Source organism: Vipera berus, assembly GCF_964194415.1.
Source record: "Vipera berus genome assembly, chromosome: 5".
In the NCBI taxonomy this organism is placed as follows: Eukaryota; Metazoa; Chordata; class Lepidosauria; order Squamata; family Viperidae; genus Vipera; species Vipera berus.
Genome location: NC_138207.1, coordinates 2986353 through 3129408, shown reverse-complemented (window position 1 = coordinate 3129408; position 143056 = coordinate 2986353). Strand labels below are relative to the sequence as shown.

The 143056-nt window shown below is 48.6% G+C and overlaps 1 protein-coding gene across 9 annotated transcripts; it reads right to left on the bottom strand.

Moving 5' to 3' along the window:
* Positions 1-27078: 27078 nt before the first annotated feature.
* TNK2 (tyrosine kinase non receptor 2) lies at positions 27079-135952 on the bottom strand. 9 transcript variants are annotated; one of them, XM_081329415.1, is made up of 19 exons: positions 134970-135952; positions 133879-133974; positions 126395-126611; positions 121089-121148; positions 76988-77165; positions 75182-75252; positions 73320-73532; positions 70853-71005; positions 69132-69409; positions 66722-66848; positions 65120-65266; positions 63708-63802; positions 51029-51223; positions 43511-43602; positions 40202-40246; positions 36076-37499; positions 33846-33941; positions 29251-29378; positions 27079-27419 (listed from the first exon to the last, which is right to left on the bottom strand). In XM_081329415.1, the coding sequence occupies exons 3-19, from the start codon at positions 126470-126472 to the stop codon at positions 27413-27415; spliced, it is 3387 nt and encodes a 1128-aa protein (XP_081185541.1). In that variant the 5' UTR covers positions 126473-126611; positions 133879-133974; positions 134970-135952; the 3' UTR covers positions 27079-27412. The 9 variants fall into 9 exon arrangements, with proteins under 9 accessions (XP_081185541.1, XP_081185542.1, XP_081185543.1 ...); XM_081329416.1 differs by lacking the exon at positions 133879-133974; XM_081329417.1 differs by lacking the exons at positions 133879-133974; positions 134970-135952 and adding an exon at positions 128956-129378.
* Between the last annotated feature and the right edge of the window lie 7104 nt (positions 135953-143056).

Here is a 143056-nt window from a genome sequence, read left to right as displayed (position 1 = left end):
CGGCTCCAAAGGCAAAGGAGAAGGCATTAGGAAGCCACGCCTGGGCTGCATTATAAAAGGGAAGGTGTGGGAAGTGTTGGTTGCAGAAGACCGCCATTCGCGTTGAGGATCGAGTTTCTGTGGACTGTGTTTGTTGGCCTTGGACATTGACTCAGGTCTGTGAATAATAAACGGGGTTGGTTTTTTTCTTGCGGTTCCTGCCTGTTTCTTGGAAGACGGATTTCTCCTTGTGAGCAGAACAAGGACTCACGTAGAATGTAGAGCAGGGAATCAAACAACCATCCTTGAAAAAGCCGGCAGCAAAACGTTTTGGTATTGTGGTCGAGAAAAATAACACAACTGGGTCCGTCTACTTGCTAGGAGTTGAACTCAATTCAAAGGATTGGAGGATAGATCACAGAAGATACAGAAAGCCCTTGACTTACAACAGATTGCTTAGTGACCGTTCAAAGTTATGACGGCATTGGAAAAAGTGACTTACGACCGTTTTACACACTTACGGCCATTCCAGCACATACACACCCGGTCCCGTGCTTTGCGTTCGGATGCTTGACAACTGACTCCTATTTATGATGGCTGCGTAAGGTCATGTGAGGTCACGTGATCCCCTTTTGCGACCTTCTGACAAGCAGAGTCAATGGGGAAAGCCGGATTCACTTAACAACGGTGTGACTACTAATTTAACAACTGCCGGGATTCGCTTAACAACGGTGGCAAGCAAAGTCGTAAGATGGGGCGAAACCCAAGAAATTTCTCGCTTAGCAACCTAAATTTTGGGCTCAACTTGTGGTCGTACGTTGAGGGCTAGCTGTACTGAGCCCCTCAATATTTGAGGGACGTGCAAGTTTCACGTCCATCAAATTTTGTATGTCGAGTACCTGCAGCCACCGACCCTTACAAAAGGTATAAGAAACATTTGGGGAAGGGGTAGTGAATTGAAGATGGCTTTGCAAAAGATTGGAGCATAAATCAAGGAAGTGGGAACGACCGACTCCTTAAAACCTCTCCGGATAAGGACAGGACGGGAGATTGCCCACAAATGCTCCGGACAGCTTTTCCTCATGAACTGATGATGGGACAGCATTTTCCACAGATTTGAGTGCTGAAAGATAATAATAATAAGTTGGAAGGGACCTTGGAGGTCATCTAGTCCAATTCCCTGCTCAGGCAGGAAACCCTATACCATTTCAGACAAATGGCTGGCCAGTCTCTTCTTAAAAACTTCCAGTGTTGGAGCATTCACCACTTCTGGAGGCAGGTTGTTCCACTGGTTAATTGTTCTAACTGTCAGGAAGTTTCTCCTTAGTTCTAGGTTGCTTCTCTCCTTGACTAGTTTCCATCCGTTGCTTCTTGTCCTGCTTTCAGGTGCTTTGGAGAATAGCTTGACTCCCTCTTCTTTGGGGCAGCCCCTGAGATATTGGAACACTGCTATCATGTCACCCCTCACCCTTCTCTTCATTAAACTACACATACCCAGTTCCAGCAACCGTTCCCTATATGTTTTAGCCTCCAGTCCCCCAATCCTCTTTGTTGCTCTTCTCTGTACTCTTCATAGAGTCTCGACATCTTTTTTGCATCGTGGTGACCAAAACTGGATGCAGTATTCCAGATGATGGGATCAGCCCTCTTGTTCACAAACGTGGCAAAGCCTTTCAAAGTTCGCAAAGCCTCACGTTCTAATGGCTTTCTGAAATTGGCCAGTGGCCATTTCTGAAGCTATTAGAGACCTTCAGAACGGCAAGTTTGAAAAACCTCCATCGGGTGAGTTCGTCTTCAACTAGAAGAATAATTCATTACAAGCGTAAGAACTGGAAAGAATTTGAAATAAACAGCAAAAAAGGCAAAATAAGGTTTTGATCTAAGAAAGTTATAAGCGGATTTGGAATCTTGACTAGTGCTACGTGGTTTTGGAATTAACTAGAGGTAGTCCTTGACTTATAACCATTCATTTAGTTTGCTCAGAGTTACAACAGCACTGAAAAAAGTGACTTAGGGCCGTTTTTTCACAGTTACAACCATTACAACATCTCCCTGGTCATATGATTAAAATTCAAATACTTGGTAACTGACTCATATTTATGACGGTTGCAGTGTCCCCGGGGCATGTGATCCCCTTTGGCGACTTTCTGACAAGCTAATTGTTACTAATCTAACGGCTGCAGTGGTTCACTTAACAACTGTGGCAAGAAAGGTCGTAAAATGGGGCAAAACTCACTGGACCACGGTCGGGCTTATCAACATAAATTTTGGGGTCAATTGTGGTCGTACGTCGAGGACTATCTGCATTGTTCCTCACTGGTAGACAGAGCCTTGCCAAAATAAAGCAGACGACTCGCACCATTAAACATAGATTCTGGGAACTGTTAGGGAGGAGCCGTCCTCAGCCTCATTCTCATACATTATCTCGACTGCGCTGTCTCTGGTCCTCTGGAATGCTGCCCCTCCCTCCTGGGAATCCAGACCGCATTCTACCACACCTTGTCTGGATGAGTGCTGAGGATGAGCAGGCCATCCAGGGCCAGGGATCGGAGCTGGAATTGGCTCGCCTTCAGCTGCTTCCGGAGATACTGGATGAGAACTTCTTCAAGAGTCACATCAAAGGTCTTCTGCTGAAGAAGCTGGCGTAGGAAAAACAAAGCTACGTAACCCTGCCCGTTTTTCCAAGGTTTTGAAGACCGAGGATGCAGGATCAAAAACCCCGGTGATGCCCTTTCTAAAGCTTTAACAGAATAACAGATTTGGAAGGGACCTTGGAGGTCTTCTAGTCCAGTCCCCTTCTTAAGCTGGAGACCCTACACCATTTTTGCCTCTGTCAGAACTTCCACCTGCGCTTCGCAATCGTTCCATGCCAGTCTGCCACGAACCCTGGGGGTGGGGAGGGTGAAAGGGAGGGTGAAGCTTGGGGGAAAGCGAAACTAATGGAAAGAGGCATGCCTCTCAGAGGCTAATCCTCAAGGCCGTTTTCTCTGGGTGAAGAATGGCAGCTTGCAAAAACAGCCTACATTTGGAATGACTGTTTCTCTTTTAAAAACCGATTGCACAATGGGGGGCGGGAACGTACCAGTCATGGGAATTGTCTGGGAGTGAAAAGTGATACCTAGGGATTTGGCATGCAGATCTCAGTTCGAATGGGGTGGGAGCATGAACAGATTTCCAGAAAACATTGCAGACGGCAGGAACCATCTGCGCTTCAGTTAGAGACACAGACTCTAACTGACTCATCCCCAACAGCCTGCGCTTGTCAACATCGGTGAAGGGACCCAGGGCAGAAAACATCCTGCAGCCAAGAAGCCCCCCCCATTTGCCCCACTCAGGTGACCCTGAGGACACAGGTAAACCCCCAAGTGGCCTCAACGACTCTCTAAAAGGATGCAAATGACCAGCTGTCTGCAAGGAGTATAAATCCTTCCCTTCCCCACCATCCAGTCAGAACCGAAGAAGCTTCTGGGATGAGAAGGGAAATGTCTTAAAGAAAAGGCTCCACACCCATTTGCACCACTCAGGTGTCCCTGAGGACACAGATAAATCTCCAAGTGGCCTCAACGACTCTCTAAAAGGAGGCAAAGGACCAGCTTTTCTGCAAGGAGTATAAATCCTCCCATTCCCCACCATCCAGTCAGAACCTGAGGAAGCTTCTTGGCTGAGAAGGGAAACGTCTTCAACGAAAAACAAGAAAGCCCAGTTGCCTCCTGAAAAAGAAGCACCTTTGGCACACCTGTCTCTCCCTCGACTTTTAGCGAGCTACACCTTTCTCAACAAATGGAGTCAAAGATAGTTCTTGAGTAAAGGTTCAAGCCGAGGCAGGGCCGACATTAAGCCAGAACTAAGCCAAACCCAAACCTTACCTCCACCAAAAATGTCATCACAATTGTATGCACGGTGTCTTCCTTGTTGTCCAAGATCGTCATAATGTAGGGCAGCATGAGTTCACACCCCTCGTTTCGTACGAGTGCTCTGTTGTAGGGAGAGAGAAACATCGGCTACAAGGAGGTGAAGCGTCCAGGCTGGAACATGGGGTAGGCATCACACACACACACACACACACACACACACACTCCAGGACTTCAGTCCTAGAACTTCGATCCTACCCCATCACTACAGGTAGTGCCCGACGTACCACCGTCTGTTCAGTGACCGTTCGGAATTACAACAGCCCTAAAACAAGTGATTCAGAAGCATTTTTTTCACACCCACAACCATTGCAGCATCGTGTTCACAGGATCAAAATTCAGACGCTTGGCAAATGATTCGTATTTATGACGGTTAATAATAATAATAATAATAAAGTTGGAAGGGACCTTGGAGGTCATCTAGTCCAACCCCCTGCTTGGGCAGGAAACCCTATACATTTCAAACTGTCCAGTCTCTTCTTAAAAACTTCCAGTGTTGGAGCACTCACAATTTCTGGAGGCAAGGAGTTCCACTGGTTAATTGTTCTCACTGTCAGGAAGTTTCTCCTTAGTTCTAGGTTGCTTCTCTCCTTGATTAGTTTCCATCTGTTGCTTCTTGTTTTGCCTTCAGGCGCTTTGGAGAATAGCTTGACTCCCTCTTCTTTGGGGCAACCCCTGAGAGATTGGAGCTCTGCTATCATGTCACCTCTCGTCCTTCTGTTCATTAAACTAGACATACCCAATTCCTGCAACCGTTCCTCAAATGTTTGAGCCTCCAGTCCCCTGATCCTCTTTGTTGCTCTTCTCTGCACTCTTTCTAGAGTCTCAACATCTTTTTTACATCCTGGCAACAACTGGATGTCGCATTCCAAGTGTGGCCTTACCAAGGCCTTGTAAAGTGGCATGTATAGCTGTAAGTCAAGGACTCCTGTAACTCATTAGGAATCAAAAGCTGGAGGCTTACTTGGCGAAGACCGTCAGTCCCTTCTGATGGGTGGCCAAGTGGCACAACAGCTCGGATCCTCTCCGCTTATTCATGATCAGGGCTTGGTCTCCAGTGCTCACACGTCGGATGAGGGTCTGTAAGGTGGTTAGAGCTGTCCTAGAAGTAGAGGAACCCTGGTCAGCGTGTCAGATCCCCCCAAAAATGTATGCTTTTATACATGCGTCTATAACCATTCTTTGGGGCCTGCCATCCTGTGGGGAGGGGGGATTCCGATGTGGGGATATAGAATCTGGTTTGCTTATGCACCACTGCCTTTTCCCCAGAGCAGGAGTAGGCAACGTTGGCTCTTTTATGACTCGTGGACTTCAACTCCCAGAATTCCTCAGCCAGCGTGGGGGAACTATGGCTCCTTCATGACTCGTGGACTTCAACTCCCAGAATTCCTGAGCAGTATGGCTCAGCTTGGAAACCTCTCTCTTTCCCCTCAGCATGGCTGGCTCAGGAATTCTGGGAGTTGAAGTCCACAAATCTTAGTAGACCAGGGTAGGCAACCTTGACTCTTTTATGACTCACGGACTTCAACTCCCAGAATTCCTGAGCCAGCATGGCTCAGCTTGGAAACCTCTCCCTTTCCCCTCAGCATGGCTGGCTCAGGAATTCTGGGAGTTGAAGTCCACGAGTCATAAAAGAGCCAAGATGGCCTACCCCTGCCCCAGGGGAAGGAATGCGCCCGGATACCATCACTCTCATCTGGAGGAACGTTGGCGCTTGGAGACGAAGGGAAACGAAACCGAGAGAGATCTTGAAGAGTGTGCCAAAGGAGACAGTTACCAAAACAAAATACCACCAGTGGATTAGCCGAGATTCAAACGGACACTGGGACCCTGGGGGGGGGAGGAGTAACAAATCCTGCTTTTGACATGCTGCCTGCGCAGGCTATTTCCTCAGACCTTGCTTTGCTTCCTTGCTATCACTATTGCCTAATAAAAGTTCCTTTGGAGACGACACCTGTTTCTTGGGAGACCTAGTTGAGGCAGGTCCTTCCCCCCTGCACCCCTTAAAGTCCCTTCCTTTTATTGATCCAGGCCAGAAGAACGTCATCAAACGAGGAGAAGGATACTCGGTGTGACTTTGTTGAGTACATCAAGCCGTGATGGCTGTCAGCTCATCCTGGCTCCCCCCCCCCGGTTGTGAGACGAAATGGAGGCCTGTTTAGATCAGTGCTTCTCAACTTTAAGAGGCGTGGACTTCAATTCCCAGATTTCCCCAGCCAGCTAGGAATTCTGGGAGCTGAAGTCCACACCTTTTAAAGATGCTAAGGTGGAGGAACACTGGTTTAGAATTGAAGTCCACACAAGCTGGCTGAGGAATTCTGGGAGTTGAAGTCCACACAGGCTGGCTGAGGAATTCTGGGAGTTGAAGCACTTAAAAGTGCTAAAGTTGAGGAACATCGATTTAGAAATTGAGTCTGTTTATTGTCCTCCACTTCATCGCCTTCCCACCCTCTCATTTCCTAAAGTCCAGCATTTCTTTAACCAATTTATGTGTTCAGTCATGTAAAATGCAAACTAATTTTCCTTCCTCTTCTTAAAAAAATAAATACAAAGACCAAAGTGTTTGAAAGTTTCATTCACACCTTTCAAGGAGTTAAAGTCCCCCCCCCACCCACTGCAATGTCCTCCCCCCCCCCCGGCAAAGAAAAACAAAAGAGACCTCAAAGGGACGGGATGGGCTTGGGTCTTCTCCTGCATGGAAGTCCTCCAGTACAGGTCGATCTCCTGAGGTTTGATCTGCACCGTGTAGGAGATCTGGCAGAGCAGAGCGATGGAGAGCGTGGGGTACAAGGCTTTCAGGGCGTCTTTGCAAGCTGGAGGGGGGCGCCTCAAGATCTCTTTAAGAGCAGTGGTGGCCTGGAAGGAAGAGAAGAGGAGCTGGGGTGGAGGGAAACCCAGGAGAGATTCACGTGGAGGCATCTCAACAGGTGTAGCTCACAGGGAAGAAGACCCCAAAGAACCAGATGGGAGGAGGAGGAGGAGGAAGAGGAGGAGGAGGAGGAGGAGGAGGAGGAGGAGAGAAGCAGCAGGAGGAGGAAGAGGAGGAGGAGAACGGAACGGACCAGAACAGAATAGAACAAGCAGAGTTGAAAGGGACCTTGTAGGTCATCTAGTCCAACCCCCCCACCCCCCATCCAAGCAGGAGACCCTAACCCTACACCATTTCTGACAGATGGCTTCCAGTGATGAAGTCCCCGCAACTTCTGAAGACAATCTTCCAGACCAGGAAGGAGCCCTCCGTACCCCCAGCCTGGCCGGACTTGATACCTACAGCCAAGGGAGTGACGGCGGGCTTCGTCCAAGGCTGGTCCAGGCGGAAGGGCTGCTGGACAATATCCTGCAGGACGCTGAGGATCTTGTAGGCGCTGATGGAGAAGGACACCAGGGCATGCCACATAGCCGAGGCACTGCTGCAAGTCGAGAAAAAGGGGCAGTCAGACGGTGGGGCTCGTTGTAAATCTGTTTGGGGGGCAGGGGGCTGCATTCGTGATGAGGTTTTAGTTCAAGGTGGCCCAACAGGACTCTTTCGTCAAAATCAATGTTTCTCCACCATGGCTACTTGAAGTTAAGTGGGCTTCAACTCCCACAATTCTGAAAGCTGAAGTCCATCCACTTTCAAGTTGCCACTGTGCTGGATGAGGAATTCTGGGAGTTGGTCCATCCACCTTCAAGTGACTGCCAAGTTGGATGAGGAATTCTGGGAGTTGAAGTCCATCCACCTTCAAGTGACTGCCAAGTTGGATGAGGAATTCTGGGAGTTGAAGTCCATCCACCTTCAAGTGACTGCCAAGTTGGATGAGGAATTCTGGGAGTTGAAGTCCATCCATCTTCAAGTGGCTGCCAGGCTGGATGAGGAATTCTGGGAGTTGAAGTCCATCCATCTTCAAGTGGCTGCCAGGCTGGATGAGGAATTCTGGGAGTTGAAGTCCATCCATCTTCAAGCGGCCAAGGTAGAGAAACACTGACTTAAATCTTTGACCTCATTGAAAAGTCCTCAACAAGCCATCGGAGGAACATGACCTAGTGGGAAGGTGACTCTCCAGGGGTCAAGGGATCAGCTCCCAGCCAGGACCCATCAGGCACTGCCTTTGGACTTACCAGTCACACTGCAGGGAGCAACTGAGGAGGGTCCTCACAACTTCTTCGGGGTGGCTGCTGCCGATCAGCTGGAGAAGCCGGAAGAATTCATGGCGGGCAAAAGGATCCGTGATTTGTTCCAAGGAGGAATACATTAATCTGACCATCTTTGGCACCTGGGAAAAGAGGATTGGAAGGCTGGGAAGGGGGCAAATGCCGATCGCGTGATCCCGGTTGCCCAGTGTCTGAATTTTGATCATGTGACCTTTGATGGTCGTATGTGTGAGGACCGGTTCGACAACCAACACTTTTACCTTCACAAAATTGGCTCTGGGCTCCCTCAGCATGACTTTCAGCATGTGGACAGCAGCTTTGGTGCTGTGGATACTGTCGTCCCTCGCACCTTGGAGGGCAGTCAGAATTAACGCCATTTGATCGTCTGCACGCAGGTATTTTTTGAATATCTGGAAACAGGACAAAGGTTAAGCACAAAATACAGCGGGCAAATTAGTCCTTTGGGTGGGCAACCAGAAGCGTCCAGTTTAAAGCAGGGGTCCCCAACCTGTGGGCTGTGGCTCGTTACCAGTCCATGGCCTATTCCCAAACGGGCCGTGCGAGTGGTTGGCTGGTGTGGGGCCGCAGTCGCACAAATGTCACGGACCCTTGGGGCCGATTAGGCCCCACTCATGCAAGGATCGTGGGTGATCGGCGCCCCAATTGCACAAGTGTCACATGTGCTTGGGGTCCCCCTCGTGTAAGCATTATGGGTCTTCAGGATCCCACGCATGCGAGGATCATGGGCACTGGGGACCCCAATTGCACAAGTGTCCAGGTGCTTGGAGTCTCCCTCGCGCGAGCATCACATGGTTCAAGGCCACACTCATGCGAGGATCATGAGTGCTCGGCACCCCAATTGCACAAGTGTCACATGTGCTTGGGGTCCCCCTCGTGTAAGCATTATGGGTCTTCAGGATCCCACGCATGCGAGGGTCATGGGCACTGGGGGCCCCAATTGCACAAGTGTCCAGGTGCTTGGGGTCCCCCTTGCGCGAGCATCACATGGTTCAAGGCGGCACTCATGCGAGGATCATGGGTGCTCGGCACCCCAATTGCACAAGTGTCACATGTGCTTGGGGGTCCCATTCGTGTAAGCATTATGGGTGTTCAGGGCCCCACTCTTGCGAGGGTTGTGGGTGCCCAGGGCCCCAATTGCACAAGTGTCCAGGTCCAGGTGCGTAAAGTGCGTATAGTCAAGGCTATGGTCTTCCCAGTTGCAATGTATGGCAGTGAAAGTTGGACCATAAGAAAGGCTGAGCGCCAAAGAATTGAGGCCTTTGAACTATGGTGCTGGAGAAGACTCCTGCGAGTCCCTTGGACCGCAAGGCGATCAAACCGGTCAGTCCTAGAGGAGATCAATCCTGACTGCTCTTTAGAAGGCCAGATCCTGAAGCTAAAACTCAAATACTTTGGCCACCTAATGAGAAGGAAGGACTCACTGGAGAAGAGCCTAATGCTGGGAAAGATCGAGGGCAATAGAAGAAGGGGACGACAGAGAATGAGGTGGCTGGATGGAGTCACTGAAGCAGGAGGCGTGAGCTTAAATGGACTCCAGAAGATGGTAGAAGACAGGAAGGCCTGGAGGAATGTTGTCCATAGGGCCGCGATGGGTCGGACACGACTTCGCAGCTAACAACAACAACCAGGTGCTTGGGGTCCCCCTCGCGTGAGCATCACAGGCATTCAAGGCCTCACTCACCCAATGTTTGTGAGCGTTTGGGACCCCAATAACACAAGTGTATATGGGTGCTCTCGGCCTCACTCGTGCGAGTGACAGGTGCTTTTGTGCACGCACGTGCCTGCCCCTCCCACGAAACTATCCCCTCTTCTGCCCCCCTCTTCCGGGCTATCAAGCCTTGGTGGAGCAGTGGGCTAATGCCTCCTTAAGTAACACCAGCTGCCTGCAATTAGTGCAGGTTCGAGTCCCACCAGGCTCAAGGTTGACTCAGCCTTCCATCCTTCCCAGGTAGGTAAAATGAGGACCCAGATTGTTGGGGGCAATTAAGCTGACTTTGTAATAATGCCGCTTGGGGGTTTTGTGTGAAAGCCCTAATAAGCAGGCATATACATAGAATGAAGGCTACTGCTAAGCTTGTAAGCCGCCCTGAGTCTTCGGAGAAGGGCGGGATATAAATGGAATTAAAATAAATAAATAAATAAAATAAAAATATACACAGAATGAAGGCTACTGCTAAGCTTGTAAGCCGCCCTGAGTCTTCGGAGAAGGGCGGGATATAAATGGAATTAAAATAAAAAATAAATAAACCCAGAAAGTTTGGGGAACTCTGGTTCAGAGGGAATGGGAAATTACCGTAGCCGCCATGCTGACGTCCGAGAACCAGGCCAGCCAGAAAATCTTCTCTTCTTCCCATTCCTGGAGCAGGTCTAAATATTCCTGATTATCTTCCGCCTTCGTCAGACCTCAGGAGAGGAAGAAAAAATTAGGCAACAGGGCCGTTCCTGCTTTCCGAATACAGGCACTCCTCGACGTACGACGGGCCAGCTAACACCCTTTCAAAGTTGCGACAGAGCTCTCCTCCAAAAAGGTACAGAAAGCCCTCGACTTACAACAATTAGTTTAGTGACGAAGTTATCGTGGAAGTGGGAAAAAGGGAACTGACGGGTTTTCACAGTGCAGCATCCCCATGGTCACAGGATCAAAATTTTTGGGAGCGGGGTGGAGGAGGAGGAGGAGGAGAACTGTGGGGTCCTTGTTGCTCTCGGAATTATTTTCTTGCAAAAGATGTTACCCAACTATAGGTAACATCATCAGTGCTGGAAGGGGGAGGGGGGAGGAGGAGGAGGAGGAGGAGGAGGAGGAGGAGAAGCACTGTGGGCTCCTTGGTGATCTCTAAGCTTGATGGTTTTCTTGCCGACATTTCTTTACCAAACTAGGTAATATCCTGAGTGCCATGGGGGGGGAGGAGGAGGAGGAGGAGGAGGAGAACTGTGGACTTGTCTTTGTTGTCATAACCCGAGGATTATCTGCATGATGCCCCTCTCACTGTTGAAGTGATTGGGTGGCTTACAGAATGAGTAAAAGGTAAATATATACTGCTCAAAAAAATAAAGGGAACACTTAAACAACACAATGTACTGTATTTAATAGTAGGATGTCTTATCTTGTGTTCCCTTTATTAGATAGATAGATAGATAGATAGATAGATAGATAGATAGATAGATAGATAGATAGATAGATAGATAGATAGATAGATAGATAGATAGATAGATGATAGATAGACAGACAGACAGACAGACGGATAAAGATAGATAATAGATGATGATGAGAGAGAGAGAGAGATAAAGATAGATAGACAGATAGAGAGATAGAGAGATAGAGAGATGATAGATAGATAGATAGATAGATAGATAGATAGATAGATAGATAGATGATAGATAGACAGACAGACAGACAGACGGATAAAGATAGATAATAGATGATGATGATGAGAGAGAGAGAGAGAGAGAGAGAGAGAGAGAGAGAGAGAGAGAGAGAGAGAGAGAGAGATAAAGATAGATAGACAGATAGAGAGATAGAGAGATGATAGATAGATAGATAGATAGATAGATAGTCGTGTTTGCAATGATGAGGTCTCCTCCTTGGCTAATGAAACGTTTGCAAGAAAACCACCAAGCTGAGCCAACGCCAAGGGCCCCGTTTTTCAACCCTGAGCTGCCAATATCCTCTTTCACCGGTACTTTTTCTAAGAACAAAGCTATAAAGATGAACAGTTAATTCCCCCCCCCCTTTTTTTTCTTAGAAAGCCTCTTTCGGAGGCACCCCTTTCCCTGGTCTGTCCTTTATTTCATTTTATTTCCCCAAGTTAATAGGATCACCGTACAAAAAGGTGTTGTTGTTTTTTTAAATAGACGCACCGGACGATCGCTGCCAATCTACCCCGGATCCCATGCTTCCCTTACTTTTTTGGTGCGCCATCAGGGTGTAGAGGCGGTGGAGTCCGTCAGCTGCCCAGCAAGCGACCCCCGCATTGGGGTCGCTGCAAGACAGGATCAGCCCCCCGGCGACTTTCCCCAGCTTGATAGCCTTCATGCCCTGGAGCGGTGGGGGACGGTGGGAACAGAACAGTGCGCGTTATTTCATTTGTGTGTTTAATAAACACAATTGCAGAGGTGCCCGACGCCCACGTAGCTGATGCCTCTTTAAGAGAGGAGGGGCATGGCTGTTGTAGGAAGAAAAAAAGCAGTCTTTGTGCCAAGGCATTTTTCTGGGCAGTTGTAATTTTATCTGGCCGGGGCATTTTGGGAGTTGAAGACCAGGCCTGCTGGCTGGGGCATTCTGGGAGTTGAAGTCTAGTGGGAGCCCTTTGCTTTTCCCCACGAGGCTGAAACCCGGGTTGTGACATTGAGCAACAGTCTGGCAGAAGCCACTCACTTCTCTGTCCAGGCAATGTTTGTTGATGCAGCTGATGATCTTGGCAATCCTGGACAACGTCTGTTCTCGTTCCTCCGCCTCTGGGGAGGCCAGTCCTGGGGAAAGGAACTATGGGGAAGGGGGAGGGAGGGAGGGAGGAAGAAGAGGGAGGGAGGGAAGAAGGGAGGGAGGGAAGAAGGAAGGAAGGAGAGGGAGGGAGGGAAGAAGGGAGGGAGGGAGGGAGGGAGGGAGGAAGGAAGGAAGGAAGGAAGGAGAGGGAGGGAGGGAGGGAAGAAGGGAGGAAGGAAGGAAGGAGGGAGGGAGGGAGGGAGATGAGAATGAAAAGGGAGGAAAGGAAGGAAAGGAAGGAAGATCAGAATGAAAAAAGGAAGGAAGGAAGATACGAAGAAGGGGGGAAGATAAGAAGGAAAGAAGGAAGGAGGGAGGGAGGAACGGAAGGGAGGAAGATAAGAATGAAAAAAGGAAGGAAGATGAGAATGAAACGGGAGGAAAGGAAGGAAAGGAAGGAAGATAAGAATGAAAAAAGGAAGGAAGGAAGAAGGAAGGAAAAAGGAAAGGAAAGAAGACAGGAATGAATGAAAGAAGGAAGGGAGGAAGGAAGGAAGAGGGAGGGAGGAAGATGAGAATGAAAAGGGAAGGAAGGAAGGAAGATAAGAATGAAAAAAGGAAGATAAGAAGAAGGAGGGAAGATAAGAGAAGGAAGATAGGAATGAATGAATGAATGAATGAATGAATGCATGAAGGAAGAAAGGTAGGAAGGAGGGAGGGAGGGAGGGAGAAAGATTAGAATGAAAAGGGAGGAAAGGAAGGTAAGGAAGGAAGATAAGAATGAAAAAGACAGGAAGGATGAGAATGAAAAGGAAGGAAGGAATGGAAGGAAGACAAGAATGAAAAAAGAAGGAAGATAAGAAGGAAGAAAGAAGGAAGATAAGAAGTAAAGAATGGAGGGAGGGAGGGAAAGAAAGGGGGAAAGAAAGGAATGAATGAAGGAAATGAGAAGAAAGAAAGAAAGAAAGAAAGAAAGAAAGAAAGAAAGAAAGAAAGAAAGAAAGAAAGAAAGAAAGAAAGAAAGAAAAAAAGAAAGAGGGAGGGAGGGAGGAAGGAAGGAGGGACATTCATTGAAACGCAAAACAGGTATGAATCCCAAGGGGGACGTTGCTCTAATTGTCCTGGATGTTTCGTTTCGTTCCCACAGCCATTTTTCCTTGTCCAGCCAGGCTGCACGTCTCTGGCCAAGCCTGCTCAGACTGCGGTGGGCTGTGGGGGGGGGGGTCCCCTCCCCTTTCTTTTCTGAAATATTTTCATTCTTCCCGTCTTTCTGCGGGCGACCAAGTCACTCACTCACCCTGAGCATGTCCCTCAACAACATGGGGTTGTAGTACTCCTCGCGGAAGCCATCTTTCCCGCTCTCCATATGGGCCGTAAGGAGGTCCACACATTCCATGAACTTGGACTTGTCCGGCACATCCTAAGGGACACCGCCCCACCCCGCCCAAAATAAAGTTAAAAACATACCATTTGGGGTCCCGCAAGAAAAACAGAAGTGGCGTTGACGGGAGCAGGAGAAAGGGGACCTCCTGGAGCCCAACGTTTCTGTTGCTAAGTGAGACGGTTGTTAAGCAAATTTTGCCCCATTTTGCCAGCTTTCTTGCCACAGTTGTTAGTAACACAGTCACGTGAATCTGGCTTCCCCTGTTGACTTTGGGGGACCACGTAACACACACACACACACACACACACACACACATCCCGGACGCTGTGACTGTCATAAATATGAACCAATTGCCAGGCACCCGAATTTTGATGCCATGACCCTGGGGATGCTGCAAGGGTTGTACGTGTGAAAAATGGTCCTTTTTTCAGAGCTGTTATAACTTCGAATACTTACTAAACGAACTTTGCAAGTCGAACTTTGTCAGTGCTTCTCAACCTTCTTGACCTTAAGATGTGTGGACCTCAACTCCCAGAATTCCCCAGTCAACAAGGCTGACTGGGCAATTCTGGGAGTTGAAGTCCACGCATCTTAAAGTTGACAAGATTGTGATTTAATGAGCCTTAATGAGAAGAGAAGAGAAGAGAAGAGAAGAGAAGAGAAGAGAAGAGAAGAGAAGAGAAGAGAAGAGAAGAGAAGAGAAGAGAAGAGAAGAGAAGAGAAATTAGAATAGAATAGAAGAGAATAGAATAGAATACGATAGAATATGACACAATAGGAATAGAATAGAATAGAATAGAATAGAATAGAATAGAATAGAATAGAATAGAATAGAATAGAATAGAATAGAATAGAATAGAATAGAATAGAAGCTGGAAGGGACCTTGGAGGTCTTCTAGTCCAGCCCCCTAGAGCTTCCTTGAAAGAGTCCAGGTAGAAGAAGAGAAAGTCGTACCTGATACTTTTCATGGAGGAAAGTACGGATGCGGCCCACGGCCTCTTTAATGTGGATCTCCGAATCCACCGAACTAAAACTTGCTGGAGAAGAGGTGGAACTTGGCGAATCTAGAACAGAGATTTTGGCAGTGCGTTGACCCAACTTCGGTGACATCTCTCCCCCAGATCAATGAAAGCAAAATTTTGGTGACACAAGGGAACAGAAAACCTCTGAGCAGTCCCTGATTGAAGACCCCAACATCTCTAGAACTACATCTCCATTCATGAAAAACCAAAGCCCTTGAGATCCACCATCGGTAGTGCTGATGTTCTTCTGCAGGATGAGCTCTATACTATGTTAGCAGCAAGTTTCAGATTTAATCTCTGACCTGTCTGGGTAGGACTGGACGACTCCTGAGCCTAAACCCGGTTTGAGGGGTCCTCGGTGCTCTCTGAGCTTGGCGGTTTTCTTGCAGACGTTTCATGACCCAACTAGGGAACATCATCAGGGCTAGAAATCCCTCTCCCTTCTAGCACTGATGGTGTTACGTGGTTGGGTCATGTCACGTCTGCAAAGAAACAACCAAGCTGAGAAAGCACCATAAAAGTAAAGGTAAAGGTTCCCCCGCACATGCGTGCTAGTCGTTTCCGACTCTAGGGGCTGGTGCTCATCTCCGCTTCAAAGCCGAAGAGCCAGCGCTTGTCCGAGGACGTCTCCGTGGTCATGTGGCCGGCACGACTAGACGCCAAAGGCGCACAGAACGCTGTTACCTTCCCACCGGAGTGGTCCCTATTTTTCTACTTGCGTTTTTACGTGCTTTCGAACTGCTAGGTTGGCAGAAGCTGGGACGAGTAACAGGCGCTCACTCTGTTACGCGGCACCAAGGATCCCTCAATTCTCCTCCTCCTCCTCTCCACAACCCCCCTCCCTTCTAGCCCTGATCATGTTCCCTAGTTTGGGTCATGAAAAGTCTGCAAGAAAACCACCCAGCTGAGAGAGCCCCAAGGACCTCTCAGTTCAACCCTGAGCTACCAATATTTTCTTCTACCAACTAGATAGGGTTTCCTGCCTGAGCAGGGGGTTGGACTAGATGACCTCCAAGGTCCCTTCCATCATCATCATCATCATCATCATCAAATGTTGGTCAGTGCAAGGTTTCACTAAACTATCTGTGAGTGGTGTTCATCACATCGTATTGTCTTTGTGTGTTTTGTGTGTGTGTGCGTGCGTGTGTGCATGCATGCGCGCGTGTGCACACTGAGGGTGTGTGTGTGTGTTTCCAGACAGACCGTGCTCTGATTTCCAGCTTCAGTTAAATCATCGTTTCTCAATCTTGCCCCCTTTAAGACGAGTGGACCTCAACTCCCAGCATTCTCCAGCCAGCCATCTTGGCTGGGGAATGCTGGGAGTCGAAGTCCACTCGTCTTAAGAGTGTCCGAAGTTGAGAAACTCTGTTTCTAAGCATCTTGGATGAAAATCTGACAAAAGTCATTAAAGCGACAGCGCGTCCATCATTTCCGATGGGTTTCGCGCAAGCGTCACCCTCTGGGGACAATGCGCGGGCTTAAGATGTATGGCAACGTGGTGAAAAGGAAGAAAAAGGGGGGCTGATGGAAACCACAGTCTCCCCCAAAAGATTTGCTTTCTGTGCAATGCAATGCCCTCCCCCCGACCCCACCCTCAAAGACCACACACACACACACACACACACACACACACACACACACACACACTGATTTACCAGCATGCCTGGGATAGCAGCTTGCACTGCTCTCTTTTCCTACGCTGGGCATCTTGAATTCGCCGGAAGACGAAGATTGTTTGAGCATCCTGTGGCTTCTAATGTGCCAGGGGCTGTGGGGGTGGAGGGTGGGGAAGGGGAGGGAGGGAAAAATTCAGTTGTTCACCCCACATGCTTAACAAACTCGGTTTCAAGAACAATAATTCGCCAATCAGTCCACTTTAAGGCCTGTGGACTTCAACTCCCAGAATTCCCCAGCCAGCATGGCTGGCTGGGGAATTCTGGGAGTGGAAGTCCACGCAACTTAAGACGACCAACGTTGCTCTAAGCATCACTCTTCTCTTCCTTTGTGACGTCTTTCCCGGATTGTCGATTTCCAGGATCTCCGGGGAGGGGGGCCTTCACACGCACACCACGCTTGCCCTTCGCACAATCGAGTCCAGTAGATCGTCTGTCTGCAGCGGCCTAAGTTTGGTTAGCCTGAACTTTTGTGTGCTTGTTTGTGGCTTAGCAAGTTGTGGTTGTCTTCAAATGGTTCGCACTGCTGCAGGACCCAGAAAATGGCCGAACGTGGTTCAAATTGCCATCAGTAGTTCCACCATTTCAAGCTAGAAGAGTCAGGGATTCTGGCTGCAATTTTTTTTTTCCTTCCTTCCTTCCTTCCTTCCTTCCCTCATTCCTCTCACACTCCTCCTTTCTCTTCTCATCTCCTCCTGTCTCCTTTATTCTTCATCTCCTTCCTTCCTTCCTTCCTTTTTCTTTTATCCTCCTTCCTTCCCTTTGCTTCCTTCTTTTCCTTTCTTCTCCTCTCCCTTCCTTTCTTTTTCCCTCCCTTTTTGCTTCCTTCCTTCCCTTTCTTTTCCTTCTTCTCTTCCTTTTTCCTCCCTCCCTCCCTTTCTTCTCCTCTCCCTCCCTCCTTTTCTTCATTTTCCCTCCCTCTATTTCCCCTTTTTTCTTTCTCCTTCCTTCGTTCCTTCCTCCCTTTTTCTTTTATCCTCCTTCCTTTTCTTTCTCCTTCCTTCCTTTCTTCTCCTCTTCCTCCCTTTCCTTCTTCCTCCCTTTTTGCTTGCTTCCTTCCCTTTGCTTCCTTCTTTTCCTTTCTTCTCCTCTCCCTCCTTTTCCCTCCCTCCCTTTTTCCTTCCTTCCTTCCCTTTCTTTTCCTTCTTCTCCTTTTTCCTTCCTTCTCCTCTCCCTCCCTCATTTTCTTCATTTTCCCTCCCTTCATTTTCCCCTCCCTCCCCCCCTCCCTCCCTTCTTTCTTTCCTTCCTTCTTTCCTCCCTCCCTCCCTCCCTCCCTTCCTTCCTTCCTCCCTCCCTCCCTCCCTCCCTTCTTTCTTTCCTTCCTTCTTTCCTCCCTCCCTCCCTCCCTCCCTTCCTTCCTTCCTCCCTCCCTCCCTTCCTTCCTTCCTTCTTTCCTTCCTTCCTCCCTCCCTCCCTCCCTCCCTTCCTCTTGGCTGTATGTTATATGCAAATTGAGAATCCAGGACAGTATAATGGTTGATCTTCAAATCTCCACCCTGGAGCTGCTTTCATTTCTTCCAACTTCCGTTTAAAAGTGGCTCACCTCCACACACCTTGAACTGGCTAACATCCCAGAACAAGGGGAAAGTCCAAGCTTTTGGAATTTCTAATTTCTTGCAGCAGTCCTGATCTCCTACTAAGAGCCTTGGTGGAGCAGTGGGCTAATGCCTCCTTAAGTAACACCAGCTGCTTGCAATTAGTGCAGGTTCGAGTCCCACCAGGCTCAAGGTTGACTCAGCCTTCCATCCTTCCGAGGTAGGTAAAATGAAGACCCAGATTGTTGGGGGCAATAAGCTGACTTTGTAATAATGCCGCTTGGGGGTGTGTGTGAAAGCCCTAATAAGCAGGCATATACATAGAATGAAGGCTACTGCTAAGCTTGTAAGCCACCCTGAGTCTTCGGAGAAGGGTGGGATATAAATGGAATTAAAATAAAAAAATAAAATAAATAAAAAAATAATTGTCACAGCTGCCTGGGCTCCTGGAGCATCATCTTCCCCGTGGACCCGGCGAGTCAGAACTCGAAACCAGCCCATTCCAAATATGGCTTTTTCGTGCCTTTTCTTCTCCAGGAAAAAAGGACTTCCGTTTAGAGCTTCAGCACTGATGTTCTTACCTAGCCGGGTCGCGAAACGTCTGCAAGAAAACCACCAACCAGGGACCCCACCCCTCCTCCTCCTCCTTTTAGTACAAGGGTCTTCAAACTTGGCCCTTTTATGACTTGTGGACGTCAACTCTCAGAATTCCTCAGCCAGCATGGAAGGAAGGAAGGAAGGAAGGAAGGAAGGAAGGAAGGAAGGAAGGAAGGAAGGAAGGAAGGAAGGAAGGAAGGAAGGAAGGAAAGAAGGAAGGAAGGAAGGAAGGAAGGAAGGAGGAAGGGAGTTGAAGTCGACAAGTCATCAAAGGGCAAAGTTTGAAGACCCCTGTCCTAGTACGTTGTTTTTAAGAAGAGATTGGAGAGCCATTTGTCTCCAACGATATAGTGTCTTCTGCTTGAGCAGGGGGCTAGACCTCCAAGGCCTCTTCCAAACTCTTGTTAGTTGGGTCGTAATCATAATCATAATAGTAAAGTTGGAAGGGGCCTTGGAGGTCATCTAGTCCAACCCCCCCCCCCCCCGCTCATCAGAGAGCAGCAAGGGCCATGAAGGGCGTCTTACCTGCTCAACCAGCTTGGGAGAAGTTAAAACGAGCAAGGCCTGAAGACCCCTTACTCCACCAATAATCTCCTATTCGAAGAGACCGTCGGTCCCTCCTGGCTCAAACCCAGGATTCTGGAGTCCGAGGCCACACAGGTGGGCCACCTTCTAGCATCCAGGACAGTTGGTGATGTCACAGTGCCCCACCTGTCGACTCAACAAAAGGCCACCCGCTGAAATGTTAAAGAAGGGACCTTTTTAATCCCTCATGGTGGACAGGTGACGAAGCAAAAGAAATAGCGGAGTAGGATTCCCTATTTTAATGCAGAGAACTCTGATCAAGTGAAAATAAAGATGAAACCAGAAACTTTCCTTCTGGGTCTAATGGAAAAAGTCTTGGGGGGAAATATTGGGAATTCATTTTATACGTGGTGACGGCGGTTTGTCGAAGGAAAAGTCTTCGTACGGGTTCAGTCCAAGCCGGGAATAAACAACATGGCGACGGCTTTTAGGAAGAAGGCTGCAGTTGATCGAAGAGGAAGAGCCGGACAGAAAAATGGCTTTGGAAGAAAAAAGGAGCGAGCACGTGTAGAGAGTGGGTTTTTATACCCTCTGGAGCCTTTTGTTTGGAGTCGTTTCCTCTTCCTGTTTGAGGCTTTGCATTTCCTGTCTTATGTATTTTGACCTGTGTCCCTTTGGCATCTGTGGGTTAATCCTATTATGTCCTGTTTTAAGAGTTTGGGGTGTGTGTGTAGACTTTAGGTGTTTTCGTCTTCTTAATCTTCTAGCTGGAGGCCTCCAACCTTCCTGAATGGGTTATCACATCTGCATTTCTACAGAGCTGGTTTCCGCTTGGGGGAAGGAGACTTGGGGGCTATTAAGAAAAACCGGGCGTGCTTTTCTGCCTCTTTTAAGATCCTTTGAGGAAATATATTTTTCTTCCCTTTTAATATTTCCTTCTCTGGTGTTTGTGTGTGAGTGTGACTTCCCACAGCAGCAAGACTCTCTACGTACAAAAACGGAAGGACGTTTCAATTCCCACCATGGACCAACGGCTACGAAAGCTGATGGAATTAGCAAAGATGGCTAAATTGACTTTATTTTTTTGAGAAAAAGAAAAGAATGTTAAGTGTTTTTGTTCCTGCTTGGAAACCGCTTCTAGGCTTTGTGCCTGAAATGGAGGAAAAATGATACTATGGTTTTGGGTTTTATTGATTAGATTGGTTCGTTGATGTAGAAACAGCTAGTTCACATTACACAGAAATGTAAAAAGTTGAGATTAAGTTAATGCCTTATTTGACTGCTACAGAGGGAGTTGGAAGTCAACGTCTTTTTTCCCCCGTTTCTCCCTTTTTCCACTTCTCTTCTTTCATTTCCCCTACCATTGTTCCTTACTCTTTGCTTTTTTTGTTTTATAAGTGAATAAAAAATCGTTTAAAAAAAAACAAAAGGCCACCAGCTGACTTTTCCCAAGAAGTCCATGCAGTTCTGAGGATCCGTGAGCGAGAGAGGATCAAACCACTGGAATGATGATTGGGTGGGCAAGAGGCAAACCCATTAAAAAAATCATAAAACCATCATCTTCTTGAGTTTCCTCCCACGAGGAGCGAGAAAGTTGCACGGGCAACCTACAAGCCATTTCGAAAATCTATCGGAAAGATGGGATGGAGCGTCACAGCTGCAGAAACCAGCTTACAAAAAACAACACAACCCACTTGAAAACATAGGCAGAGTAGACAGCTCCCATCTCTTAGATAGGGGTCTTCCAACTTGGCCCTTTTATGACTTGTGGACTTCAGCTCCCAGAATTCCTCAGCCAGGCACGCTGGCTGAGGAATCCTGGAAGTCCACAAGTCAGAAAAAGGGCCAAGTTGGAAGACCCTTGTCTTAGGTCTCCCAAGTGTGGCCCCTTTAAGCCAGGGGTCTCCAACCTTGGCAACTTTTAAGACTTGTGGACTTCAACTCCCAGAATACCTCAACCAGCGTGCCTGGCTGAGGACTTCTGGGAGTTGAAGTCCACAAGTCTTGACAGTTGCCAAGGTTGGGGACCTCTGCTTTAAGCGAATCACGGTGTCACTAAATGAATCCAGCTTTCACACACACACACCCCGACTTTGTCAGAAGCTGGGAAGGCCGCAAACGGTGAACGCGTAACTCAGGGGCGCTACCACCGTCGTTAAGTGCACGCCGGTGGCCCAGCTTCCCAACGTCGTTCATGCGGCCACGGCGATGTTGCGACGGTCGTTTTAAGTCCGAGGACCAGTTGGAAGTCCCTTTTTTCCAGTGCCGCCGTTCAACTTCGAACCGTCACTAAACGAATGAGTGCAGTCGGAGGGTTACCTGTTAAGTTTCTGTATTCCTTGCTGGAGCAATGCGGGACGTCAAAATATATATTCAATAACGATTTGGTTTATTCATCTTTCTGTAGGTTGTGCAAACAGCTATTGTTGGATAGTTCCTCCGAGTCTAAAGGAGGACCAAGGATGACACGATGGCAGCGTTTCAATATTTGGGGGGCTGCCACAAAGAAGAAAGGGTGGGATAATAATAATAATGTTGGAAGGGACCTTGGAGCTCATTTAGTCCAACCCCCTGCTCAGGCAGCAAACCCTATACCATTTCAGGCAAATGGCTGTCCAGTCTCTTCTTAAAAACCTCCACTGTTGGATCCACCTCTTCTCCAAAGCCCCTGAAGGCAGGACAAGCAGCAACGGATGGAAAGTAATCAAGGAAAGAAGCAACTGGGATCCAGCCGTCCACCTGCATTTTAAAAGACCAAGGCCGCTCTTTCAAAGGCAGCAAAGTCCACATTTTGGACACAGAGGACCGCTGGCTTGAAAGAGGGCTGAAAAAGGCCGTCCGTGTCCAAATTGAACAGGCCTCTGTCAACAGAAGGGGAGGGGTACCACACCACCCGTCTCGTCGACAGCACTTTCAGCGGTCCCAAGTAGGCTACACACCCATTTGCACCACTCAGGTGACCCCCGAGGACACAGGTAAGCCTCCGAGTGGCCTCAACGACTCTCTAAAAGAATGCAAATAATAATAACAATAATAAAGTCGGAAGGGACCTTGGGAGGTCATCCAGTCCAACCCCCTGCTCAGGCAGGAAACCCTATACCATTTCAGACAAATGGCTGTCCTGTCTCTTCTTAACGACCAGCTGTCTGCAAGGCGTGTAAATCCTCCCCTTCCCCACCCTCCAGTCAGAGCTGAAGAAGCTTCTTGGGTGAGAAGCGAAATGTCTTCAAAGGGAAAAAAAAGAAAGTCCAGTTCTCTCCTGAAAAAGGAGCCTTTGGGACTGTAGAGCTGTAGTGATCTTTTAGATACACTGCAACTAATAATAATAAAGTTGGAAGGTACCTTGGAGGTCATCTAGTCCAACCCCACTGTTCAGGCGGGAAACCCTATACCATTTCAGACAAATGGCTGGCCAGTCTCTTCTTGAAAACTTCCAGTGTTGGAGCATTCACAGCTTCTGGAGGCAAGCAGTTCCACTGGTTAATTGTTCTCACTGTCAGGAAGTTTCTCCTTAGTTCTAGGTTGCTTCTCTCCTTGGTGAGTTTCCATCCATTGATTCTTGTCCTGCCTTCAGGCGCTTTGGAGAAGAGCTTGACTCCCTCTTCTTTGGGGCAGCCCCGGAGATACTGGAGCACTGCTATCATGTCCCCTCGTCGTCCTTCTCTTCATTAAACTACACACCCAATTCCAGCAACCGTTTCTTATATCTTTTAGCCTCCAGTCCCCTGATCCTCTTTGTTGCTCTTCTCTGCACTCTTTCCAGAGACTCAACCTCTTTTTTTGCATCGTGGTGACCAAAACTGGATGCCGGATTCCAAGTGTGGCCTTACCAAGGCATTGTAAAGTGGTATTAACACTTCACGTGATCTTGATTCACCCTGTTTGTTCAATCGGGAACCATGGTGACGCAGTGGTTACAATGCAGTATTGCAGGCTAATTCTGCCTGCTGCCTAGAGTTCGATCCTGACCATCTTGAGCTTGACTCAGCCTTCCGAGGTCGGTAAAATTGTTCTGTAAACTGCTGAGAGAGGGCTATAAAGCATTCTGAAGCAATATATAAGTGCTATCGCTATTTCTTTTTCTTTCTTTCCTCTCTCTCCTTCCATTCCTCCCTCCCTCTCCACCCTTTCGTGGTGGTGCAGTGGCTAGAATGCAGCGTTGCAGGAGAATTCACTGCCCACAGCCAGGAGTTCGACCCCTGACCGGCTCAAGGTTGACTCAGCCTTTCATCCTTCCGAGGTCGGTAAAACGAGGACCCAGATTGTTTGGGGGGGGGGGGAAAGAGCAATGGGGCTGACTCTCTAAACCGCTTAGAAGGGTCTCTAAAAGAAGGCAAATGACCGGCTGTCTGCAAGGAGTATAAATCCTTCCCACCATCCAGTCAGAGCCGAAGAAGCTTCTGGGAGGAGAAGCGAAACGTCTTCAAACAAAAACAAGAAAGTCCAGTTGCTTCCGGGGGGGGGGGGGGGAGAAACACCTTTGGGGGAAAAAAGGACTGATGTCAGCCTTACCAGGTTAAGGCCAGATTGGAAACGCACCACGTCAGCTAATTTGACATTGTTGCAAAGCTACTTGCAAATCTGAAAGCACCATATACTAGAGTGGCGAGACCACATTCGGCGTTACCGCGTCCGGTTTTGGTCGTCGCAACGCAAAAACGACGCGGAGACTCTAGACAAGAGTGCGGAGAAAAGCAACAAAAATGATTGGGGTGGGGTGGGGGCCTGGAGGCTAAAACATATGAAGAACGGCTGCAGGACTTGGGTTTGGCTAGTCTAGAGAAAAGAAGAAATAGGGGCGACACGATAGCAGCCTTCCGGTATCTGAGGGGCTGCCCCAAAGAAGAGGGGGGCGGGTGTCAAATGATTTTTCCAAACCACCTGAAGGCAGGACGAGAAACAACGGATGGAAACTCATCAAGAAGAGAAGCAACCTGGAATTAAGGAGAAACTTCCTAACAGGGAAGGACAATTCACCAGTGGAACAGCCTGCCACCAGAAATCGTGGGCGCTCCATCACCGGAGGATTTCAAGAAGAGATGGGATATGGAATGGTATAAGGCAGTGACGGCGAACCTTTTAGAGACCGAGTGCCCAAACTGCAACCCCCAAACCCACTTATGTATCATCGAGTGCCTGGTGGGCGTGGCCCTTTGGGTGGGCGTGGCCCATTGGGGGGACATGGCTGCAATGGTAGCTGCAGACCGGGTGGGACTAAAAAGTTCAATCAACCAATTCCAACTTTGCGAGAACATTTTTTTTCCCCCGTGAGAAGTTGAAATTGAACTTTTTTTTTTTGGCACACGGCAGCGGAGGCCTAAAGCGAAAAGGTTTTATAAAACCCAGCTGAGGGCCTAGGACTGGGGCGACGGCGCGCGTGCCCGCAGAGAGGGCTCTGCGTGCCACCTGTGGCACCCGTGCCATAGGTTCGTCACCACGATTTGATTTGATTAAATTTATATGCCGCCCTTCTCCCTGAGGACTCAGGGCGGCTCACAACCATAAAAATTAAAAAACATAATTTTTTTAAAAAAGAATTAAACAATAGATGCAATAAATACAAGACAATTTAACCCAGTAAAAAGCCTAATTAAAAAACGTAGTCAGTCCAGGCCCGCTTGTTGGAACAACCAGGTCTTCAGGTCACGGAGGAAGGACCGAAGGTCAGGGGTCGTCCGCAGCTCCGGGGGCAATTCATTCCAGAGGGTAGGCACGCCCACAGAGAAGGCTCTCCCGCTAGGGGTCGCCAGCCGGCATTGCCTGGCCGACGGCACCCTGAGGAGGCCGACTCTGTGGGAGCGAACCGGGCGATGGGAGGTTGACATTGGCAGCAGGTGGTCTCGCAAGTACCCCGGGCCTAAGCCATGTAGGGCTTTAAAGGTTATTACCAGCACCTCGAATCGCACCCGGAGGGTAACCGGAAGCCAATGCAGCTCGCGCAGGAGTGGTGTAACATGGGAGTACCGAGATACTCCCATAAGCACCCGCGCGGCCGCATTTTGCACCAGTTGAAGCCTCCGGGTGCTCTTCAAGGGCAGCCCCATGTAAAGAGCATTGCAGTAATCCAGGCGAGAAGTGACGAGGGCGTGGGTGCCCGTGCACAGGGCATCTCGGTCCAAAAAGGGGCGCAACTGGCGCACCAGGCGAACCTGTGCAAAGGCCCCCCTGGTCACGGCCGTTAGATGATCTTCCAAATTAAGCCGTGAATCTAGGACACCCAAGTTGCGGGCCCTTTCTGAGGGGGGCAATACCTCCCCCCCCATCAAAAGAGATGGAACATGTTGGACAATACGAGATGCCAGTATCCACAGCCACTCGGTCTTGGAGGGGTTCAGCCTGAGCCTGTTCCTTCCCATCCAGACCCGCACGGCCTCCAGGCACCGGGACATCACGTCAAGGGCATCACTGGGTTGGCTTGGGGTGGAGATGAACAACTGGGTATCATCCGCATATTGGTGATACCTCACCCCAAAGCCACGGATGATCTCACCCAGCGGCTTCATACAGATGTTAAACAGGAGGGGGGCGAGAACCGAAGCCTGAGGCACCCCACAAGCGAGTGGCCTCGGGGTACATCTCTGTCCCCCTGCCAATACGAACTGCGGGCGGCCCGAGAGGTAGGAGGAGAACCACCGTAAAACGGTGCCTCCCACTCCCAACCCCTCGAGCCGTCGCAGCAGGATACCATGGCCGATGGTATCAAAAGCCGCTGAGAGGTCAAGTAGGACCAGGACAGAGGAGCAACCCCTGTCCCGGGCCCGCCAGAGATCATCCACCAGTGCGACCAATGCCGTTTCCGTGCTGTAACCGGGTCTGAAACCGGACTGGTACGGGTCCAGAGAGTCCGCTTCATCCAGGAATTGCGGGAGCTGACGCACCACCACACTCTCGACAACCTTCGCTACAAAGCGAAGGTTGGAGACAGGACGATAGTTATTCAAGGAGGCCGGGTCCCGAGCAGGCTTCTTGAGGAGGGGCCTCACCACCGCCTCTTTTAAGGCGGAGGGGAAGACACCCTCCGTCAAAGAAGCGTTGACAACTGCCTGGAGCCAGCCCCGTCGCCTCCCAGGCGGCCGAAACCAACCAGGAGGGACATGGGTCCACTAGACAAGTGGTAGCGCTCAGTTTACACATAATCCTGTCCACATCATCCAAAGACGCAGGGTCCAACTCATCCCAAATGGTTTAACCAAGACCTGTCCTCTCCACTCCGCCGGATTCCGCCCAGTCGGAGTCCAAACCAGTCCGGATCCGAGCGATTTTGTCCTGCAGATACTGGACAAATTCCTCAGCCCTACCCTGCAAGGGATCATCCCTCGGTCGCTGGTTGAGCAGTGAGCGGGTCACTCTAAACACGGCGGCTGGGCGGTTATCTGCGGACGCAATGAGCGGAAAAGTAGACACGCTTTGCCGCTTCCATCGCCACGAGGTAAGACTTTCTTAGCTGTGTTCGATCAGATTCGGATCCGCTGGACCTCCCAACAGCTCTCTAGGCGTCTTTTCCGGCGCTTCATCTCTCGGAGCATGGATATAAGGTCTCGTGTTTGAGCAGGGGGTTGGACTAGAAGACCTCCGAGGTCCCTCCCAACTCTTATTATACCGTTACTGATAGGAACGGTCCCTTCTGGGCCTTTTTCGTCTGCCGTTATACAGCTGAGGGCTTGGCCGTCTCTTATCTGCCTGCCCTCTAAGGCAGCTCCGTCTCCCAAGGCCTTTCCTACACGCCGTTACATCATGTCCTGTCACTGGTTTCCCACCCCCCTTTTTTAGGGGTTCGCTAGCCCCTTCTGCCCTCTTTCCAAGGATTCAACGTTCCCCCGTCCCTTCCCCGCAGACGCATGCGCACGTGGGAAAGCATCCTTTTTCTCCAAAATAGAACAAGAGTATTTATATATTGACGCGAACACTTCTCTTTAGAAAAAGGAATCCAGCAGCGTGAATAAGAGGCGAAGCAGGAGGAGAACACAAGCAACTCAGCCTGTCTCTGCTGAGGTGGTGGGTGGGGGGACGAGGGGGGTGTGTGCCACGGTCACCGGCTGAGAGGGAGGCGGGAGGCGGCGGGACCCTGCAGGCTGTTCACGGCAGTCCTAGCTGCAGGGCGCCTTCTCTGGGATCCATCATCCACTGCCTCGGAAGCGACGCTTGGTCCAATAAGGTTGGAAGACAGTCACCTATTCAGGTCCATTGCTCAGGAAGACGAATACTGTTCACCGTCTGGAAGGATGAAAAGCAAGCAAAATATAAATAAATAAATTGAATTTTTCTTTTTCTTTCTTCCTTTTCTTTCTCCTTCCTTCCATCCTCCCTCCCTCCTTTCCTTCCTTCTATCCCACCTTCATCCCTCCCTCCCTTTCATTCCCTTCTCCTTCCTTCCTTCGTCCCTTTCTCCTTCCTTCCTTCCCCCTTCCATCCTCCCTCCCATCGCACCTTCATCCCTCCCTCCCTTTCATTCCCTTCTCCTTCCTTCCTTCGTCCCTTTCTCCTTCCTTCCTTCCCTTCCATCCTCCCTCCCTCCCTTTCCTTCCTTCCATCCCACCTTCATCCCTCCCTCCTTTTCATTCCCTTCTCCTTCCTTCCTTCCTTCCTTCCCTTCCATCCTCCCTCCCTCCCCTTCCTTCCATCCTCCCTTCGTCCCTCCCTCCTTTTATTCTTCTCCTTCCTTCCTTCGTCCCTTTCTCCTCCCTTTCCTTCCTTCCATCCTCCCTTCATCTGTCCCTTCCTTTCATTCCCTTCTCCTTCCATCTTCCCTTTCTCCCTCCCTTTCTTCCTCATTCCCTCCATCCATGCATCCTCCCTCCCCTCCTCCCTCCTTCCCTTCTTCCTTCCACCCTCCCTTTCTCCCTCCTTCCCTCCCTCCATCTCTCTCTCTCTCCCAGGAGCAAGCAGTGAGGAATATATCTACAGGCGGGGGGAGGGGAGAAAATCAGTGGAAAAGAAGAAGTGAGAAGCCAACCGGTCTTCTTATCTTGGAGGCATTCGGACAGCACAAGTCTACTTGCTTGTCGAGTTTCTCTCTTTTCCGAGGTCACCCATTGCACGGATCTACAGGCCAACTAACCAAGCCAGATTCATCCAAAATACTGAACGAAGCCAATAAAGGACAGGTGCTTACGGCCACAGCCGAGCCCCAAATTTCCGTTGCTAAGCGAGACAAGTTGCGAACAGAGTTTGGCCCCCTTTCACGACTTCCCTTGCCACAGCCGTTAAGTGAACCGCTGCCGTTGTTAAGCTGGTAACACGGCTTCCCCATTGGCATGGCTTGCCAGAAGGTCGCAAAATGGGGGGGAGAGGGGGTGTCACATGACCCCCCCAGGGGGGGAAACACTGCGACCGTCATAAATATGAACCAGTGGCCAAAAGTCTGAATTTTGATCCCGCCACCACGGGAGGGCTAAAATGGTCTTTAAGGGTGAACAACGTTTGTTAAGCCCCTTTTTTCCTGTGCTGTTGTAACTTCGGTCACTGAACGAACCATGGTTAAGTCAAGGACTGCCTGTACCCGGATAGGAGACCGCTTGGGGGGAAAAACAAGAGTTGTAGGTTAACCTGTAGGCCAGGGGTCTTCAAACTTGGCCCTTTTATGACTGGTGGACTTCAACTCCCAGAATTCCTCAGCCAGGCACTCTGGCTGAAGAATTCTGGGAGTTGAAGTCCACAAGTCATGAAGGGGCCTTAATTCCCCCATGCTAGCTGAGGAATTCTGGGAGTTGAAGTGCACAAGTCATGAAGGGGCCTTTCCCCACGCTGGCTGAGGAATTCTGGGAGCTAAAGTCCACAAGTCATGAGGGGGCCTTAGCTTCCCCCATGCTAGCTGAGGAATTCTGGGAGTTGAAGTCCACAAGTCATGAAGGGGCCTTAGATTCCCCCACGCTGGCTGAGGAATTCTGGGAGTTGAAGTCCGCAAGTCATAAAAGGGCCAAGTTTGAAGACCCCTGGCCTAAAGGCTCACATCTGTCCTAGAAATCAGCACTGGCAACCTGGCAAGGGGGAAAGGCTTCCCTTCCGGAAGAGACCGTGGCTGGTGGTGCCACATGGTTCCTCTTACTTGAGTTGGCCGGCATTGTAGGGGTCCAGCAGGTGAGAACTGGCCTGCTCCAAGTTCCAGTTGAACATCTCCAGAACTTTGTGACATTCCAGCCGTGTCTTCAGTCCCAGGCAGAAGAGTTGCTCAACCTGCAGATGAGGGGAGAAGAGCAGCGAGCATCACATTACAAAAACTGCAGCGAAGGTGGTCACCCACACATTACAAAACCAGAGGTTGGGACTTTGGGAAAAGTGCAGAGAAGAGCAAGAAAGACGATTAAAGGCCTGGAGACTAAAACATAGGAAGAACGGCTGCGGGATTTGGATATAGCCAGTCTAGAGAAAAGGAGCGCCAGGTGGGACACGATAGCAGTCTTCCAGAATTTGAGGGGCTGCCCCAAAGGTACAAGCAGAGATTAGGTGAAAGCTGGTTCAAAAAGAGTCATTGGGAGAGGGACCTCACAGTGGACGATCCCTTAAACCTGAAGGCAGGACAAGAAGCAACGGATGGAAGCTCATCAAAGAGAAAAGAAATGTGGAACTAAGGAGAAACTTCCCGACGGTGAGAACAATTAACCAGTGGAACTACCTGCCTCCAGAAGCGGTGGATGCTCCAACACTGGAAGTTTTTAAGAAGAGGCTGCACATCCACCTGTCTGGAATGGGATAGGGTCTTCGGCTTGAGTGGGGGGGGGGCTGGACTAGAAGACCTCCAAGGTCCCTTCCATCTCTGTTATTCTGCATTCTAAATGGTATAAGGTCTCCTGCCTGAGCTGAGGGTCGGACTAGAGGACCTCCGAGGTCCCTTAGAGGGGCCGCCACAAAGAAGAGAGGGGCGCACCTATTCTCCAAAGCACCTTAAGGCAGGACAAGAAACAACGGATGGAAACTCATCAAGGAGAGAAGTAATCTGGATCTAAGGAGAAACTTCCTGACAGTGAGAACAATTAACCAGCGGAACTCCTTGCCTCCAGAAGCGGTGAATGCTCCATCACTGGAGGTTTTTAAGAAGAGACTGGACAGCCATTTGTCTGAAATGGTGTAGGGTTTCCTGCCTGACCAGGGGGTTTGGACTAGATGACCTCCAAGGTCCCTTACAACTATTATTATTATTATTATAAACTTTTATTCATAAAAGATGAAACTCAGTCAACTGAACACTCAAATTGACTGGCACTAAAGGTTGACACGGGCTGCTGCCAGCATCCTAGGTATCAACCAGGTATCTCTTTAAATAATAATAATAATAATAATAATAATAATAATAATAATAATAATAATAATAATTATTATTATTATAATAGCATGAACCTCAGTCAACTGAACACTCAAATTGATTGGCACTCATGGTTGACATGGGCTGCTGCCAGTATCCTAGGTATCAACCAGGTATCTCCTTAAAATGGAAGATGTTCCGAGTAGCGCAGTTTTTTTATAGCTTTGCTGGGGTTATTGCAGGAAGCTGCAATTTCTTGAGGTATTTTGCAAAGTTTTTGGACATCGCTCCCAGTGCCCCGATGACAATGGGTATCACTGTTACATCATCATCATCATCATTATTAATCATCATCATTGCATAGTCAACCAGAGGTTCAGACTGGATTTGGCATTTCTGTCTACCTGTCGAGTCCTTCCCAAGGACCCGGGATAGGCAGATGTGGATGTTTGACGGTATCACAGATCTCGTCGCAGGATGGAAGCAGTTCCTAGTAAGGCCGCCTTTTGCAACTGACTAATGGCGAATTTGTCAATGCCGATGATGGTGTCCAGTTGTTTTGGGATTGCACCCGAGGCGCTTATGACTATTGGTACCACCCTTGCTTGTCTTTGCCACAGTCTATTTCTATTTGTAGGTTTTTGTATTTTGTTATCTTCTCCTTTCTTGTCTATTCTGCTGCTGCTGCTGCTGCTGTTGTTATTATACATGAGCCAGCCGTGTGCAGCTGCCGCCAAAAAAGCTAATACAATCCTTGATTGTATAAACAGAGGTATAGAATCAACATCACGGGGAGTGCTAGTACCGCTTTTATAAAGACCTAGTAAGGCCACACCTGGAATACTGTGTCCAGTTTTGGTCAGCACATTCCAAAAAAGATGTTGGGAGACTTTGGAAAAAGTGCAGAGAAGACCTTAAACAAAATGATTAAGGGGGCTGGACTAGATGACCTCCAAGGTCCCTTCCAGCTGTATTCTGATTTGAGATGGTTGAAGAAGAGGCCAGGTAACTGAGCATCCTCCAAGGAGAAAGTCCAGGTGGCGCAGAACGGCAACCGGTCATTGGTGCAATGGGAGAAAGACTCATAGAGTCCAAGGGCTGGAAGGGACCTTTGAGGTCATCTAGACCAGGGCTTTTCAACCTTTTCACCCATTGTACCACTTTTACGATATGGCAACATCCGAGTACCACCAGTCGCCTAGCAAGGGGTCAAAAGCTTGATGACCGAAAAAAAAGGGAAAAAGTGATTAAGTACAGTTAGTCCTCGACTTACAACAGTTCGCTTAGTGACTGAAGTTACAATGGCACTGAAAAAAGGGCCCCCCAAGCCAGCCACGCTGAGGGGAAAGGGAAAGGTTTCCAAGCTGAGCCACGCTGGCTGAGGAATTCTGGGAGTTGAAGTCCAACAGTCATGAAGGGGCCATAGTTCCCCCACGCTGGCTGAGGAATTCTGGGAGTTGAAGTCCATGAGTCATGAAGGGGCCATATTTCCCCATGCTGGCTGAGGAATTCTGGGAGTTGAAGTCCAACAGTCATGAAGGGGCCACAGTTCCCCCACGCTGGCTGAGGAATTCTGGGAGTTGAAGTCCATGAGTCATGAAGGGACCATATTTCCCCATGCTGGCTGAGGAATTCTGGGAGTTGAAGTCCCCGAGTCATGGAGGGGCCACAGTTCCCCCATGCTGGCTCAGGAATTCTGGGAGTTGAAGTCCACGAGTCATAAAAGAGCCAAGGTTGCCTACCCCTGGACTATACCATTCCAGACAAATGGCCGTCCAGTCTTGGAAGATCTTGAGTGATGGAGCATCCACAACTTCTGGAGGAAAGCCAGAAGGTTTCATTACTCAAACTTGGTAACTTCATCAGAGCTAGGAAACAAGTGGGGATTGTGGTGGTGAGGAGGAGGACCGTGGGGTCCTTGGTGGTCCCTGATCTAGGTTGTTTCGTTGCAGACATTTCATAACCCAACTAGGGAAAGTCATCTGAGCTAGAAGGGAGCGTAGACAAAACATAGAGCAAACCCACTTCTTTCTAGCACTGATGATATCCCCTAGTTGGGTTACGAAATGTCTGCAAGGAAACCAACCAAGATCAGAGAGCACCAGGGACCCCACAATCCTTTCTTTCTCCTTTTTCTTCTTTCTTTCTTCTTTCCTTCCTCCTTTCTTATCTCCTCCCTCCCTCCGCTTCTTATTTCCTTCCTTCCTCCCTCCCTCCCTCTACCCTTTTCTTCTTTCTTTCTCTTTCTCTCTTCCTTTTCCTCCTCCTCTCCACAACCCCCCCCCCCTCACTTCTGGCACTGATGATGTTCCCTAGTTGGGTTACGAAATGTCTGCAAGGAAACCACCCAGCTCAGAGAACACCCAGGACCCCATAATTGTCCTCCTCTTCCTTCTGACAAAGAGGACATTCAACCAGTGGAACAGCTTGCCACCAGAAATCATGGAGATTTTTAAGAAGAGACTCGAGCATTCACCTGAGATACCATAGGTTCTCCTGCTTGAGCGGGGGGCTGAACTAGATGACCTCCAAGGTCCCTTCCAGGTTATATTTTCTATTCTATTCTATTCTATTCTATTCTATTCTATTCTATTCTATTCTATTCTATTCTATTCTATTCTATTCTATTCTATTCTATTCTATTCTATTCTATTCTATTCTATTATTCTATATTGTTGGGGGCAATTAAGCTGACTTTGTAATAATGCCGCTTTGGGGGGTGTATGAAAGCCCTAATAAGCAGGCATATACATAGAATGAAGGCTACTGCTAAGCTTGTAAGCCGCCCTGAGTCTTCGGAATTCTATTCTATTCCATTCCTTATTCTATTCTACTCTACTCTACTGCCTTTCTATTCTATTCTATTCTATTCTATTCTATTCTATTCTATTCTATTCTTCTATTCTATTCTATTCTATTCTATTCTATTCTATTCTATTCTATTCTATTCTATTCCCTATTCTATTCTATTCTATTCTATTCCATTCCACATTCCATTCCATTCCATTCCATTCCATTCCATTCTATTCTATTCTATTCTATTCTATTCTATTCTATTCTATTCTATTCTATTAATTTCTATTCTATTCTGTTCTGTTCTGTTCTATTCTATTCTCTTCTAATTTCTCTTCTAATTTCTATTCCATTCTATTCTTCTAGCACTGAAGATGTTACCTAGTTGTGTGATGAAATGTCTGCAAGAAAACCGCCCAGGCGAGAGAGGACCAAGGACCGCGCAGGATTGGGAAGGCTGGTCTGTAACGTCATGCTCAAAAGGAATCTTCGTCACAGGCTGCTTTTGCTTTCCATTTGATTTATTCGGGGCTGGGGCTGCACACGCCCACGCTCAAAATCCTCTTCCTGGTGCCAGGAGGGGAAATGCCCCGTGCAGATGTTTTTACCTTCAGGTAGTGGACAGCCTTTTGCACGTTCCAGCTGTGATTCTGCAGGGCGGCTTGGCACTCCTCGGTGGTGACGCCATGCACCGTCTCCTGGACCTGCAAAGGGGGCAAAGCGGGTGCAGCTGGGTAACATCTGGGCAGCAACCACGTGTGGGCTTATATACTGCTTCGTGGGGCTTTACAGCCCTCTCTTTCTGCAGTTTGAGAGCCAGCATATTGCCCCTCGCTCCCCAAACAATCTGGGTCCTCCTTTTATGGATCTGGGAAGGATGGAAGGCTGAGGCGACCTCCGGCTGGTCGGGATCGAACCCCTGGCAGTGGGCAGAGTTTGCTTGCAATGCTGCATTCTTAACCACTCTGCCACTAAAGTAGAAAGGGAGGGAGGGATGAACAGAAGAAGGAAAGAAAAAAGGGACGGAGGGAGGGAGGGAGGAGAGAGAAAGGAAGGAAGGAAGGAAGGGAGGAGGAAGGGATGGACAGAAGGAGGGAGGGAGGAAGGAAGGAACAGAGGAAAGGAGGGAGAAAGGGAGAAGGGACCGAAGTAGGGAGCGAGGGAGGGAAGAAAGGAGGGAAGGAACAGAGGAAGAGAGGGAGGAGGAAGGGATGGATAGGAGGGAGGGAGGGAGGAAGAAAGGAATGGAGGAAGGAAGGAAGGGAAGGAAGGAACAGAGGAAAGGAGGGAGGAAGGGACAGAAGTAGGGAGGGAGAAGGGAGGAAGGAAGGAAGGAAGGAATGGAGGAAGGGAGCATAAGAAAATTAAGGCAAAGATGCAGCCTTCAAACCCTAATTGAGATCAAATCCATCCCAATGAGCTAGTTTACTGCAGACCCAATGACGTGTTGTGGGAACACCCCCGCCACGGCGGATCGGTGGGCTTCACACCGATTTGCAACCTGGGCAAGGACTCCCTCGTGACTTCTCTGGGGGGAGAGGTCCCCAGGAACTCGGAGTGACGGGAGGTCAGGGGTCGCTCCAACAGAGGAGTCTATGCGTAACTCAAGAGTTGAGACGAGGGATCTTCCGTGCTCTCTGAGCTTGGATGCTTTCTTGCAGGTCTCTCATTACCCAACTAGATTACACCATCAGGGTAGAAACAAATTGAATTGGAGGAGGAGGAGGAGATGGAGATGGTGATAGTAATGGGGCTGAAGGAGCAGGAGGAGGAGGACTGTGAGATCCTTGGTGCTCTCTGAGTTCGGTAGTTCTCTTGCAGGCTTTTCATGACCCAACTAGGGAACATCATCAGTGCTAGAACTGGGGTTGTATTGTATATAACCAAACAGTGTCCCCGCTCCCTTCTAACCCTGATGATGTTACCTAGTTGGGTCATGAAACGTCCGCAAGAAAACCACCCAGCTCAGAGAGCACCAAGGACGCCATAATTGTCCTACTCCTTTTCCTCTTCCTCCTTTTTTTCCTCCTCCTCCTCCTTTTCTTCCCCTCCCCTCCCTCCTGCTCCTCCTCCTCCAATCCCCCTCCCTTCTAGCACTGATGACGTTCCCTAGTTGGGTCGCGAAACGTCCGCAAGGAAACCCCCCAGCTCAGAGACCCCCAAGGACCCCACAGTCCAATCTTTCTTTCTTTCTCTTTCTTTCTTTCTCTTTCTCTCTCTTTCTTTCTTTCCTTTTTATTTCCCTCCTCCTCCTCCTCCTCCTCCCTTCTAGCACTGATGACATTCCCTAGTTGGGTCACGAAACGTCCGCAAGGAAACCCCCCAGCTCAGAGACCCCCAAGGACCCCACAGTCCAATCTTTCTTTCTTTTTTTCTCTTTCTTTCTTTCTTTCTTTCTCTTCTCTCTCTTTCTTTCTTTCCTTTTTATTTCCCTCCTCCTCCTCCTCCTCCTCCTCCTCCCTTCTAGCACTGATGACGTTCCCTAGTTGGGTCACGAAACGTCCGCAAGGAAACCCCCCAGCTCAGAGACCCCCAAGGACCCCACAGTCCAATCTTTCTTTCTTTCTTTCTTTCTTTCTTTCTTTCTTTCTTTCTTTCTTTCTTTCTTTCTTTCTTTCTTTCTTTCTTTCTTTCTTTCTTTCTTTTTCTTTCTTTCCTTTTTATTTCTCTCCTCCTCCTCCTCCTCCCTTCTAGCACTGATGACGTTCCCTAGTTGGGTCACGAAACGCCTGCAAGGAAACCAGCCAGCTGACAGGGAGCACCCAGGACCCCACACACAGGTCCACCTGCTCACCCAGCTCCAGCGAGGCGGCCCTGGCCGAACAGAGCAGCCCTCACCTGGCGTATCTTCTCTGAACTCCGAGGCCCTTCCGAGCCCTCGTAGACGATCTTCTGGAGGCCACAGGTGGCCTTGACGGCGGCACTGGCGCTGCCGTTGCTGTTGTTGGCCGAGAAGTTGGCTTTGCATTCCGGCGGCTGCTGCTGCTGCTGCATCATGGGCCGGACCGTGGCCGTGCTGACCACTCGGCTCGGCCCCAGCCCGTCCTCGGGGCTCTTGGGCTCCTTGAAGAACTTCTCGTACTTGTCCAGGTAAGGCGGGCGCTCCGGGAGGAGATAGTAGTGGGTGTTGCTGACTTTCCGCCCGTCCTTGACGATGGGCAAGATGCAAGGGCCCTTGGCGCTCTCCTTGCCCTGGGCCTGGATGACCTTGGGGGTGGCGTACTTGGGGTCCAGGGCGAAGCTCTGGGTGGTGGGCATGGGCGGCTTCCCTGGGGAGGTGGACAGGAAGGCCCCCAAGGAGAGCGGGGAGCAAGGGTTGGTTCTGGGTTGGGGAGATCCGGCCTGGAGAGGGGCTCTGGGACTGGGAGTCCTGGATCCTGGCTGGGACAACCGATCCCGCGGAGGGATCTGGGGCGGACGGCCTTCTTCTCCTCCTCCTCCGGAAGCTGGCGAGAGGTCCCCGGCCCAGCGGCCGTGCTCGTTCCGTCGGAAAGGGAGGGGCAGGATGGGCACCCGAGGGGGGACCTGCGGCTTCTCCTCGCCTGGACTCGGGGCGGCGGCCACGGAGGGTCCCCCCACGGGCACCTTGAGGCGCTTCATGCATTCCTCCTGCAGCTCCTGGAAGATCTCCGTGGTCTGGGCCGGGCTGGGCTGCTTGCTCTCTTTGGCGGGCAGGAAGAGGTTGTCGTCCAAAGGGAGAGCGGGCCGAGGGTCTCCTTCGGGGCCCAAGCCGCCGTTGACCTCCGCTTTGCCCCAGCTCCTGCCCCGCGGCCGGCCGGCCAGCCCCTCGGAGCTGTTGATGGAGAAGACCTCCAGGTCTTCCTCGTCTTGGGCCACGTCGTCGTAGGCGGGGGGCGGAGGGAGGGGCCGGGCGTCCCAGTCCACGATGGGCGTGGGGTGCAAGGGGCGGGGCAAGGCCTGCGAGGGGCTCTGGGGAGGGGTCTTGTCCAGCAAGGAGAAGGCCTCCATGGCTAGGCGGGCCAAGGAGGGGGCGCAGAAGTCCCCGGCGGGGGAAGGGCTGGGGGGAAGCAGCTCGTCGCCAAAGTCGATTAGGGTCACCTCGTGAAGCGGGGGGACGCCCCCCGCTTTGGAGCGGGGCAGCAGCAGCCTCTCGCCCACCTGGGTGCCCGAGACGCAGGCGGAGGGCTTGGCAAGCGGGGGCCCGGCCTTGGCCCCCGACCCGGCTCGCTTCTTCAGGCAAAGCTGCTTGAGACTGACGGCCAGCGGATTCTCCTCTGGGTACACCGGATCGTAGAAGGGCTCTGAAAGAGAAAAAGGCAGGCTGATTTTTCTTTCTTTCTCTTTCTCCCTCTCTCCTTCCTTCCTACTTCTCTCCTTCCTTCCTTCCTCTTTCTTCCTTTCCTTCCCTTCCCTTACTTCCTTCTTCTCTCCTTCCTTCCTTTCTCCCTTCCTTCCTTCTTCGCTCCTTCCTTCTCTCCTTCCTTTCTTCTCCCTTCCTTCCTTCCTCTTCCTTCTCCCTTTCCTTCCTTCCTTCTTCATTCCTTCCTTTCTCCCTTCCTTCCTTCTTCGCTCCTTCCTTTCTTCCTTCCTCTCCTTCCTTCCTCTTTTCCCTTTCCTTCCTTCCTTCCTTTCTTCTTTGCTCTTCCTACTTCACTCCTTCCTTTCTTCTCCCTTCCTTCCTTTCCTTCCTTACTTCTCTCCTTCCTTTCTTCTCCCTTCCTTTCTTCTTTGCTCTTCCTAATTCTCTCCTTCCTTCCTTCCTCTCTATCCTTCCTTACTTCCTTTTTCGCTCCTTCCTTCCTTCTCTTCCTTCTTCTCCCTTCCTTCCTTCCTCTCCTTCCTTCCTTCCTTCTTCTCTCCTTCCTTTTTATCCTTCTCCCTTCCTTCCTTCCTTCCTCTCCTTTCTTCTTTGCTCTTCCTACTTCTCTCCTTCCTTCCTTCCTCTCTATCCTTCCTTTCTTCTCCCTTCCTTCCTTCCTTCCTCTCTCCTTCCTTTCTTCTTTGCTCTTCCTACTTCTCTCCTTCCTTCCTTTCTCCCTTCCTTCCTTCTTCGCTCCTTCCTTCTCTCCTTCCTTTCTTCTCCCTTCCTTCCTTCCTCTTCCTTCTCCCTTTCCTTCCTTCCTTCTTCATTCCTTCCTTTCTCCCTTCCTTCCTTCTTCGCTCCTTCCTTCCTCTCCTTCCTTTCTTCCTTCCTCTCCTTCCTTCCTCTTTTCCCTTTCCTTCCTTCCTTCCTTTCTTCTTTGCTCTTCCTACTTCACTCCTTCCTTTCTTCTCCCTTCCTTCCTTTCCTTCCTTACTTCTCTCCTTCCTTTCTTCTCCCTTCCTTTCTTCTTTGCTCTTCCTAATTCTCTCCTTCCTTCCTTCCTCTCTATCCTTCCTTTCCTTTCCTTACTTCCTTCTTCGCTCCTTCCTTCCTTCTCTTCCTTCTTCTCCCTTCCTTCCTTCCTCTCCTTCCTTCTTCGCTGCTTCCTTCCTTCCTTCTTCTCTCCTTCCTTTTTATCCTTCTCCCTTCCTTCCTTCCTTCCTCTCTTCCTTTCTTCTTTGCTCTTCCTACTTCTCTCCTTCCTTCCTTCCTCTCTATCCTTCCTCTTTCTTCTCCCTTCCTTCCTTCCTTCTTCTCTCCTTCCTTGTTATCCTTCCTTTCTTCTCCCTTCCTTCCTTCCTTCTTCGCTGCTTCCTTCCTTCCTCTCTCTCTCTCTTTTTGGCAAACATGAATAAATCCTCCGCAATGTTTCCCACCTTTTAAAATCTCTGAGAAAGTTGCTTATGCCTTATCTCCCTTTGAGGCTTCTCTGGGGAAGGGAGAACTTACACAAACACACACACACACAAACACAAGGCACAAACGGGCTTCCTGCCAGCAGAGGCATTTTTCCTGACTCTCCCAGCGTCTGTTTGTTCCTCTGGGTTTCGGGAGACGGCGGCTGGCAGCCCCCCCCCCGTCCCTCCCGCCAGCTATATATCCTGCTTTTATTACTTTGTAGGTAACTCAACGTGGGGAACACACCTAATACTCCTTTTCCCCACAACCGTGTGAGGTGGGTTGGCCTGAGAGGGGGGACTGACCCAAAGTCACCCAGCCGGCTTTCATGCCTAAGGCGGGACTAGAACTCACCGTCTCCTGGTGATTGGCCCAAAGTCACCCAGCTGGCTTTCACGCCTAAGGCGGGACTAGAACTCACAGTCGCCTGGTGATCGGCCCAAAGTCACCCAGCTGGCTTTCATGCCTAAGGCGGGACTAGAACTCAGTCGCCTGGTGATTGGCCCAAAGTCACCCAGCTGGCTTTCACGCCTAAGGCGGGACTAGAACTCACCGTCTCCTGGTGATTGGCCCAAAGTCACCCAGCTGGCTTTCACGCCTAAGGCGGGACTAGAACTCACCGTCTCCTGGTGATTGGCCCAAAGTCACCCAGCTGGCTTTCACGCCTAATGTGGGACTAGAACTCACCGTCTCCTGGTGATTGGCCCAAAGTCACCCAGCTGGCTTTCACGCCTAAGGCGGGACTAGAACTCACCGTCTCCTGGTGATTGGCCCAAAGTCACCCAGCTGGCTTTCACGCCTAATGTGGGACTAGAACTCACCGTCTCCTGGTGATTGGCCCAAAGTCACCCAGCTGGCTTTCACGCCTAAGGCGGGACTAGAACTCACCGTCTCCTGGTGATTGGCCCAAAGTCACCCAGCTGGCTTTCACGCCTAAGGCAGAGGTTCTCCTGGTTTCTAGGGCCTGTCATAAGTACCCCTTAATCTCTCAAATAAGCCCCTCCCCACTTCTTACACAAGAGGATGGGAGGAAGGAGGGGAGAAGCCCATTCCGACTTGCAAAATTCCGTCACTGCAATCTCACGTTAAAAGTAGCCTGAGCGCGCGTGACATTGTTTTCCTACCGTGGTCTACCTCGCAGGGCTGACCATCCCTCGTCCGGGAAAGGAACAAAGAAAAGAAAAGAAAAAAGAAAAAAAAAGACACAAGAGGCACAACAGCTGGGAACATGGCCCCACTTACGCTTGAGAAGGATCGAGGGCTGGGGCGGCCGAGGTGGCGGATCTCCTGCAGGACAATAGAGAGAACGAAAGAGAGAGAAAGAGAAAGAGAGAGAGAGAGAGAGAGAGAGAGAGAGAGAGAGAGAGAGAGAGAGAGAGAGAGAGAGACCCCGCAGCGAAAGGGAAAGAAGAGAGCAGAGCGTTAGTTTCTGGCTTCATGCGAGGTGGGAGGGGCAGAGAGAGGGCCGAAGAGACGGTGCGAAAGCGGCAAATCGGTATTATTTATTTATTTATTTATTTATTTATTATTTTATTACATTTATATCCCGCCCTTCTCCGAAGACTCAGGGCGGCTTACAAGCTTAGCAGTAGCCTTCATTCTATGTATATGCCTGCTTATTAGGGCTTTCACACACACCCCAAGCGGCATTATTACAAAGTCAGTTTATTGCCCCCAACAATCTGGGTCCTCATTTTACCTACTTCGGAAGGATGGAAGGCTGAGTCAACCTTGAGCCTGGTGGGACTCGAACCTGCACTAATTGCAGGCAGCTGGTGTTACTTAAGGAGGCATTAGCCCACTGCTCCACCAAGGCTCATGAAGAGCCAGGAAGAACCCCTTGGGGTAGGCGGGTGGTCTCACCCCCTAAGTAGCCAGGGGGCTGAATGAGAAGCAGAGATCATTCTCCTTAAAGCAGCTGCTTCATTTCTGCAGGGTGTAGAACGAACTATCGGAAGAGAAGGTTAAAATCCCCCCCCCGAGACTGGGCTTCGCGCCTGTAGCAGCCTCTGGGAGGCAGTGGATGATGGAAATCAGTGTACCCCCTTGATTTCAGGGAGGACCGAGAAAGGCAGCGGGGCCGCTAAGCCTGGGCTAGCTTACGAGCCCAGAGAGAGCAGGCCAATCCTAAATGGAGACGGATTGCAGGAAGACGTTACAGGCGGTCCTCCGCTTATGAGCGCAGCGGAGCCCAACATTTCTGCCGCTCACCGAGACAGCCGTTAAGGGAGTTTTGCCCCATTTCGCAAACTTTCTGTCCTTAAGCGAATCGCTGCAGTTGTTCAATTAGCAGGACGGTCGCTGAGGGAACCCGGTTTCCCCCCACTGGCTTCGCTTGGGAGGAAGGTCGCCAAAGGGGAATCGCGTGACCCCGGGACACGGAGACCGTCGTAAATACGAGTCAGTTGTCTAAGCGGCCAAATTTGGATCATGTGAGCGTGGGGAATACTGCGATGGTTGTTAAGTGGGGAAAAATGGTCCTAAGCCCCTTTCTTCAGTGCTGTCGTAATTTCGGTCACTAAATGAGCTGTGCTAAGTCGAGGACTCGCCTGTACTCAGATGAGAAGATGGCAATTTTTTTCTCCCCTACTTAATATTTTTCCCCCCTTTTTTTGCACTGACAAATAACAATATCCTGGACATTATGTCATTTACTTATTATTTATTTTGATTTTTATCCACGCCCATCACTTCCCGGGCGTCTCATAACAGACTAAAAGACAAGCAGCTGTTTGAAGTTTGGGATGACAGGTAGTCCTCGAATTGTGGCCATTCGTTCATTTAGGGGCCAATCGGAGTTACGAACATCGTGGTGGTGGGGAATCTGGTCCTCGTGCTTACGACCGCCGCACCACCCACAGGGTCACGTGATCGCGGTTGGGATCCTTGGCCACTGGCTCACATTTACGACCCGTTGCGCTGCCCTGCGGTTACGTTTCGAGAATTTGGGTTGTGGGCGGGGTGGCAGTTTCCAGCCACAAATAGCCAGTTGGGAGACTTGGCTTCTCGCTTACGACCACTGGGTTTGCTTTAGCGACGAGAGAGAGAGAGGCATAAAAACGGCTGCCAAGCTGGGTTTAAAATCGACTTACGACCGCAGTGACTCGGGACAGAAATTGTGGTCGTAAGTGGAGGACCAGGTACGAGATTCTTTTGAAACTGGGGTTCGGGAACAGGGACCTGAACTCAGAAGGAACAAAGGCAGCGGCTGCGAGTGCGAGAGAATATGAAAGAAAAAAAAACGCCCTGAAAATCCCTTGCAAAGGAAAGATCTGAGAAAAGAGCCGTTCTCCAACTTGCAGAGACTACAGCGTCATTCAGACGGAGCGGAGCAGCCTAGGAAACACTGCGGTTGCAGTCCCGTCATTTTTAACCCTGTCTCAGAGTATCTGATGCTCTCTCTGAGGTTGGGTGGTTTCCTGGAAGACGTTTCATTCTCCAACTAGGTAACATCATCAGTGCTAAGAGGGGGAGGAGTTATATAAATACCCATTTCTATAACTGATGATGTTACCTAATTGGGTTATGAGACGTCTGCAAGAAAATAAGAGCCTTGGTGGAGCAGTGGGCTGATGCCTCCTTAAGTAACACCAGCTGCCTGCAATTAGTACAGGTTCGAGTCCCACCAGGCTCAAGGTTGACTCAGCCTTCCATCCTTCCCAGGTAGGTAAAATGAGGACCCAGATTGTTGGGGGCAATAAGCTGACTTTGTAATAATGCCGCTTGGGGGGTGTATGAAAGCCCTAATAAGCAGGCATATACATAGAATGAAGGCTACTGCTAAGCTTGTAAGCCGCCCTGAGTCTTCAGAGAAGGGCGGGATATAAATGGAATTAAAATAAAAATAAATAAAAAATAATGAAATTCCGCATCCATCCAGCTCAGGGAGCACCAAAGGAGTCCATAGTCATTGTCATCCTCCCTTCTTCTTTCCTTCTCCTCCTCCAACCCTTCTTGCCCTGATGATGTAACCTAGTTGGGTCATGAAACGTTTGCAAGAAAACCACCCAGCTCAGAGGGCACCAAGGACCCCACAATCTTTTCTTTTCTTTCTTTCTTTCTCTTTCCTTTCTCTTCTTCTCCTCCTCCTCTCCACAAGCCCCTCTCCCTTCTAGCCCTGATGATGTTGCCTAGTTGGGTCATGAAACGTCTGCAAGAAAACCACCCAGCTCAGAGATCCCCAAAGACCCTACAATCCTATCTTCTTTCTTTCTCTTCTTCTTCTCCTCCTCCTCGTCCTCTCCACAAACCCCCTTCCTCCCTTCTAGCCCTGATGATGTTACCTAGTTGGGTCATGAAACGTCTGCAAGGAAACCACCCAGCTCAGAGGGCGCCAAGGACTCCTCAGTTCAACCCTGCGCTACAAGAGATGCTTTTCTATTGGGCGTAACTATGGTTTGCCTTTGGAAAACTACCATTCCCCACATGCACCAGTGTGGGGACTCCAGACAAAAGGCATTCTGGGTCTCGCAGTTCTGCGACACATGCAGGCAAGGCTGGCGGAGCTGTTTAGGGTGTAACGAGTGAGCGCGTTAAGATGCCATGTCTTACTCTTTGTCCTTCCTGGGAGCTGAGTAGGCCTAGCAGGGTTCAAATCCAATCCTAGGACATCCGGGGGGTCCATGGGATTTCCCAGGTACAAGCTGCAGAAAAGGAGGATGGGAAAAGAAAGAGAGAAAAAGTTGAAACAATCTACTTGCTGTGTGCTGGGTTCAGGGTTTCCTGCCTGAGCAGAGGGTTGGACTAGAAGACCTCCAAGGTCCCTTTCAATTCAATTCAATTCAATTCAATTCTACTCTACTGTATTCCATTCTATTCGATCATATTCTATTCTATTCTGTTCTGTATTTCTATACTATTCTATTCTATTTCTTAGTCTATTCCATTCCATTCATTTTCTATTCTATTCTGTTTTGTTCAATTCTATTCTACTCTATTTTACTCTATATTCTATCATATCATATTCTATTTTATTCTATTCTATTCCATTCCATTCATTTTCTATTCTATTCATTCCATTTTCTATTCTATTCTATTCCATTTCATTCATATTCTATTCTATTCTATTCTATTCTATTCTATTCTATCCCTATTCTGTTCTATTCATTATCTTCTATTCTATTCTATTCTATTCTATATTCTATTCTATTCCTTTTCTATATTCTATTCTATTCTATTCTATATTCCAATATCTATTCTATTCTATTCTATATTCCAATATCTATTCTATTCTATTCTATATTCCAATATCTATTCTATTCTATTCTATTCTATATTCCAATATCTATTCTATTCTATTCTATATTCCAATATCTATTCTATTCTATTCTATATTCCAATATCTATTCTATTCTATATTCCAATATCTATTCTATTCTATTCTATTCTATATTCCAATATCTATTCTATTCTATTCTATTCTATTCTATTCTATTCTATATTCCAATATCTATTCTATTCTATTCTATTCTATTCTATTCTATTCTATTCTATTCTTTCTTCTGTTCTATTCTATTCTATTCTATTCTATTCTATTTTTTCTTCTGTTCTGTTCTATTCTATTCTATTCTATTCTATTCCATTCCATTCCATTCCATATTTTCTATTCTATTCTATTCTATTCTATTCTATTCCATTCCATTCCATTCCATTCCATATTTTCTATTCTATTCTATTCTATTCTATTCTATTCTATTCTATTCTATTCTATTCTATTCTATTCTATTCCATATTTTCTATTCTATTCTATTCTATTCTATTCTATTCTATTCTATTCTATTCTATTTTTTCTTCTGTTCTGTTCTGTTCTATTCTATTCTATTCTATTCCATTCCATTCCATATTTTCTATTCTATTCTATTCTATTCTATTTTTTCTTCTGTTCTGTTCTATTCTATTCTATTCTATTCTATTCTATTCTATTCTATTCTATTTTTTCTTCTGTTCTGTTCTATTCTATTCTATTCTATTCTATTTTTTCTTCTGTTCTGTTCTATTCTATTCTATTCTATTCTATTTTTTCTTCTGTTCTGTTCTATTCTATTCTATTCTATTCTATTCTATTCTATTCTATTCTTTCTTCTGTTCTATTCTATTCTATTCTATTCTATTCTATTCTATTCTATTCTATTCTATTCCATTCCATATTTTCTATTCTATTCTATTCTATTCTATTCTATTCTATTCTATTTTTTCTTCTGTTCTATTCTATTCTATTCTATTCTATTCTATTCTATTCTATTCTATTCTATTCTATTCTATTCTATTCCATTCCATATTTTCTATTCTATTCTATTCTATTCTATTCTATTCTATTCTATTCTATTCTATTCTATTCCATTCCATATTTTCTATTCTATTCTATTCTATTCTATTCTATTCTATTCTATTCTATTCTATTCTATTCTATTCTATTCTATTCTATTCTATTCTATTCTACTGTTCTCTTCTGTTCTGTTTCTTATTCTCTTCTCTTCTCCAATATTTATTCCATTCCAGTCTAGTCCAGTCCATTGCCCTGATCCTTTTTCCTTTCTCTTATGACTAAAGACTCAACACGAACACCACAACACTGGGGTTTCTGCCCTAGAGAGTTTGTAGACTTGCTATCTGGCTGGGGTAGCTCACCTAGAGGAAAATGCTATCTGTTTGGATGATATATCATTAGCGCAGGAGGAAAGTGCAAATACAGAGTTAGTTTGGTCTAGTGATTAAGGTCTAGAAACCAGGAGACAGTGAGTTCTAGTCCTGGCCTTAGGACTGAAAGGCAGCTGGGTGACTTTGGGCCAGTTACTCTCTCTTCGCCCTGCCCACCTCACAGGGTTGTTGTGGACAAAACAGGCGGGAGGGAGGGAGGGAGGAATATTCACAAAAATAATGAAAGACAGGATATAAAGACAGTCAATCAACCAATCAATCACGCCTGCTGTTGGAGGGCAGTTCCCATGCGACACTTAGGTTTTCAAGAGGATAGGCAGCAATGCCCAGATGATGGGTTTTGTAGTGGGAGAGCTACTATGCCTCTCACTTTGGGCTCTTTCAACATCCCAGGCCGCAGGGGAAACTGAGGCAGATGAGAGGTCGCCCTCTCCCTACCACTGCAACTGAGCCCAAAATTTTGGTCGCTACGCAAGACGCTTGAAATGAGTTGTGCCCCACCTGATGACCTTTCTCGCCGCCGTTGTTAAGTGAGTCATTGCGCTGCTTCAGCTAACCACGCAGTTGTTCACTGAAGCCGGCTTCCCCCATTGACTCAGTGGATCTCGTGGCCCTAGGACGCTGCGACCGTCGTAAACCTGAATCAGTTGCCCAGCGCCTGATTTTTTGATCACGTGACCCCGGGGAGGCTGCAACAGTCGCTAAGTGTGAAAAACGGTCATTGATCGCTATGGGGGTGCATTCATTCAGTCAATCAGAATAGACCTGGAAGGGACCTTGGAGGTCTTCTAGTCCAACCCCCTGCTTGAACAAGAGCAGACAAGTGACCGTCCCGTTTTTTCCTTCTTAAAAAACCTCCAGTAATGAAGCACCCACAACTTCTGGTGGCAAGGAGTTCCACTGGCTCATTGCCCTCCCTGTTACTAGGAAGTTTCTCCTCAGTTGCAGATTCACCTGGCGTGGCTCACCAATGACCAAATCAACCGATCTTCTGGCTTTGCACAACCACCCCCGCGCCCAATTCGTTTGCACAATATGCTAAAACACAACACAACACCCATCCACACCCCCTAATGGTTCACACTGAATCAGGTCGAGAAACATCCTGGAAAAAGGCACATGCAAGCCGCTCCTGAGTTGCGGCCCGGAAAAACTCTTTTTTTGCGTCGGTTGCGGGTCAACCGAGGCTGTTTGTGATAAACCAGCTTAACAGGTCATCTGAACGCTTCAGCTAGGGCCCGACCCGTGTTGCAAACGCACACCGCTTGTCGGCAGCCAGCCAAACTCAACACACCCACCCAGGTTATCACGTCAAGAGGCGAGAGAGCCGGAGTTGTGCAACCCAGCCGGCTTGGAGGAGGTGCGCAACTCCGGGGCCGAAAACCACACACCCACACCCACGACTCACACACCCGAAGCTGGGTGTCCGACGGATCTTACGTTTCAGCAATAAAACCCACTTGTGAAAGGCAAGTTTTGTCACAGCAGAGACTCAGGGAGGAAGCCACCCATCCTACACAGGATATGGGGAATGACGCGCCCTGCCGATGTGGCAAGTTTCGCACCCGTTTCCAGGGCAAACTACACCTCATCCAGCGACGTGGGCGTAGGAGTGAGTCGCTGAACTGTTTAAGAAAGGAAGTGAAGCAAAGGTGGGAGAAGGAATCTCACAAGCTCCCTTTTCAGGGAATAGAAAAATAAAAAGTCTGTCAAAGTTGCTCGCCCCTCAGCTCTTGCTTTTTTTTTTTGTGCACACAAAAAGTCCTTTTTATTTTTCAGAAAAAGGAGCTTTGACTAGCTGCCGTTATGGTTTTTCGTTTTTTTTTTAAAATGGCAAACAAGCTCTGTGGGCTTCGCTCCTCACTGTCTGCGTTCACACAAACGCCCTTAAACCCAGGTCAGTTAAAAGTCTTGGCAGTTGGATAGGCTACGACGTGCGAAGCTTGCTTAGCTTTAATCTTGGTTTGTTCTTCCCTGGGCTGGGGGTGGTGCGCATCCGGGCTTCATGGTTCCCCGGGGACGCACCTTTGGAAAAGTGGGTCACATACGTTTGTGCGAATGTGGGCACTTGACCCCCTGGGCACATCCGGTGGCCTAGTGCTCTTGCCCATGTTGACCAAACTCAATCAGAATAAAGCTGGAAGGGACCTTGGAGGTCTTCTAGTCCAACCCCCTGTTCAAACAGGAGACTTTCGACCATTTCAGAGAAGTGACTGTCCAGTCTCTTCTTGACAACCTCCAGTGTTGGAGCATTCACAGCTTCTGGAGGCGAGGAGTTCCACTGGATAATTGTCCTCATTGTTAGGAAGTTTCTCCTTAGTTCTAGGTTGCTTCTCTCCTTGATTAGTTTCCATCCGTTGCTTCTTCTCCTGCCTTCAGGCGCTTTGGAGAATAGTTTGACCCCCCTCTTCTTTGGGGCAGCCCCCCCAAATACTGGAATAACTGCTATCATGTCCCCCCAGTCCTTCTTTTCTCTAGACTGGCTATTCCCAAATCCTGCAGCCGCTCATTGTATGTTTTAGTCTCCAGGCCGTGAATCATCTTAGTTGCTCTTCTCTGCACTTTATCCAAAGTCTCAACTACTTTTTTGGAATGTGGGGGCCAAAACTGGATGCCGTATTCCAGGCGTGGCCTTACTAAGGCTTTATAAAGCGGTACTAACACTTCACCTGATCTTGATTCTATGCCTCCGTTTATACAACCCTGGATTGCATTGGCTTTTTTGGCTGCCGCCGCACACAGCTGGACTCGTTTTAAGGGATGGAAATATGCTTCTCTGCTTTAACTATTAAATTTACCTAGGTAGTGCTCGACTTACAGCCACTCATTTAGCGACAATTCAAAGTGACAACAGCGCTGGAAAAAAAATAAATCTTATGGACAAGTCCTCTCACTTACGACCACTGCGGCATCCCCGCGGGTCACGTGATCAATATTCAGGCGTTTGGCAAACGGCGTGTTATTTCGGACGGTGGCAGCATGCCGGGATCACGTGATCCACTCTCTGCGACTTTCTCAACCGGCTTCCGACAACGGGGAAAGCCCAATTGCAGGATTCACCTAACAACCGCAGCGATTTGCTTAACAACCGTGGGAAAAATTGGTGGTCAAATTGAGTGTGACTCGCCAAGCAACGGAATCAATCCTGATCCTAATTGTTGTCGTCACCCTCTCACTATTGAAGTGACTCTGGGTGGCTTACAAAATTAAAAAAAAAAGATAAAATATGTTTTTTAAAAAAGAATTTAAATTAAAAAGGAATTAAATTGACTGTGGGGTCCTTGGGGATCTCTGAGCTGGGTGGTTTTCTTGCAGACGTTTCATGGCCCAACTAGGTAACATCATCAGGGCTAGAAAGGAGTGGGGTTTATACAGGAGGAGGAGGAGGAGGAGGACGACGACGACGATGACAACTGTGGGGTCCTTGGTGTTCTCTGAGCTGTTTTCTTGCAGGCATTTCATGACCCAACTAGGTAACATCATCAGGGCTAGAAGAGTGTGGGATTTGCAAGGAGGAGGAGGAGGAGGAGGCAGAGGAGGAAGACTGTGGGGTCCTTGGTGTTCTCTGAGCTGTTTTCTTGCAGGCATTTCATGACCCAACTAGGTAACATCATCAGGGCTAGAAGAGTGTGGGATTTGCAAGGAGGAGGAGGAGGAGGAGGCAGAGGAGGAAGACTGTGGGGTCCTTGGTGTTCTCTGAGCTGTTTTCTTGCAGGCATTTCATGACCCAACTAGGTAACATCATCAGGGCTAGAAGAGTGTGGGATTTGCAAGGAGGAGGAGGAGGAGGAGGAGGAGGAGGCAGAGGAGGAAGACTGTGGGGTCCTTGGTGTTCTCTGAGCTGTTTTCTTGCAGGCATTTCATGACCCAACTAGGTAACATCATCAGGGCTAGAAGAGTGTGGGATTTGCAAGGAGGAGGAGGAGGAGGAGGAGGAGGAGGAGGCAGAGGAGGAAGACTGTGGGGTCCTTGGTGTTCTCTGAGCTGTTTTCTTGCAGGCATTTCATGACCCAACTAGGTAACATCATCAGGGCTAGAAGAGTGTGGGATTTGCAAGGAGGAGGAGGAGGAGGAGGAGGCAGAGGAGGAAGACTGTGGGGTCCTTGGTGTTCTCTGAGCTGTTTTCTTGCAGGCATTTCATGACCCAACTAGGTTAACATCATCAGGGCTGGTAGGAACTGTGTAAAAAAAAAGATAGCAAAAGCCATTCCCTTCTTAGCACTGATTATTATTAGCTAGTTGGGTCGTGAAACGTCTGCACAACAACAACAACAAAAGCACCAAACTCTGAGAGCATCAAGGGCCCCACAGTTCCTCCTCCTCCTCTCCGCGACCCCCCCTCCCTCCTAGTATTGATGATGTTACCTAGTTGGGTCGTGAAATGTCTGCCAGAAAACTGCCAAGCTCAAAGCCCACCCAGCGCCCCATCGTTTCATCACCTACAAAGATTGTCTTTCTCTTGATTAAACAGAGAATAATTTGCCCTTGTCTTCTCGCCCCCCCCCCAATGGCAACCGGGAGGCAGACATAGCTACTCCTTGCCGGACAATTCTTGCCTGATCGAGCCTCAAACCAGCTAGCCTGGTTCTGAGCTGACTGCAGGTCGAAGCCATGCAATCTCCATGCTCGGGAACCAGGGTTGCATCCCCAGCAAGGGACGACCCAGATAAGGCAAGGAGGAATAGAATAGGATAACAGACATGGAAGGGACCCTGGAGGTCTTCTAGTCCAGCCCCCTGCTCAAGCAGCAGAACCGATACCATCTCAGACAAATGACTGTCCAGCCTCTACTTAAAAACCTCCAGTGATGGAGCGCCCACGATTTCCGGTGGCAAGCTGTTCCACTGGTTAATTGTCCTCTCTGTCAGGAACTTTCTCCTTAATTCTTCTTAATTCTCCTTGATCAGTTTCCAACCATTGTTTCTCGTCTTCGAATGCAACCCCCTGGTTAGGCAGGAAACCCAATACCCATTACAGACAAATGGCTGTCCAGTCTCTTCTTAAAGACTTCCAGGGTTGGAGCTTTGACAACTTCTGGAGGCGAGGAGTTCCACTGGTTAATTGTTCTCACTGTCAGGAAGTTTCTCCTTAGTTCCAGGTTGCTTCTCTCCTTGATTAGTTTCTCCATCCGTTGCTTCTTGTCCTGCCTTCGGGCGCTTTGGAGAATAGCTTGACTCCCTCTTCTTTGGGGGCAGCCCCTGAGATCTTGGGAGTACTGCTATCATGTCCCCGCTGGTCCTCGTCTTTAAACGAGACATACCCAACTCCAGCAACCGTTCCTTCTATGTTTTAGTCTCCAGCCCGCTGATCATCGTTGTTGCTCTTCTCTGCCCTCCCCGCATCTTTTTCTTACATCGGAGCGACCAAAAGACGCAACTACAAAACCCACACTCGTCCTCCCCTCTTACTTACTCATCAATCTTATCGGGGAAGCCCCAGCTCTGCTGCGGGTTGGTGTCACCATGGCCCGTGTGGATGAAGCTGTTCTTGAGCGGCTGGCTGATGTCGTGGGCGGACAGTCCCGCCACCGAGGTCACCGTGTTGCGTGGGAATTGGCCCACCTTCAGCGTCCGCTTATTCTGCCCGCGCCACCAGTAGTTCTCCGCCCTAGGAGAGAAGACCCAGCCGAGTTAGCGGAAAGGGCAAAGCAAGAATCAACCAATCACGAGTAGAGCTGGAAGGGAGCTTGGAGGTCATCTAGTCCAACCCCCTGCTCAGGCAGGAGACCCTAGACCAGAGGCAGGCAACCTTGGCTCTTTTATGACTCGTGGACTTCAACTCCCAGCCTTGCTGGCTCAGGAATTCTGGGAGTTGAAGTCCACGAGTCATAAAAGAGCCAAGATTGCCTACCCCTGCCCTAGACCATTTCAATCAATCAATCAATCAATCAATCAATCAATCAATCAATCAGAATAGAGCTGGAAGAGACATTGGAGGTCTTCCAGTCCAACCCCCTGCTCAAGCAGGAGAGCCTAGACCATTTCAATCAATCAATCAATCAATCAATCAATCAATCAATCAGAATAGAGCTGGAAGGGACCTTGGAGGTCACCTAGTCCAACCCCTTGCTCAAGTAGGAGAGCCTAGACCATTTCAATCAATCAATCAGAATAGAGCTGGAAGGGACTTTGGAGGTCATCTAGTCCAACCCCTTGCTCACGTAGGAGAGCCTAGACCATTGCAATCAATCAATCAGAATAGAGCTGGAAGGGACTTTGGAGGTCATCTAGTCCAACCCCTTGCTCACGTAGGAGAGCCTAGACCATTGCAATCAATCAATCAGAATAGAGCTGGAAGGGACTTTGGAGGTCATCTAGTCCAACCCCTTGCTCACGTAGGAGAGCCTAGACCAGGGGTCAGCAACCTGAAACAGTGAAAGAGCCACTCGGAACCGGTTCCCTCACAAAAGGAAAAACTGGGAGCCGCAAAAAAAATGTGTTCATGCGCGTACATGCGTGCATGCGCAGAACAGGGTTTGACTGAAGAGTGGAGCCAAGGCGAGATATGCACCTACCCTGCATATTTGAATTGATTGGTTGAACTTTTTTAGTCCCACTTTTTTTTTTGGACTGCACATGGCAGAAGACTGGGAGCCGCAGGAGACGGCTGAAAGAGCCGCATGCGGCTCTGGAGCCGCGGGTTGCAGACCTGTGGCCTAGACCATTGCAATCAATCAAACAATCAATCAAGTTTAGGACTGGCTAGGAGGGGGAACTGGGTGGGCGACGTCCCCAACTGGGCACCCTTTTTTAAACTGGGGAAGTTTTTACACACACACACACACACACACACACACACACACACACACACGGCAGCAAGATTACTTTATGCACAAAAACGGAAGGACGCACAATGCACGAATGGCTGCAGAAGTTGAATGGAGTTAGCCGAGATGGCTAAATTGACTGCTTTGATTAAAGAAAAGAGGAAGTACAATTAATTTCGTTTCTACTTGGAAACCGCTCCTGGACTTTGTGCCTGAGGTAGGGAACAAAATGAAACTTTTGATCTGGGGTTTCGCCGATTAGGTAGGTTTGTTGTAGAAATGATTAGTTTCTACTGTTGTGTAAAAGTAAAAAGTTTAAAAAAATGATGTGATTATCTTATTCTCCTGCACCAAAAGGAGTCCAAAGTCAATACAGGTAATAGTCCTCAACTTGCGACCAGCATTAGCTGAAAATTTATGTTGTTAAGTGAGAAATCTGTTAAGTGAGTTTTGTCCCCATTTTATGACCTTTTTGTTGCCATGTTTGTTAAATGAGGCACTGCAGTTGCTAAATTAGCAGCACCCTTGCTAATTAGCAACACACTTTGCTTGTCAGAAGGTTGCTTCAATAGGAGCCAGCTGTGGGCTGCAGCTGCCAAAAAAAGCCAACACAGTGCTAGGCTGCATTAACAGAGGGAGAGAATCAAGATCACGTGAAGGGTTAATACCACTTTACAACGCCTTGGTAAGGCCACACCTGGAATACGGCATCCAGTTTTGGTCACTACGATGTAAAAAAGATGTCGAGACTCTAGGAAGGGTACAGAGAAGAGCAACAAAGATGATTGGGGGACTGGAGGCTAAAACATATAAGGAACGGTTGCTGGAATTGGGAATGTTTGGTTTAATGAAGAGGAGGACGATGGGGGACGTGATAGCGGTGTTCCAGTATCTCAGGGGCTGCCCCAAAGAAGAGGCAGTCAAGCGATTCTCCAAAGCGCCCGAAGGCAGGACAAGAAGCAACAGATGGAAACTAGTCAAGGAGAGAAGCAACCTAGAACTAAGGAGAAACTTCCTGACAGTTAGAACAATGAACCAGTGGAATAATCTGCCTCCAGAAGCGGTGAATGCTCCAACACTGTAAGTTTTCAAGAAGAGACTGGACAGCCATTTGTCTGAAATGGTATAGGGTTTCCTGCCTGGGCAGGGTTGGACTAAATGATCTCCAAGGTCCCTTCCGAGTTTATTATTATTATTGTTATGGTTGTTATGATGATGATGTTGTTGTTGTTGTGCCAGGCCGGTTTCTGCAAATCCAGCCAACTGGTTTACCATTTGGGAAAAAACAGGAGAGCCTCTCTCAAACAAACCATGGTTTGCCCGAGTCCAAAGCCTAATCCCGGGATTGTCTTAGCTCCTGCGTGCAAGATTTTTTATTTTTAAATCCCATTTATATTCCGCCCTTCTCCGAAGACTCAGGGTGGCTTACAATCTAAAGCGCAAGTCAATGTGCTTAGCAATATTTTATTTTTTTTTAATTTTAATTGCATTTATATCCCGCCCTTCTCCGAAGACTCAGGGCGGCTTACAAGCTTAGCAGTAGCCTTCATTCTATGTATATGCCTGCTTATTAGGGCTTTCGCCCCCCCCCCAAGCGGCATTATTACAAAGTCAGCTTAATTGCCCCCAACAATCTGGGCCCTTTCCTCTCCATTTCTCTGCCCACACTGAGTAATAGCTTGGCAAGCCCTGCCAGGAAGGTAAACAGGAAGCATGGGCCGAGTCTGCCGGCCGGCCCATGAAGAGTGAGTCACAGGTAACTTCAGGAGATGGCCTCCTCCAGGAGGAAGCAGAGTTGGTGGGGCACAAAAGTCCAGCTGTCCACCACCTCTTCCCCCAGCAGTCACAAAGAAAAAAGTAAAAGCATTTCATCTGGAGCTTCAGTCATCGCGGGGAGAAAAATCTGCTTTTTTGTCAGTTTCAGAGGGGCACCTGAAGACGGTTTCTAGTATCCCCCGGTGCCCTAGAGTTCCCGCCTGGCCATGATTGTGATCCTTTGCCTCTGTTCCTCTGCTTTCTACCTCCAGATGCCCACATTTATCCATTTAATTCAGTGTTTCCCAACCTCGGCTACTGTAAGATGCGTGGACTTCAACTCCCAGAATTCCCCAGCTGGCTGGGGAATTCTGGGAGTTGAAGTCCACGCATCTTACAGTTCCCGAGGTTGGGAAACACTGATCTAGGGGAGTATCTAAAGGCGAACAAAGATGGCGGCAAAACAAAATCCCCGTCCCTCTTTTTGTTATCAGGAGTAGCGTTGCCACTGCCCTTTTGACTTTTTTGACCTCCCTTGCCCCAAAGAGCCCTTTATTTAGCTTAACCTGTTAAAAAAATTGCAGCCGTGGCTGCAAGGATGCTAAGCTGGTTTAGCCTTAAACCTGGTTTGTTTCTGAGGCTCGGGTTTATCAGTCGGCAAACAGGTAGATTTGTATCCAGGTAGAGTGCGCTGGGGCAAGGAAGCTCTACCAGTTTAACTGGAGCTGAAAGGGACAACACACCAACAACACTCGCCCGTACTTTCTCCTGCCCTCTACAGATAGTCCTCGACTTACAACAATTTGTTTACTGACTGCTCAAAGTTACAACGGCACCGGAAAACAGTGACGTAGGACCAGTTTGCACGCTTACGCCCGTTGCGGCATCATCAAAATTCAGACACTTAGCAGCTGAGTCACATTTATGACGGTTGCGGCGTCCCCAGGGATCACGCGATCCCCTTTTGCGACCTTCTGAAACCAGATTCACTTTACGACGAGGGCAAAACGGTCACAAAACGGAGCAAAACTCACTTAGCAACAGAAATTTTGGGTTCCGTTGTGGCTGTTTTAAGTCCAGGACTATCGGCATTCCGGGTGCAAAAATACGTTGCAAACAACCGGAACCCTGTTACAAGGGGGGCCAAAACCGACCCGCAGCCGGTGCAGATCATGGGATCTGTAGTCCTGGCAGATTAAAAAGATGGGACAGCTGGAAGGGAACTTGCAAGGACTGAGGTGTCCTTCCCCCAGGGCAGGCCTCGGTTGGCTTCGTCCTGTCGATGGGGCATCCGGTGACCCTGTAAAGCTGGACTGGCACCGGGTAAATCTGAGGGACTCAAGTCCTCCACGTCCCGCGCGGAAGAGGCATTTCATGAGCAACAGCTCCGCTCGAGGAAGTAAATTATCAGCCAGGACTCGGGTTCAGGATGACCGCCTGCAAGGATTTCATTACCAGACTAGATATCGTCATCAGTGGTAAAAGAGGGAGGGGGAAGGGGAGGGGGAGGGCTGTGTGGACCTTGGTGCTCTCTGAGCTGGGTGGTTTTCTTGCAGACGTTTCAGGACCCAACTAGATAGCAACATCAGTGCTAGAAGGGAGGAGGAGGAGGAGGAGGAGGAAGAGGAGGAGGAGGAGGAGAAGAAGAAGAAAAAGAAGACGACTGTGTGGACCTTGATGCTTTCTGAGCTGGGTGGTTTTCTTGCAGCCATTTCATGACCTAACTAGGTAACACCATCAGTGCTAGAAGGGAGGAGGAAGAGGAGGAAGAAGGATTGGGGGGGGGGTCCTTGGTGCTCTCTGAGCTTGGAGGGTTTTTTGCAGATGTTCCATGACCCAACTAGGTTACATCATCAGTGCTAGAAGGGAGGAGGAGGAGGAGGGGACTGTGGTGTCCTTGGGGCTCTCTGAGCTGGGTGGTTTTCTTGCAGACGTTTCACGACCCAGCTAGGTAACATCATCAGTGGTGGAAGGGAGGAGGAGGAGGAGGAGGAGGAGGAGGAGGACTGTGGGGTCCTTGGGGCTCTCTGAGCTGGGTGGTTTTCTTGCAGACATTTCATGACCTAACTAGGTAACACCATCAGTGCTAGAAGGGAAGAGGAAGAGGAGGAGGAGGAGGAAGAAGGATTGGGGGGGGCCCTGGTGCTCTCTGAGCTGGGTGGTTTTGTTGCAGACGTTTCAGGACCCAACTAGGTAGCAACATCAGTGCTAGAAGGGGGGAGGAGGAGGAGAAGGAGAAGAAGGAGAAGGAGAAGGAGAAGAAGGAGGAGGAGGACGACGACGACTGTGTGGACCTTGCTGCTTTCTGAGTTGGGTGATTTTCTTGCAGCCGTTTCATGACCTAACTAGGTAACACCATCAGTGCTAGAAGGGAGGAGGAGGAGGAGGAGGAAGAAGGATTGGGGGGGGTCCTTGGTGCTCTCTGAGCTTGGAGGGTTTTTTGCAGATGTTCCATGACCCAACTAGGTTACATCATCAGTGCTAGAAGGGAGGAGGAGGAGGAGGGGACTGTGGTGTCCTTGGCGCTTTCTGAGCTGGGTGGTTTTCTTGCAGACGTTTCATGACCCAACTAGGTAGCAACATCAATGCTGGAAGGGAGTGACTGTGAAGATAGGAGGGAGGGAGGGAGGGAGGGAGAAGAACTGTGGAGACCTCTCTGAACTCGGTTGTTATCTTGGAAACATTTCATTACCCCACTAGGTAACATCATCGGTGCTAGAAGGGAGAGATGGTGCCGTGCCCCGGGTGCAAAAACGGGCAGAAACGGGGCGCTGTGCCGGGCAAGAACAAGGCAGGATTAGCGAGTAGCACGCAACCGCTAGCTCCGCCCCGTTTGCGTCACACGCGTGCTTGCAGCCCCGCACACGGGCGTGTTAAATGCTTCCCCCTCGCTTTCCCACCGGTCCATTGACCGAGAAAGATTGGTGACCTCTATACTAGAAGACCTCCAAGGTCCCTTCCAACATGATGATGATGATGATGATGATGATGTGTCTGGCGGGCACCAGCTTGAAAAAGAAAGGTTTAAAACAGGGGTCCTCAAACTTGGCCCTTTTATGACTTGTGGACTTCAACTCCCAGAATCCCTCAGCCAGCTTTGCTGGCTGAGGAATTCTGGGAGTTGAAGTCCACAAGTCATAAAAGGGCCAAGTTTGAGGACCCCTGGTTTAAAACAACCAGAGATACGTTTGGCTAGAATTTGCTAAATGTAAATTTCCAGGAATGTGTCGGAGGTTTTTACAGATAGCCCTTGACTTAACAACCGTTCGTTTAATGACCGTTCAGAGTTACCACCTCACTAAAAGAAGCGGCGTATGGCCATTTTTCACACTTACGACGGTTGCAGCATCCCCACGATCCCGGGATCAAAACTCACGGTCCCGGGCTCACGTGATTCCCCTTTGGACGAGCAAAGTCAACGGGGGACGCCAGATTCACTTAACAACCGTGTTCCTAGCGACAGCTACAGTAATTCACTTAACGACCGTGGCAAAAAGGGTGGTGAAATGGAGCAAAAGCCCCGTTAGAAACTGTCTCGCTTAGCAACAGAAAAGCCTTGGCCTCAATTGTGGTCATTAAGCCGAGGATAACCTGCATACTGCACGCCATTCAGAAATGCATCCAATACCCCTCAAAGTTACAGTTAATATAGGAAACCCGGTTCTATTTTTTTCGTCCAAAACAAGCTCAACATTTCACATCCCCTTTTGGGCAACCCTCCCAAAAAAACCCACCCCATCCCCGAACCGAGTCATTTCTGTGTTTGCATATCCCCCTGGACCCAAAAGCTAACCCACCCGGCTCAGTTCACACAACCTGTATGTGAAGTCAGAGCGATCCTCAGCGAGTGCATTCAGACAACAGCCTCTCAGCCTGCCTGAATAGCAGAGCATTTCCATATAACCCATATTAATTTCGGGTCTTTGCGTGAACTCATCCTTTCCAGAAGAGGGGAGAAAAAAACAAACAACTGAGGGAAGAGGGAAACGTAGAACAACAATAGGATTGGAAGGGACCCTAGAGGTCTTCTAGTCCAACCCCCCTGCTCAGAAATAATCTCCCTTCTTTTTCTTCTCCCGCCAGCTCTCACCACCCAAACCCAAACTGTCCACGGGGTCACCTGTCCTGGGTAAGTCATCCCCGGTGATCCTCCTCCGAGCAGCCAGAAGAGAGAGGTTATAAAGCTGGCTTGCTCTCAGCTTGCCATCTCAGCTTGTCTCTCTCGAGGCTGGGAAAGAGCGGCTGTTTATGTGCGCGGTGCATCGCTCTGCACAGCCAGGCATGTCGTGATGTAATCTGGGTGGGGGCGGGCGGACACCGTCAGGATCGGCATCTTTTAACTACACCCAAGCCTTTGCTGGCTCTCTGGTTACACACCGCCTCCCTACAATTAAAAGACACAACACTCACGGCTGGGCTGGCAGGAGCCAAGCCCTCAAGACACACAATCTTGCCCAAGAGGTGACTAACATCCGGAAGGGTGAAAGGGAGGGAGGGAGGGGGCAGCCAGCTAGGGTCCTTCCCCCCCCAGCCTAGGTCTAGTTCAGCCTGCTCTTTCCATTTTTCCAACGGTTCCAATAACAGGAAGGGACCGTGGAGGTCTTCTCCTCCTCCAACCCCCTGGCTCAAGCATTTCAGACCAATGGCTGTCCAGTCTCTTCATGGAAACTTGCAGTGTTGGATCGTCTCACAACTTCTGGTGGCAAGCTGTTCCACTGGTTAACTGTTCCTACTGTCAAGGAAGTTTCTCCTTAATTCCAGGTTGCTTCTCTTTCCATCCGTTCTTTCTTGTCCTGCCTTCAGGGGCTTGGGAGAATAGGGGGATGCCCCATTTTCTTTGTTAGCAGCCCCTCAAATATTGGAAGGCTGCTATCATGTCACCCCAGTCCTTTTCATTAAATTAGGTTAAAGGTTCCCCCGCACATGTGTGCTAGTCGTTTCCGACTCTAGGGGCCGGTGCTCATCTCCGTTTCAAAGCCGAAGAGCCAGCGCTTGTCCGAGGACGTCTCCGTGGTCACGTGGCCGGCATGACTAGACGCCAAAGGCGCACGGAACGCTGTTACCTTCCCACCACAGTGGTCCCTATTTTTCTACTTGCATTTTTACGTGCTTTCGAACTGCTAGGTTGGCAGAAGCTGGGATGAGTAACAGGCGCTCACTCTGCTACGCGGCACTCGGGATTCGACCCGCCAAACTGCCGACCTTCTGATCGACAAGCTCAGCGTCCTAACCCACTGAGCCACCGTGTCCCTTCATTAAATTAGACACACCCAATTTCCCCTAGCTTCACGCTCTCCCTACAGTGTGAGGCTGGGCAAAGGAGTTGTAAGCCTTTGCATGGAGAGGGGGTGGGTTCAGGAGGACCTCTTAAAAGAGCCTTGGTGGAGCAGTGGGCTAATGCCTCCTTAAGTAACACCAGCTGCCTGCAATTAGTGCAGGTTCGAGTCCCACCAGGCTCAAGGTTGACTCAGCCTTCCATCCTTCCGAGGTAGGTAAAATGAGGACCCAGATTGTTGGGGGCAATAAGCTGACTTTGTAATAATGCCGCTTGGGGGGGGGCGAAAGCCCTAATAAGCAGGCATATACATAGAATGAAGGCTATTGCTAAGCACATTGGTTTGTGCTTTAGATTGTAAGCCGCCCTGAGTCTTCGGAGAAGGGCGGGATATAAATGGGATTAAAAAAAAAAAGAAGATTCAGACATTGAGGTTAGTCCCAATGAAGACATAAGACAAATTCACAACTCAGCGTTTCTCAAACTTGGCCCTTTTAAGACATGGGGACTTCAACTCCCAGAATTCCCCAGCCAACACAGCAATTACCTGGAGACAGTGAGTTCTCGTCCCGCCTTAGCTACGAAAGCCGGCTGGGTGACTTTGGGCCAATCACCAGGAGACAGTGAATTCTAGTCCCACCTTAGGCCTGAAAGAGGGCTGGGTGACTTTGGGCCAATTAACAGCAGACTGGGAGTTCTAGTCCTGCCTTCGGGATGAAAGCCAGGTAGGTGTCACTGAGCCAATTACCAGGAGACAGTGAATTCTAGGCCCACCTTAGCTATAAAAGCCAGCTGGGTGACAAGGGATGAGGTTGGACTAGAACAGCGCTCGCCAACCGTTCTTTCACCAGGGACCGGACCGGGGTGGAGGGGCTAGTTTCATGTGCAATCTAGATCCCGCGCATGCGCAGATAAAGCCTTGCTCACTCACCCGCTACTCGTGCGGCCTGGTTCTCGACGGTCTGTGGACCGCTACTGGTCCACAGCCCAGAGGTTGTGAGAAGACCTCCACGGTCGCTTCCAATCCTATGAGTCTAAGTTTCAAAGCCCTGGCCAATTAGGCGGCTTAACCCAACCGAGCCTCTCCACCCAGGAAGAACAGAGAGACTTTCACCGTGCCAAGCCAACAGCTGGCATCTCTCCAGAGTTAAGGGGTGTGAGTCACGACGACGTCAAATCTCCACCGCGGATTCTGCAGGGAAAGGCCACGGAGGACGACATGAGGGACGTGGCCGTGGGCAGAGCTTCTACTCACCCCTTCAGGCTACACGCCAGCATTTTCCAAAACTAACTTTCTTCCCGTCAGCTTTCTTTCCTTCTTCCAAAGGCTGGCTGAGATCCCAGAACACGCTCGAGCTAGGCTCGCCAAAGGCACCGGAGGCCTTCACACAACCCACTAAGCCAGGTTTTGAGGAATTAGCAGTGTTCCAATATCTCAGGGGTTGCCACAAAGAAGAGGGGGGGGGGGCGCGTGTCCACTTATTCTCCAAAGCACCTGAAGGCAGGAAGACAAGCAACGGATGGAAAACTAATGAAGGAGGGAAGCAACTTAGACATAAGGAGAAACTTCCTGACAGTCAGAACAATTAACCAATGGAAATATTTGCCTACAGACGTTGTGGGTGATCTATCACTGGAGGTTTTTAAGAAGCGACTGGACAGCCATTTCTCTGAAATGGCACAGAGGGTTGGACTAGAAGACCTCTTAAGGTCCCTTCCAATTCTGTTATTCTATTCTATTCTATTCTATTCTATTCTGATTTCTATTCTATTCTATTCTGTATTTCTATTCTATTCTGTATTTCTATTCTATTCTATTCTATTCTATTCTATTCTATTCTATTCTATTCTATTCTATTCTATTCTATTCTATTCATATTTTCTATTCTATTTTCTATGCCACCGATCAGAGAATGTCGTTTGGTGGCCCCCAGGGGGAGGTCCTTCTCTGTGGGTGCCCCGGAATTATGGAATCGGTTGTCGGTTGAGCTCCGGATGGCGCCCGACCTCCGCTCCTTCCGACGCGATCTGAAAACGCATTTATTTGAACAAGCCGGCTTGGCCTGATGGGGGATGGGTTGGGTTTTTTTTTACTGTTCTTAATATTTGTATTTATTGTTTTTACCTTGGGCATTATGTTTAATTCCTTTTAATTTTTGTATTTTTGTATTTTATACATTTGCCCTGTTCACCGCCCTGAGTCCTTTGGGAGAAGGGCGGTATATAAATAAAATTAAATAAATAAATAAAATAAATATTCTATTATTCTATTCTATTCTATTCTATTCTATTCTATTCTATTCTATTCTATTCTATTCTACTGTATTTATTCTATTCTCTATTGATTCTATTCTATATTCTGTTTGGCTTCTCAGCAGGTTAATTGGATGCTGAGCTTGTCGATCAGAAGGTCGGCAGTTTGGCGGGTCGAATCCCGAGTGCCGCGTAGCAGAGTGAGCGCCTGTTACTCGTCCCAGCTTCTGCCAACCTAGCAGTTCGAAAGCCCGTAAAAATGCAAGTAGAAAAATAGGGACCACTATGGTGGGAAGGTAACAGCGTTCCGTGCGCCTTTGGCGTCCAGTCATGCAGGCCACATGACCACGGAGACATCCTCGGACAAGCGCTGGCTCTTTGGCTTTGAAACGGAGATGAGCACCGGCCCCTAGAGTTGGAAATGACTAGCACGCGTGTGCGGGGGAACCTTTACCTTTTCCTTTAGCCATAAGCAAACGATCTGCTTTAAATGCCCTTTATGGTGTCCTAGGATCCACAAGTGAACAAACACCACGATACAGGTAAATGTTATGTGAACACAGGCAATATTACTATCTTGAGCATACAGGCAGTCCTCGACTTACAGCAGTTTGTTTAGTGACCATTCAACGGCAATGAAAATAGAGACTTACGACTTCTTCAAATGTATGACCATTGCAGCATCCCCAGGGTCAGGTGATTAAAATTCAGAGGCTTGGCACAACTGACTCATATTTATGATGACTGCACTGTCCTAAGGTAATAGGATTCACGACTCAATTTTGAAGACCATATAGGAGCCGTGACCAAGGGGGCTTTTGCCCAGGTTCGCCTGGTGCGCCAGTTGCGACCCTATCTGGACTGAGATGCCCTACGCACAGTCACTCATGTGCTCGTGACCTCCCGTTTGGACTACTGCAACGCTCTCTATATGGGGCTGCCCTTGAGGACCACCCGGAGGCTTCAACTGGTGCAGAATGCAGCCGCGCGAGTTGTGATGGGGGTCTCCCGATACTCCCACGTAACACCTCTACTCCGCGAGCTGCATTGGCTTCCGGTTGCCCTCCAGGTGAAATTCAAGGTGCTGGTGATGACCTATAAAGCCCTACATGGCCTGGGTCCGGGATATCTGAGGGAACACCTGCTGCCGGCATCAAGTTCCCTTCGTCCAGTGCGCTCCCACAGGGAGGGTCTGCTCAGGGTGCCACCGGTAAGAGATTGCCGGCGGGTAACACCCAGGGATAGGGCCTTCTCTGTGGGGGCGCCTGCCCTTTGGAACCAGCTGCCAGTGGAGCTGAGGACTGCCCCCGACCTCCGTTCATTCCGCCGGGACCTGAAGACCTGGCTCTTCGAGCTCTCTGGCCCAGGCTGAGGACTAATTTATTTTAATTGGGGTTTTATTTATACAGGGATAAATTTAATCTTTTTTAAATTTGGTTTTTAACTTTTGTATTTTTGGTTTTAATTACCCTGTAAACCGCCCTGAGTCCCTCGGGAAAGGGCGGTATATAAATGTAATAAAATAAATAAATAAATAAATAAATAAATAGGATCCATTTTGCGACCTAGCACCACCTTAGATATGAAAACCAGCGGCTGGGTGCTTTTGGGTCAAACAACAGGAGACAGTGAGTTCTAGTCCCACTTCAGGTATAAAAGCTGCCTGGGTGACTTTGGGCCAATCACCAGGAAAAAGTGAGTTGTACTTCCGCCCAGGTACGAAAGCTGCTTTGGTGACTTTGGGCCAATCACTAGGTGATTGTGAATTCTAGTCCTGCTTTTAGGATTGAAGGCCAGCTGGGTGCCTTTGGGCCAAGCACCAGGAGGCGGTGAGTTCTAGCCCCACCTTAGGCAGGAAAGTGGCTGGGTGACTTTAGGCCAGTCTATCTCTCTCAGCCCATCCCACCTCACAGGGATGTTGTGATCGGAAAAGAGGAGGAGGAAGCAGTACACATTGCACCAGCCACCTTGACCTATGTAGAATAATAATCAAGGCAGGATTAAAAAAATAATAAAATAAAATGATGTAAGGTAAAGGATACCTGCCCTCGATGACCGTGATTATATCGTTCATCTGGATTAGAAGTTTGTCTGGTTCTTCAAAATCCTGCAAGGCCCGCATATCCGTGGGTTGAGCCTGAGGGAAGGAAGGCGAAGGGTTTATAGGGGACATCTGTAAGTCCTCAATTTACGACAGATCATTTAGTGCAGGGGTAGGCAACCTGGGCTCTTTGATGACTCGTGGACTTCAACTCCCAGAATTCCTGAGCTGGCATGGCTCAGCTTGGAAACCTCTCCCTTTCCCCTCAGCGTGGCTGGCTCGGGAATTCTGGGAGTTGAAGTTCACGAGTCACGAAGGGGCCAAAGTTTCCCCCATGCTGGCTCAGGAATTCTGGGAGTTGAAGTCCACCAGTCATAAAAGAGCCAAGGTTGCCCAACCCTGGTATAGGGTCTCCTGCCTAAGCAGGGGGTTGGTCTAGATGACCTCCAAGGTCCCTTCCAACTCTGCTATTCTATTCTATTCTATTCTATTCTATTCTATTCTATTCTATTCTATTCTATTCTATTCCATTCCATTCCAATTTTCTATTCTATTTCTATATTCTATTCTATTCTATACCATTCTATTATATCTAGATATAAATTCCATTCCATCCCTATTCCCATATTCTATTCTATTTCTTATTCTGTTCTATTCTATTCCTTATTCTGTTCTGTTGTTCTGTTCTATTCTATTCTATTCTATTCTATTCTATTCTATTCCTATTCTAATTTATTCTATTCTATTTCTATTCTTATCCTATTCTCCAAGCTCCCTTCCAACTCTATTATTGTTGTTGTTGCTATTATTGTTATTATTACATTCCCATATTCTACAATTAGGAAGGAACCCCATAATGTAGGTAGATGGGAACTCTTTTTCATATCTGCTACCAAGGAAGCATTATTTATCTGATTATAAAGGTAAAGGTAAAGGTTCCCCCGCACGTGCGTGCTGGTCGTTTCCGACTCTAGGGGCCGCTGCTCATCTCTGTTTCAAAGCCGAAGAGCCAGCGTTTGTCCGAGGACGTCTCCATGGTCATGTGGCCGGCATGACTAGACGCCAAAGGCGCACGGAGCGCTGTTACCTTCCCACCGGAGTGGTCCCTATTTTTCTACTTGCATTTTTACGTGCTTTCAAACTGCTAGGTTGGCAGAAGCTGGGACGAGTAACAGGCGCTCACTCTGCTACGCGGAACTCAGGATTCGACCCGCCAAACGGCCGACCTTCTGATCGACAAGCTCAGCGTCCTAACCCACTGAGCCACCACGTCCCTATCTGATTATATGCCTACCCAATTCAATTCAGACTTATTATTTTTATGAGTTTGAGCCTTCCAGGAGATCGCATTGCGGTAGTCAAGTCGGGAGATGACCAAGGTGTAGGTGACCGAGACCAGGGCTTTTTCGTTACCTCCAAGAGGAAATCCCGCAGAGCCACGAAGGTGGGACGGTCTTCTGGTTTGTGTGCCCAGCACTGCAACATGACGTTGTATATATCCTGGGGACAATCTTCTGGCCGGCCTAGTTGTTCGCCTTCCTTATCGATCTTGTGCAGAATCTGCCGGGAGAAAAGCGGGATTTAAGTAGAGCCAGCAGGGTGTTTTGTTTGGAAGGCTGCCAGATCCCACCTGTGAGTGTTATGGGAAGTCCTGGAAAAGCCATTTGTCTGAAATGACACAGGGTTTCCTGCCTGAGCACGGGGGTGGACTAGAAGACCTCTAAGGTCCCTTCCAACTCTGCTATTCTATTCTATTCTATTCAATATTCGGTTCTATTCTATATTTCTATTCTGTTATGTTCTATTCTTTATTCTATTCTATTCTATATTTTTTTCTATTTGTAACTCTATTCTATTCTATTCTGTTCTGTTCTGTTCTGTTCTGTTCTATTCTATTCCTATTCTATTCTTCAATATTTAGATGACCTCCAAGGTCCCTTCCAACTTTATATTATTATTATCATTATCATTATTATTAAAGTGACCATTCAAACTTAAAGTAACCATTTTTCACACTTACAACCATTGCTGCAACCCTATGGCCGTGTGGTCAAAATTCGGACACTTGGCAACTGTCTCATATTTATGACGGTCGCCGTGTCCCCGGGGTCACCTGATCCCCCTTTTTACGACCTTCTGCCAAGCAAAGTCAATGGGGGGGGGATGCCAGATTCACTTAACAACCAGATTACGAACTGATCAACTGCCTGGATTCACTTAACAACGGCGGCAAGACGGGTCGTAAAATGGGGCAAAACTCAACTTATCCGTGGTCTTGCTGAGCTCCAGATATTTTGCGCTCCCTTGTGGTTGTTAAGTCGAGGACTAGTTGTTATCTCAAAGGCCCTCCCGTAAAATACGCTCAGTGAGGATTCCTGGCCTGGGCAGGGGTTGAGCTAGATGACCTCCAAGACCCCTTCAATCCTGAGTGATCTGGAAAAGGGAACTCCAGAGAGACCCCGCCAGTTCCTTGGAAACAGAGTGGCCCAGAGTTGCTTCCAACCTTTGATCAAAAAGACAATAGAAGTCCTCGACTTGATTTGGTGACTGCTCGAAGTTACGGGATCAAAATCCAGACGCTTGGCAACGGGCTCATATTTAACAGTCACAGCGTTGTGTGTGTGTGTGTGTGTGTGTGTGTGACGGGATCTCCTTTGGCGACCTTCTGACAAGCAAAGTCAATGGGGGAAGCCAAACCATCTTGCTAACTTTAACCACTGCACCGATTCATTTAACAACCGTGCCAAGGACGGTCGCAAAATGGGGCAAAACTCACCTAACAGACGCCTTGCTTAACCACAGAAACCTGACAAGCGAAGTCAAGGGTGGGAGCCAGATTCACTTAGTGACCGTGTTTCTCACTTACTAACAACGGTGGCAAGGGAGGTTGCAAAACGGGGCAAAACTCAACATCAAGGATACCGCTGAGCTGCAGCGGGAACTTTGGGGGTCCGTGGGGGGGGTCCCCAGTCGTGGACTCCCTGCAGACCCCGATTTATTTTCTTCCCGTCGTACCTGGCTGCCATTCAGGCCGACCCACGGCTCCTGTCCGTAAGTGAACATCTCCCAGAGGGTGACGCCGAACATCCAGGTGTCGCTGGCGTGGGAAAAAGTGCGGGTCTTCAGACTCTCCGGGGCACACCTGAACCACGATGGGGAGGGGGGGGCAGCCCAGGTTGGGGAGAGAAAGCAGAAAATCTCATCACGCCCTTGAGGTGACAGGACTTCTTCGAGACCCACCGATCCCCCCCCCCAAATCTACTCCTAGAGTCGAAAAAGAGATTCCCATCAAGCTGTGGTTGCACAGTGCCAGGGAGCGTGTCTTGAATACTTCACCTGGTTAGTTGAGGAGCAATGGATGCACGCTCAGAGCCTAGTGGTTAAGCACCAGGCTAGAAGCCAGAAGACTGGGAGTTCTAGTTCCTCTGTAGGCAAGAAAGCTGGCTGGATGACTTTGGGCCAATCACCAGGAGACGGTGAGTTCTAGTCCTGCTTTAGGCATGAAAGCCAATTGGGTGATTTTGGGCCAATCACTAGGAGATGATGAGTTCTAGTCCTGCTTTAGGCATGAAAGCCAATTGGGTGATTTTGGGCCAATCACCAGGAGATGGTGAGTTCTAGTCCCACATTTGGCATGAAAGCCAATTGGGTGACTTTGGGCCAATCACCAGGAGATGGTGAGTTCTAGTCCCGCCTTAGGCATGAAAGCCAGCTGGGTGACTTTGGGCCAATCACCAGAAGACGGTGAGTTCTAGTCCCACATTCGGCATGAAAGCCAATTGGGTGACTTTGGGCCAATCACCAGATGGTGAGTTCTAGTCCCCCCTTAGGCATGAAAGCCGGCTTGGTGACTTTGAGCCAATCACCAGGAGACGGTGAGTTCTAGTCCCGCCTTAGGCATGAAAGCCAGCTGGGTGACTTTGGGTCAATCACCAGGAGATGGTGAGTTCTAGTCCCGCCTTAGGCATGAAAGCCAGCTGGGTGACTTTGGGCCAATCACCAGGAGACGGTGAGTTCTAGTCCCACATTCGGCATGAAAGCCAATTGGGTGACTTTGAGCCAATCACCAGGAGACGGTGAGTTCTAGTCCCGCCTTAGGCATGAAATCCAACTGAGTGACCTTGGTCCCTTTCTCAGCCCCATTTCTCCCTGCAAATTCCGCTAGTCCAGGGCATTTGTGAACCGAGAAGGTGGGTTAATTAGGATAAAAGGTTCTGACAGAAATTAATATTTTAGCTCAGCGTTGAAATGTGGGGTCCTTTCTGCTCTCTAAGCTTGGTTGTTTGTGGAGAGGAGGAGGAGGAGGGAAAGGATTATGGGGTGCTAGTGCTCTCTGAGCTTGATGGTTTTCTTGCAGATGTTTCATTACCAAACTAGAAGCGACCTGGAATTAAGGAGAAACTTCCTGAGTGTGAAGACAATTAACCAGCGGAACAGCCTGCCACCAGAAATCGTGGAGGCTCCATCACTGGAGGTTTTTAAGAAGAGACTAGACAGCCCTTTCTCTGAAATGGGATAGGGTTTCCTGCCTGAGCAGGGGGTTGGACTAGAAGACCTCCAAGGTCCCTTCCAGCTCTGCTCTATTCTATTCTATTCTACTCTACTCTATTCTATTCTGTAATTCTATTCTATTCTATTCTATTCTATTCTATTCTATTCTAGTCTATTCCTTTCTTTAATTCTACTCTACTCTACTCTACTCTACTCTACTCTACTCTACTCTACTCTACTCTACTCTACTCTACTCTACTCTACTCTACTCTACTCCACTCCACTCCACTCCACTCCACTCCATTCCATATTTTCTATTCTATTCTTCTTATTCTTATTCTATTCTAGGTAACATCATCAGTGCTAGAAGCGAGAGGGGTTTGTGGCGAGGAGGAGGAGAACTGTGGAGTCTTTGGCGCTTTCTGAGTTTGGTTGTTTCCTTGCGGATGTTTCATTATCAAACTAGGCAACATCATACAATGCCACACCACAAACTAGTGTAACATCATCAGACTAGCACTGCTAGTGTTACGTAGTTGGATAGTGAAACGTCTGCAAGAAAACCAGCAAGCTCAGAGACCACCAAGGACCCCCACAGTCCGAGTCTTTCTCTTTTCCTTGTCCTCCTCCTCCTCCTCTCCACAAACCCCACTCCTTCCTAGCACTGATCACGCTACCTAGCTGGCTGACGAGACGTCTGCAAGAAAACCGCCACGCTCAAGAGAGACCCCAGGACCCCATAATCCTTTTCTTCCTCCTCCTCCTCCTCCATTCCACAACCCCCCCTTCCAGCACGGATGCTGCTACCTAGCGGGGTCACGAAACGTCTGCAAGAAAACAAGCACGCTCGGAGAGCAGCCCACAAGAACCGTTTCAGCCACGCCGTGGGAACGCAGCCCAGGGTCTTCTGCGATGGAAGGAGAGAGACCCTCACCACGCAAAGGGGACCTTGCGATGCTCCTGCATGATATAATGGTCGTTGTTCTTGGGCAGGGCCCGCATGAGCCCGAAGTCGCCGATCTTGACCAGTTCATTTGCAGCCAGCAGGATATTCCGGGCGGCCAGATCGCGATGGATGAAGCGCTTGGATTCCAGGTAGGCCATGCCGCGGGCGATCTGGATGGCGTACTGGCAGAGGGTGGCGATCAGGAAGTGACCCAGGTTCTTGCGAAGGCGGTCCAGCAGTGAGCCCAGGGGGGCCAGTTCCGTCACCTGAGCAGCAAACGGGCGACACGGCCCAGAAGAACAATAAGTGTCCTGGTTCCGACAGATGAAGCTCTTCAAAAGAACCTCGAGGCATGTTGTTGTTTACCTTAAGGACCTTTTATTCAAGTAGCATAATATCGGCATTTACATAATCGAAGCCAAAAACTGAATCCCCCCCCCCACCTGGGCACCTAGTATTAAAGCACAATTCCCTCCTCCAATTAGCAGTCATAAATCACATCCCCCAATTAGCTTGAAGCGCAGGCTTTCTCTCCAGCCCGCCAATTCTTTATCAGCTCTGGGCTCAGTAACCTTGATTCCCACGCTGAGTTTAGTGTTGTTATGTCTAGTTGGACTCTCGTTCGCATCCCCCGCCTCCCAGCATCATCTAACTCTAACAGCGAAAGGGGAAAAAGATGGCTACGTTTCCATCTGTTGTCAATGCAAAAAACATCCAATGTTAGAAAGCGCTGACGTAAGAACAATAAGAATTGTATTTGCTTATTGTGGAAGGATGTTTATTACCGGAAGAAGAGAGGATGTATTAGAGTGTAATGGATACATTGACTTTAAAGATTAAAGAGAATATTGTGTGCTTTAGAACATGGGATAATTTCTATCAATGGCTAGAAAAACGAGCTAGAAAGGAACGTGATATGTAATTTTGAAAATATATTAGCAAGAAGGAAGCTATCGAGCAATCAATTAACATATTGTTTATGATAATTAACCATATCTATTATTGTTTGCTAAACCCATGGACCCAGACATGACTATAGGAAACAAACAAATTAAGTAGAAAATAGAATAGAACAGAAGAAAGAATAGAATAGAAATACAGACTAGACTAGAAATACAGACTAGACTAGACTAGACTAGACTAGACTATGAATGGATTAGAATAGAAAATGAATAGAATAGAATGGAATGGAATAGAATAGAATAGAAAATATGGAATAGAATAGAATATAAAAAAGTAATAGGATAGAATAGAGGAATGAATAGAATAGAATAGAATAGAATAGAATAGAATAGAATAGAATAGAATAGAATAGAATAGAATAGAATAGAATAGAATAGAATAGAATAGAATAGAATAGGTTTAGAATAGAAAATGAATGGAATGGAATAGAATAGAACAGAAAATATGGAATAGAATAGAATATAAAAAGGAATAGGATAGAATAGAGGAATGAATAGAACAGAACAGAACAGAACAGAAGTGGAATGAATAGAATAGAATAGTGGAATGAATAGAACAAAATAGAACAGAAAAGAGTTGGAAGGGACCTTGTAGGTCATCTAGTCCAACCCCCTGCCCAAGAAGGAGTCCCTACACCATTTCCGACATGTTCACCCGTGCCCCCTTCCTTACAAGGGGAGGATGCTCACGGGGGGGGGGGGGGGCTTCCCCATTTTTCCAGAGCCCTGCCTGGCCCTCCTCCTCACCATCTTCATGGGATTGGAGAGCACCACCCCGTAGAGGCGGATGAGGTTGACGTGGTCCAGGGAATGCATGGCGTTGACCTCCCGGATGAAGTCGTCCAGGGCTTCCGGCTGATTCAGAACATCCGTCTTGAGACACTTGACCGCCACGTTCAGCTGCAGAGGGAAGAAGGCAAAGAGGAAAGGGCGGTAAATCTCGCACAAGGTCTAGACTACTGCAACGCTCTCTACATGGGGCTGCCCTTGAGGACCACTCGGAGGCTTCAACTGGTGCAGAATGCGGCCGCGCGAGTCGTGATGGGGGCTTCCCGATACTCCCATGTAACACCTCTACTCCGCGAGCTGCATTGGCTTCCGGTTGCCCTCCGGGTGAGATTCAAGGTGCTGGTGATGACCTATAAAGCCCTAAATGGCTTGGGTCCGGATTATCTGAGGGAACACCTGCTGCCAGCATCAAATTCCCTTCGTCCAGTGCGCTCACACAGGGAGGGTCTCCTCAGGGTGCCGCCGGTAAAAGATTGCCAGAGGATAACACCCAGGGGGAGGGCCTTCTCTGTGGGTGCACCTGCCCTCTGGAACCAGCTGCCCACGGAGCTCAGGATTGCCCCTGACCTGCGTTCATTCCGCCGGGACCGGAAGACCTGGCTCTTTCAGCTCTCCGGCCCAGGCTGAGAATTTTTTATTTTAAGGGATAATTTAATCTTTTTTAATTATTTTTTAACTTTTGTATTTTGTATTGCTGATTTTAAATCCCCTGTAAACCGCCCTGAGTCCTTCGGGAAAGGGCGGTATATAAATCTAATTAAATTAAATTAAATTAAATTACATTAAATTAGAATTCATTCCAGGCCTTTTCAAGACCTGAGTAGATTTTGTGCCAGTGTTGGGCAACCCTGGCTCTTTTACGGCCTGTGGACTTCAACTCCCAGAATTCCTGAGCCAGCCAGGCTGGCTTAGGACTTCTGGGAGTTGGAGTCCGCGGGTTGTAAAAGGGGCCTAGTTGCCCGCTCCTGTTTTATACTGAGGCTTTATTTACGATGGTGGCCAGGTCCTGGGATCACGTGATCCCTTTTTCTGACAAACCAAGTCAATGAGGAAGCCAGATTCACTTAGTGACTGTGTTACTAATTTCACAACTTCAAGGGTTCACTTAGCAACTGTGGCAAGAAAGGTTGTAAAATGGGGGGGAGGGGCTGGAACTCACTTAACAACTGTCTCACTTAGTGACAGAAATCTGGAGCTCCGTTTTGGTCATACGTTGGGAGCTACTTGCAATATTATTATTTTCATTCTGACAGTTGCTCCCTTTTCCTGTAGACTTCCTTCCCTTTATTTATTATTTATTTATTTATAAAATGTATTGGCTGCCCAACTTACTACAGAGGAACTCTGGGTGGCTTACAATTATAAAACATAAACATACACAGACTTTTACTGGTATTTATTTACGATATATATATATAAAAGGTAAAGGTTCCCCTGCACACGTGTGCTAGTCGTTTCCGACTCTAGGGGCCGGTGCTCATCTCCGTTTCAAAGCCGAAGAGCCAGCGCTAGTCCGAGGACGTCTCCGTGGTCATGTGGCCGGCATGACTAGACGCCAAAGGCGCACGGAGCGCTGTTACCTTCCCACCGGAGTGGTCCCTATTTTTCTACTTGCATTTTTTTACATGCTTTCGAACTGCTAGGTTGGTAGAAGCTAGGAAGAGTAACAGGCGCTCACTTTGCTACGCGGCACTTGGGATTCGACCTGCCAAACTGCCGACCTTCAGATCGACAGGCTCAGCGTCCTAACCCACTGAGCCACCGCGTCCCTACGATATATGTGTGTGTGTGTATGTGATGTATGTGTGTGTGTGTGTGTGTGTGTGTGTGTGTGTGTGTGTGTGTATATATATATATATACACACATACACACACAATGTGCGTATTTATATATTTGTATTTGTATACATATACACATGTACATATACATGTGTATGCATATATCCATACACACACATATGTATACAGAGTGCAAATACCAATAAATTAGTGTGTGCATATGTGTATTTATATATATTTTTTAGATGGAACCTTGTAGGGTAGGCAAGGCAGGTTGTATGATGTGTGAGTTCTGACACCGTATACATATTACACACACACACACACACACACACACACGTAAAAAAAAAAGGTGCAGGAACTCACACACGTCATACAACCCACCTTGCCTACCCTACAAGGTTCCATCCATTCTGGGTGTTCTATGACAAAAAAAGCCGTGTCTTGTGTGTGTATAATATACATACATACATACATACACACACACATACATGTGTGTGTGTGTGTGTGTGTGTGTGTGCGCGTGCGTGTGTGTGTGTGTGTGTGTAACCCATTCCTGGGCGGATCTTATTCCCAGGAGTAAGTCTTCCCTTAAAGAAAGTCCAGCTGGCCGCAAGCACGGAGGCCTCCCCCGCTCCTCACTTACCACCTTGCCCGACGGGGCGCACCACTCTCCGCGGCGCACCACCCCGAAAGAGCCGTCGCCCAGCTTCTCCAGCAGCACCAGGTCCTTCTCGCTGATCAGGCAGGTCAAGGCTTGCTGCTGGGCCTCCTCCAGCGCCAACGGGCTGGGCTGCTTGGGCAGGAGACCCGGGGGCAGCGGGGGCATCTCCAAGTCGGGGCGCTTCCCGCTGAACACCTGTGGGCAGCCCGAGGGGCCCAAGCCCAGGACCGGAGTTACGGACGAGAAGCCTTTATTTTTATCCCACCTCACCTTACATGTAATTCAATCTGTCTTCCCCCCTCCTGCTTTACCCCTCCACAACAACCCTGTGAAGTGGGTTCAGCTGAGAAAAAGCGACTGCCCCAAAGTCAACCAGCCGGCTTTCATGCCTAAGGCGAGACTTGAACTCAAGAGTTTCCAGGTGATTGGCCCAAAGTCACCCACACAACTTTTAAGGCTAAGGCAGGACTTGAACTCAGAGTCTCCTGGAGATTGGCCAAAAACTACACCGCCAACTTGGCTAAGGCAGGACTCGAACTCAAGAGTCTCCTGGTGATTGGCCCAAAGTCACCCACACAGCTTTTATGGCTTAGACAGGACTTGAACTCAGTGTCTCCTGGTGACTGGCCCAAAGTCACCCACACAGTTTTCATGGCTAAGGTGGGACTCGAACTCGGCCCGAAAACTCGGCCAGTTCGCTTTTGTGCCTAAGGCTGGACTAGAACTCACCATCTCCTGCCTTCTAGGTTCACTAAAATGGGGTTTTGGCCCTATTTACTTAATGTTTTGATTGTCTTAACGTTCTGATTTTCTCAGTTTAATTTTTCTTTTGCTGTATTTCTTCCAATGTGCTTACCCCACCCTCCTGTTGTGCCTTATCTATCACCGAGCAGTTATCAGATTTAATGTACATGCACATGTGTACACAACCTCACGCCCCTATGTCCTCAGTAGTGTAATACACCATAGGTATAACTCTGGTACTTTTCTCTAAAAAGATATTTTTATTAACGGATTCTCTATTCTTGGCAACCAACCTTGTTTGCTCTTGTCTTTTCTTAAGAGTGTAAAGTTCAACTTTCCCAAGTTACTTAGCGGTCCCGGGATTTTTAATAATAATAATAATAATAATAATAATAATAATAATAATAATAATAATAATAATAATAATAATAATAGTAATAATAATAATAATAATAATAATAATAATAATAATAATAATAATAATAATAATAATTAGTAGTAGTAGTAGTAGTAGTTGGAAGGGACCTTGGAGGTCATCTAGTCCAACCCCCTTGTGGTGAGCCATCCCAGTACTAACCAAATCACGATCTGATCCAATTATCATTTTGCAAAGACAGTCAAGGCCGCTAGTACCTTTCTCCTACATTATTGTGACTTCTGGCCAAGACAGTTCTATCAACATTTCTAAAAAGGTAAAAGTTCCCCCGCACACGCGTGCTAGTCGTGCCCGACTCTAGGGGCCGGTGCTCATCTCCATTTCAAAGCCGAAGAGCCAGCGCTTGTCCGTCTCCGTGGTCATGTGGCCGGCATGACTAGATGCCAAAGGCGCACGGGACGCTGTTACCTTCCCACCGGAGTGGTCCCTATTTTTCTACTTGCATTTTTACGTGCTTTCGAACTGTTAGGTTGGTAGAAGCTAGGAAGAGTAACAGGCGCTCACTCTGCTACGCGGCACTCGGGATTCGACCCGCCAAACTGCCGACCTTCTGATCGACAAGCTCAGCGTCCTAACCCACTGAGCCACCACGTCCTTATCAACCTTTCTACTTTTCTTTTTAAAGATTCTACAGCTTTCTAGGCCTCATGAGCCCCTCTCTCACCTTGCTCATCCAGGATTTCCGTTTGCACACAGCCTTCCTCCTCTTCACGGCCTCCCAGAGGCGTCTCTGCCCTACAAACAACAAACAACAGCTGGTCACAAAACCAGATGTTTCATTCTAGGCATCTGCTCCAAGTTGGAAGGTTTTTTGGGATAGGTAGTTCCACCAGCATTGCAGAAGGTTGGCACTGTGAGTTCTCTTCTAAATAATAATAATAATAATAATAATAATAATAATAATAATAATAATAATAATAATAATAATAATAATAATAATAATAATAATAATAATACAGACAGATTGCCATTTGGAACACAACGCTGCAGATATCGCAGTCGTACAGAACCGAAGCATACAGCTGATTGATATCACTGTACCAAGAGATGCCAGAGTCGAAGAAAAAGAATTGAAAAAAATTACGAAATACCGCGACCTGGCCATCGAAACTGCGTGATTATGGATAAAACGCGTTAACAGTGATCCCCACTGTCATCGGGGCACTGGGAACGATGTCCAAAACTTTTGCAAAACACATCAAGAAATTGCAGCTTCCTGCAATCACTCCAGCAAAGCTGCAAAAAACTTCGCTACTCGGAACATCTTACATTTTAAGGAGATACCTGGTTGATACCTAGGATGCCGGCAGCAACCCATGTCAACCATCAGCGCCAGTCAATTTGAATGTTCAGTTGACTTGAGTTTCATGTTTAATAATAATAATAATAATAATAATAATAATAATAATAATAATAATAATAATAATAATAATAATAATAATAATAATAATAATAATAATAAAAAGTTGGAAGGGACCTTGGAGGTCATCTAGTCCAATCCCCTGCTCGGGCAGGAAACCCTATATACCCTTTCAGACAAATGGCTGTCCAGTCTCTTCTTAAAAACGAATCCAGCCAGTTCCGAAATACGGAATTAGAAGTTCTCAAACTTTGCTTACAAATAGTCCTCAACTTACAACAGTTCGCTTTAGTGACCAAATTTACAATGGCACTTGGAAAAAGCGAGATAGGGCCGTTTTTCATACTTACGACCATTGCAGCATCCACATGATCACGTGATCAAATTCAAGTGCTTAGCAAACTTGGCACGTACTTATGACGTTCTGGGGTCACGGGATCCCCTTTGGTGACCTTTCCCAGCTACCTTCCAAGAAACAAATTCAATGGAGGAAGCCAGATCCGCTTAACGACCGAACGCTTCCTCTAACAACTGCAGCCATTTGCTTAACAGTGGAAAAAATGGTTGTAAAATGGGGCGCAACTCATTTAACTGTCTTGCTTAGCAACGGAATTTTGGGGCTCCACTGTGGTCTTCTGCCTGACAGTCCTCATCTTACGACAATTCATTTAATGACCATTCGAAGTTACAATGGCACCGAAAATAGTGACTTGTGAACGTTTTTCACACTTACGACCACTGCATCATCATCCCCGAGGGTCATGTGATTAAAATCCAGACGCCGGGCAACTGACTCATATTTATGACGGCTGCAGGGTCCCCCGGGATCATGCCGTCCCCTTTTGCGACCTTCCGACAAACCAAGTCCATGGGGGGGGGGGGGAAGGCAGATTGGCTTAACAACCGTGTTCCTAACTTAACGACTGCAGTGATTCACTTAACAACGATGGCAAGGAAGCTCGTAAAATGGGGCAAAATTCGCTTAGCGACCGCCTCACTTAGCGAAAGAAATTTTGGCCTCCGAAATTGCAGCTGCAGATTTACGAAAACTGAGTTTTGCAAAACTGCCAGGTCCGGAGGGGTGGGTTTAGGGCCAAAGGACTCACTCACCCGGCCGCCCCATTCCGATTTTCTCCAGGTCCTCGTTCTTGACATACTCGAAGTGCGACAGGCGAGTGACGTTGAGGTCATCGCGGATGCGGAGGAAGTACTGCTGAAGCTGGACCTCGGTCAGGAGTTCGAGCAGCCAGTCGGTGCCTTCATCAGCCTGCATGCCACAGCTCAGCTTCTGCAAAGGAAGAGCACGTCAGGATGGGCGGCCACCGAGGAAGGCCACGGAGCTCGGTCTGAAAGGGGGAGTTGCTGCTCATGGCATGCCAGGTCTCCTCCGCTAAAGCTGAATGTTGCCCGTAAAGGCAGAGAAGGGGAAGGAAGGGAAGGGGCAGCGAGGTGGGAGGGAGGGGAGAAGAGGAAAAGGGGGAATGGAATGGAATAGGAATAGGAATAGGAATAGGAATAGGAATAGGAATAGGAATAGGAATAGGAATAGAATAGAATAGAATAGAATAGAATAGAATAGAATAGTAAAGATTCCCCTGTCCATGCGTGCTAGTCGTTTCCGACTCTAGGGGCCGGTGCTCATCTCGGTTTGAAAGCCGAAGAGCCAGCGCTTGTCCGAGGACGTCTCCGTGGTCATGTGGCCGGCATGATTAGACGCCAAAGGCGCACGGAACGCTGTTACCTTCCCACCGGAGTGGTCCCTATTTTTCTACTTGCATTTTTACGTGCTTTCGAACTGCTAGGTTGGCAGAAGCTGGGACGAGTAACAGGCGCTCACTCTGCTATGCGGCACTCGGGATTCGACCCGCCAAACTGCCGACCTTCTGATCGACAAGCTCAGCGTCCTAACCCACTGAGCCACCACGTCCCTTTAGAATAGAATAGAATATAGAATGGAACAGAACACAACACAACACAACAGAAAATAGAATAGAACAGAAAATAGAATGAAATAGAATAGAATAGAATATGATAGAATATAGAATAGAATAGAATGAAATAGAATAGAATATGATAGAATAGAATATGATAGAATATAGAGTAGAATAGAGTAGAGTAGAGTAGAGTAGAGTAGAGTAGAATAGAATAGAATAGAATAGAATAGAATAGAATAGAATAGAATAGAATAGAATAGAATAGAATAGAATAGAATAGAATAGAATAGAATAGAGAATTATGGGAATAGAACAGAATAGAACAGAATAGAACAGAATAGAAAATAGAAAATAGAATAGAATAGAATAGAATAGAATAGAATAGAATAGAATAGAATAGAATAGAATAGAATAGAATAGAAAATAGGAGAAAGAATAGAATAGAATAGAATAGAATAGAATAGAATAGAATAGAATAGAATAGAATAGAATAGAATAGAATAGAATAGAACAGAACAGAACACAACAGAGCAGAGCAGAGCAGAGCAGAGCAGAGCAGAGTAGAATAGAATAGAATAGAATAGAATAGAATAGAATAGAATAGAATAGAATAGAATAGAATAGAATAGAATAGAATAGAATAGAATAGAATAGAATAGAATAGAGAATTATGGGAATAGAACAGAATAGAAAATAATAGAAAATAGAAAATAGAATAGAACAGAGTAGAGTAGAGTAGAGTAGAGTAGAGTAGAGTAGAGTAGAGTAGAGTAGAATAGAGCAGAGCAGAGCAGAGCAGAGCAGAGCAGAGCAGAGCAGAGCAGAACAGAATAGAATAGAATAGAATAGAATAGAGAATTATGGGAATAGAACAGAATAGAACAGAATAGAAAATAGAAAATAGAATAGAATAGAACAGAATAGAATAGAATAGAGTAGAGTAGAGTAGAATAGAATAGAATAGAATAGAATAGAATAGAATAGAATAGAATAGAATAGAATAGAATAGAATAGAATAGAATAGAATAGAATGGAATGGAATGGAATGGAATGGAATGGAATGGAATGGAATGGAATGGAATGGAATGGAATGGAATGGAATAGAATAGAATAGAACAGAATAGCAGAGTTGGAAGGGACCTTGGAGGTCTTCTAGTCCAACCCCCTGCTCTGGCAAGAGAGCCTCTACCATTTTATACAAATGGCTGTCCAGTCTCTTCTTGAAACCTTCCAGTGATGGAGCACCCACAACTTCTGGTGGCAAGCTGTTCCACTGGTTATTTGTCCTCACTGTCAGGAAGTTTCTCCTTATTTCTAGGTTAGTTATCTCTTTGAGAAAATTTTCTATCGGTTACTTCTTGTCTTGCCTTGGAGAATAGCTTGACTCCCTCTTCTTTGGGGCAGCCCCTGAGAGATTGTAAGACTGCTGTCATGTCTCTCCCCCCCCCCCTCGTCCTTCTCTTCATTAAACTAGACCTACCCAATTCCTGCAACCGTTCCTTATATGTTTTAGCCTCCAGAAGCCAAAGCATAAGGCAGACTAATGATATGACCATCTCTAGACCATCCTAGAGGTTCTAGAACTCTTCTGGAGGAAGTTTCATTATTACACAGTTGGTCAGCCTTGTTGGTGGATCCCCTACAGCTAAGGGATGTCCAACCTTGAGAACTTGTGAACTTCAAGTCCCAGAATTCCCCAGCCGGCATAACATGTCTTCCAAGTTGCTAAAGTTGGACACCCCTATTCCAGATGACCCCCATCTTCCATGGTGAACCCCCCCCCCATTTTTCTCATCAGCTTTCCCTCGCCTTGTCCTTCTCCAAAGTGCCGGACTCAGGATTCCCAGAATCCCCTGGCGTGCAAACCCGGAGGATTCTAGGAAATCCGGTAGAGGTAAGCTGCTGTATAACATCAGTGAAGGAAAAGAGTTGCAACGCCACTGCAAGCAATGTTTATTCTAGTCCCGCCTTAGGCATGAAAGACGGCTGGGTGACTTTGCGATTCTGAGTTCGGGTCCTGCTGTCTGAGTGACTTTGAGCCAGTCCCCCCCCACTCCTCCTCTGTGTGTCTCCACCCAACCCTCCTTGCAAAGTGATTGTTGTGCAAGAAAAAGTATAACAACAACAACAACAATAGGAGGAGAAATTGAAAAGTGGCTAACAACTGGGAAAACCTACCTAATAATGAAAAATCCCGCAAAAGGGGCAACACCAGGCAACTACAGGCCAATTACCTGCTTACCAACAACTTTCAAATTGCTAAGCGGTGTGGTAGCTGATGCAGTCCAACAGCATCTGGTTGAAAACAATCTCTCTTTCCACCCGAGCAGAAAGGAAACCGCCCCAATAGCAGAGGAACAAAAGATCAACTCCTAATAAGACAAAATGATCTTGGAAAACGGCAAGAAAAAGGAAGACCAACCTGAACGTGGCATGGATCGACTACAAACAGGCATTTGACCCTCTGCCACGTGACTGGATAAATCAAGTGCCTAGAGATAACAGGAGTCAGTAGAAACACCAGAAAATTTGTGCAAAGACGGATGGCACAGTGGAAGACACAGTTGCAGGTGAACGGTGAAAGAATGGGAGAGGTTATTAATATCAAGAGAGGAACAGCTCAAGGAGATTCATTGTCACCACTACTATTTTGCTATTGCACCGTTTCCTCTGTCAACACTTCTGAATAACTCGATGTGGTAGTTTAGAAGCCACCTATTTTCATATGTGGTGGGACTTGCGGAAATATAAAAGCTTTTTGGGTTAAAATTTGGTGGAACATTCAAAAGATTTTTAAGAGAAAGACAAAAGTTCTCTCCGCAATTGTTTTTATTGGGTATTGTGTTGTAGATTGTGATGTTAAAGAAACCAATTTGATGTTGACTTTGATAACAGCAGCACGGTTACTGGTGGGACATTACTGGAAGGATAGTTTGCCTACTATAGAAGAATGGGTGTTTAAAGTTATCGAATCTTGCAGAAATGTCTAAGATTTCTGCTTATTTGAAGGATCATTCACAGGAAAGATATATTTCAGTTTGGAGGAGATGGATAGATTATATTCAGAATAACTATGGGACTAAAAAGTTCCATAGATGAATCAAAAGTTGGAATTAAGATTGCCGGAAGAAATATCAACAACCTAAGATACGCAGATGATACCACTCTAATGGCAGAAAGTGAAGAGGAACTAAAGAGCCTCTTGTTGCGGGTGAAGAAGGAGAGTGCAAACTTGGGTTGAAACTTAACATTAAGAAAACCAAAATCATGGCATCTGGCCCTCTCAATTCCTGGCAAATAGATGGGGAAGAAATGGAAGTAGTGACAGATTTTATTTTCCTGGGCTCCAAGATCACTGCAGACGGGGACTATAGCCAAGAAATTAAAAGACGCTTGCTCCTGGGGAGGAAAGCCATGGCAAATCTAGACAGCACACTAAAAAGCAGAGACATCACCCTGTCAACAAAAGTGCGTATAGTCAAGGCTATGGTCTTCCCAGTTGCAATGTATGGCAGTGAAAGTTGGACCATAAGAAAGGCTGAGCGCCAAAGAATGGAGGCCTTTGAACTCTGGTGCTGGAGAAGACTCCTGCGAGTCCCTTGGACTGCAAGGCGATCCAACCGGTCAGTCCTAGAGGAGATCAACCCCGACTGCTCTTTAGAAGGCCAGATCCTGAAGCTAAAACTCAAATCCTTTGGCCACCTAATGAGAAGGAAGGACTCAATGGAGAAGAGCCTCATGCTGGGAAAGATTGAGGGCAATAGAAGAAGGGGACGACAGAGAATGAGGTGGCTGGATGGAGTCACTGAAGCAGTAGGCGTGAGCTTAAATGGACTCCAGAAGGTGGTAGAGGACAGGAAGGCCTGAAGGAACATTGTCCATAGGGTCGCGATGGGTCGGACACGACTTCGCAGCTAACAACAACATATTATGGATAATTTTAAGTTAGAATATGATTATTATATATATAACCCTGTATTTAGCTCTGGGAAGTGGGGGGGGAAGGGGGGTGGTTTGGGGTGGGTGGGTTTTGGGGATATGTATTGTAAAATCTTTTTTTTTGTAAAACTCTTTAATTAAAAAAAAAATCTGAATAACTCAGGACGTGGCTATCAAACATCAAAAACATCTGCCAGCCTATCCCACCTCCTTTACGTGGATGATCTGAAGCTGTATGGAAAAACATCGTCTGAAATAGAATCGCTGCTGAACGCTGTCTGTATATATATATGTAGGCCAAGATATTGCAATGGAGTTTGGCTTGGACAAATGTGCCAGACTTACTCTCAAACAAAGGAAAAATAGTGAAAACTGAAGGAATTAAAAACGCCCCACGAAAATAACGTTAAGAGTCTGGATGAGGAAGATCATTACAAATACTTGGGTATCCTTCAAGCTGACAACATCAAGCACACTGAAGTCAAGGAAAAGATTAGAGGTGAACACATCAAGAGAGTGAAGAAGATCTTACAAGTCCAAACTCGATGGAGGAAACATCGTGAAGGCAATCAACACCTGGGCAATTCCAGTCATTAGATACACAGCTGGAATAGTGGACTGGACTCAAGCAGAACTAAAAGCAATGGATAGGAAGACCAGAAGAATAATGACAATGAATCATCATCATCATCATCATAAGTTGGAAGGGACCTTGGAGGTCATCTAGTCCAACCCCCTGCTCAGGCAGAAAACCTATACCATTTCAGACAAATGGCTGGCCAGTCTCTTCTTTAAAACTTCCAGTGTTGGAGCATCCACAGCTTCTGGAGGCAGGTAGTTCCACTGGTTAGTTGTTCTAATTGTCAGGAAGTTTCTCCTTAGTTCTAGGTTGCTTCTCTCCTTGACTAGTTTCCATCCGTTGCTTCTTGTCCTGCCCTTCATCCACGCAGTGACATTGACAGACTCTATCTACCAAGGCAAATAGGTAGACGTGGAATGCTGCAAGTACATCAGATGGTTGAAAATGAAAAGAAAAAACGGCTTTGGAAGAATATCTGAAGGACAACGATGAAGATGCACTGAAATTAGTATATCAGGAAGGCTTACTGACTACTGGAGAGGCCAAACTGGCCTACAAGAAAGACCAAATGAAGAACAGAATAGAGGCATGGGAAGACAAAGCACTACATGGCCAGTACATTAAAAAAAGATAGCTGGGAAAGCAGATAATAACAAGACCTGGCAATGGCTAAGAGCAGGAAAGTTGAAGAAAGAGACCGAGGGACTAATTCTGGCTGCACAAGAAAGACCCAGCCTTAAAGACAAATGCATACAAAGTCAAACTTGAGAAGACAGCAACAGACAGTCAGTGCCACCTGTGCAAAGAAGCTGAAGAGACAGTGGACCACCTGGTGAGCTGCTGCAAGAAGATCGCACAGACTGACTACAAGCAGCGGCACGACAAAGTAGCCACAATGGCGCATTGGAAGATCTGCAAGAAGTATCGTTTGCCTGCAAGCAAGAACTGGTGGGATCATAAAATAGAGAAAGTCACAGAAAATGATAAGAGTTAAACTGCTCTGGGACTTCAGAATTCAAACAGACAAGCACCTGCAACATAACACCCCGGACTTAACAACTGTCAATAAGTAAAGACAGTCACTTGTCTCAATTGGTATAGGGCAGGGGTCTTCAAACATGGCCGTTTTAGGACTTGTGGACTTCAACTCCCAGAATTCCTCAGCCAGGCACGCAAGTCCGCAAGTCATGAAGGGGCCATAGTTCCCCCACGCTGGCTGAGGAATTCTGGGAGTTGAAGTCCGCAAGTCATGAAGGGGCCATAGTTCCCCCACGCTGGCTGAGGAATTCTGGGAGTTGAAGTCCGCAAGTCATGAAGGGGCCATAGTTCTCCCACGCTGGCTGAGGAATTCTGGGAGTTGAAGTCCGCAAGTCATGAAGGGGCCATAGTTCTCCCACGCTGGCTGAGGAATTCTGGGAGTTGAAGTCCGCTAGTCATAAAAGGGCCAATTTTGAAGACCCCTGGTATAGGGTCTCCTGCTTGAGCAGCGGGCTGGACTAGAAGACCTCCATGGTCCCTTCCAGCTCTACTCCATTCAAATCTGAAGCCGCTCCAATGCTCCCCTATGGAGAGGAAGCCTGCTCCCCATTTCCCAGGACCCCATGGCCTGCCTCCCACTTTGCTTGGGGCTGTGTGTGTGTGTGTGTGTGTGTGTGTCACAAGGCCGGGTCTGGCACAAGATGCAGTAGCAGCTGGCACCTTTATCCACAGCCCTCTCCATCGGTGTGGGTGTGTATTCTCCCCCCCCCCAAAAAGGGGCATATATGGGGAAAGAAAACAGGGCTTCTGTTCGGGGGGGGGGGGGTCCGAACAATTGTCCCACATGCTGGGAGGCAAAAAAAACTCCCTGCCAAGCGGAATCTGGATTTTGCATCCCAACCGCTTGGGCAGAAAAGGGAAGGTGCGATTGTGCAAGAAACGACAAGGCCGGGGTCCTGGGAACTGGTCTGAAGGAGGTGGGATGGAGCATTAAAAAAAAAATGTGTGTGTGTGGGGGGGAGTTGAGGAGGGAGGAGAGGAAGGAGGGGGGGGAAAGAGAGAAACAGCTGTGCACAAACAGCAGTCCTGGGGGAGGGGAGGGGTGTCCTCTGGCGAATTTTGCAATGCCGGCTTTTTGACAACTGGGTAGAAACTACAATTAGAATAACAGAATCACAGCGCTGGAAGGGACCTCGGAGGTCATCTAGTCCAGCCCCCTGCTTGAGCAGGAGACCCTATGCCAGGGGTAGGCAACCTGGGCTCTTTTATGACTCGCGGACTTCAACTCCCAGAATTCCTGAGCCAGCCATGCTGAGGGGAAAGGGAGAGGTTTCCAAGCTGAGCCAGGCTGGCTCAGGAATTCTGGGAGTTGAAGTCCACCAGTCATAAAAGCGCCAGGCTTGCCTACCCCTGACCTATGCCATTCCAGACAAGCGGCTGCCCAGTCTTTCCTTAAAAACCTCCAGCGACGGAGCACCCACAACTGCTGGTGGCAAGCGGTTCCACTGGTTAATTGTTCTTCCTGTCAGGAAATTTCTCCTTAGTTCGAGGCTGGATCTCCGTCTGATGAGTTTCCACCCACTGCATCTCCCTCCCTCCTCTCCTCCCTCCCTCTTCCCCCACTCTTGCTCCTTCCTTCCTTCCTTCCCTCTCCCCCTTCCTTCCTTCCCCCACTCTTGCTCCTTCCTTCCTTCCTTCCTTCTCCCCCTTCCTTCCTTCCCCCACTCTTGCTCCTTCCTTCCTTCCTTCTCCCCCTTCCTTCCTTCCCCCACTCTTGCTCCTTCCTTCCTTCCTTCCCTCTCCCCCTTCCTTCCTTCCCCCACTCTTGCTCCTTCCTTCCTTCCCTCTCTCCCCCTTCCTTCCTTCCCCCACTCTTGCTCCTTCCTTCCTTCCTTCCCTTTCTCCCCCTTCCTTCCTTCCCCCACTCTTGCTCCTTCCTTCCTTCCTTCCCTTTCTCCCCCTTCCTTCCTTCCCCCACTCTTGCTCCTTCCTTCCTTCCCTCTCTCCCCCTTCCTTCCTTCCCCCACTCTTGCTCCTTCCTTCCTTCCTTCCTTCTCTCCCCCTTCCTTCCTTCCCCCACTCTTGCTCCTTCCTTCCTTCCTTCCCTCTCTCCCCCTTCCTTCCTTCCCCCTCTTGTTCCTTCCTTCCTTCCTTCCCTTTCTCCCCCTTCCTTCCTTCCCCCACTCTTGCTCCTTCCTTCCTTCCCCCACTCTTGCTCCTTCCTTCCTTCCTTCCTTCCTTCCTTCCTTCCTTCCTTCCTTCCTTCTCTCCCCCTTCCTTCCTTCCCCCACTCTTGCTCCTTCCTTCCTTCCCTTCCCTCACCCCCCTTTCCCTCCCTCCCTTCCTTCATCATAAAATCCTAGCATCATAGGACCTTGGAGGTCTTCTAGTCCAACCCCCTGCTCAAACGGAGACCTGCCTATGCCATTCCAGACAAGTGGTGATCCAGTCTTTTCTTGAAAACCTCCAGTGACGGAGCAGCCACAACTTCTGGAGGCAAGGAGTTCCACTGCTTAACTGTTCTCACTACAGATAGTCCTTGAATTACAACCAGAACTGAGCATTCGTTAAAGTGAGTTTTTTGCCCCATTTTACAACCTTTCCTGCGACAGTTGTTAAATGAATCACTGCCGTTGATAAGTCAGGAACCCGGCTGTTAAGTGAATCTGGCTTTCCCCATTGACTTTGCTTCTCAGAAGGTCGCAAAAGGGGATCGCGTAAACATGGGACACAGCAACGGTCATAAGTACGAGTCAGTTGCCAAGTGTCCCAATTTTGATCACATGATCATGGGGATGCTGCAAAGGTCGTACCTGTGAGAAATGGTCATTAACCTTCTTCTTCTTCTATTTTTTATTATTATTATTATTATTATTATTATTATTATTATTATTATTATTATTATTATTATTATTATTATTATTATTATTATTATATATTTTTTGAGAGAACAATTAATCAGCCTCCAGAAGCTGTGAATACTCCCAACACTGGACAGCCGTTTGTCTGAAATGGTATAGCTTCTCCTGCTTGAGCAGGGGGTTGGACTAGATGACCTCCAAGATCCCTTCCAACTTTATTATTATTATTAAGTCATATTTGTCAGGGCCGCTGTAATTTAGAACGGTCGCTAAATGAACTGTCGTTAAGTCGAGGACTACCTGTATAAGCTCGGAAAAAAGGATCAGTGCGGTCATCCAAGGATTATATCTGTATATTGATTGGGGGTTTATTATAAAAGCCTCAACATGTTTCTTTTTAATTCAACTACACACACACACACACACATACAGAATCCCCCCCCCCCACTAGACAGGCAGCCATATACATGCAAACTCCAGACTGATTTTCTTTCCAATTCGCCTGCAAAGGACTGAGCTACCTATGCTTAAGGGGCAGCCCTGCACCTAGAAAACTAGCTCTTCAGGTTAGCCCAGGGATCTTCACACTTGGCACTTTGATGACTTGTGGACTTCCACTCCCAGAATCCCTCAGCCAGGCACGTGTGCCTGGCTGAGGAATTCTGGGAGTGAAAGTCCACAAGTCATCAAAGTGCCAAGTTTGAAGACCCCCGGGGTTAGCCTCCCGCATCCCTTGACTTACTAGCTTTCCACCAGCAAGTTGCTTTGCATGACTTATGCATCTGTAATGGTTTTTTTGGGCTCCCGTCCTTCGGAAATGCCTCTTTTTCACAGCTGGCCTGCAACTGCAGGTGTGCAATCTCTTATCTGAAGGCCATTCAACCGCTCTCCCAGTTGAACATCTGCCCTTTCTGGAAGCCTGTTTGTCTCCTTTCCAAGGACAGCAGCTGTTCCATCCTTGGCCAAGGGACAAATCCACCCCGGGGTCCCTTCAACCCAGCCGCCTTGCAAAAGACGACAATTGTTCCCCGCGGATCACTGACACAGGGGGCTGCCTGCCCACACCAGGCATCGCCCCGGGGCATTGAATTCCTCCATTTTCCCCCTCGGGTACGAAAAGGCAGTTGTGCCAGCGGCACTGGAGAAGTTGCAAAAATGGCACCAGCTGGGTGCAGCACGAAGAAGAGCGTTAAGCTAATCCAGCATGACAGGCACCGCAAAGGACGCGGGGAGGCTGGTCGCTGGGTAGGAGAAAGAGCGCGACGAAAAGAGGGGGAAAAATAGAAATAAAAGGGAGGGAGGGAGGAAGAGGGAAGGAAAAGAGAAAGCAAGAGTGGAGGGAGGGAAGGAAGGAAGGAAGGAGTGAGAAAGCAAGAGTGGAGGAAGGAAGGAAGGGAAACGAAACGGACCTTTATTGTCAGGGATAACTTAATCTTTTAATGGTCTTTTAGCTTTGTATTTTGTATTGATGTGATTTTAAAATGCCCTGTAAACCGCCCTGAGTCCTTCGGGAAAGGGCGGTATATAAATCTAATAAAATAAATAAATAAATAAATAAATAAATAAATAAATAAAGAAAGAAAGAAAGAAAGAAAGAAAGAAAGAAAGAAAGAACAACCATGTGTACATTGAGATTAGCTGAGCCTGCCTTAGTGCTCCCACCCCCCAACACACAGTGACAACAAACCCTCCATCTTACTACACCATGTGAACCAAGGAAGGAAGGAAGGAAGGAAGAAAGGAAGGAAGGGTGGAGGGAGGGAGGGAGAGAAGGAGGGAGGGAGGGAGAGAAGGAAGGAAGGAGAAGGAGCGGAGAAAGAAAGGAAGGAGGGAAGGAAGGAAGGAAGGAAGGAAGAGTGGAGGGAGGGAGGGAGAGAAGGAAGGAAGGAGAAGGAGCGGAGAAAGGAAGGAAGGAAGGAAGGAAGGAAGGAAGGAAGAGTGGAGGGAGGGAGGGAGAGAAGGAAGGAAGAAGGAGCAGAGAAAGAAAGAAAGGAGGGAAGGAAGGAAGGAAGGAAGGAAGGAAGAGTGGAGGGAGGGAGGGAGAGAAGGAAGGAAGGAGAAGGAGCGGAGAAAAGGAAGGAAGGAAGGAAGGAGGGAAGGAAGGAAGAGTGGAGGGAGGGAGAGAAGGAAGGAAGGAGAAGGAGCAGAGAAAGAAAGAAAGGAGGGAGGGAAGGAAGGAAGGAAGGAAGGAAGGAAGGAAGGAAGGAAGGAAGGAAGAGTGGAGGGAGGGAGAGAAGGAAGGAAGGAGAAGGAGCGGAGAAAAGGAAGGAAGGAAGGAAGGAAGGAAGGAAGGAAGGAAGGAAGAGTGGAGGGAGGGAGAGAAGGAAGGAAGGAGAAGGAGCGGAGGAAGGAAGGAAGAGTGGAGGGAGGGAGGGAGAGAAGGAAGGAAGGAGAAGGAGCGGAGAAAGGAAGGAAGGAAGGAAGGAAGGAAGGAAGGAAGAGTGGAGGGAGGGAGGGAGAGAAGGAAGGAAGGAGAAGGAGCGGAGAAAGAAAGGAAGGAGGGAAGGAAGGAAGGAAGGAAGAGTGGAGGGAGGGAGGGAGAGAAGGAAGGAAGGAGAAGGAGCGGAGAAAGGAAGGAAGGAAGGAAGGAAGGAAGAGTGGAGGGAGGGAGGGAGAGAAGGAAGGAAGGAGAAGGAGCGGAGAAAAGGAAGGAAGGAAGGAAGGAAGGAGGGAAGGAAGGAAGAGTGGAGGGAGGGAGAGAAGGAAGGAAGGAGAAGGAGCAGAGAAAGAAAGAAAGGAGGGAAGGAAGGAAGGAAGGAAGGAAGGAAGGAAGGAAGGAAGGAAGGAAGGAAGAGTGGAGGGAGGGAGGGAGAGAAGGAAGGAAGGAAGGAGAAGGAGCGGAGAAAAGGAAGGAAGGAAGGAAGGAAGGAAGGAAGGAAGAGTGGAGGGAGGGAGAGAAGGAAGGAAGGAGAAGGAGCGGAGGAAGGAAGGAAGAGTGGAGGGAGGGAGGGAGAGAAGGAAGGAAGGAGAAGGAGCGGAGAAAGGAAGGAAGGAAGGAAGGAAGGAAGGAAGAGTGGAGGGAGGGAGGGAGAGAAGGAAGGAAGGAGAAGGAGCGGAGAAAGAAAGGAAGGAGGGAAGGAAGGAAGGAAGGAAGAGTGGAGGGAGGGAGGGAGAGAAGGAAGGAAGGAGAAGGAGCGGAGAAAGGAAGGAAGGAAGGAAGGAAGGAAGAGTGGAGGGAGGGAGGGAGAGAAGGAAGGAAGAAGGAGCAGAGAAAGAAAGGAGGGAAGGAAGGAAGGAAGGAAGGAAGGAAGGAAGAGTGGAGGGAGGGAGGGAGAGAAGGAAGGAAGGAGAAGGAGCGGAGAAAAGGAAGGAAGGAAGGAAGGAGGGAAGGAAGGAAGAGTGGAGGGAGGGAGAGAAGGAAGGAAGGAGAAGGAGCAGAGAAAGAAAGAAAGGAGGGAAGGAAGGAAGGAAGGAAGGAAGGAAGGAAGGAAGGAAGGAAGAGTGGAGGGAGGGAGGGAGAGAAGGAAGGAAGGAAGGAGAAGGAGCGGAGAAAAGGAAGGAAGGAAGGAAGGAAGGAAGGAAGGAAGGAAGGAAGGAAGGAAGGAAGAGTGGAGGGAGGGAGAGAAGGAAGGAAGGAGAAGGAGCGGAGGAAGGAAGGAAGAGTGGAGGGAGGGAGGGAGAGAAGGAAGGAAGGAGAAGGAGCGGAGAAAGGAAGGAAGGAAGGAAGGAAGGAAGGAAGAGTGGAGGGAGGGAGGGAGAGAAGGAAGGAAGGAGAAAGAGTGGAAAAAGAAAGGAAGGGAGAAAAGGAAGGAGTGAGAAAGCAAGAGTGGGGGAATGAAGGGATAACGAGATAACTGGCACTGCGTTGATGCATTTTTACGCAATTTCACAGTAAGTAACCATGAGATAAATCATAAAACACAAGTTCAGGAATGTTCCTTTATCCCATCGTTTTGCAAATCTACGTACACTACAAACTGGAGGATTGCTTGAAGAGAAATGCAGCGGTACCAGGCCTCGAAGTGTTTCAATTAAATAAAAGAATTTTGAGTAGTTCCCCAATTATGTGCGATTAACCTGTTAGCCTAAAATCGGTTCTGATATCGCTGTTTTACTAACCCGACAGAGCTCATGGTTCTAAATAGGAAACCTTCATTTTGTTTGCAAATAATCGTCGTAATAAAAAAAAAAAGATTCTACCCGCCAGCAAGAATGAGTCCTTACGTTTAAAGAGCACCTGTCATTTTCAGATCCACCCTGGCAGCACCTGTTAGCGGGCATCCACTCACCTGCTTCCCGCCACGTCCCTCACCTTGTGGTGTCACTTCCACATCACCAGCCGTCCCATTAAAGGGAACGGGACTGTCACCAGGATAGGGATGACAGCTGCCCTTTAATAAATTACGATTTTAAATCGGCTTGGTTGAAAGCAAGCCTTTTTACCAGTGATTTAAACATCGTGATTTAAAGCCACTTGATCTCAATCAAATCCACCCTGCTTTTAACCGACTTTGGTGTGTCTTGCCTCTTTCTCTCCTTCAGGCCTTTTTCCGCTCTGTTTCTTGAAGGGGTGGAATTTCCCCACTTCCAAAAGGACAACAAAAACCCTCGCAAAGCCAGCTCTGAAGCCGCCCGGCGTGGCCGAAACAGGTTTTTCTGACCTGCATGTCCGAATACGGACACCCGTCCAAAGTCTGCATCAGACAACCCAGCTATTTACTCTCTGCCGCCCTCCGTTGTCTCCCTGGAGGAATCGCAGCCCAGATGTTGCACCCATGAAAAACAATTTTATTTATTTTTTTGCCAAGAATTCCTTGGCGAGAGGCAAACTTAAGGAGTCTGGGGAGGAAATGAGCAATGAGTAACTACGGTGTTGTTTTTGAGATGAATTGGGTCAGGTCACTCTTATTTCCATTGCAACACTGAGGAAGTTTACAAGAGAAGGCCGGAAGAAACAGCTTACGCAACTCGGCCTTTCTCACCGACTGTCCATCAACGGCCAGCATTGCCCGGCGTTCCGTGATTTTGGGAATTCCGCACATTGCAGTTCCCACATATTTGGGGAACATCTGTTTGCAGAAGGAGGCTGAGCCGAGCTAAGCTGGCGGATATTTGACGGACAGGCCTTCAAACCTGCTCAGCTACAAGTAGAACGACAGAAAAAAAAGTGACTTACAAGCAGTCCTCGGGTTTATGACGGACAGGCCTCCGAACTGACTCTTTCCGTGTAAAGTCTGAGCTATAAGTAGGCCTCGACTTATAACCGCTTGGTTACTGACAGTTTGACACTAAAAAAAGTAACTTACAATCAGTCCTCAGGTTTATGACGATGGGACAGGCCTCCGAACCTATTCTTTCTGATATACACGTAGGCCTCAACTTACAATTGCTGGCACTTTAAAAAGCGACTTACAAGCAGTCCTCGGGTTTATGACGGACAGGCCTCCAAACTGACTCTTTCCGTGTAAAGTCTGAGCTACAAGTAGGCCTCGACTTATAACCGCTTGATATCTGACAGTTTGGCACTAAAAAAAGTAACTTACAATCAGTCCTCAGGTTTATGACGACAGACAGGCCTCCGAACCTATTCTTTCTGATATACAAGTAGGCCTCAACTTACAATTGCTAGCACTTTAAAAAGTGACTTACAATCAGTCCTCGGGTTTATGACAGACAGGCCTCCAAACTGACTCTTTCCGTGTAAAGTCTGAGCTACAAGTAGGCCTCGACTTATAACCGCTTGATATCTGACAGTTTGGCACTAAAAAAAGTAACTTACAATCAGTCCTCAGGTTTATGACGACGGACAGGCCTGCAAACCTATTCTTTCTGATATACAAGTAGGCCTCAACTTACCACCGCTTGAATTAGCAACCATCTGGCACTTAAAAAACGTGACTTACAATCAGTCCTTGGGTTTATGACTAGCAGGCCTCCGAATCTAGACTTTCCATACAAATTCTGAACTATAAGTAGGCCTCAACTTACAACCGCTTGGTTACTGGGAGCTTGGCACTTTAAAAAAGTGACTTATAAGCAGGCCTCGGGTTTATGACGGACAGGCCTCCGAACTGACTCTTTCCATGAAAAGTCTGAGCTACAAGTAGGCCTCGACTTATAACCGCTTGGTTAGTCACTGTGTGGCACTTAAAAAAGTGACTTACAGTCTGTCCTCAGGTTTATGACGGACAGGCCTCCGAACCTATTCTTTCTGATCTACAAGTAGGCCTCAACTTACAACCGCTTGAGTTAGCAACCATCTGGCACTTAAAAAAGTGACTTGCAATCAGTCCTCGGGTTTATGACAGACAAGCCTCCGAATCTAGACTTTCCATACAACTAGCCAAGTAGGCCTCAACTAACAACCGCTTGAATTAGCGACCGTTCGGCACCGAAAATAAGTGGCTTACAATCAGTCCTCGCACTTACAACCGTTGCAGCATCCCCACGGTCACAATTTGGGCTCTTGGCAACCGACATGTATGGTTGCAGGGAGCTATGTGACCAGCATTTGTGACCTTCCCAGGCGGCTTCCGACAAGCAAAGTACAGGTTGTCCTCAACTTACAACTGTTCGTTTAGTGTCCTTTCAAAGTTACCTCAGCACTGGAAAAAGTGACATGAATTATTTTTCACTTTATGACCACTGCAGCATCCCCACGGTCACGTCATCAAAATTGACACTGACTGACTCATAGTTATGATGGAAGCAGTGTCCCCAGGGTCGCAGGATCACTTTTTGCGACGTCCCGACAAGCAAAGTCCACGGGGAAGCCAGTTTCACTTAACAACCGGGTTGCTAATTTAACCGCTGCAGTGATTCACTTAACGACTGTGGCAAGAAAGGTCGCAAGCTGCGGCAAAACCCGCTTAACAACGATCAGGCTCAATTGAGGTCATACGTCGAGGACTACCCGTAAACGGGGAAAACAGAATTGGCCTAGTGACTGCATGGTTCACTTAACCACCGTGGAAAAAAAATACTTGTAAAATCCTTTCTGACACACTTAACAACCGCTTGGCTAGCAATGGAAATCACTCGAAACTGTGGTCGTAAGTGGAGGACTAGGTGTACTAGGTAATGAACTGACACTGGCAGATGAAGGAAGGTGAAGGGACATATGGGTCTGCCAACTGCATATGGGGATGGGCAAATTCAGGCGTCTATACATCCCCTTATACAGCTGACTTCTCCTGCCTAAGGAGGCTCAACAGTCCTCTGTAGGAGGCAGACACATTAACACAGGGACAATATCTTCCTTTTCCTTCAGAAAACCAATCACCCCTTTTTAAAATTCCCAAATTTCCTGAATCCGTCCATCGTATTGGGCCCAACCAGCACAGGACGGGTGTGCGCGTGTGTGCTGCAGATTGCTTCCCAGAGGACGGGAGGTGACTCTAGCAAGCAAGCCAAGCTGCATGCTGGAACCCAAGACCCCCCTGGCGACAACGGAGGGGAAATTTGGGGGCGCTGCCGACGTCTGGGGTTTCCTTACCTTGTAAAGCCGGAAACGGGAAAGAAAAGGGAAGGAGCGACGCCAAGCCTCGAAACGCTGCATCCTGGCTGGGCAAAGCAACCGAGTCGGAAGGGACCTTGGAGGTCTTCTAGTCCAACCCCCTACATACCATTTCAGACAAAGGCCAGTCCCTTCTGGAAAAACCTCCGGTGTTGGGAGCACCCACAAATTCCAGAGGCAATAAGTTCCACCGGTGAATTGTTCTCACTGTCGGGAAATTCTTCCTCCTGCATTTCAAGGTTGCTTCTCTCTCTCCTTGATATGAGTTCCCGTCCGTTTTTTGTTTTTTTTTTGTCTCCTGCCTTCTGGTGCTTTGGAGACGTCGGCCTCTGCTACTCAACCAGACTTTTCTCCGTCGCAGTTCTGGAATTCCCGGCCACAGCCTGGGATGCAGCCAAATCCTTGAACTAGCCTGCTTATAAACGATTCAATCAATCTCCCCAAATGATCCGGGGCTGGCTTCGCTGGAGGTTAAGCAGAACAAATCTAGGCACGGGGGCTCCCAAATTCCCTTGCGAGGAGCCCCGTCTTCCATCCTAGGAGGCAGAAGCCGCAGGGACGGAAAGCCGGATCCATCAGCAAAGCATCCCTTGCACCGTCCTTCTCAATCAGAATAGAGCTGAAAGGGACCCTTGGAGGTCTTCTAGTCCAGCCCCCTGCTCGGGCAGGAGACCCTACACCATTTCAGACAAATGGCTGCCCAGGCTCTTCTTAAAAAAACTTCCAGTGTTGGAGCATCCGCCGCTTCTGGAGGCAAGGAGTTCCACTGGTTAATTGTCTTCGCTGTTAGGAAGTTTCTCCTTAGTTCCAGGTTGCTTCTCTCCTTGATTAGTTTCCATCCGTTGCTTCTTCTCCTGCCTTCGGGCGCTTTGGAGAATAGGTGCGCCCCTCTCTTCTTCGTAGTGGCCCCTCTAAGGGACCTCGGAGGTCCTCTAGTCCAACCCTCAGCTCAGGCAGGAGACCTTATACCATTTAGAATGCAGAATAACAGAGATGGAAGGGACCTTGGAGGTCTTCTAGTCCAGCCCCCCCCCCCCCGCTCAAGCAGAAGACCCTAGACAATTTGTCCAATCTCCTCTTAAAAATCCTCCAGCGATGAAGCACCCACAATTTCTGGTGGCAAGCTGTTCCCCCGGTTAATTGACCTCACTGTCAGGAAGTTTCTCCTTAGTTCCAGGTTGCTTCTCTCCTTGATGAGCTTCCATCCATCGCTTCTTCTCCTGCCTTCTTGCCTCGTCGCCTCCCTTTTTCACCACCCAAAAGACAGCTTCAAAAAACCTCCGAATCCGCTTTCTTCCTGCTTGCCCCCAGCCCACCCCAGACAAAACCTCCTCCACAGGACTTGCTGTACGTGTGTGTGTGTGTGTATATGTGTGTGTGAATAATCCGGATTTTTTTTCCCCCTCGGCTCAGCGGAGCAGAGTGTTCTCGTGCCAAGTGGCTGAAGACGATTCTCCTTGCGAAAAAAATATATAAATCAAATCAATAAAAAATGAACTTGTTGTGCTTCAAGGCTGAGACTTTGGCGTGCCAGCAGGCGTGTCGTTCATCCTCTCCTCCCCTCCGGCCGGTCCTTGGGGAGGTTCCCCCCCCCATCCTGTGCTCCGGCCCCGTCGGCCAGCCTGCAACACAACACCCCATGGTATTCGCCGGGAATGCTCGGTGGGGTGGCTGCGAGGAGGTCACATTTAACAGCGGGCTGGACGGACGATTTCCTGTGAGGCTCCGGCAAGGGATTTTGCAAAAGGCTTCCCGGCGGATTCCATCCTCCTCCGGTTGGCAGGTTCCTGAAAAGCCCAAGCTGTTTTGAACCGAGCTGCTTGCCCTGGGCAGCCGAGCCAGACGGAGGATTGGGACACACACACACACACACACACAAACACACACACACAGGCAAGGCGGAGCGATGCTGGCCGAAGGGGACTGGATGGAGCCAAGCCACACACTTTTGCCCCGGGGATGAGACAAGAGACACAAACACGGTCTCTGCTGGCAAGATTCCCAGGATGGAGGACACAGGCTGGCAAAAAAACAGGAAACGTTTCTAGTTGCAGCTGAAAAAAAATGCAAGAGGCTGGGAAAAAAACATTGGCCAGGATGGGCTGGTTGTTAAGGCTGCTGGGTTGGGCTAGAGGACCTCCGAGGTGCCTTCCGGGTCTTAGGATTCTATCTTCTTGTTCCAAATTTACTTTGCAAATCCCAGCCAGTCCTAGCACTTGGTGCATGTAAATCAGAATCAGCTGGAAGGGGACCCTGGAGGTCTTCTAGTCCAGCCCCCTGCTCAAACAGGAGAACCTATACCAGTGACGGCGAAACTTTTAAGAGACCGAGTGCCCAAACTGCAACCCAAAACCCACTTAGGTATCGTCGGGTGCCGGGTGGGTGTGGCCCGTTGGGTGGGCGTGGCTGCCGTGGCAAAGGCAGGCTGGGTGGGAATTAAAAAGTTCGATCAATCAATTCCAACTTTGAGAGATCTTTTTTTTTCCCCGCGAGAAGTTGAAATTGATTGATTAAATGAACCTTTTTTTTTGCACATGGTGGCAGAGGCTTAAAAGCAAAACCCAGGTGAAGGACTGGGGCGATGGTGCGCGTGCCCACAGAGAGCGCTCTGTGTGCCACCTGTGGCACGCGTGCCATAGCTTCACCACCACGGACCTATACCATTTCAGTTAAGTGACTGTCCAGTCTCTTCTTAAAAGCCTCCAGTGATGGAAGAACCCACAACGTCTGGAGGCAAGCTATGCAATCAAAGCGGAGTTGGAAGAGACCTTAAGAGGTCTTCCAGTCCAGCCCCCTACTCAATACAATTTGAAACTGGAAAGTCCAGTGATGAAGCACCCACCATTTCTGGTGGCAAGCCGTTCCACTGGTTAATTGTCCTCACTGTCAGGAAGTTTCTCCTTGATTCCAGGTTGCTTCTCTCCTTAATCAGTTTCCATCCGTTGCTTCTTGTCCTGCCTTCAGGCGCTTTGGAGAACAGCTTGACACACCCCCAACTTCTTTGTGGGAGCCCCCACCCCAAATATTGGAAGACTGCTATCTTGTCACCCCTACTCCTTCTTTTCATTTAGACGTTTCCAATTCCTGCAACAGTTCCGAGGGCAAACAAAGCATTTACGAACAACTCTGCAGTGGTTAGGGTGGGGTCGGACTAGATGACCTCCAAGGTCCCTTCCAACTTCATTCTTGTTCTTCTTGTTGTTAGTCCAAATCTCTCTCTCCTGGACAGAGAGAAACAGCAGGAAAGCGGGAAGGCCGCTGACGTGCTAAACTTTGCTTTTAAGCCAGTCTCTTTGGCTCAGCTCCTGGGAACTGTGTGGGAAGGGACCCTATCCTGCTCCAAAAGCACGCTGAGGACTAGCAGCATGGGGCAAAGCACCTCCTAGTTCTTGGCTCTCTCTTTGTCAACACAGCTGGGGAAGGAGGAGGCCGAGCGCTGGGTTTGTCCACAAGGCCTCTGAACTGTCCTGGCAGCTGCACACTTCTCCTCTTGTCCTCCAGACGGACCCCAGGGAGAACAGCTGGCCGGATCGAAGATCAGCGCTTCTGCAAAAGGGATGTGGGGAAAGCATGCGGATGGGGACCGAGGAGGGCAATCGGGGGGCGGGGGGGGCGCTATCAAGATCTTCCTGTTTACCGGACAGAATCTCCAGCTTTCCAAAAGCACAATTCTGGCCCCAAAACCAGTCAATCGCTCGTGGACTAAACAGAATAACAAAGAGTTGGAAGGGACCTCGGGAGATCATCTAGTCCAACCCCAGACAAACGGTTGTCCAATCTCTCCTTAAAAGCACCCACCACTTCTGGAGGCAGGTTGTTCCACTGGTTCCAACTGTCAGGAAGTTTCTCCTTAGTTCCAGGTTGCTTCTCTCCTTGATGAGTTTCCATCTGTTGCTTCTTGTCCTGCCTTCGGGCGCTTTGGAGAACAGCTTGACTCCCTCTTCTTTGGGGCAGCCTCTGAGAGACTTGAAGACTGCTATCCTGTCCCCCCTCGTCCTTCTCTTCATTAAACTAGACATACTCTGTTTCTGCAACCTTCACATCAATCCATCAATCAACCAGAATAGAGCTGGAAGGGACCTCGGAGGTCTTCTAGTCCAACCCCTTGCTCATGCAGGAGGCCCTACACCATTTCAGACAAGGGGCTGTCCAGTCTCTTTTTAAAAACCTCCAGTCTTGAAGCACCCACAACTTCTGAAGGCAACTTTTGTTCCACTGCTTAATTGTCCTCAATGTCAGGAAATTCCTCCTTAATTCCAGGTTGCTTCTCTGCTTGATTGTTTTCCGTCCGTTGCTTCTTGCCCTGCCTTCAGGGGCTTTGGAGAAGAGCTTGACTGCCTCTTCTTTGGGGCAGCCCCTGAGATACTGGAACACCGCTATCACGTCCCCCATCGTCCTCCTCTTCATTAAACCAAACATTCCCAATTCCAGCAACCGTCCTTCATATGTTTTAGCCTCCAGTCCCGATCGTCTTTGTTGCTCTTCTCTGCCCTCTTTCCAGAGTCTCAACCTCTGTTTTATTTTGCGGCGGCGATACAGAAAAACACCACTCCTACGTCTGTAATGTGCAGCTCCCCACATATGAGCATCATCGGGGCCAGGATATCCGTCGCTAAGCCAGTTTTACGACCACCGTTGTTAAGCAAATCACTCCGGCCGCTCCGTCAATCCTGAGGTTGTTAAGTGGAATCCGGCTTCCAGCGCTGACTTTGCTTGCCCCAAAAGGCAGGTGGGAGGGTCGGAAATATTGATCACGTGACCCTGGGGTGCTTGAACTGTCCCTAAATACAGACCTGAATTTTGATCAGGTATGAACTGTGGGGATGCTTCAATGGCCGTGCGTGCCGGAAGTTACTTTTTTTCCGGTGGTGTTCCAAGCTTGAGTGTTCGCTAAAAGAACGGACGGAAGTCAAGGATGACAGTACTTGCACACTTCTGAAGCCTAGCGAAGAGGAAAGTTGAGACTTTGAAAAAAAAAAGTGCAGAGAAGATGATTAAAGGCCTGGAGACTCAAACATAGGAAGGACGGTTGCAGAATTTGGGTTTGGCCAGTCCAGATAGAAGGAAAAAAGGACCGGTGTGTGTGTGTGTGTAATAACAACAACAACAACATTGATAATAAAGATAAAAAAGGCTGGATCGTGGACGTGGCAGTGCCTGGAGACAGCAGAAGAGACAAGAAAGAACCGGAGAAAATCACAAAATACAAAGACCCACAAATAGAAATAGAACGACTGTGGCAAAGGCAAGCAAGGATGGTACCAATAGTAAGAGGCGCCTCGGGTGCAATCCCAAAACAACTGGAGCACCGCTTGGACACCATCATCGGCATTGACAGATTCGCCATCAGTCAATTGCAAAAGGCGGCCTTAGTAGGAACTGCTTCCATCCTGTGACGATATCTATATAATACCATCAAACATCCACATCTGCCTATCCCGGGTCCTTGGTAAGGACTCGATGGGTAGACAAAAATGCAAAACCCAGTCTGAACATCTGGCTGACTGTACGAAAATTATTATTATTATTATTAATAACAACAACAACAACAACAACAATAAAGTTGGAAGGGACCTTGGAGGTCATCTAGTCCAACCCCCTGCTCAGGCAGGAAACCCTACACCATTTCGGACAAATTTGAGGGAACACCTGCTGCCGGCATCAAACGCCCTTCGCCCAGTGCGCTCCCACAGGGAGGGTCTGCTCAGGGTCCCGCCGGTAAGAGATTGCCGGCGGGTGACACCCAGGGATAGGGCCTTCTCGGTAGGAGCGCCTGCCCTCTGGAACCAGCTGCCGGTGGAGCTGAGAACTGCCCCCGACCTCCGATCATTCCGCCGGGGCCTGAAGACCTGGCTCTTTGAGCTCTCGGGCCCAGACTGAGAAGAAATTTTTAATTTGGGGTTCTTTTTAACTGACTACAGGGTCAATTTAATATTTTTAATTTGGTTCTTAATTTTTGTATTTTGGATTTTTAATTTCCCTGTAAACCGCCCTGAGTCCTCAGGGAATAGGGTGGTATATAAATATAACTAAATAAATAAAATAAAATAAATAAATGGCTGTCCAGTCTCTTCTTAAAAGCCTCCAGTGGTGGAGCAGCCACAACTTCTGGAGGCAAGGAGTTCCACTGGTTAATTGTTCTAACTGTCAGGAAGTTTCTCCTTAACTCCCAGGTTGCTTCTCTCCTTGATTATTTTTCATCCGTTGCTTCTTGTCCCGCTTTCAGGTGCTTTGGAGAAGAGCTTGACTCCCTCTTCTTTGGGGCAGACCCTGAGATGATAGCAGTCTCCCAATATTTGAGGGGCTACCTCAAAGAAGAGTGGGGGGGGCCCTGTCCACCTATTCTCCAAAGTACCAGAAGGCAGGAGAAGAAGCAACGGATGGAAAATGATCAAGTAGAGAAGCAACCTGGAACTAAGGAGAAACTTCCTGACAGTGAGGACAATTAACCAGTGGAACTTCTTGCGCCTCCCGAAGTTGGGAATGCTCCAACCCTGAAGGTTTTTCAAGAAGAGACTGGACAACCATCTGTCTGAAATGGTATAGGGTCTCTTGCTCGAGCAGGGGGTTGGACTAGATGACCTCCAAGGTCCCTTCCTGCTCAATTCTGGTTGATTGATTGAAAGCCGCAGAAAATGAAGACAAAATTCTTATGACGTCCTGAAAATTAACCAATCCTTCCTTGGGACAGCTGAAGATTCTAACTGGTGAACCACTAGGTCCAAATTAACGACTTCGACGAACAAATAAAGGTATAAGGGGCCACTCTGAGGCTTTGCCCAGGTCCAGATAGTCCTCAACTTACAACCGTCCCTTTAGTGACCATCCAAAGTTATGACGGCACTGGGGAAAAATGTGTCCCAGGACCACTTCTCACACTGACGGCACGCTCGTGGCGGCGTCCCCAGGGTCACGTGATCAAAATCCAGACCTTTGGCATCTGACTCATACTTATGACGGTTGCAGTGTGCCAAAGTCCCGTGATCTCCTTCCTGACCAGCAAAATCAATGAGGAAGCCAGATTCACTTAACAACCACGTCACTCACTAACAACTGCAGCGATTCACTTAACAGGGGTGAGAAAAGTCTTAACATAGGGCAGGGGTGTCAAACTGCTGGCCCGCGGGCCGGGCGCGTCATCACGAAACCGTGCCTACCCCATGGCAGGCAATTGAGAAAAAGCTCCGACACGCGCGACGTCGCGAGTTTGACATGTCTGACATAGGGCAAAGCTCGCTTAACAGCTGGCCTTGCTTATTAACAGCTGCAGCTGTTAATTTCTTACAATATTAGGCAACACAGGATCAACACTGGAGACCTTCAAGTTTCTTAGGTTCTATTATCTCCCAGGACTTGAAAGGGACACCTCACATTAGAACCGTCATTAAAAAAAGGCACAAGGAAGAATAGTCCTATTCCTTATTCTATTCTATTCTGTTCCATTCCATTCTAATTCCATTCTCTATCCTATCCTATCCTATCCCATTCTATTCCTATTGTATCCTATTCCATTCTCTATTCTATTCTATTTCTTATTCTATTCTATTCCATTCCACTCCATCTCTATTCTATTCCATTCTAATTCTAATCTATTCTATTCTATTCCTTATTCTATTATATCCTATTCTAATTCTATTCTATTCCATTCTGATTCTATTCATTCTTGTTGTTGTTAGCTGCGAAGTCGTGTCCGACCCATCGCGACCCTATGGACAACATTCCTCCAGGCCTTCCTGTCTTCTACCATCTTCTGGAGTCCATTTAAGCTCACGCCTACTGCTTCAGTGACTCCATCCAGCCACCTCATTCTCTGTCGTCCCCTTCTTCTATTGCCCTCGATCTTTCCCAGCATTAGGCTCTTCTCCAGTGAGTCCTTCCTTCTCATTAGGTGGCCAAAGGATTTGAGTTTTAGCTTCAGGATCTGGCCTTCTAAAGAGCACTCAGGATTGATCTCCTCTAGGACTGACCGGTTTGATCGCCTTGCGGTCCAAGGGACTCGCAGGAGTCTTCTCCAGCACCATAGTTCAAAGGCCTCAATTCTTTGGCGCTCAGCCTTTCTTATGGTCCAACTTTCACTGCCATACATTGCAACTGGGAAGACCATAGCCTTGACTATACGCACTTTTGTTGACAGGGTGATGTCTCTGCTTTTTAGTGTGCTGTCTAGATTTGCCATGGCTTTCCTCCCCAGGAGCAAGCGTCTTTTAATTTCTTGGCTACAGTCCCCATCTGCAGTGATCTTGGAGCCCAGGAAAACAAAATCTGTCACTACCTCCATTTCTTCCCCATCTATTTGCCAGGAATTGAGAGGGCCAGATGCCATGATCTTGGTTTTCTTAATGTTAAGTTTCAACCCAAGTTTTGCACTCTCCTTCTTCACCCGCAACAAGAGGCTCTTTAGTTCTTCTTCACTTTCTGCCATTAGAGTGGTATCATCTGCGTATCTTAGGTTGTTGATATTTCTTCCGCCAATCTTAATTCCAACTTTTGATTCATCTAGCCCTGCCTTTCTCATGATGTGCTCTGCATATAAGTTAAATAGGCAGGGCGACAGTATACAGCCTTGCCGGACTCCTTTCCCAATTTTGAACCAATCAGTGGTTCCGTGTCCAGTTCTCACTGTTGCTTCTTGACCCGCATATAGGTTTCTCAAGAGACAAATAAGATGGTCTGGTACTCCCATCTCTTTAAGAACTTGCCACAGTTTGTTATGATCCACACAATCAAAGGCTTTAGCATAGTCAATGAAGCAGAAGTAGATGTTTTTCTGGAACTCCCTAGCTTTCTCCATGATCCAGCGTATGTTGGCAATTTGATCTCTAGTTCCTCTGCCTCTTCGAAATCCTGCCTGTACTTCTGGTAGTTCTCGATCCACATACTGCTGAAGTCTAGCTTGTAGGATTTTAAGCATGACTTTACTAGCATGAGAAATGAGTGCAATGGTGCGATAGTTTGAACATTTTTTGGCACTGCCTTTCTTTGGAATTGGAATGTAAACTGATCTTTTCCAATCCTGTGGCCACTGTTGAGTTTTCCAAATTTGCTGGCAAATTGAGTGTAGCACTTTTACTGCACTGTCTTTTAAGATTTTGAATAGCTCAACTGGAATACTGTCACCTCCACTAGCTTTGTTGTTGCTCAGCTTTTCTAAGGCCCACTTCACCTCACATTCTAGGATGTCTGGCTCGAGGTCAGTGACCACCTCATTGTGATTATCTGGGACGTTAAGCTCATTCTTGTATAGTTCTTCTGTGTAATTTTGCCACCTCTTCTTAATCTCTTCTGCCTCTGTTAGGTCCCTGCCATTTTGGTCCTTTATCATGCCCATTTTTGCATGAAACGTTCCCTTCATCTCTCCAATTTTCTTGAAAAGATCTCTGGTCCTCCCTATTCTATTGTTTTCTTCTATTTCTTTGCACTGTTCATTTAAGAAGGCATTCTTATCTCTTCTAGCTATTCTCTGGAATTCTGCATTCAATTGGGCATATCTATGTTTTTCTCCCTTGCCTTTCGCTTCCCTCCTTTCCTCAGCTATTTGCAAAGCTTCCTCAGACAGCCATTTTGCTTTTTTGCATTTCTTTTTCTTTGGGATGGTTTTGGTTGCTACCTGTTGTACAATGTCGCGAACCTCTGCCCATAGTTCTTCAGGCACTCTGTCTATCAGATCTAATTCCTTAAATCTATTTGTCACCTCTACTGTATATTCAACAGGGATATGATTTAATTCATACCTGAGTGGCCTAGTGCTTTTCCCTACTTTCTTCAGTTTAAGCCTAAACTTTGCAAGGAGAAGCTCATGGTCTGAGCCACAGTCAGCTCCTGGTCTTGTTTTTACCGACTGTATAGAGCTTCTCCATCTTTGGCTGCAGAGCATATAGTCAATCTGATTTCTGTGTTGACCGTCTGGTGATGTCCATGTGTAGAGCCGTCTCTTGGGTTGTTGGAAAAGAGTGTTTGCTATGACCATCGTATTCTCTTGACAAAATTCTATCAGCCTGTGCCCTGCTTCATTTTGTACTCCAAGGCCAAACTTGCCTGTTATTCCAGTTATCTTTTGGCTTCCTACTTTAGCATTCCAATCCCCCATGATGATAAGGACATCATTTTTTGGTGTTACTTCTATAAGGTGCTGTAGGGCTTCATAGAACCGGTCAATTTCATCCTCTTCAGCACTGGTGGTTGGGGCATAGACTTGGACTACTGTGATATTGAATGGTTTGCCTTGGATTCGAACTGAGATCATTCTGTCATTTTGAGGATTGTATCCCAGTATTGATTTTCCTACTCTTTTATTGACTATGAAGGCTACTCCATTTCTTCTGAGGGATTCTTGCCCGCAGTAGTATACCTGATGGTCATCTGAATTAAATTCACCCATTCCTGTCCATTTTAGTTCGCTGATACCTAAGATGTCGATGTTCAGTCTTGTTATCTCTTGTTTGACCACGTCCAGCTTTCCTTGATTCATGGATCTTACATTCCAGGTTCCTATGGAGAAAAAATCTTTACAGCATCGGACTTTCCTTTCACCACCAGACACATCCACAGCTGAGCGTCCTTTCGGCTTTGGCCCAGTCGCTTCATTCTTTCTGGCGCTACTAGTACTAGCCCTCTGCTCTTCCCCAGTAGCATATTGGACGCCTTCCGACCTGAGGGGCTCATCTTCCAGCGTCATATCGTTTTGCCTTTTGGTACTGTGCATGGGGTTTTCATGGCAAAGATACTGGAGTGGTTTGCCATTTCCTTCTCCAGTGGATCACGTTTTGTCAGAACTCTCTGCTATGACCTGTCCGTCTTGGGTGGCCCTGCACGGCATAGCTCATAGCTTCATTGAATTACGCAAGCCCCTTCGCCACGACAAGGCAGTAATCCATGAAGGGGAGGCAGTAATCCATGAAGGGGCTATTCATTCTATCCTATTCTAATTCTATATTCCTTATTCTAATCTATTCCTTATTCTCTTCTATTCTGTTCTGTTCTGTTCCATTCTAATTCCATTCTCTATCCTATCCTATCCCATCCCATCCCATTCCTATTATATCCTATTCTTTTCCATTCTATTCTATTTCTTATTCTATTCTATTCCATTCCATTCTAATTCTATTCTATTCCTTATTCTATTATATCCTATTCTAATTCTAATCTATTCCTCATTCTATTCCATTCCATTCCATTCTAATTCTATTCATTCTATCCTATTCTAATTCTATATTCCTTATTCTATTCTATTCTAGCCTATTCCATTCCATTCCATCATTCCATCCCTATCCTATCCCTTATCCTACTCTGTTCCGTTCTATGTTATCCTGCTCTACTCTAATGGAAATTTGGGGCTTTATTGTGGTGGTAAGTTGAGTAAGGGACGCGGTAAGGTAAGGGTAAGGTAAGGGACGCGGTAAGGTAAGGTAAGGGACGCGGTGGCTGAGTGGGTTAGGTCGCTGAGCTTGTCGATCAGAAGCTCGGCAGTTTGGCGGGTCGAATCCCGAGTGCCGCATAGCAGAGTGAGCGCCTGTTACTTGTCCCAGCTTCTGCCAACCTAGCAGTTTGAAAGCACGTAAAAATGCAAGTAGAAAAATAGGGACCACTCCGGTGGGAAGGTAACAGCGTTCCGTGCGCCTTTGGCGTCTAGTCATGCCGGCCACGTGACCACGGAGACGTCCTCGGACAAACGCCGGCTCTTTGGCTTTGAAACAGAGATGAGCACCGGCCCCTAGAGTCGGAAACGACTAGCACGCATGTGCGGGGGAACCTTTACTTTAAGTCGAGAGCTACCTGTATACCTGGTAATATGGCAGATTGGCCAAAAGTGAATTTCCTTTGCACCTGCCAGTAGTTGAGGTCACCTGGCTTCCCTCTAATTATTGCACCGCCGCTGCCCTTCCAGCACAGCAGACACACACACACACACACACACACACACCCCACTAAACCTGTTTGAGGGGCAAGACAGGAAAAGCGAGTTGCCGCTTTTGCTGGAGGGCTGTTCTTTAGGGGTGTCCTAATTTCCTACCGACGCAGCTTGAGGGGTCTGCGGCTTGTCTGCGAAAATAGCCCCTGGCTGCTGTTTACCACAAGGCAGCCCAGATGCTGTCTCCGGTTCTCAGCAGTCAGGGAAAGCACAATCCATCTTTCTTTCTCTTTCTTTCTCTTTCCTTTTTCTCTATCCATCCATCCCTATGTCTATCTATATCCATATCATCTCTCTATTCGTATCTATCTATATCTATTTATCATCTACATCTATCCATCCATATCTATCATCTATCCCTATCTACCTATTTACCTATCTCTCTATCCATATCTATATCATATCTCTCTCCTATTCTATATTCTATTCTACATATCTGTCATTATGTATTATCCTGTCTGTCATTCTATCTTTCATTGTCTATCTATCTCTATTTACCCACCTATGTATCTGTCTATTTACCTATCTATTTATCTATCTCTATTTACCCACCTACGTATGTATCTATTTACCTATCTATCTCTCTATCCATATCTATATCTATCATATCTCTCTATCTCTATTCTATATTCTATTCTATATGTCTGTCATTATGTATTATGTATCTATCATCTATCTGTGTCTGTCTGTCATTCTATCTTTCATTCTATCTTTCATTCTATCTATCTATCTATCTATCTATCTATCTATCTATCTATCTATCTATCTCTATTTACGCACCTACCTATGTATGTCTGTCTATCTCATCTCCCTCTTATGTCTCTCTATCATCTACCCCTATTTATCTTTCTATCTATCTATCTATCTATCTATCTATCTATCTATCTATCATCTATCTATCTATCTATCCATCCATCTCTCTCTCTATCCATCCATCTCTATCCATCCCCATCCATCCATTGAATTTATTTGCTGCCCATCTCGTAGCAGGCAACTCTGAACCTTCAGCTTGGTGAGATGCTCCTGCACCCACTGATCAATCAATCTTAAATTGGTAACTACTTTCCCCTGAAAATTCCCTTGAGTTCCTTCTATCCTGTAAAACGTACAGCTAATGCTCGACTTAGAAACCATTCGTTTAGCGACTGTCTCTTCGAAGTTACAAGGTCACTGGAAGAAGAACCGTCCTCCCTAAACAAATGGCTAAGTTACTGGACAAAGAGACGGGCGGCCGATAAATCTGATCAACCTTTCGCAAAAAAAAGAGACAGGTTACACAGCTAGTCTCCAATTTTCCCCGAATCACGGTTAGGGTTAGGAGGCAGAAGGACCTAACCGCTCAGCTGACCTAGCAAATCTCTGCAAACCAATTGCAAACCATGGTTAAGGATAAGGAGTGCCCTCTGGCTCGTCAAAAAGGGCTCCATCAATCAGTACAAGGGTTAGAATATGAGCAAAAGACATCTGCGCACCCATGCCTTCCCCAACTGGGCACTCCACACATGCCCTGGGACTACAACTCCCAGAATGCCCATTGCTGGCTGGGAATGTGGGGAGCCATAGTCCAGACAGAGCTTCAGGGCCCCTGGCTGGGTAGGTTAGGCAGATTAGATACTCCCAATTTGGGGACAAACCTGTTTTATTGAATAATTTGAGGGCAACTTTTTTGTTTGAAAAGACGCTGTCCATAAACCAGACAACGACATGCTACCAGACCATTTTTAATATTTTGAGAGTGTTTAGCAACTTTCAAAGGCGTGGACTTCAACTCCCAGAATTCCCCAGCCAGCATAGAAGGTAAGTATTTGCCAACACGTAGCAACTTTCAGAGGCGTGGACTTCAACTCCCAGAATCCCCTGGTTGGCAAACCCTATTTTAACAGGATCCTAACCCAAACAGACCGACATCAATTCCCACGAATAAGCACAGCCACTGGAGAGACCCAGCCCCTTCCCCCATGCTCCTGAAGCCCCCCCCAAAACAACCCTCCCCCCTGGACACCATCTCCCATCTCTCTTTGCCCGGCATCAAAAGTCAAGTTCTCCATGTTTACACCGTGGCTCCGATGCTCCCCAATTTTTTTTTAAAAAAAACTGGGGTGGGGGAGGAATTTCTGCTCTTCAATCCCAAATCCATCTGCCACCCACCCACCCACCCAAATTCAGACCTTCGGATTCCGGAGACCCCCTCGAGAGAGGCAGGCTATGAAGAACGAAAGGGGGGGGAGCAGATTTTAGACAAACTCGGTGGCGTTTAAAAACGTGGCTTCTCTCCAGCCTTCTTCCTTCCTTCCCAAATCCACAACCTCCCCCCCTCCCCCATTCCCCCCGAAGAGGAATCTGGACTGTCGTGTTCACACCCATTCGGGGCTGTGTACACTTTTGGAAAAGTCCAGAATCCGGATTAACCTGCCCTTCCGGAGATTCTTGTCAACGTCACTAAGTGAGCTGGGAGTGTCCCACCGCACAATGGCAAGTGTTTGACCCCCTGGATACGAGTCCCCCCCAATAAAAGCCATGATCAGAGGCTGTGTGGGGGGGAATGCTCTGCTCCAGACTTTGGAGGTACCAGCTGAGAATGATGGGGATTGTAGTAGTCAAATCCCCCTATAGTCTTGGGTGGAATAGGCTGGGTATACGCTAACCTCCTGTCCGAGAAATGGGAAAGCATAGGTAGTCCTCACCTTACGACCCCAATATTTCTGTTGTTAAGCGAGGCAGTTGTTAAGCGGGTTTTGCCCCATTTTATGACTCTTATTGCTACGGTTGGTAATGGAATCCCTGCAGTTGTTAAGCTGGTAACACGGTTGTTAATGAATCCGGCTTTCCCCCCCCCCCACTCCATTAACGTTGCTTGTCGGAAGGTTGCAAAAGGAGATCAACACACACACACAGACACACACACACACACACTGCGACCGTCATAAGTAGGAACCGGTTGCTGGGCGTCCCAGTTTTGATCATGTGATCGTAGGGATGCGACGATGGTGGTTAAGTATGGAAAACAGGTTGTCCCTTTTTTTTGGCGACACATCTTTGAACGGTTGCTAAACGGATAGTTTAGAACTGATCTGTAATTTAGTCGCTTTGTCAAAAAAAAAGGCGCTAAGGTTCATGTGGCATGAAAGTGGTTTAGGGATGTGGGAATTGCCTCATTATCGGTTCTGTTATTTCGGAATTATTTATTAATAATGATGATGATGGAGAGGACCCTGGAGGTCATCTAGTCCAACCCCCTGCTCAGGCAGGAAACCGTACACCATTTCAGACTGAATAGAATAGAATAGAATAGAATAGAATAGAATAGAATAGAATAGAATAGAATAGAATAGAATAGAATAGAATAGAATAGAATAGAATAGAATAGAATAGAATAGAATAGAATAGAATAGAATAGAATGAGTTGGAAGGGACCTTGGAGTCATCTAGTCCAACCCCCTTGTTCAGGCAAGAAAACCTATACCATTTCAGACAAATGGTTGCCCAATCTCTTCTTAAAAGCTTCCAGTGTTGGAGAACCCACAACAACTTCTGGAGAGAGGTTTTTCCACTGATTGTTTTCACTGTCAGGTAAATACTTTTTTAAAAATTACTTTTAATGGCCAACCCCACCCTTTATTCCTCTGCAAACTGGTTTCAGACACTACGACAAACCACAAATTCACCCATCCGGCTGAGCGCAAACAACCCTCCAAGCCAGGGGGAAAAAAATCTAACCAAGGTTAGCTTTGACCCCATTCGTCATTTTTGTGTGAACGCAGCAAAGTCTTCAACCTGACCTGGTTATGCCGACAGCGTAAAAAGCAGCCTCGCTTTTGAAAACCAGTCTTAAAAATCAAAATAAAAGGTAGGGGAGACGTGTGCCATAAAATTTCATAAATAAATAATTGGGACCCCCGGAGGGGGGGAGAGAGGAAATAAAGCTAAAAGCTTTGCAGAGAGATTCTGGAAAACAATACTGGGAGTGGAACATGGACCCTTGGGTGGGTCCCAAAGATGTTCAAGCAGCCCTTCAGCCACGTTGGACTTCCGTTCTCATCATCTCCAGCCCAGAGGAGAAGTTCAGCATGGGTGGAAGACGACGATGGGAAAGGCGGCTTGGGGGGGGGGGTTGTTTCCCTTCCTTCATTAAATCATGCAAGAAAGAAGAGAAACAGCCTTGACCTCTCCACCCAGCAAGATCTCCTTGCTGTCTGGGGTGGAGGCTAACGGGACAAGCTGCAAGGGTCTGCTGGCACAAAACATGGCGTTCTTTCCAAAAGAAAAAGGCAATGGGGCCCGTTAAGAGGTGGGGAAGCCACAAACCCCCTCCAAATTCATTGCTCTAAGTGAGATCAGCGGTCTTCGAATTTTAGATACAGGAGATAGATAGATAGATAGATAGATAGATAGATAGATAGATAGATAGATAGATAGATAGATAGATAGATGTAAAAATAAATTTGTATTGCTAACAAAGAATTAAAGGGAGACTAATAGATATAGATAGATGGATAGATAATACAGACAGATGATAGGTACATGATAAATACACAATGACAGACATAGGTAGATACAAGATAGATAGCTATAGATGATATCCATGATAGATACATGATGATAGACAGATATAGATGAGACAGATATAGATGGATGGATGGATGGATGGATGGATAGATATAGATACAAATGATAGGTACATGATAAATACACAATGATAGACACAGGTAGATACAAGATAGATAGCTATAGATATCCATGATACGTGATAATGATACAGATATATAGATATGTACATGACAGATACATGATAAATACATAATGAATAGAATATAGAATAGATGGATAGCTATAGACGATAGGTACATGCTAGATACATGCTAGTGATAGATGATAGGGAGGTAGGGAGGTAGGGAGGTAGAGATGATGGATGGACGGAGACAGACAGATGTAGGTAGGTATACAGAGATAAAGAGACAGCTGATAGTTAGATATGGACTAGAGATGATAGCTAGACAATTCGATATAGTAGACAGATGATCATGGATGATAGACAAGGGATAATGATTGGCTACACAGCTAGGTAACTATAGATGATAAACAGATGGTAGATTGATAAATAGGTAGACAGAACAGATGAGACGGATGGGCAGAGATGATCGAGCTGAAAGCTAGATATGGGGGGGAGAGAGGGGGAGGGGGGAGAGAGAGATTCTCAGCGATTGCATTGCGTCTCATACTGACCCTCTGCCCTGGCCCTGCCAACACGTCGGGTCTGTGCCCCGGAGGGAGGGGGCCTGCCAAGCTGGCCAAAGCAGCCCGTCGGACCCCTTCCATCTCCTCCTCTTCCCCGCCGGCCAGCCGCTGGTAATCCGCCTTCTCCCCCATTCTGCCCAGCAGGACAACCGGCTTCTTTCTGCCAGCGGGCGGGCGGGGGGGGGGGGGCACAGAGCTCTGGAGTCTGCCTTAAGGCCCCCCTGGCCCCCCCATCACCACCACCCCGGCAGAGGCATCAGGGTGAGTCAGCCATTCCTGGCTTCTCTCCTTCTCCATCCTTTCACTTTCAGGCATCTGGCTGGTCCCCGGCCAGCCTGCATCCGGTCGCCATGGCGATGGAGGCGGGCTTCTCCCAGGGATGCTGAGCTGATGCAAAAGGAGCTGGGGGGGGGGAGAGAAAGAGAGAGAGCTCCTTCCCAGAAAGGGTCAGGTGGGGGGGGAGCATCACATAATCCGCCAGCCGCAGAAGCTGGAGAGAAGGCTGTGTGTGTGTGTGTGTGTGTGTGTGTGTGTGTGTAGAAGAGGGAAAAGGCCCATTGCGCAGGGTGGGAACGGCCTTGCAGGCGGGCTGCTCTTTCCGCCATTGCCCTGCTGCGTTTTTCCTTCCTTTTCACACCTCTCTCTGCAGGCTTGGAATACGCCCCGTGTGCGCGCGTGCGCACACACACACACACACACACACACACAAAAGGGAAGGAAGGGGGAGAAGAGAGGATTCCCCTTAGCGTAATTGGACAGAACAAAAAAAGAAATGGAAGGCCAGTTCCGTGGGGGGGGGGGGAAACAGGAAGAAACTTGGGGCATCTTTTCAAACCGGCACCGTTTATTCACAAAATATAACTTATCTATTGATCAGGGTAAAATAGGAGGTAAGGTTGCTTGATTTTTTCTTTCTTTCTTTCTTTCTTTCTTTCTTTCTTTCTTTCTTTCTTTCTTTCTTTTCTTTCTCTTCCTCTTCCCTCCTTCCCGTTCCACCTTTTACTTTTCTTGCTCCTACCCACCACCATCCCTTGCTTTCTATTTCTCTTTCCCTTTCCTTCCTTCCATTCCTCCCTCGCTGCCTTTTCCTTCCTTCCTTCCATTCACCCACTTTTTTTTCCATCCCTTCCCTTCCCTTCCTCCTTCCTTCCTTTCTTCCTCCCACCCACCCTAACCCTTCTCTCTTACCTTCCATCTCCTTCCTTCTTTCCTTCCTCTGCTGGATCACACGGATTTTAAAACCCTTTTTTCCCTTCTGCAATAGGGAATTCAAATGCTGCAACACCCTAAAACTGCTCCAGTTTCCCCACGAAGTGACCCCCAAGTCTTCAGAAGCCGGAGAAGAGAAAGGTTAAAATGGAGAGACGGCGCCACGGAGGGTAAAGGGGCCGGATCGGGAGCAGAGAGACCTGAATTCAAGTCGACCCAATCTACCTCACAAGGTTGTCGTTCTGGGGGGGAAAGAGGAGGGAGGAAGGAAGGAGTGTTCTGTTTGCCTCCTTGATTTATTTTAATCAAAATGATAAAAAAGACGGGATCAAGACAGTCTCACAAGTAAATAAAACAAACCCATTGGGTGAAGCTGTCCTCAGGGTGGTGAGAATCAAGGAAAACTCCAAAATTGACTAATTGGGGTTCTTGAATGGCTTGAGCAGGGGTCTTCAAACTTGGCCCTTTTATGACTTGTGGACTTCAACTCCCAGAATTCCTCAGCCAGCGTGGCACGCTGCCTCAGGAATTCTGGGAGTTGAAGTCCACAAGTCATGAAGGGGCCATAGTTCCCCCACACCGGCTGAGGAATTCTGGGAGTTGAAGTCCGCAAGTCATGAGGGGGGCATAGTTCCCCCACGCTGGCTGAGGAATTCTGGGAGTTGAAGTCCACAAGTCATGAGGGGGGCATAGTTCCCCCACGCTGGCTGAGGAATTCTGGGAGTTGAAGACTGCAAGTCATGAGGGGGGTATAGTTCCCCCACGCTGGCTGAAGAATTCTGGGAGTTAATAATAATAATAATAATAATAAAGTTGGAAGGGACGTTGGAGGTCATCTAGTCCAACCTTCTTCTCACTGTCAGTAAATTTCAGAATAGAACAGAGAAAGAATAGAATAGAATAGAATAGAATAGAATAGAATAGAATAGAATAGAATAGAATAGAATAGAATAGAATAGAATAGAATAGAATAGAATAGAATAACAGAGTTGGAAGGGACCTTGGAGGTCATCTAGTCCAACCCCCTGCTCAGGCAGGAAACCTTATACCACTTCAGGCAAATGGCTGTCCACTCTCTTCTTAAAAACCTCCAGTGTTGGAACATTCACAGCATCTGGAGGCAGGTTGTTCCACTGGTTAATTGTTCTAACCGTCAGGAAGTTTCCCCTTAGTTCTAGGTTGCTTCTCTCCTTGACTAGTTTCCATCCATTGCTTCTTGTTCTGCCTTCAGGTGCTTTGGAGAAGAGCTTGACTGCCTCTTCTTTGGGGCAGCCCCTGAGATATTGGAAGACTGCTATCATGTCACCCCTCACCCTTCTCTTCATTAGACTACACATACCCAATTCCAGCAACCGTGCCCGATATGTTTTAGTTGAAGTCCTTCAAGTCATGAGGGGGCCATAGTTCCCCCATGCTGGCTGAGGAATTCTGGGAGTTGAAGTCTGCGAGTCATGAGGGGGGCATAGTTCCCCCACGCTGGCTGAGGAATTCTGGGAGTTGAAGTCCGCAAGTCATGAAGGGGCCAAGTTTGAAGACTCCTGGCTTTGAGAATGAGGTTGTTCTCCCTTGTTAAGCCAGTTAGTCTAGGCTAAGGCACCAGGTTAGAAAGCCGGAGGGGGACCTTGAGTTCAATTCCTGCCTTAGCCATGAAAGCCAGCTGGCTGACTTTGGGGCAGTCCCCCCCCCTCTCTCTCTCGGCCCAACCCACCTCACAGGGCGGTGGTTGTTGAGGAAAAGGGTGAAGGAAGAGGGTTGGTTATTTATGCAACCTTGCATTATTTGTGGAAGGAAGGGAAGGAAGGAAAAGAAAGAAAGAAAAAAGAAAAGATATGAGGAAGGAAGGAAGGAAATAAGGAAAAAGAAAAAATGGAGGAAGGAAGGAAAGAAAAAAGAAAGGAGGGAAGGAAGGAAGGAAGGAAGATAGGAAGGAAGGAAGGAGGGGGAGGAAAGAAAGAAGAAAGAGGGAGGAAAAAAGAAAGGAGGGGAGGGGAGGGAAGGAAGGAGAGCAGAAAGTAAAGAGGGAGGAAGGAAGGAAGGAAGGAAGGAAGGAAGGAAGGAAGGAAGGAAGGAAGGAGCCACAATCTAATCCTGATCCAAATGCTCATCTTTGCAAATCACCTTCCATGCACGTATGAATGGGAACAGTCCCTATTCCATTTGTCCCGAATGGTATAGGATCTCCTGCCTTGGGCCAGAGGTTAGACTAGAGGACCTCCAAGGACCCTTCCAGCCGTAGGATTCGACACATTCCATGTTCCTCTTTATCTCCTTCTCCCTCCCACTTTCCAAATCCGGATCCAGGCCATCTTTTCCACCTCTCTCCACCCCACGGAAGCGAAAAGAGCAACCCGGCCTCCTTCTCTGTCCACGAGTGTGGGAAATGCTCGGCCCACGCAGTGATGTCACGGCTGTGTGTGTGGTACGACAAGAATCCAGGAAACACACACCGGCTGTGGCAGGCGGAAGTGACGGAGGGACGGGGGGGGGGCTGCCAGCCGCCGTCTCCCGAAACCCAGAGGAACAAACAGACGCTGGGAAAGTCAGGAAAAATGCCTCTGCTGACAGGAAGCCCGTTTGTGCCTTGTGTTTGTGTGTGTGTTTGTGTAATTTCTCCCTTCCCCAGAGAAGCCTCAAAGGGAGATAAGGCATAAGCAACTTTCTCAGAGATTTTAAAAGGTGGGAAACATTGCAGAGGATTTATTACTGTTTGAGAAAGAAAGAAAGAAAGAAAGAAAGAAAGAAAGAAAGAAAGAAAGAAAGAAAGAAAGAAAGAAAGAAAGAAAGAAAGAAAGGAAGGAAGGAAGGAAGGAAGGAAGGAAGGAAGGAAGGAAGGAAGGAAGGAAGGAAGGAACCGTTAACACCATCCAAACATCAACATCTGCCTATCTCAGGTCCTTTGGAAGGACTCAATAGGTAAGACAAAAATTCCAAATCCACTCTACACATCTGGCTGTGTGATGAACCACAACAAACACCACTGGCATTGACAAAATTCCCACCAGTCAATTGCAAAAGGCAGCGTGACTTGGAACAGCTTCCTTCCATCCATCCACCCATCCATCCCAGCTTGCTTGCTTGCTTCCTTCCATCCATCTATCCATCCACCCACCCATCCATCCATCCATCCCAGCTTGCTTGCTTCCTTCCATCCATCCACCCATCCATCCCAGCTTCCATCTATCCATCCCAGCTTGCTTGCTTGCTTGCTTCCTTCCTTCCATCCCTCCCTCCATCCCAGCGACCATCAACACTATCAGACAACAACATCTGCCCATCCCAGGTCCTTGGGAAGGACTCAATAGGTGGACCAAGATGCCAAATCCAGTCTAAACATCTGGCCATAATAATAATAATAACAACCATCGGCATTGACAAAACTCCCTATCGGTCAATTGCAAAAGGCAGCGTGACTTGGAACAACTTCCATCCTGCCATGAATACCTTGACTGGCATCCAAAATCCACATCTGCCCATCCCAGCTGCTTGGGGAGGACTTGACGGATTAAAAATGCCACAAAGCCATAATAATTGTGGCTGCAGATGCACTTTTTTTCCTGGCTGAGGAATTCTGGGAGTTGAAGTCCACAAGTCATAAAAGGGCCAAGTTTGAAGAGCCCTGTCTTAGACCTAAGTCTCCCAAGCATGGCCCCTTTAAGCCAGGGGTCTTCAACCTTGGCAACTTTTAAGACTTGTGGACTTCAACTCCCAGCATTCCTCAGCCAGCCTGCCCGGCTGAGGAATTCTGGGAGTTGAAGTCCGCAAGTCACAAAAGGGCCCTGCTTTATAAGAATCACACAATCTTCACCCCATCACCAACCAGCAAAGAAACCTCAATACAATTGTTACACGACTTCAAACACTTCAGACCTGACCCAATCCTGCGCCCAAACACGAAATTAACACGTGTGGCCTCAAAAATCACCTCAGCAGGGGAAACAGGCTGCCCTTAAAAAGCCCAGGGTTGCAGGTAGTCCTCGGCTTACGACTACAAAGGGAGCCCCAAATTTCCCTTGCTGAGCGAAGACAGGTGTTTAACTTTTGTCCCATTTTACGACCTTTCCTGCCCCCATTGTTAAGTGAATCGCTGCGGTCCTGAAGTCAGTCGCACGGGTGTTCAGCGAATCTGGCTTGCCCCGCTGACTCTGCTTGTCAGAGGTTTTATGACCACGATTGATTGAGCCCAAAATTTCCGTCGCTAAGTGAGACATGTGTCAAGGGAGTTTTCCCCCCCACTTTACGACCTTTCTTGCCACGGTTGTTAAGTGAATCATTGCCGTTAAGTTAGCAACACGGTTGTTAAGTGAATCTGGCTTCCCCATTGACTTTGCTTGTCAGAAGGCCGCAAAAGGGGGATATCCCAGGATCCCAGGAAACTGCGACCGTCATAAATACGAGTCCGTTGCCACGGGTGTCCGAACTCCGATCTCGTGACCATGTGGGGAGGGTGCCAGGGTTGTCAGTGTGGAAAACAATCCTAAGTCAGTCTCGTCAGTCCGGCGTTATAACTTCAAACGGTCACTAAACAAAACAGTCGTAAGTCGAGGACTACCTGTACAGGATCGCCTACTTTCTTTTAAAGACTCCCGTCTCCCCCCCCCCTAATTAAGGGGTTCCGCCTTCCCCAAAACGTCCAATCACACCTGCACAACGAAAACCTGGATCTTTCAGCCCTGCTAAAAGTTGTGGTGACATTCACACAACTTGTTTTACAGCGACGGATTTCCTACCTGGAAGGGAGGGGAGCTCAGAAATGGAAGGATCCCACTTCTCACCCGCTGAAATGCCAGGATTAAAGGCTAAGCATCTCCTCACACCGGGAGGGAGACAGAGAAACCGGCGGAGTCTCCTTCACCCGCATTTTGTGAAACCCACAGGTGTGTTGTCATCGCGCATGTGATGGGAAGAGGACGATGAGGCACCGTGAAAGATCCTCACAAGGCAGGTGACCTCAGCGGTGTGAGCCTTCAGAGGGCAAGTCAAGTCTTGCAACTGCCGTGGCATGCTTGACATGGTTCTGGAATGGGGCGGGGAACCCCGAGGTCATCTAGTCCAGCCCGCTTGCTCAGTGCAGGGGATGCTAAATAATTTGGGGCAGAGGGCAATCCAGACTGAGGAACAATCACCTATTGAGGCCTTAACTTTTATTTTACCGGCTGATAGCCCCAAGCGTCACAAACTTTCTCCTCTTTTTCTTTTTTTAAAATTCATTCATTTATTTGTTTTTCTATTCACCCACCATGTTCCAAACAATTCTTGATGGTTTACAAAACATCCTTAAAAACACATTTAAAACGTCCAGAAAAGTGAAATAAAAAAGTAAAGCAAATCTGACTACTACTTATACAGGTGTCCTTGACTTACAACTGTTCGTTTAGTGAGTATCTGAAATGGCAGCAGCATTGGGGGGAAAAAAAGGGCCTTACGACAATTTTCCACACTTACGACCGTGGCGGCATCCCCAGGGTCATGTGATCAAAAACTGGGTACTTGGCAACTGCCACGTATTTATGACGGTTGCAGCATGTGATCGCTATTTGTGACAAGCAAAGTCAATGGGGGAAAGTTGGATTCACTTAATGACCGCATGACTGTGGCGAAAACCAAGGTTGTAAAATGGTGTACAACTCATTTTAACAACTGCCTTGCTTAACTGGAGAAAATTCGGAGCCCAACTGTGGCCGTAAATTGAGCATTATTTGTTACCCACAATCCATCATCCATCCATTTACCCATCCATCCAATAATCACCCATCCGTTTATCCATCTATCCATCCATTTATTCATCCATAATCCAGCCATTTATCCATCATTTATCCATTTATCCATTATTCATCCATCCATTCATTTATCCATCCTTCATTCATCCATTTATCCATCATTCATTCATTCATTCATTTATCCATCATTCATTCATCCATCATTCATTCATCCCTTTATCCATCCATCCCTTTATCCATCCATCATTCATCCATTTATCCTTCATTCATCCATTATCCATTTATCCATCATTCATTCATCCATTTGTCCATTTATCCATTCATCCATCTATCCATCCATTTATCCATCCATCCATTTATCCATCATTCATTCATCCATTCATCTATCCATTTATCCATCCATCCAATATGCCACCCATCTCCCTGAAAATGGTGATTTTGGACAGCTTACAGATCTTAAAAAGACAAATAGAAAAAGAATTAATTTTTTTAAACCATGCAACTTGGGCAGGAAAGCTAAAATACATCGCTGGCAACAGTCTGTTTCTTCAACTCTTTTGGAAACGCTTCAGTTTTTAATAGTTATATAGAAAGCACAAAGACCATGTTCCAATATCTAGGGCAGAGGGGGTCTCCAAACGTGGATGTGTGGACTTTAACTCCCAGAATTCCCCAGCCAGCTTGGCTGGCTGGGGAATTCTGGGAGTTGAAGTCCACACATCTTAAAGTGGCCACGGCTGGAGACCCCTGATCTAGGGGGAGGCTACCGGTGCCCCAGCCGAGAACCCCCACCCATAGCTTTCCACCCCATCCATTTGTGGGGAGCCTCTAGCAAGTTCTCACAGGAAACTGAGTCAGGCACCTCAAAACCAGTTCAAGAGGAGAGAACACAACACCTTCAAACATTAAAAACCAGCATCACACAATTACATTCAGAAGCGAACACGTAGCCCCACGGGAGACCCACTTCTAACCTATTTGTTTAGCGGCCTTTCGAAGTAGCAACGGCCCTGAAAGAGGTGACTTAAGGACGGTCCTCACACTTACGACCATTGCAGCAACTCCAGTCACATGATCAAAACTGGGGTGCTGGGCCACTGACTTGTACTTACGACTGCCGTTACTATCCCAGGGTCACCTGACCACCATTTCCCAGCTGGCATCCAACAAAGTCAACGGGGGAGGGGGGGACACAGATTCGCTTATTGACATGTGACCCGCTTAACGACTGCAGCGATTCATTTAATAACCATGGCCAAAAAAAAAAGGTCATAAAATTGTGGCATGAAACTCATTTAACAACCATCTTGGTAGCTCAGAATTGTGGTCGTAAATGTGAGGACTACCTTGGCAAGCTGGTTTAAGCTAGCCAGCATTCAGGCAGTTACTTTCTGGATCATGTGACGTCTTTAGATGACCCTCAAGGGCAAGCTCAGTTTAAGGATTCAAGCACTCACTGGCCAGGCCTGTTACGATCACAACATCCTTGTAAGGTGGGACAATATCCATGCCACCATGCTGCACATAAAAATGTGGGTGCTGAGGGCAAAAAGATCACATCCGAGACGCACAGTGGTTCCTTTCACACAATACAGCTAGTCCCCGACTTACAACAGTTCGTTTAGTGACCATTCAACGTTACAACAGCATGAAAAATGCGACTTATGAGAGTTTTTCCAGTTATGATCTTTGAAGCAGCCCCATCATCACGTGATCCAAATTCGGACGCTCGGCAACTGACTCGTATTTATGACGGTCGTAGGGTCCCCCGGGATCATGGGATCCCCTTTTGTGACCTCCTGACAAGTAAAGCCAATGGGGGAAGCCGGATTCAATTAACAACCCTGTTATTCATTTAACAACTGCAGCGATTCACTTAGCAACGGAGGCAGGAAAGGTTGTATAAAATGGGGCAAATCTCTCTTTAGCAACGGAAATTTTGGGCTCACTATCGGTCCTAAGTCGAGGACTACGTGTACGCTGCCCCCTTTCTACATTCGCACAACACCCCCCCTCCCCCAATAATCTATTAACAACCTGGATGCATTAATGCGGCAGCCTGCAATTTCCTGACATTAAACCGAGATCCGGCACCCAAAACATTCCCCAAGGCAGGGAGCACGCGGAATGTCACACATCACACAGATGAGGTCACAACCCTGGTCCTTTGCACCAACCTAAGAGGCATCTTTCGCAGGGGGAACCCCACAATGGGGGCGACAACATGGGTGTGAACCGGAGGCCCACAACCGAAGCTTCTGATGCAGCAGAGCTTGTGACACTTTGCAATCACCAACTTCTCCGAACAAACTTGGACAGTAACATGTGCAAAAAAACCCACACCTGATCTTCGTGTGTGTGTGTGTGTGTGTGTGTGTGTTGTCTGTGCATGTGTGTTTCTGCGTGTGTTTGTGTCCCAGCTCCCTGATTTCAAGCCAAACCCCGCCACTTGACCCCTTGTGTGGACCCCACCAGCCGGACTCCCTGATCTGCCAGCTCTGGAACTCCCTAGGCGCTGCACGGACCCCTTGCGGGCAGGGACCCATGGTGCACCGCCGCCCGCCTGTTCTTTTCACCGGGACTTTTCTGCTTTTCCCTGTCTGGCTTGGGCTAGGAAGCTGCCAAGATCCTGGGCCGTCCCAAAGGGTGGGGAAAACAAGGCTGGCAACTCAGCCGGTGCAACTGGTTTGCAACTCCCGCGCCTGGCGAAGGGAGAAAGGCAGCCTTTTTCCCCGGGGAATCTCCTGCCTCCTTGCTATAACTCACCATTTGCATCCCGTCCGGAAGGGCTGGATTATGGCGCAGGTGGCCAATTGCCCATCCGGCACATCTGTCCAGTAGTTCCTCTCTCTCTCTCTCTTGTCTCGCTCGCCCAGCCAGGCTGCCTCGCTCCCGATTGGCCAGCCGGTCACATGACCATGACTTCACCCATCCTGGCATGCACGCGAGGAGGAAGGTGACCACTCGTTGCTTAGCAACACGGGGTGCGTGGACGGGGAGGGGGGGGAGTGTTCGGCCTGGCAGCCTAGCCAGCGCTGCCCCTCCGTGGGGTGGGTGGGCGGGCAATTGTGCAGGCGGTTTTCCCTGGGTTGCGAAGACACCCACACACAAACACACAGACGCTTGAACCCTGGAATTGCCCCCCCCAGAGGCCTTCCGAAAGACGGGCACCGCTGCCGGGCATCGCACGGGGCAAACTCTATCCTTGCAAAAAGCTGCAAAATGGATTTGCATCCGATCGACAAATCCCCAAAAACGGCGACGTCAGCCGACGGGGGTGGGTGGAGGCTGGATCTCCCTGGGCAAAAAAAAGACGGGGGGGGGAACGGCATGCAGAAGAGCTGCCAGCTTGGGGGTGGGGTCTGCTGAAGGCCCCTCCCCCTTTTGGTCTCACCTGTTGCCTCCCAATAACAAGGGATGCAGCCCATCCGCCCGGAGAGTTCCCACGCTGGGTCTGCAGGGGGGGGGGGGGAAACGCACAATTACGGCCGCACAATCGAGGATCAACTGGGCTGCCCGGGATCAAAAACCTGAACCTGGCTAGTTTAGGGTTTGCTATCCTTGCTTGCTGCTCTGGTTCCTATAGGGCTACGACCTCAAGCGGAACATTTGTTGAGTTTTGCTCTCCCCTTGACGATCTTCCTTGCCGCAGCTGTTAAGTTATTAATTTAGGAAGACGGTTAATTTAGTTAATTAAGCGACATCGTTCAGTGAATCCGGCTTGCCCCATTGACTTTGGCTTGTCAGAAGGTCACCAAAGGGGATTCGCGTGACCTCGGGACACTGCGGCCGTCGTAAACGTGAACGAAATTGCCAAGCCAATCTTGGCAAACTTTTGATCACGGGGCCATGGGGATGCGGCAACGGCCCTACGTTATGAAAACTGGTCGTAAGTCACTGAGTGCCGCTGTAAGTTTCAATGGTCACTAAACAAACTGTTGTAAGTCGAGGACTAGCTGTATTGTGATTTTTTTTTTCCTCAGCACTCACATATTTATGTGCATGGCATGGATACTGTCCTACCTTACAAGGAATGGAATGGAATGGAATGGAATGGAATGGAATGGAATGGAATGGAATGGAATAGAATAGAATAGAATAGAATAGAATAGGAATAATGAGGAATAGAACAGAACAGAATAGAACAGGAATATAAAATAGAATGTGGAGTGGAGTGGAATAGAGAATACAGAATAAAATATAGAATATCGAATAGAATACAACATTGAATAGAATAGACCAGGGGTGTCAAACTCAATTGAGGGCCGCATCAGCATTGCGGTTGCCCTCAGGGGGCCGGGTGGGTGTGGCCTGGGTGGGCGTGGCCTACTGGGTGGGCGTGGCCTACTGGGTGGGCGTGGCCAGAGTGCGTATGGCCTGCTGGGTGGGCGTGGCCAGCTCTACATCCTTCGCATCAAGGGTGCCTATGGGGGCCTGGGCAGGAGTGGGACAGATCTGGGGGTCTCTGGCAGAAGGAGGGTCTCAGGGCCAGGGCCAAGGCAGTGGGGGCCGATCCCTCACTGTTTCCAGGATGGCTTCGCGGGCCACATGAAACCACTTCGCGGGCCGGATCCGGCCCCCGGGCCTTGTGTTTGACATGTCTGGAATAGAATATAGAATAAAATATAGAATATAGAACAGAACAGAAGCTGGAAGGGACCTTGGAGGTCTTCTAGTCCAGCCCTCTGCACTAGCAGGATGTTGGGACCATACTGAGGCCTGGCTAGCTAGTGTTTGAACGGTCACTAAATGAACTGTTGTAAGTCGAGGACTACCTGTATGGAGCTAACTAAGTTCGTTTATATCCTGCCTTCATATAAGGTTTCCTGCCTGAGCAGGGGGTTGGACTAGATGACCTCCAAGGTCCCTTCCAACTTTATTATTATTATTATTATTATTATTATTATTATTATTATTATTATTATTATTATTATTATTATTATATTATATTGTTTTTGCAAAGAACTCAAGGTGGCGAACACACGCTTTCTATTTTCCCTAGAACAACAACCCTGTGAGGTGGGTTGTGCTGAGAGAAAGGGAGGGGTCGGAGAACTAGCCCCAAGTCATCCATTTTTCACACTTATAACCATTTCTCAGCCTTATGACTGTTGCAGCATTCCCCGCAGTCACGTGATCAAAAATTCAGACACTGGGCAACTGACTCGTATTTACGACGGTCGCAGTGTCCCCCAGGGATCCCCTTTTGTGACCTTCTGACCAGCCAAGTCAATGGGGAAGCCAGATTCACTTGACAACCTTGCTACTAACTGGAGTGATTCACTTCACAACGGTGGCGAGAAAAGATCGTAAAAGGAAACAAAACTCATTTTAACCTTTGTCTCGCTTAGCAAGAGAAACGTTGGGGTTCCATTGTGGCTGTTAAGTCAAGGACTAGCTGTAATGGTCTGACCGAATACCGTACGGCAGAATTTAAGAGTCGCAAGGCACCTTAGAGATCAACTAGTCCAACCCGCCCTGAACAATGCAGGAATTGCAGTACGTTAATCCCTTGGCTCGTCACTCGGCTGTGAAAGGCCTGCATTGGCCAGGAGAAAGAAGCTGCAACCATTGTACAACACTGGAAGGTCCCATGTGGGCCCCTGGTCCTAGGGCACGTCCATGTCTACGCAGCTAGTCCTCAATTTACAGCCACAAACTGGAACCAGAATGTCCATTGATAATAAGCAAGGCAGGTGTTCAATGAGTTGCCCCCAATTTTATGACTTTTTTTTTGCCAGGGTGGCTAAGTGAACTCGCAGTTGTTAAGTGAATCACAAGGTCGTTAAATGAATCTGGCTTTCCCACCCACCCCCAGCCCCATTGACTTTTGCTTGTCGAAAGCCAACTGGGTTAGGTCACAAATGGTGATTACTCGGCCCTGGGCAGGTGCAACTGTTGTAACGACATTCTGGTTGACCAAGCGCGAGAGTTTTGATCACGCAACTGTTAAGGATGCCACGACGGTCGTAAGTGTGAGGACGGACTCTACTGCATTGTGCTGGGGTTGTAAAATTGGGCACTTCACTTAACGGCAGCCTTGCTTAGCAATGGAAACTCTGCAGCTCCCAGCTGTGGCCATTCAGACGAGGCCTGCCTAGATACACAACAGTCAGAGAAGTCCCCGGCTTCTCCTGCCTGAGCAAGGGGTTGGACTAGAAGACCTCCAGGGTCCCTTCCAGCTCTGGTGATGTTGTGTCACCGGAAGCAAGCAAGACGTCTCTGCTTTGAAATTCAACGGTTGCCTCTGGCCGCAACAAATCTTGTTTTGTTCGCTTTTCATGTTTCGCTGAACTGCAAACGAAGCTGGGGTGGCCATTTCCATTAATTACCGCACTGATTGTGTGTTACATTTAATACGTAAAAGCTGCCTTGAACCCGATTTGGTTTCAGGCAGAAGTAGGCAAATCTCATCAATAAATATTGGCGGCATCATGTTCCAAGCAGGGATCTAGTAGCCCAAATGCGGCTGGGATCGACCGATCAATCTATCAGAAGAGAGCTGGAAGGGACCTTGGAGGTCATCTAGTCCAACCCCCTGCTCAAGCAGGAGACCCTATACCATTTCAGACAAGTGGCTGTCCAGTCTCTTCTTAAAAACCTCCCGGGATGGAGCATTCCCAATTTCAAGTGGCAAGCTGTTCCACTGGTTAATGGTCCTCATTGTTCAAGACGTTTTTCCTTAATTCCTGGTTGCTTCTCTCCTTGATTAGTTTCCATCCGTTGCTTCTTGTCCTTCCCTCAGGCGCTTTGGAGAACAAGTTGACCCCACTCTTCTTTATAACCGCGTTACTGACTTAACCGCAGTGATTCACTTAACAACGGTGAGAAGAAAGGTTGTAAAATGGGGCGAAACTCACTTAACCCGAGGTCCCACTTAGCAACAGAAATTTTGGCTTCAGATGCGGCCATCCGTCGGGGACTAACTGTACTATTGTGATGATTATTATAACTTTCTCCAGCTTTTTGATAGGTAACTCAACGTAAGGACAACTGAATATATGGTCATTTAATTACAGGCAGTCCTCAGCCAATCAATCAATCAATCAATCAGCTGGAAGAGACCTTGGAGGTCTTCTAGTCCAGCCCCCTGCTCAAGCAGGAGACCCTCCACCATTTCAATCAATCAATCCCAACAGAGCTGGAAGGGACCCTGAAGGTCATCTGGTCCAACCCCCTGCTCAAGCAGGAGACACTAGACCAGGGGTAGGCAACCTCGGCTCTTTTATGACTCGTGGACTTCAACTGCCAGAATTCCTGAGCCAGCCACGCTGAGGGGAAAGGGAGAGGTTTCCAAGCTGAGTCAGGCTGGCTCAGGAATTCTGGGAGTTGAAGTCCACGAGTCATAAAAGAGCCAAGGTTGCCTACCCCTGGCCTAGGCCTCTTTATGACTGGTGGACTTCAACTCCCAGAATTCCTGAGCCAGCCATGCTGAGGGGAAAGGGAGAGGTTTCCCAGCTGAGCCAGGCCGGCTCAGGAATTCTGGGAGTTGAAGTCCACGAGTCATAAAAGAGCCGAGGTTGCCTACCCCTGGCCTAGGCCTAGGCCGCCTTATGACTCGTGGACTTCAACTCCCAGAATTCCTGAGCCAGCCACGCTGAGGAGAAAGGAAGAGGTTTCCAGGCTGAGCCAGGCCGGCTCAGGAATTCTGGGAGTTGAAGTCCACGAGTCATAAAAGAGCCGAGGTTGCCTACCCCTGCCCTAGACCATTCCAGACAAGTGGCTGTCCAGTCTCTTCTTCAAAGCCTCCAGTGATGGAGCAGCCAGAACTTCTGGTGGCAAGTGGTTCCACTGGTTAATTGTTTCTCCTGAGTTCCAGGTTGCTTCTCTCCTCGATCAGTTTCCATCCGTTGCTTCTTCTCCTGCCTTCTGGTGCTTTGGAGAATAGGGGGACCCCCCTCTTCTTTGGGGCGGCCCCCCCTAGTCCTTCTTTTCTCTAGTCTAGCCAAACCCAAATCCTGCAATTCTTCTTCACATGTTTTAGCCTCCAGGCCTTTGATCATCATCTTCTTCTTCTTCTTCTTCTTCGCTCTTCTGTTGATCAACCAGCTTTTCCCTTCTTCATAGCTCTGCCCAGACTGGGGGTGTGGAAATGGATCCTGACAGCTGATCCCTGACTTTAGATCTTGGAAGAAAATCGGTTTCTTCCAGCGCCCACCCTGCCAGGTTGGACAACACCCCAGCAGCTTAACAATTTACATTCCTTTGGGGGTTTCCTCCCAAGTATTCTACATTACAGGTAGTCCCAACGTACAGTAGCTCACTTAATGACCGTCAGAAGTTACAGAAGTTTGGGCTTATGATCAGTTTTCAAACTTAACGACCGCTGCAGCATCCCCGCGGTCACGTGATCGAAATGTGGACACTTGGCAACGGGCTCGTATGTACGACGGTCGCAGTGTCCTGGGGGGAGGGTCACGCGATCCCCTTTTGTGACCTTCTGACAAAGCACAGTCCACGGCGAAGCCCAATTCGCTTAAAGATGTGGGAGTGACCACTGCCGTGATTCACTTAACAACGGCGTCAAGGAAAAGTCCTTAAAACGGGGCAAAACTCACTTAACCGCTGCCTCACTTAGCGACGGACACGTGGGGCTCAACTGTGGCTGTTAAGTCGAGCACTACCCAGGAAACCAACAGCTGCAAAACATCTGGAGATCAAAACAAGACGACGCACCTGCAGAGGGGAACATTTCTTTACCTGAATCCGGGCGCCGTGAATCATCTTCTCTTCCCCAGCCTGCTTTTTTCCACGTGGTTTAATTTCCACGGGTTTCATTCTCTGGAATTATTGGGTGGGTGGGGTATGTTGAGATGTAAGACACCCCCCGCAAGTAATCAGCGAAGACATCCCCAGGTTCAGATCGCAGCCAGCGAGGACTTAGCCCATTCGGTCCACGGAGGGATCTTTCAAAACCCTGCAGGGAAGAACAGAAAGATCTGGGTGCGCCACGCGCCAACGCTGCAGCTGGGCTCCGCGCGCAAGGGGATGTGGCTGCAAGAACGCATCCCGCTGAGACTCTTGCGTGTCCATGCGCGTGTTGAGACAGTTTGGAAGTCCACTGAGAAATACGCAGGAAGGAGAGACTTCCGTTTGGGGTTTGTGAGATGCGGCAAGTGGATGCGAAAAACTCGCCGGACTTTCAAGGTTCTAGTCCTCAGTTGTATGTTTGTCCTCCTCCCCCCCTCTCTCAGCCTTCTCCCTTCTTCAGTCAGAATAGAGCTGGAAGGGAACTCAGGGGTCTCCAATTCCTCCTCTTCCCATCCCGTTTTGTGGATCTACTCTGTCCTCGATTTACAACTATTTGTTTCGCGGCCACTCAAGTTACAGCGGCGCTGGAAAACGGGACTTACGGTACTCGCACTTACAACTGTCAAGAGCGTCCCTAGCACTCTTTAACCGCAGGGAGTCCTCGCTTAACGGCCTTTAGCTGGGACCAGAATCTCCTGTCAATAAGTGAGGAAGGTGAAATATCACGATAGCACCGCTTCGCAATGGCAGTCCTGACTGCGGTCGCAAAACGAGGACCTCACAGTTCTCCCGCCCTGCCAATCCCTCTACAGTTCGTGTGATAAATTTAGAGGCTGTGCAGGGTGACTCTACTCTTGCTCCATTCCATTCCATAATTCTACTCAACTTCTACTCGTACTCTTAATTCTATCCATTCTTTCTCTATTCTATTCCATTCTATTCTATATTCCAATATCTATTCTATTCTGTTCCGTTCTATTTTTCCTTCCATTCCATTCCATTGACTTTTGCTTGTCAGAAGGTTGCGAAAGGGGAATCACATGACCCCAGGGCACTGGGACCGTCATAAATATGAGTCAGTTGCCAAGTGTCTGAATTTTGATCACCTGACTACGGGGATGTTGCAACGGTCGTAAGTGCAGGAAACGGTCCTACGTCCCTCGCTTCAGTGCTGCTGTAACTTTGAATGGTCCCTGATTGAACTCTTGTTTTAAGTTGAGGACTCACCTGTAATCAGCATTTTACAAGCGGGAGGTGAATCGAAAAAGGAAGAGAAGGAACAGGACGAAACAAAGCTTTTTTTTAAAAAAAAAAATTTAAATTTACAGAACCAAGGCCCCCAGCTGACCCAGAAGCAGCAGAGAAGCAGAAGCGATGGGAAGGGGCAATGGGCGAAAGGGGGTCCCCAGAAAAACCGGGGTGCGCCCAGGGCACCGGCCTTACCCGCCAAGACACCTGGGCAGGGATCACAAGGCCCATGAGTCTCATCTGCAGGTCCCCGGGCTGCCCAGCATGAGGGGCCATGGGAATCCAGCCTGCCCCATCTCCCTTTAAATCCGGATCGAAGGTTCCCCCAGAGGACGGGAGGAAACGGACATAAGTCCGAGTCGAAGGCAGAAACAGCCACAAGCCAGGCCCGAACGGCAAGATGGAGAGGAAGAGCGAAAAGAGGAAACGGATCATGAGGTAGCAGCCCACGTGTGCGTCGCGGCCAAGATACACACAAGCACACAAAAAGCTTCTGCAGGATGTGGCCAGCCGCCAAGATGGACGCCGAGGGTTTTCCGGTTACGCAACGGGCAAATTAGATTCATGCTTCTCCTCCTTGTGTAGGCCCGAAGCCAATGCAGATCATCCTCGAGTTAACAATCGTTGTTTAGTGACTGTTCAAAGTTACAAGGGCACAGAAAACGCTGGGTTCTGTTTCGTCACGCTTAACGACCGTTTGCAGCCATCCCCTTGGGTCAAAATTCAGACCCTTGGCAACCGGCTCATATTTACGACGGTCGCAGCGTCCCGGGATTGCGTGATGCCCTTTTGGCAGCCTTCTGACAAGCAAAGTCAACGGGGGAAGCCAGATTCGCTTAACGACCGGGTGACTAATTTAACCACCGCGGTGATTCACATAACAACGGTTGCAAGACAGGTCATAAAATGGGGCAGAATTCACTTAGCAACAGTCCCGTTAGCAACAGGAATTTTGGGCTGCAGGAGACCTGCCTTTATCGCTCTCTTGAAAGCTGGCCGGACAGGTTTTGATTGATTTTTATCCCAACTTATTCAGTTATAAGTAAATGAAGGAGGCAAACTGTCTAATGCTGCTTCCTTCTCCTGTTTCCCCACAACAACCCTGTGAGGTGGGGTGGGATGGACGGAGACAGAGAAATGGGGGGGAGAGTTCGGCCAAAACCATCCAATGAATGCCTAAGAACTAGAACTCACTGTTCTCCTGGTGGTCAGCCCAAAATCACCCAGCTGGCTTTCATGTGTAAGGCAGGACTAGAACTCACCATCTCCTGGTGATTGGCCCCAAGTCATCCAGTTAGCTTTCATGCCTAAGACGGGACGAGAATTCCCCGGCTCCTGGTGGTCGGCCCAAAATCACCCAGCCAGCTTTCATGCCTAAAGTAGGACTAGAATTCACTGTCTCCTAGTGGTTGGCCCAAAGTCACCCAGCTGGCTAAAAAGGGACTAGAATTCACTGTCTCCTAGTGATTGGCCAAGAAACCCAGCTTTTGTGCCCGAGACAGGACTAGAATTCACCATTTCCTGGTGACTGGCACAAAATCACCCAGATCGTTTTCATGCCTAGTGCGGGACTATGCGGGACTAGAACTCACACCCTCCCAAGTTTCTAAGCCAGCACCTTTACCACTAGCTCTCAAACTTGCAAGACCCCCTTCAGAAATAGCCGAAGTGACCGGTTGCAGAGATAGCAAGGGGGGGGGGGGGAAAGCAGGCAGACCTACTTAAGATTTAAGATTTATTGAGATTTTTATACCGCCCTTCTCCCAAAGGGACTCAGGGCGGTTCACAGGGCATAAATATAAACAACAGTACAAACATTAAAAGATAATTAAATTAATGCCCAAGTTAAAACCAGAATAATAAAACAAACCTATAAAAAACCCAAGTACCCCCATCAGGCCAGACCCGCTAGTTCGAATAAATGGGTCTTCAACCCGCGACGGAAGGATCGGAGGTCTGATGCCATCCGGAGCTCAACCGGCAGTTGGTTCCATAACGCCGGAGCACCCACAGAGAAGGCCCTCCCCCTGGGGGCCACCAGTCGACATTCCTTGACAGGAGGCACCCTGAGGAGGCCCTCTCTGTGGGCGCGCACAGGGCGGAGGGGAGTCGACGCCGGCAGCAGGTGGTCCTCGAGGTATCGCGGACCCATGCCATGTAGGGACTTAAAGATCATAACCAAAACCTTGAACCTTACCCGGAAGACAACTGGTAACCAATGCAGCTCACGGAGCAAAGGTGTAACATGGGAGTACCGGGAAACTCCCAAGACAACTCTCGCGGCCGCATTCTGTACCAGTTGGAGCCTCCGAGTAGTCTTCAAGGGAAGTCCCATGTAGAGAGCGTTACAGTAGTCTAGGCTTACTTCAAGCCCCTGATCCTCCCTTCACACCTGGGTGGTGTGTGTGTGTGTGTGTGTGTCACATCCCCGGCAAAACCCGCTGTCATCGTTAAATAAGAGAATAACAGAGTTGGTAGGGACCTTGGAGGTCTTCTAGTCCAACCCCATGCTCAGGGAGGAAAAAGGGAGGGGTGCCCTCAATCTGGCAGGGGCCAAATGCACCCTTCAAAGCAATAGTCCGCATGCCCGTATTTGGACCCCCGATTCAAATTAGAGAAAGTGAAGACACCAAGCCAGGATGAGGCACTCAACCGTTTCTCGAGTTTGCATCGATCAGGTTCTTTGCGCAACCAGGTTGTGTGAATGCAGGCAGCCAAGCTGATGGCTTTGTAGGTCTGCAAGGGGAAAGAGTTCTCCTAGTCCAGGCAAACAAGTGTGCACAGCCAGGCTGGACCTGGGGGAGGACCGGCATCCCACCGGACCTATCTTTCCATCGTCCTTCCCAGCCGGTCAAGGAACGTTTGGAAACTTTTTCGGACATCCTGTCCTTGAAGGGGGAAAAAACTGCATTGTGTGGGAAAGGACACCGAAGTTGATAACGCCAGCTGCAACGCAACTCCTGCTTGCTCCCCTCCACCCACTCAGCACACAGAGACACACACAAAGACAGACACAAAAACACACACTCGACAAATTCTTGTCTTTCTCTGGGGCTGCATTCACACAACTCAGTCAACACTGGGGAGAAAATTGAGCCATGTTCTGGCTTGGGTGTACGCTGAGTTACCCCAATACACTTGACAAACACCTGTTTTTCTCGGGGGCTGCATTCACACAACTCGGTCAACACTGGGGAGAAAATTAAACCATGTTCTGGCTTGGGTGTACTCTGAGTTACCCCAATACACTCGACAAACATCTGTTTTTCTGTGGGGCTGCATTCACACAACTCGGTCAACACCAAGCAGAAAATTAAGCCATATTCTGGCTTGGTTGTACTCTGAGTTACCCCATTACACTTGACAAACTCCTGTCTTTCTTGGGGGCTGCATTCACACAACTCGGTCAACACTGGGGAGAAAATTAAGCCTTGTTCTGTCTTGGTTGTACTCGACAAACTTCTGTCTTTCTCAGAGGCTGCATTCACACAACTCGGTCAACACTGGACAGAAAATTAAGCCACGTTCTGGCTTGGGTGTACTATAAAATACCTTCTGGCAACTGACTTGGTTTTCTCCCACCCATCCGCAACTAAACAAGGATAACATTAACTGAGTTTAGCACAGGGTGTGCTTGTATCCCCATCCAGACGTGAGGGGGACCCCAGCCATTTGAGATCGCTTGCCTTCCTGTGTTTTAGGATATTTTAGGATTCCTGGGCAAAGATTCAATCTGCAAATAGGGCAATCTGGAGATGCTCCAAAGCTTGCGCCGGGGAGAATGGGCACTGCAGTCCCGAGACCGTGGCTTTCCTGCCAGTTCGCCCACATTATGACAATGGGTACAGCTATAGTCCTTGACTTACGACCAGAAAGGAGCCCCGAACTTCTGCTGCTAAGCGAGACATTGGTTAAGTGAGTTTTGTGCCCCATTTTTATGACCTTTCTCGCTACGGTCATTCAGCGAATCACTGCAGGGGTTCAGTTAGTGACATGGCTGCTAAGTGAATCTGGCTTCTGCACTGACTTTGCTTGTCAAGAGGTTCGCAAAAGGGGATCTCACCTGATCCCGGGACCGTCGTAAATACGAGTCACTTGCCAAGCCTCCGAATTCTGATTATGTGACCACAAGGGGTCGTTAAGTGTGAAAAACGCTTTTCCCAGTGCCCTTGTAACTTCCCACGGTCATTAAACGAACGGTTGTTAAGTCGAACACTTACTGGTTGTGGTGTTGTGGGTTTTTTTAAAAAAATTTCTAATTTTAGTTAGCACATTTTGTGCACTGCAGTGCCCGGTGGATGACTCAGCCTGATGCGCCAGCCAGCAAACCACACCTTGTGCCAACCTGTGAAAACCTGGATTGTTATGTCTGGTTGCTAATGCCAGGCGAGACGAATTCCGGCCTGGCATGAATTCTTCCGGGGGAAATGGGGCGCCCCACTTTGCAGAGCCAGCAGCCTCTCTGCCCCCCCCCCCGATCTGTTAAAGTTACAGAATGACATCTGGAAGGGACCTTGCCGAGGTCCTCTAGTCCAACCCCCTGCTCAGGCAGGAGACCCTAACCCATTTCAGACAAATGGCTGTCCAGTCTCTTCTCAAAAGCCTCCAGTGATGGAGCAGCCACAACTTCTGGTGGCAAGCAGTTCCACTGGTTAATTACAGAATAAGAGTTGGAAGGGACCTTGGAGGTGAAATAGAATAGAGCTGGAAGGGATCTTGGAGGTCTTCTAGTCCAGCCCCCTGCTCCAGCAGGAGATCCTATATCATCTCGGACAAGTGACTGTCCAGTCTCTTCTTAAAAATTCTCCAGTGATGGAGCGCCCACGATTTCTGGTGGCAGGCTGTTCCACTGGTTAATTGTGCTCACTGTCAGGAGGTTTTCCCTTAGTTCCAGGTTGCTTCTCTCCTTGGATAATAATAATGATGATGATGATGGTAGTGATGATGATGATGCTTCTTGTCCTGCCTTCAGGCGCTTTGGAGAATAGCTTGACTCCCTCTTCTTTGGGGCAGCCCCTGAGATACTGGAAGACTGCTATCATGTCCCCCCTATCTTTTCAACTTCAACACAACAGGGCGCAACCTTGGCATCCAAGCCATTGTGTCTCGGCTGATTACAAGCCATTCCTTTCCTTAAAGGGGGGAGTGGGGGGTGGGGTAGAAGGCCACCATCTGACCTGGCCTGGCCCTGCGAATATCCAATCAGGGTATTCCTTAAGCACCCCTCCTCCTCTGCCACATTCTGGGGCTGGACTAGAAGACCTCCAAGGTCCCTTCCAGCTCTATTCTATTCTATTGTATATTCTGTTCTGTTCCCTCTATTCTACCCAGAATAGAATACCCACGCTGGCTGAAGAATTCTGGGAGTTGAAGTCCACAAGTCATCAAAGGGCCAAATTTGAAGACCCCTGACCTAGACCATTTCAGACAAGGGACTGTCTCTAGTCTGTTCTTGAAAACCTCCAGTGATGGGAGCGCCCAGAACTTGTGAAGGCAAGCTATGCAATCAGAAGAGAGCTGGAAGGGACCTTGGAGGTCATCTAGTCCAGCCCCCTGCTCAAGCAGGAGACCCTATACCATTTCAGACAAGCCCGCTGTCCAATCCCTTCTTACTGTTGGAACTTCTGAACAATCACTCAATCGGGGGTAGGCAACCTCGGCTCTTTTATGACTCGTGGACTTCAACTCCCAGAATTCCTCAGCCAGCTCAAGAATTCTGGGAGTCGGAAGTCCACGAATCATAAAAGAGCCAAGGTTGCCTACCCCTGCACTAAATGAATGACTTAAGTAGTCCTAAACTTACAGTCCACAGCAAAGGTGGATTCACCTAACAACCGTGTGACTACCTTAACAACCACAGTGATTCGCTTTACAACCGTAGGAAGGAAAGTTGTAAAATGGGGCAAACCTCACGCCACTGTCTCGCCCAGCAACTGAAATGTTGGCTTTAATTGACGTGGAGGAGAACTTGGTAGTTTTTCCAAGAAAAAATGGGCTGCTATTTGTTCAGCCCGTGGATATGGGGTTAGACTAGATGACCTCCTGGATTCCTTCCTACCCTATGATTCTTGGGGACCAATTGCTCCCCCATGCTTCCGGCTTTTTTTTCCCTTACAGCTTAAAAATAAACCAAAATATGGATGTAAATACAGAACAGATTAAGAAAGACACTGAAGCCGATGCACCTCAATTAGACTTGCGGATTGGCTTGCTGACTCGAGCTCTCCGTTTACTCATTCCAAAAGGAGCAGATTGCCAGGAACCTTCCTTAAGTACTGTACCTAGAAAAAGTACATGATAATCACGGGCGAGTCATCTAATTTTGATATTATACGTTTTATTTGGGAAGGGGGTGGGCAATAACCCAAATCCTATACTTTACCCCCCCAAAAAAAACCCACCACCTCTCAGATGCTGCTTCTGTGCTTTGCTAAGGAAAATCTTTGTGACGATGAGGACCAGCACCATGCTATTTTCATTTTGGAAGGCAGAAGTTGTAACAACCCCCCCCCCAACCCCAGGTTGAGTGGGTTGTTGGTCCCTGACTTGGCTTTTCTTGTTGCAGAATTCCAGCGCCCCCCATCCATGAGATTTCTTGCAATCTCCCTTCGGGACGGGAGTTCAGAACTGTGAAATCTAAATTTAATCTAAATAATCCTGTCTTTCTCTTACTAAGGGTAACATCTGTTCCTGGAGAAGGGATCAACTGGGAGAAGGGGGGGGGAACCCACCAGGAAACTGCTGGGGGGAACCAGGACAACTAACCCCACTTCCCCCTTTTTAACTAATCGACGTTAAACTGCATCATTTTAGCCTATAATTTCTTGCACAACCCGCGCGCTTTGCAACTAAACCTCGTTCCGTTATGCAAAGCATCCCTTTGCTGGGCAATCCGCTTTTTTTTTCGTTTTCCTAAAAGGCGGTGCGGTTGCAGCTACTGGAAACGTAACGCACACACACGCACGCACGCACACACACACACACACACAGACAGAGAGAGACAAAATTCCACCAACTTAAACCCCTTGTGCCAAACTTCCCTTTTCTGCGGAATTGAGAATATTTTCTTTCCTTTTCAAACAAGGTGGCGTTGGTTGCAATTCCCGGAAATGCAACACAAAGACACACAAAACACACACCCACAAATTCCACCAACGCAGAAGCCAGGGACCCCAAATAAACTCGAAGGGGGTCCGTCAAAGCAGATTCCCAACAGACCCGAGATCAAACGGGCCAAGCTTTGCAACAAGGATTCCTTCCACCGCGCGTCTCTTACCTGCTCGATGCCTCCGTCCAGACGTGCCGTGCGACCTTCCAGAGAAGCGGGCATCGACCCGAAGACACGACACCCCGCCGTCTGCACCCGGGACTGCGTCTTCACCCGGCCCGCCCGGTGCTAGAGCCCGCGATCCTGAGCTCTTTCTAGACACGCGTACCGTCTCTTCCCATGCAAGAGTCACGTCTGAGCGCCGCCGAGCCCCGGCCGGGAAACGGCGCCCCCTGGCGGCTACGAGGCACCACGACGACGCTTCCGGACAGAAAAGTTGCGCGGGTCTCTCAATTGCACCGGCTGGAGCAAGCCGAGCAATCGCGAGGTTGAGCTTTTTGCAAGCGGGAGCCCGCGGGCGACGGGTGCAAATCTCCGCCGGGGGAAAAAGAGCCGCCGTGGGTTGCGCTGCGAGGTGTAAGCCTTTGCAAGCGGGCGACCGCGGGCGACGGGTGCAAATCTGACAATGGGCAAAGAGACGCCGGGGTTGCGTACTGGATACTCCTGGTGCCCAGTCCTGCACGGGGAAGACAAAGAGCCAAGGCGGCAGGAATAGAATAGAATAGAGCTAGAAGGGACCCTCAGAGGTCTTCTAGTCCAGCCCCCCCCCCGCTCAACCAGCAGACCCTATATACCTTTTCAGACAACTGACCGTCTAGTCTTTTCCTAAAAACCACCAGAGGTGGAGCGACCACGAATAAGCTTGCAGGCTATGCCGCCCGCGAGGAAGCGGGAGATTTAAGGACGACTAAAGGCAGGCAGGCAGGCAGGCAGGCAGTCCCACTGGTCAAGCTTCCTGATGACACCAGTAAACTCGCTACTGCGCGAAACTGGCAAAGGCCCAGGGCTCGGCAGAGGCTTCGCGCTGCAAAAACCGGCTGGGATTTATTTTTTTTTGGGGGGGGGGGTTTAAGACGGCCCTCGCAAGCCGGGCAGAAACGCCCTCGACGAGGCAGCTTTGCAAGCCGCAACCGGCCCGGGAAGACGCCGCCTTCTCGGGGAAGAGTCAGCGGCCGCCCGGGGGTGGGGGGAGGAGATGGGGGTGGGGGGCAGGTGTTGACCACGGGGGCCGCAACCCGCAGAGAGCGGGTCGTCTAGGCCAGCGTTTCCCAACCTTAGGAACTTGAAGATGCGTGGACTTCAACTCCCAGAATTCCCCAGCCAGCTATAGCTGGCTGGGGAATTCTGGGAGTTGAAGTCCACGCATCTTCAAGTGCCTAAGGTTGGGAAACGCTGGTCTAGGCTGGCAGAGGTGCCAGGCTCCGTCCCCCGACGGTCGGGAAGAGAGGGCAGTTTGCCCGGCTTCTTCCCCGCTGCAAACGGCGGCTCTCCTCCGGCTCTTCACGCAGCCGGGCCGGCTGGTCTGTCGGCGTCCAGGCTGGCCAAGCGGACCACCGACGGCCTCACAGCCGGTCCCGCCCGACTTGCACCCCGCGGGCGCGCTCCCCTTGCTCCTGCACGCCCCGCCGCTCGTCGCCCTCCTGCCCGGCCGAGGGGTCTTCCGCCTGGCCGCCTGCCCACCGCGGCGTCCCCCACCGCCCCGACGGCGAGTCCCGGCCTTCGCGCTCGCCCTGCGGCTGGTGCTGGGCGCGGAGACCCACCTCCTGCCGGCCCACCGCCCGGCCCGCCTGCGCCACGCAGCCCACCGCCCCCAAGCCCGGGCCAGGCTGCCTTCTCGACCGACGGGGCGGCGACTCTGCGCCGGCCGGCCGGGGCTGCTCCTCCTGGACGCCGCAGCGCTGCTCCCCGCGGCGGCCCGTCTGCTCCTGCGCCCCCGCGCCCTCCCGCTCGCCGGCCCAGAGCACCCAGCCGCCCCCCGCCCACGGCAGCCCGACGGCCCGCGCCCGACGGCGCCCCCGCCCGCCCGACGGTGCCTGGCTCTCCCCCTCCTCCTCCTCCTCCTCGCCCCCCTCGGCGGGCCGCAGGGCTTCCTCCTGCACCCAGACGCCCCAGGCCTGCTCCTGGACGGCGCCCACCAAGCCGCCCGCCTCCTGGACGCCGCGGCTCAGCCCCAGCGCCTCCTGGACCCAGCACGGCCGGATGGCTCAGCCACGCCGACGGCTTGGCCAACGCTCGCCGGCCAAGCTCTCCTGCCCGCTCGGGGGAGGGGGGGGATAAACGGGGAAAGCTCGACGGGGCGTCCCTTGAACTTGCCCCACGCCCTCCCCCCCTGCGGAAGCCTCTGCGACCCCCGCCGGCCGGAATCGCCTCACCCGGGGGGCTCCTGCCGGCTCGGGGATGGGGAAAGCTCGACGGGGCGCCCCTTGAACTTGCCCCACGCCCTTCCCCCCCTCCGGAAGCCTCTGCGACCCCCGCCGGCCGGAGTCGCCTCGCCCGGGGGGGCTCCTGCCCGCGCGGATGCCGCAGGGGAGACGTCGAGGGTCCTGGCGCCGTCGGTGGGGTGTTGGCAGGGCAGGCGGAGGGGTCGTTCCTCCGGGCTGGGGGCTGGTCTCCGGAGCCCCCCCCCCCGCGCGGAGGTTGCACCGCCCGGCAGCTTCTCCGGATCCGGGGCAGTGCCGGCGAGGCTGGACGGAGGCTGCGGCCGAAGCGGCGAGCAGGACGACGGGAGGCCAAAGAAAAGAAGCCAAAAAGCGCTCCGCTCGTCACTTCTCCGCTCGGGTTATGTAAGCGGGCCGCGATGACGACGCAGCTCCGGGAGGCAGCACCGCGCGTCCTCGCCACGGGCCGCCGGGCGCGGGCCGAGCTCTTCTTCCCCCGGGCAAAAGGACGAAGAGGAGGAGGAGGAGGAGGAGGATGCGCCGGGTCGAGTGGTCCAGCCGTTCCTGCATCCCTGCATCCTTCCGGGCGCAACTGGGAGGCGGAGCAGAGACCCGGCTGGACCGGAGGCAGCCGAGCAGAGCCCGCGGGGGGGGGGGAGGGAGGGAGGGAGGCCGTGGCGCAGTGGGGAGGGCTGCCAAAACTGCGTGGACACCTTCCGGGGGGGGGGCCGCACCGGTGGCGCTCTTGGGAGGGGGGAGCGGGCGGGGGGGGTGGGGTGTCTGCAACCTGCTAAGGCCGGCTGAGCAGAAAAGTTTGGCCAATTCAACTTGGGGAGGGTCTGCCCTGTCCCTGGGTTACGCCGGCGTCCTCGGGGATGCGGCGGCGGCTGCTGCTGTTGTACGGGAAGGTCACCGCGCGCGCCCCCTCCCTCCGTGCTCCTGCAAGCTGGCGCCCGCCAGCCTTCCAGGCGAGCCTGGCGGGACCAGATGCGGAAATGGGTGGCTGCCGCTTCGGAAAAGCGAAACGAAACTGGATTTGCGGAAATGATGAATCGTTTTCGGATGTTAGGCAAGCCGCGGGAAGGGGATTGTTACACAACGGCTCATTCCAAAGAGGCTTGGGATCGTGCAACGTGCTAAATAAATAATTAAAAAAAAAAAAGAATCGCTAAGCTGCGGATGCACGTGTGAACTCGTGACCCGACCTGGGTTAGCGTGTCATGTGAACGCAGCCCTTGTCTGTCTTAGGAAGGTCGGTCTTGTTTGAGCCAGTCGTCTCTCGAGAGGACAGCTGTAGCTGCAGCAAGATGGAAAAGAACAGAAAGTGATAAAATAACAGAAACTCGACTTATGCAAGAAAAAGCTCGTTCTGCTTTCTCGGATTTTCTGGGCAACTTTGGGATAAATGCCAAGGACAGCAAACCCGTGATTGTAAAGGCAGAAACACCAGCTGATTCTCGTTGCTCCCGCTGGCAAGGAGAGAAGTTTGGTGATGGGAGAAGAGAAGGAAGGAAGGAAGGAAGGAGTTGGGACATTGGAGGAGGGGAATGAAGGAGGGAAAAGGAAGAATAAAAAGTAAAAGAGGGAAAGAAAAAAGGGAGAGAAAGAAAGATAAGAAAGGAGGGAGAGACAGAGCAAAGAAAGAAAAAGAGAGAGCAGGAAGGAAGGAAAGAAAAAAAAAAGATTTGAAATGGTTTGAGGCTCATGGATCTGCCTGCTTCCTCAAGATCTGAAAATGCATTACGATCCGGTCGCTAGCCCAGCAGTTCCTCAACCTTGGCAATTTGAAGATGGGTGGACTTCAACTCCCAGAATTCTCCAGCCAGCATGGCTTGGCTGAGGAATTCTGGGAATTGAAGTCCACAAGTAAGTCATAAAAAAGGGGCCAAGTTTGAAGACCCCTGCCCCAAGGGAAGACCCTCCGAAGCAACAGAGAATTTCACTTTTTCCTCCGAAATAACAAGGATGGCCTTTTTTTTTCAATTTTATATTTCGATTTATTTATTTATATTTCAACTTTCTAAACTGTCCGTCTCCCTCAAAAAAAAAAAAAAAGGACCCGGGCGATGTGCAATGTCACAGTACCAATAAGTAAAACAAGGTAGAAAAAAATGAATATTTAAAATTACATTAATTTTATTTGCTCCATTCGGACAAAGAAGTTTTCAGCTGGCAACTGAAAGACAAAACTGGAATTGCTCACCCAGGGATGCAACCTGAGCCCTTAGTAACTGAATGGTATGCCTTTGCTCCAGAAAGAGAGAGTAGAGTAGAGCTGCTAAATTTTCAGCAACTGTACATAATCAGAATAGAGCTGGGAAGGGACCTTGGAGGTCATCTAGTCCAACCGCCTGCTCAAGCAGGAGTCCTTAGACCGTTTCAGGCGAGTGACTGTCCAGTCTCTTCTTGAAAATCTCCAGTGATGGAGCACCAACAAATTATTATTATTATTATTATTATTAATAATAATAATAATAATAATAATAATAATAATAATAATGATGATGATGATGGAAGGGACCTTGGAGGTCATCTAGTCCAACCCCCTGCTCACGCAGAAAACCCTATACCCTTTCAGACAAGTGGCTGTCCAGTCTCTTCTTAAAAACCTCCCGGGATGGAGCATTCCCAATTTCAAGTGGCAAGCTGTTCCACTGGTTAATGGTCCTCATTGTTAAGACGTTTTTCCTTAATTCCTGGTTGCTTCTCTCCTTGATTAGTTTCCATCCGTTGCTTCTTGTCCTTCCCTCAGGCGCTTTGGAGAACAGCTTGACCCCACCACTCTTCTTTATAACCGCGTTACTGACTTAACCGCAGTGATTCACTTAACAACGGTGAGAAGAAAGGTTGTAAAATGGGGCGAAACTCACTCAACCCGAGGTCCCACTTAGCAACAGAAATTTTGGCTTCAGATGCGGCCATCCGTCGGGGACTAACTGTACTATTGTGATGATGATTATAACTTTCTCCAGCTTTTTGATAGGTAACTCAACGTAAGGACAACTGAATATATCGTCATTTAATTACAGGCAGTCCTCAGCCAATCAATCAATCAATCAGCTGGAAGAGACCTTGGAGGTCTTCTAGTCCCGCCCCCTGCTCAAGCAGGAGACCCTCCACCATTTCAATCAATCAATCCCAACAGAGCTGGAAGGGACCCTGAAGGTCATCTGGTCCAACCCCCTGCTCAAGTCTCTTCTTAAAGACTTCCAGTGTTGGAGCATTCACCACTTCTGGAGGCAGGTTGTTCCACTGGTGAATTGTTCTCACTGTCAGGAAGTTTCTCCTTAGTTCCGGGTTGCTTCTCTCCTTGATGAGTTTCCATCCGTTGCTTCTTCTGGAGGCAAGGAGTTCCACTGGTAATTAGCCCAAAGTCACTCAGTTGGTTTTCGTGCCTAAGGCGGGACCAGAACTAGCCGTCTCCCGGTTTCAGTCCTGGTGCCTTAGCCACTAGTCAAAACTTAACCAGCCCTTCCTGGAAAATGTCCAGTTTTGGCATTCTGCCTGGCTTTATAAGCAAAGCAATATTTGGGGTGGGCGTGGGTGATGCATCATCAGCCTTCGCCCAGGTTCGCCTGGTGCGCCAGTTGCGGCCCTATCTAGACCAGGATGCCCTGCGTACGGTCACTCATGCGCTCATGACCTCTCGTTTAGACTACTGCAACGCTCTCTACATGGGGCTGCCCTTGAGGACCACTCGGAGGCTCCAACTGGTACAGAATGCAGCAGCGAGAGTTGTGTTGGGAGTCTCCCAATACTCCCATGTTACACCTCTGCTCCATGAGCTGCATTGGCTTCCAGTTGTCTTACAGGTGAGATTCAAGGTTCTGGTAATGGTTTTCAAGGCCCTACATGGCATGGGTCCGGAGTACCTTAGGGATCACCTGCTGCCGGCATCAACTTCCCTCCGCCCTGTGCGTTCCCACAGAGAGGGCCTCCTCAGGGTGCCACCGGTCAGAGAATGTCGACTGGTGGCCCCCAGGGGGAGGGCCTTCTCTGTGAGCGCCCCGGATTTATGGAATTGGTTGCCGGTTGAGCTCCGGATGGCGCCCGACCTTCGCTCCTGCTGACGCGATCTGAAGACTCACTTGTTTGAACAAGCCGGCCTGGCCTGATGGGGGATGGGTTGGGATTTTATTGTTGTTTTTAATATATCTATTTATTGTTTTAGCTTGGGCATTGTGTTTAATTCTTTTTTAACTTTTGTATCTTTGTATTTGTATATGTTTGCCCTGTTCACCACCCTGAGTCCTTCGGGAGAAGGGCGGTATACAAATAAAATTATTATTATTATTATTATCTATTATTTTTTTCAAGTTCTCAGTCTAGCCTACAGCCATGTCATTTCCTGGTGGTCTCCCATCCTAATACCAACCAGCATTAATCCTACCCAACAATGAACAAAGCAGGTACATCTTTACGATCGGGCTAATCAGAGACGGTAATAAATACTCTGCAGATGTTGACAAGCATCCCTCAAGTTCCTTTCATGGTTGGGTTAAACACCAGGGTGCTCGAAAGCCGGACAGCTGTGCAAAACTTTTAAATAAATAAAATAAGGTGAACAGGAAATCAAACTACTATGCTGCAACTTGTCAACTATCTCCATCACGGGAGGTTTTCGAGAAGAGACCCTTTGACCTTGAGCAGGGGGGGTTGGGTTAGATGACCTCCAGGGTCCCTTCCAACCCTATTATCCTATTATTCTATTCTATTATTCTATCTATCCTATTATTCCATTCTATAAACCGGGAAGGAAACTTTAAAGAAGGGCAGGCAATTTGGCTACGGCGTAATAGCTTTGCACTACGAAAAGGTTGCAATCGACATTTCCGGCTGTGATCAACTGGGTTAATTTTTTTTTCCTTTCTTTTAAAAAGGTCCCTTGCGCAATAAGCAGGAGGGTGATCAAAAGAGCTAGCCACCTACTTAGGATTTGTTTTTTGTTTTTTTTCATTGCTTAAAGGAAGTACCGAACATGACACTGCAGTTAAGAAGGTGTTTAAAGTATTGCAAGTTCAAAAACAGGTCCGTAAAGAGAATCTCTGGTGCCCTCTGCAGGCCAATGTGGGTGCAAACAGTCTTTCTGTTTGTGTTGAGCCCCAATTTTTTTGTCGCTAAGTGAATTTCGCCCCATGTTACAACCCTTCTTTCCATAGTTGTTAAGTAAATCCCTCTAGTAGTTAGGTTAGTAATGTGGTTGTTTGTTAAATGAATCTGGCTTCCCCATGGACTTTGCTTGCTTGGAAGGTCCCAAAAGAGGATCACATGATCCCAGGATACTGGAACCGTCGTAAACAGGAACCAAGGTTGCCAAGCTTCCAAACGTTTATTGCAGGACAGAACCAACGAGGAATTTCCTGACAGTGAGGACAACTAACCAGTGGAACAGCTTGCCACCAGAAATGGTGGGCGCTCCATCCCTGGAGGTTTTTAAGAAGAGACTGGACAGTCACTTGTCTGAAATGGTATAGGGTCTCCTGCTTGAGTGGGGGGCTGGACTAGAAGACCTCCAAGGTCCCTTCCAGCTCTCTTCTGACCTGACCTACCTTAGGCATGTAAGTCGGCTGGGTGACTTTGGGCCAATCACCAGGAGTCAATGAGTTCTAGTCCTGCCTTAGGCATGAAAGTCAACTGGGTGACTTTGGGCCAATCACCAGGAGACGGTGAGTTCTAGTCCACTTTAGGCATGAAAGCCGGCTGCGTGACTTTGGGGCAGTCACCAGGAGACGGTGAGTTCTAGTACTGCCTTAGGCATGAAAGTCAACTGGGTGACTTTGGGCCAATCACCAGGAGACGGTGAGTTCTGGTCCGCTTTAGGCATGAAAGCCGGCTGCGTGACTTTGGGGCAGTCAGCAAGAGACAGTGAGTTCTAGT

Bases quoted from the DNA above. Each gene is read 5' to 3' on its own strand.
- TNK2 (XM_081329415.1), bottom strand. From the start codon at position 126,472: ATGAAACCCGTGGAAATTAAACCACGTGGAAAAAAGCAGGCTGGGGAA. The intron at 63,803-65,119 runs GTAACGAAAAAG...TCCTTCCCTCAG, and splicing joins TGCGGGATTTCCTCTTGGAG to GCTCAACCCACGGATATGCG. The intron at 43,603-51,028 runs GTAAGTAAGAGG...CCTTTTCTGCAG, and splicing joins TTCCCCGATAAGATTGATGA to CTTGTACCTGGGAAATCCCA.